The sequence below is a fragment of the Labeo rohita genome, chromosome 11, assembly GCF_022985175.1.
Source record: "Labeo rohita strain BAU-BD-2019 chromosome 11, IGBB_LRoh.1.0, whole genome shotgun sequence".
NCBI classification, from domain to species: domain Eukaryota; kingdom Metazoa; phylum Chordata; class Actinopteri; order Cypriniformes; family Cyprinidae; genus Labeo; species Labeo rohita.
In genome coordinates, this window is record NC_066879.1 from 18,219,524 (window position 1) to 18,363,702 (window position 144,179).

At 34.8% G+C, this 144,179-nt stretch overlaps 6 protein-coding genes across 8 annotated transcripts in view; 4 read left to right on the plus strand and 2 right to left on the minus strand.

Moving 5' to 3' along the window:
* Window positions 1–224: 224 nt before the first annotated feature.
* grm2b (glutamate receptor, metabotropic 2b) lies at window positions 225–34,423 on the minus strand. 2 transcript variants are annotated; one of them, XM_051123012.1, is made up of 7 exons: window positions 33,995–34,423; window positions 33,776–33,930; window positions 21,991–22,563; window positions 6,962–7,799; window positions 5,486–6,549; window positions 1,322–1,502; window positions 225–1,242 (listed from the first exon to the last, which is right to left on the minus strand). In XM_051123012.1, exons 3-7 carry the CDS (start codon window positions 22,456–22,458, stop codon window positions 1,169–1,171), a joined length of 2,625 nt encoding a protein of 874 aa, XP_050978969.1. In that variant the 5' UTR covers window positions 22,459–22,563; window positions 33,776–33,930; window positions 33,995–34,423; the 3' UTR covers window positions 225–1,168. The 2 variants fall into 2 exon arrangements, with proteins under 2 accessions (XP_050978969.1, XP_050978970.1); XM_051123013.1 differs by lacking the exon at window positions 33,776–33,930.
* A 7,194-nt stretch (window positions 34,424–41,617) lies between these two features.
* Window positions 41,618–96,857, minus strand: LOC127172990 (testis-expressed protein 264 homolog). Its single transcript, XM_051122572.1, has 4 exons — window positions 95,826–96,857; window positions 82,432–82,653; window positions 50,219–50,387; window positions 41,618–43,197 (listed from the first exon to the last, which is right to left on the minus strand). Exons 1-4 carry the CDS (start codon window positions 96,081–96,083, stop codon window positions 42,905–42,907), a joined length of 942 nt encoding a protein of 313 aa, XP_050978529.1. The 5' UTR covers window positions 96,084–96,857; the 3' UTR covers window positions 41,618–42,904.
* A 2,146-nt stretch (window positions 96,858–99,003) lies between these two features.
* gpx1a (glutathione peroxidase 1a) lies at window positions 99,004–100,511 on the plus strand. Its single transcript, XM_051122573.1, has 2 exons — window positions 99,004–99,344; window positions 100,133–100,511. Exons 1-2 carry the CDS (start codon window positions 99,120–99,122, stop codon window positions 100,481–100,483), a joined length of 576 nt encoding a protein of 191 aa, XP_050978530.1. The 5' UTR covers window positions 99,004–99,119; the 3' UTR covers window positions 100,484–100,511.
* Window positions 100,512–103,518: 3,007 nt separating this feature from the next.
* Window positions 103,519–105,426, plus strand: brk1 (BRICK1 subunit of SCAR/WAVE actin nucleating complex). Its single transcript, XM_051122575.1, has 3 exons — window positions 103,519–103,666; window positions 104,464–104,546; window positions 104,654–105,426. Exons 1-3 carry the CDS (start codon window positions 103,549–103,551, stop codon window positions 104,678–104,680), a joined length of 228 nt encoding a protein of 75 aa, XP_050978532.1. The 5' UTR covers window positions 103,519–103,548; the 3' UTR covers window positions 104,681–105,426.
* A 3,272-nt stretch (window positions 105,427–108,698) lies between these two features.
* setmar (SET domain and mariner transposase fusion gene) lies at window positions 108,699–119,649 on the plus strand. Of its 2 annotated transcripts, XM_051122042.1 has the most exons (3): window positions 108,699–108,914; window positions 109,126–109,730; window positions 119,408–119,649. In XM_051122042.1, the coding sequence occupies exons 1-3, from the start codon at window positions 108,801–108,803 to the stop codon at window positions 119,499–119,501; spliced, it is 813 nt and encodes a 270-aa protein (XP_050977999.1). In that variant the 5' UTR covers window positions 108,699–108,800; the 3' UTR covers window positions 119,502–119,649. The 2 variants fall into 2 exon arrangements, with proteins under 2 accessions (XP_050977999.1, XP_050977998.1); XM_051122041.1 differs by lacking the exon at window positions 119,408–119,649 and having other exon boundaries at window positions 109,126–112,409.
* Window positions 119,650–123,310: 3,661 nt separating this feature from the next.
* Window positions 123,311–144,179, plus strand: part of itpr1b (inositol 1,4,5-trisphosphate receptor, type 1b) — a 160,630-nt gene continuing 139,761 nt past the window's right edge. The window contains 3 exon segments of the mRNA XM_051122130.1: window positions 123,311–123,497; window positions 126,185–126,298; window positions 133,761–133,831. Coding sequence (XP_050978087.1) covers window positions 126,207–126,298; window positions 133,761–133,831 — 163 coding nt within the window. The 5' untranslated portion in view covers window positions 123,311–123,497; window positions 126,185–126,206.

A 144,179-nucleotide genomic window follows, 5' to 3' on the forward strand; every position in this document is an offset into this window, starting at 1 on the left:
GGCTCCCTGATGTCTGCAATTTGTATGCAGTATAATTACCCAACGATATATTTGCGAGAGAAAGCATTTAAATGTATATTTCCCTTCCATCCCATTTATTCCCTTTTTTAGAATAAAGTAATGGTTATTGGGATTCAGGCACATCCCTAGTCTTATATTTTAAAATCAAATGAAATGCATTTAGTGATTAGTAGTGTAACCTGTGAGTCAAATGAAGACTTAAGTTGTTTTAAAAAATAATTTATTTACATATATTACAAGTATAACACTGTTTCACCAAAGTTCACATTAAAACATCTGTATTGTTACCTACTTTTTTCCAAAACTGACCACTAAGAATTTAATGCAAGTTCAAAAAAGGGAAATACAGAATATAGTTAGTTTTTTTCTCCATCTTGCAATGACACCTAAACTATTCCATGAGGACCAAACGTGAGACTTTTTTACCACAACACTAAAGGACGATAAACTCATCTCCAAACGAAATTGGACTATTTTACCACCAAACTAAAACGAGAAATTGGTTACAGTCTCCCATGTACTGAGAATACAGCATCTAAAATCACATACCCTGGGGTACATAAAAAATTGTAGTATATTTTGTGCAAGTCTCATTGGTGCTTCTGTTTTTGCAGTAATCACGAGACTTAAACATTCGTATATCATGCCTTCCCCAACAACGACTGGTTGAAGTTCAACGAAATACAGTTATAAAGACTGAGAACTCAAAGTCTACGGTTAACATTACTTAAGACTAGTCAATATCTTTTGTAGTGTACATAAATCAGGGGCACACATTGCCAAGTCTAGCATCACGTTCAGTGTCAAAATAGCTTCTGTTCTTGGGTCAAGTGGCTTTAAATCTACTAGACTAGCACATTGGCACATGGATTTATAATCACATTTACAATGGTCCTTGTTCGTTCCAAGCTCTTGATCATAAAGAATAGATTTATTGTGTAACTGAAAGACAAAAACATGCTTGGTCAAGATAGAGGCGTCCACAGGATCATTATTTTTTTTTATATTTTCCAGGATAGTATCAGGAGATGATTTGCGAATACTCGATTAGAGTATCAAATGAAGAGGAAGAGTCTAAGAAATTGCATTCAACTCCTGATTACAATGATGAGATATAAAATTGGCCCCATCTTGATTAAATTCATCTTCACAATGATGATGTTGTAGAGTCCACCACCTCCCGTCCGTTACACACGGTTGGCACTATGGTAGAGGCTGAAGCTGTGGAAATGGTTTGGTTTTAAGTTAAAAGAATTGACTGATAACCATTAGCTCAAGCTTTAGAAGTGAATGTGGCTACCTTGTGAGTAGGTGGAGCTTGGTGCGGTGGCTGCCGTGGAGAATCGGTTGTCTTTGGCCCTCAGAGTGGTCACATTCTTCTGAGGCTGGAAAAGGATGATGTGGATTTTGGGGGCAAAGAGGCAGCCGAGTACCACAGAGCCGCTCAGACTGACAGAGATGCACATGGTAGTGGTCTGCACCTGTATCAGGATGAAGAGGTTTTAACATGTTTAGACAAGTGTGTCTTTTAGTTGTCTCAGAACATAAAAATCACAAGAAAACCAGCCTTCACTCTTAAAAATAAGAGTGCTTTAAAACATTCTTCACAGTGATGCAATAGAAGAACCATCTCTTACTTACCTTTTTAAAATCTGAAGAACCTGAAACAGACAGGTTCTTTGGATGTTCTTTATAGAACCATTTAAACAAAAAAGGTTCTTCTATGGCATCATGAAGCACCTTTATTTTTAAGAGTGTTGGTCAGATTTAACCTCAAAATGAAAAGGTAAATAAATACATTCTGCATAAACCAAATAAAGCCTATTTTAGGATCATAAAGATGATTTGAGGTGAAATATGACCTGTTTTTGATTGAACTGCATTCTGTATTCATTCTTACCACCATTTACTGTGCATTTCCCATATTCCATGGTACCTAGTGGTTACTAAATTAATGTACCATTGTATTTACATTTGAATGTCAAAGAAATACCAAGAGACGTCCAAAATGGATTGTATTGCCATAGTATTATGTCCAAAAAGCATTTGGTAAAACCAAATGTAATACTTTTTGTTGTCTGAGATTTAAAGTCCAATAATGAGATACTGATAAGAAATAGTCACATTTGTGAGACTTAACGACACGCTGTGAGATATTAAGTTACTCTTATAAGAAACAAAGTAGCAGTTATGAGATATAAAGTCACAATTGGGAGATCTAAAGTTGCAGTTATAAGCAGTAAAGTCAGAATATCCTTTTTTAAGGGAAAAAAGGCTTCTGTAAGCTGTCTCGTTTTGAAGGCTGTGCCCTCTGGAGGTCACATTTGTCAGCATACACCATCGAAGATGTCTCATTTCAGAAAAGTAACCGTCATAAAATTGACTATTATTCTTTGTGAAATGTAAATTATTGTAATTTCTTTTTCATTTTGGAATGTAATGGCTACTTGTCAGCCTCAAAGATGTATATGGCCAACAAATGTGACCTTCGGAGGGAGCAGCCTTCGACATGAGACCGCAATTGTTTGTCAGAGATCTTCAGCCCTGCTGTTGGAGACTCACTGTCCTGCAAAGTTTAACAAGAGATTGTCTTACTATTGGGAGATGAGAGGGTCTGTATTACTTACTATTGGAGAAAGCGTAACGGTCAACTTGGGTCACGTGTGCTTTGATAATCAATCACATGACAGCTTTGACGTCACTGAATTTTAGTCAGAGTTGTGCGACACTCACTGCGCCGCAGCGTTAGCTTTAGCCTTTACGCTTTTTTGGCTAAAGGTTGCAGGCTTGCCTTCTTGTGGCTTTGGTTTAACTCTAACCCTAATCAAACACACCTGAACCTGCTAATCGAGGTCTTTAGGATCAGTTGAAAATCAGAGGCAGATGTGTTGAAGCAGGATAGAAATTGATGGGTCCTCGGGAGACTTCTAGTTTATTCAGACATCCCAAGTGAAAAAGTCACCTATTATGTTTCAAAGGTGGTGAAATAAATCTCTTAAATCTCTTTCCTGACACTTAACCTTTAGTTCCCATCTCCTCTCCTTCCAAAGGTTAACTGGCTGATGCTACATAGCACTCCAGCACCACTGATATAGCCAACACCAAACTGACCTGGGTATAATTTTTTGTTGACAGTGTGATTGTGTTGTGAAATTGTTTGAGTGCAGGGATTGCCACTCTCAGCCAGGGGACATTCTTGATGACCGTGTTTACCGTGTCACTAACTGAGCTCTGACATCTCTCACCCCATAGCAATAAGAGTCTCCTGATAACATGCGACAAGCAGCCCTCATCCCTCAGATAGTGTTTCTGTATCGACTAGACATTCACATCACTGTGCTGTGTGTTTGAGCTGGCACACTGAGTTTGTCTGGTTAAAAGAGCCAGAGGCCAGTTCTAAAAGTAATCTCATGTTTGGTGTCATGACTTGCAGAAAACTTCAGAACTGACTCTAGAGTTATATGAGAAGACAGAATCTTAAAAAGTCTGTTTTAGTCGACTGTTTCTGTTCTCTGAATAAGAAAAATCATGAAACCACTTCTGTTTTGCTGCCTTTTGTAATTAGCATCATCGTTATCTCCTTAAACATAATCAAGGGTGTTTTGGGCCTTTGGTAGTACGGTATTCACTGCATAGTCTGATAAACTAATATTTTTTACTAGTTTGTTTGTTACAATTCACAAGAAAACTGTAAATATCATTTGGATGTTTGTAGATTTGTGAAGTATCTCTTTAGCATAAGAGTCACAGTAAAGACAGCCTTGTGTAGCCAGAGATTTGTCTACTGGCATAAAGTCTAGTCCATTTTGCAGTTTGGTCTAGCTAAGAACTGTGCATATAAACAGGTAAAAATATTTGACATTTATTGACCTTTTGGAATGTGCCTATCTGAAGTGTGTCTATATAAAATAGATCTGCTGTTCCCACTCCTTGCCCTGAAATACCCCCAACACTGCACATTGTCTCCAAAGTCCAAATCTTAGCTGTGCCCAAACTGGAGGGCAAATGTCCTGCAGAGTTTAGCTCCAACTTGCCTCAACACACCTGTCGGGAAGTTTCTATTATGCCTACTAAGAGCTTGATAAACTGGTTCAGGTGTGTCTAATTGGGGTTGGAGCTAAACTCTGCAGGACACCGGCCCTCCAGGACTGAGTTTGGGCACCCCTTCCCTAGCTAGTTTAGGTGTTTAATTAGGGTTGTAGCTGAAGTTTGCAAGAGGTGGCCCTCCAGGAGCAGGATTGGACTCCACTGGATTAAGACATTATGGCAGAGTTCTTCAATTCTGCTTATGGAGGTCCACAGTCTTGCAGAATTTAATTCCAACCCTGATCAAATACATCTGTCTGTAACTGTCAAATAATCCTGAAGACTGCTCAGTTCTGCTCTTGGAGGTCCACTATCCTGCAGTTTCAGTCTACCTCTAATTAAACACAATTGAACAAGCTAATTAAGGCCTTTAGGATTATTTGACAACTCTGCCATAATGTCTTCTTAATCCAGTGGTGTCCAATCCTGCTCCTGGAGGGCCACTTCTTGCTAACTTCAGCTCCAACCCTAATTCAACACCTGAACTAACTAATCAAGGTCTTTGGGATTACGAGAAACTCCTAAACAGGTGTTTTGGGGCGGGCACATTAGTGCTGAATTTTGCAAGAGCAGGATTAGACACCCCTACACTAATCAACCATCCACTGGTTTTACTAGGCCAGGGATGCCCAAATTTGGTCCAGGGTTTCCCAAAAGCATTGTAAGCTTAAGTTGATCATAGCGCCATTGGTTTTAATGGGTCTACGATGTACTTAAGCTTACAAAGCTCTTGGGAAACGCAGCCCTGGGCAGCCACTGTCCTGCAGAGTTTAGCTCTGATTACCCTCAAAACATCTGCTAGGAAGTTTCTAGTATGCCTAGTACAGGGGTGCCCAAATTCAGTCCTGAAGAGCTGCTGTCCAGCAGAGTTTAGCTCCAACCCAAATTAGACACACCTGAACCAGCTAATCAAGCTCTTACTAGGAACTAAAAACTTACCGGCAGGTGTGTTGAGTCAAGTTGGAGCTAAACTCTACAGGATAATGGCTCTCCAGGACACTGGCCCTTCAGGACCAAGTTTGGACACCCCTGTACTAGGCATACTAGAAACATCCAGGCAGGTGTGTTGAGTCAAGTTGAAGCTACACTCTACAGGACAGTAGCCCTCCAGGACCAAGTCTGGACACCCCTGCTCTAAAGAACTGGTAAGCTGAATCAGGTATGTTGATTAGTGTAGGTGTGTCCAATCCTGCTCCTGGAAGGCTACCTTCTGCTTTTGGACACCCCTGCTTTAAAGGAAGCTGGAAATATTGGGTCTGTTAGATAACAGAGACATCTTAAAATTGCTCTTTTGAGTGTAAAGAAGCAGAGTTAGGAACCACTGAAATACAATAGACTAGGATTCACCTTCAAACTTGCTTTTATGCCTTCTACTTACTCTGTAGTCACTGGCAGTGACGTAGAAGATGGGCTGAAAGGCCAGCCAGATGATGCAGGTGGTGTACATGGTGAAGCCGATGAACTTGGCCTCGTTAAAATTCTCTGGACACTTTCTGGTCTTGAAGGCATAGAAGGTGCAGAGGATGATGAGGATGCAGTTGTAGGTGAGGGACACCAGCATGCTTGAGTCCAGGCTGTTGCATTTCAGAGTCACCACATCTCTCCGTTCTGGACCCACCTCTTTCCTCACCCCCGGTGCCTCAACCAGCAGCCAGATAAGAGCGACCAACAGCTGAGCGGAGATCAGTGCAGCACAGATTGCTACTTGAGAGGCAGGGCTGATGAAGCGTGGTCGTTGGGCACTGTCCCTTGCCCCACCAAAGATCCGAGCAATCCTGTTGGTCTTCGTCAGCAAAGCTGAGTAGCAAACAGCAAAGGAGGTGCCAAGGCCAAGACGCCGCAGGGCGCACACAAATGCCGAAGGTTTGGCAATGTAAATAAAGGTCATGGCATAGCAAAGGAGCACACCAAATAGCAGGATGTAGGAAAGTTCTCGACCACTAGCTTTTACCACTGGAGTGTCGTTGTTTCGTAAGAAAACCCCAGCCACGGCAAGCGTACACAGCATCCCAAGACAGGCGATGGTGACCGGTCCTACTGCCCATGCATCTGACCAGTGGATATACTCCTCTGGAAGCTCATAGCACCCTGTCAGGTTAGCAAGGGGCCATTCTCCAAATCCACAGTCCATACAGGTAAACTCGTCTAGAAGATATTGGTGGGGTTGGCATGGAATGCAAATCCAACAACACACGTCCCCAGGCTGCATGCTTTTAGCTTCATTGGGTTGGCATGGGTCACTACACTGGGATGTAGGAAGTGCTCCACCAGCCCAAGGCAAAAGACTGGTATTGAGCACCAATCCCTGTGACCAGTAGCCTACCTTCCGATAGACAAATTTGTTTTCCTCTTGGTGGTAGTGAAAGATGTTGTAGCGACCCAAGCTGTCACCTAATGAGGTGAACCGGACCACATTCTCAGTGTCTGCAGGCCTGAAAGGGGCTGAAAAAGGTTAGAAGACATTAGAGTACCATTTGTAGAGGCTTGGAGCTCAATTCAGAAGCTAATATATCACATTCATTACTCAACGGAAAGATTCAATCTGGTAAAACAACATTTAGTAATTTAGTATACTGTCCAAGGTCTGACAAACTGATTATCGTGTTTGAGATTGCATTCTATTAGAGACCAGTTGGAGCTCTGGTAATTTGATAAAGAATGTCTGTATATGTAATAATATCTGATACTTTCAGTGGGAGACAACAACATGATCTGAGTGGCAAAATTAAGTTTCGGTACATTAATACACTATTATTTGTTAGATCTAAGATAATTCAAGAGCTTCTTCATAGGTTGAGAGGAAATGTTCTATTGCAAGCAATAGGACTCTCAATTGGTCGCCAGTTGTACTCACCATCAAACTTAGTCTTGAGGATAAACTCCCGGTAGAACCTTTTCCCATTGCCTGGCTTCATGGCATCGCACACCTTTGTGGTATTGGGGCACACAGCTTGCCGCATGTTGTGTAGGGCATAGGCCATTGCATAGACTGCGTTTACCACAAACATGATCTTTGATTCGGGCTTAAATGACCCATCCCTTAGGCTATTACTGGCGCAGCCGTGTTCATGAAGACGACAGCTGAACCTGTGCTCCCAGAATTCCCTAAACCATGGGTTCCGTGTGTTCAACTCTGGTGTTAGCTTGGTAAAATAGTCCTCAAACTCCCTAATGGAGTACGAGGCAAGCTCAATGGTGAAAGCCCCATTAGCAGCCTTCTCACTGCCATGGACTACGCTCTCCTGTGCTCCCCATCCATCACTGGCCACCCAAATGAAGGTAGCGTTCATCCTGGCTGCGGCAGCGAGCAGTTCCCTTGCATCTTCACTTCTGGTGAATAGGATCACTACTTTGGCATTGGCTTTTTGCTGAAGTGAGCGGATAACGTTTTCGTAGTTTCCTCGGTTTACCGAACGACTGACTTTTACTGAAGTTGCGATGCAGATTTGGCGTACTCTGGCTTCTTGCTGAAATGCATCAATACCTGTCTCACCGTAGTCTCCCTCTGAGGCAACAGTGGAAACGTAGGTCCAGTTGAAGTACCGTAGGATCTCAGCAATGGCTTTTGCTTGATAGAAGTCTGGTGGGACAGTTCGGGCAAAATAATCATAACGGGATTTGTCGCTGAGCTTGGCACTAGTGGAAGCATAGCTTATCTGTGGGATCTGGAAGAGTCTAAGAAGATTTGCCACCTGCAAAGAAAGAAAAATAATTGATCATTAGGCGGTTTATCCAGCTATTTTACCACACTTTGCATGGACTTGAGATTTTAGCAAATGTAGCTCTTGCTGTTGTTTCATTAAAGGAATTATGCACATATCTATTTTAGGCATTTATTAACAATGTACATTGTAGAATTTATTTTAATTATTTCTGCTTATTGCCAGCTGTGTGTGGTAATAGCACAATGCTAATTGCCCCAAAGACAAATAGCACTGGGTTTCATGAATAAGGGTAATCTATAATGAGCCTAATTTATATAGAATGCGTAAAAATAATGAAAATTACTTAATTTAAAACTAATTTAAAAAATGAAATCAATACTAGCACAAGGGATTGCAAACGGTTTTGGAATGAGACAAGAATTTGAACTAAAATACAAGTGTAAAATTTACGCAACAGTTTAATAAATTAGCTCCTTTAAGTCACAAAAATACATAACCACATATGTTTATATCATAAATTAAAACCCCCATTTCCCCAACACCCGAGTGACCTACAGATGCCCTTTGCAAACTTGGTAAGTGCAAGATGTCCAATAACATTCCATTAAATGTGGGAAGGGGGAAAAATGCAGCTTTTTACCTCTGTCCTGTTTTCCTATCTCCCTCATCTCAGCCTATCGTTTCAGGCCATAGTTTCATGGGACTCAGACAGACCTAATTCTGATCATGCGAGATAACTCTGCTAGCGGACAAAATGATAATGTTAGCTATGGTGCAAGTGTTCCCCAGGCCATGACACGCCTTCAAATTCTGAAATGGGTGCTATTTATCATTTTCACTGAAAATGTTGACAGGGGAGAGAGAAAATGGTCTGTTTTTACTTGAGAATGCAAGAAAATCTTGTTCGAAGCAGTTGTAGACTGTATTGTATTGTTAATAAACAAGGCATTATCACAAGAGGAAGACAGGACATATTTTCCAATTTGCATTTTCTTCTGTTTTCTTGCAGTCAATGGCGTTCTAATGATTAGTCTGAAAAGCTTCTCACACTTCAAATTATGATGATAGCACAGACTCCAGGGACTTATGGGTAATGACTGAAATTTGTGTCTGAATTCACACATGTAGGTGTTTTAGACATTTAAAGAGCTTTCAGCATACTTATTATCAGCTATTTACATTTCACTCACATTCATTCAACAATTTACATTCAAGTTTTTAAATGTCAGCTCCTTAGATGTATCTAGTCAAGGTATTTGTAGCTGTCTTTAAGAACAGAAAGATTCATGCTACTATTTTTTCATTATTTTCCAGAGGAACATTTTTATTGCTCATAGGTTGATCTTTAATAGCTCATGAGAGTTGTGCTTAATGTTTTAAGTAACTGAGATGCTTCCTCTAAAATCCCTAAGGAGAAATAAACATAGACCCAAATGAGACAATTATTGACCTACAGCAATTATAGAGCTATAAAATCGTTCTCTTGTTCTCAGGACAAAATTCTAGGAAGCAAGAGTTGACTGACTTGACTGTTTTGTGCCTATAAGGTGGAAAGCATGATTAAAAGGATTGTTAACCCAAAAATTTAAATTTGGTCATTAATTATGTTCCAAACCTGTAAGTCCTTCATTCATCTTCGGAACACAATTAGTCGTTATTTTTGTTTTCTTTGCACACAAAAAATTAAGGGTGAACCACTGCTGTCACATGAACTATTTTCTCGATGTCCTTACTACCTTTCTGGGCCTTGAATGTGTCAGTTGCATTGCTGTCTATGCAGGGTCAGAAAGCTCTTGGATTTTATCAAAAATATCGTAATTTGTGTTCTGAACGGGTCTTACGGGTTCAGAACGACGTGAGGGTGAGTAATTAATGACAGAATTTAAATTTCTGGGTGAACTATGCCTTTAAATATCAGTCAACAAAATGATTGGGTTGTAGTTGTTTGGTTTCGCTCTCAACTGACAGACATTAGAGCTGATGGGTGGTGAACTCACATGTCAGTTTCTGACAAGCACACTTAAAGCACTCGGTTCATTCAAGCCTGAGGGAGAGAAGACAGTCTGCTAAGAGGTGGAATTTAGAAAATCTGATTCATTTAGACAAGTGCAATTCTCCACAGAGGAAGACCGCTAGTTTGGCATCTCACCTCTGCTAAATCTGACATTGTTTGGACTAAATCGTAAACAAAAGTGAGAAAATCAGTGAAAAGTGGAACTAAAGTAATCACTCATTGTTACTTAAACTACATGGCCCCTGAATTGCTCTGCTTTTCCCTTGGCATTTAAATTGATAATTTAAATGAGCAGTTTTGTTAATATGTGTGAGCTATCTGGGAAATCTAATGCTGTCATCAACACCTCTTAGACGTAACTGGCCACTGCTTCTCAGCTTCAGAAGCTCGAGCAGATGTTGATATTCCAGTTGCTTATCAACACATTCATTTTTTTCAGGAAGCAGAAACTGCCAGAACACCGCTGAAGCATTTGACAGGGACCACCTGAGCTGACTCTAGTGCGAATACTGCTGCCCTACCCAGACAGTGGAACATAGAGATACAGACCTTGCTGCATTTCCCATTCTAAGAGGAAAACCGCTGGGTAGGTTTTACTGCAAATCATAATCTCCAGCGAGACTCCAAAAAGCAGCAATACGTGACATTGCCATTGCTACTGAAAATGCATTCACTTGCAGTGTGAAAGTTCGATTTCAGTCAGACTAGTGCAAAAAGAAGGGATCCCAAATCATATCTAGAGACCAGAATATCATATAGATGTTTTTTTTAACTTGATCCAGTAAGAACATCCCACACTCTTAAAAATTTGATGCCATAGAACCTTTTTTTGTTTAAATAATTCCATAAAGAACATTAAACTTCTGAAGAACCTTTCTGTTTCACAAAAGGTTCTTTGTGGCGAAAGAAGGTTTTTCAGATTGTAAAAAGGTAAGAAAGAGAAGGTTTTTTAAAGAAACTTTGACTGAATGGTTCTATGTGCAACCAAAAATGGTTCCTCTATGGCATCACCTTTATTTTTAAGAGTGCATCATGACCCAGAACACCCTAGTAACTATTTAAAATGCCTTAGCAACCAGAACACCCTGGCAACAATCTAGTAATAAAACAATAGTAATAACTGCATAGCAACCCTCCGGTAAAAAAAGAACACAGCATTGTGGTTGCAAGTTTTCCAGAAGGAAATAATGGTACATACACACCAAAAGCAAATGTAATTATTTGCGCAAGTAGATTACATACAAAGTCATGACGCGAATAGATGCAAATTCGCACCGGTATCTTTTGTGCAAGTTGACACTTTTCTTGACACGTCCGGTTATAACAGAAAATGGGAAAAAAAAACATTACACAATGATTTTTTTTCCCACGAGTAATCTAGAGTGATAACACAATGAGAATAGGCTATTCACACCAAATTCGAATTTAATTGTTCGCGCTAGTAGATTACATACAAAGTCAAAACGCGAATAGACACAAATTTGCACCAGCAATGCGAATTTGCCACCGCGATTGACGAAAACATACAGTATGCTGTCTTTAGCAAAAGTTGAAAAATTTCTCGACACGTCCGGTCGTATCAGAAAATGGGAGAAAGCATTACACAATGATTTTATTCCCACAAGTGACACAAAAAACATCCCACTAGTAATCTAGAGTGATAACGTGATGAGAATAGGTTATTCGCTTCACACCAAATTGGATTTAATAGATTTAATTACGCGAGTAGATTACATACAAAGACAAGACAATTTACACTGGCAACACGAATTGGGGACCGCGAACACGCGATGTTGTGTCTTTCGCGCATGTTGAAACATTTCTTGACATGTCTGGTTATATCAGAAAATGGGAGAAAGCATTACACAATGATTTTATTTGTGCCAGTAAGACAAAAAACATCCTGCGAGCAATCTAGAGTGATAACGCAATGAGAATAGGCTATTCACTTCACACCAAATGCAAATTTAATTATTTGCGTGAGTAGACTAATACAAAGTCAGGACGTCAATTTGCACCGGTGACACGAATTGGGTGCCGCGATTGCTGCGAACACGCGATATGGTGCCTTTTGCGCAAGTTAAAAAATTTCTTGACGCATCCGGTTAGTTTAGAAAATGGGAGAAAGCATTACACAATGATTTTAATCCCATGAGTAATCTAGAGCGATAAGGCGATGAGAATAAGATAGTCGCTTCACACCAAATGCGAATTTAATTATTCGTGCTAGTAGATTACATACAAAGTCAAAACGTGAATTCGCACCAGTGATGCGAATTTCCAGAAGGAAATAATAGTGTGTACACAACAAAAGTGAATTTAATTATTTGCGAGTAGATTACATACAAAATCATGATGCGAATAGATTCGCACCGGCAATGCGAATTGGGCGCAGTGATTGGCGTGAACGTGCGACTATGGTGTTTTTTGTGCGAGATGAAGAATTTCTTGACGCTTCCGGTTATATCAGAAAATGGGAGAAAGCATTACGCAATGATTTTCTGCCGTGAGTGACACGAAAAACATTCTGCGAGTAATCTAGAGAGATAATGAGATGAGAATAGGCTATTTGCTTCACGCCAAACACAAATTTAATTATTCGCACAAGCAGATTACACCACGATATGGTGTCATTTGCGCAAGTTAAAAAAATTCTTGACATATCTTAAAATATTACATGCTTATTTTATTCTGCAAGTGAAGTGAAAAACATTCCGCGAGTAATCTAGTGCAATAACGCAATGAGAATAGGCTATTCGCTTCACACCAAATGTGAATTTAATTATTTGTGTGAGTAGATTAATACAAAGTCAATGCAAAGACAAGAATAGAGGTCCTCTGTGCAAGTTAAACAAATTTCAACTTCATCAGAAAATATACAAATAACAGTGCATAATGTAGTTGTTCCTGATATGTAATTCTAAGTTTTAACATATTAAACTGAACACAACACAAGATGTTTAAAATGGGCCTAGAAAATTCTGACAGATGCACCAACTGCAGTTTAAATACACAAGACACCTATCTTCATGCAGTTTGGTTATGCCCACCAGTTAATCAATTCTGGACAGATGTCACAAATAAATTAACAGAAATCTTCAAAACTATTATCCCAATGCTCCCAGTACTATGCCTTATCGGTGACACATCTCAAATTAACCCAGCTTTTAAACACCCAGTTCCTTTACTCATGTCTCTAGCTATCGCCAAGAAAACTATATTACTTAACTGGAAAAATAAATGCCAAATTTCAGTTACACAATGGATACATTTGTTAAGGGAACATATCATTCAAGAACAACATACAACAAAAACACAAAACCAGCTACTCAGATTTAATACAACTTTCAGCCCTCTGTTTTCACCATTAAATATTGAATAAAACTAGCTGATGAGCTGATGCCCCAATTAAGCCTCAAGATTTATAATTGATGCCTCAAACTAATTTCATGATATACAAATACAAACAATGATATTATATTTATATGATAGCTGTATGATAACTGACTTTGATGAAAATGAAATTTGTTTGTTTTTGATATTTTTAAATCCGGCATATTACTACTAATATTAATACTACTTCTGTTGTTACTATTGTTATTGCTATTATTATTATTATTATTATTATAGTCAACAGGGTTGGAGGCAGTGGTTGTATATGTGTTATGTATTAATTTAGATAGCACATAAGCTTTCAGGGTGTTGCAGCTGCTTTGTCCCTGTCGGTGGGTCTGACGGGCACATCTGGGCGGCACGGGCTCTATCGGTATCTTGGTTAAGGTAACCTGACCCCTCCATTTGCTGCTCCTGCCAGCATTGCCCCATCTTACTGAGTTTGACGAAATCAAAATTGAAACTATGCTGGATGTGGTGTCTTTGGTTGGGGAGCTGACTGATGAACACCAGGACTACGGCCAGTTTGCAACATAAAAAGGGTTCAGTGGATAAAAACAGTACTAATAATGAGCGGTCACCCATCAGATCACGCACAGACTGGGGGGGCCCTGTTCTGGAGGTGCATGGTGTGGTGGACCATTATATAAAATGGCATTCACTGGCATAGGAGTGGGGTCTAGTCACTGGCAGGGTGATAAACAAGGTGGAGGGACAGGATGGAGTGGGGACATTGTTGGGGTCTGTGCCGATGGGCGTGTTGGATGTGCTCGCTGGCGGGGATGGGGAGGCTGCTGGACCTTAGGGGATGGGAGACATCATTTGCAATAATTAGCAATAACTCTACCAATTAGTCTATTTTATACTAGTGTGCTATTACTATTACAATCATCGATGCTCCCACTGCTTCCACCTCTGTGTCCATTACTGGTTTCATTATATTATTATATTTCTACTAGGGCTCCTCTTAATTATCTGCTCAGTCATGTAAAAAGTAGGATATCATCTGTCATTGATGTTACTGCATCCTGGATCTGTGTCATTATACTGAGGTTAACATCTACTGCTCCGATTGCTGTTTAACATTGTATTATAATATCACTACTATTGTATATTGAATTGCTTCCCGTTCAATATTTAGTACAGTTATGTCTATAGTTAAATCTTTTTACTAAACAACACAGAAATCGAATTATTTGACTTATTTCTGTACCCATGTAAACTACCACATCCATACATTTACAGCTTGTTTTTTTGTCTTTTCCTCATCTTTGTTCCCATCTTCTTGTAATTTTCTTTTTTTTTTTTGCTTTGTTTTGCCTTGTTTTATTTAGTTTTCTCCCCCTCTGTGTCTCATTTGCGTATATATGTGTATATATCTGTGACTGGTCTCAGTCTGTGTCATCATGTTGCTGTCTATCTATGTTTTATTGTGCTTAATAAAAAAAAAAAAAAAAAAATAAAAAAAAAACATATTAAACTGAGGATAATCTCATCTAAACAATTCTCAGCTTATTCAAAGTGGTTGTGAAAAGCTGGTCAAAAACAAAGCTTTGTCTGTTCTAGCGGTTAGATGAGGCTGTAAAACAATGAATAAGCATCTGACCCTGTCCTGAATGTGAGCCGCACACCCAAATGAAAGGCTAAACAGGGTCAAGTGATGCTCTGCGACTGCAAAACCCCTTTTCAAGCTTTCCCAGCCTCCTGCTAACATAACAACACCATCTGCTTTTTCCCAGGACACTTCTTCACTGAGTGCTACACAGTCAAGCGGCGTCTTCACTCTACAGTAAGAGCTGGAGAATTGCAAATGACTAAACATGACAAATAAATAAACACGATATGCATGGTGGTCTGAGATTGGTTTGTTTCGGTAAGTGATAATTATAATTATAATTCTCTAATTATGTGGGAATGCAAATGATTTGGCATTTATCTGGCATTAATTATAAGCGTTATTTGTCTGTTGTTTTGGCATCCCAAGAACACCACATGCAGTTACAACCTATTAACATTTTCAGTGTCTCAGACCACAGCGGAGATCTCCATATGAGTGACCTTGAGACACGAACGCACACACCTACTCTGAAGACAGCACAGTGTGTTATTAATACAGAAACACTAACAAACAGACTCTTGGCAAACAGCTTCACCTTAAAACACTTGCAAGCATGAAATCATCTAACAATACTTGCTCCACACAGCTAATTCCACAAAGGATAGCATTTTGTCACATATTTTTTATGTGTGTCTTTATTATTTATAATTCTGCACTCACACACCCATTTTGTGCTGGAGAAATATGATAATGTATTCTGTCACCTTGTGGGGGAGAGAAAATGTGCTGGAGATGAAAGGAGCATGGTGGCTATTGATTGGTTGGCATTATCAAATGCATAACTCAATATGTGCCAAACTCTCCAAATGTCTCACATACACAAAAATCTCAACAAACTGTTTTCTGCCTTTTTAATTAGTGCGATCTGACATGAAAACATTCAGATCGGATCGTAAGTTCACTAATGAAAAGTCATTTATTTACCTTCATGTCTTCTAAACCTGTCTTTTTAACTATCTCGTATTAACAAAAATGGCCACTGGATCATTCAATACCACTAATGTGGTATTTAAAGGGATAGTTCACCCAAAAAGTCATCCTATTTGTACATGACTGTATATCTACTTTCATATGAATACAATTGAAGTTAAGTTAAAAAATGTCCTGGCTCTTCCCATCTTTATAATGGCAGTGAATAGGTGCTGAGATTTTGAAGCCCAAAAAAGTGCATCCATCCGTCATAAAAAAGTGCTCCACACGGCTCAGGGAGTCATACTTTAATTGACTTCAAAATCTCAACACCCATTCACTGCCATTATAAATCTTGGAAGAGTCAGGTGATTTTTTAACATAACTCCGATTGTATTCATCTGAAAAAATAAAGTCATATACAACTAAGATGGCTTGAGGGTGACTAAATCGTGGGGTAAATTTAATTTTTTGGGTAAACTATTCCTTGAAGTCATTCCTCAAGTTTGAAATTTGGATATTTTTCTGACACAAATGCATCGATTCACTTCAGAAGGCATTTATTAACACCCCAGAGTCATGTGGGATACTTTTTATGATGGATAGATGTACTTTATTGAACTTCATAATCTCAACACCCATTCACTGCCATTATAAATCTTTGAAGAGCCAGGACATTTTTTAATATAACTCCTATAAATACTTGAGGGTGAGTAAATCATGAGTTAATTTTAATTTTTGGGTGACCAATGCCTTTAAGTCATTCCTAAAGTCATATGATAGCTTTGTGTGACTGAATTTTATGTCATTATTCCCTGATGATCTGCCAATCCATTCAGCTGTTCATTACTGAGTCAGCGATTTTTAACGTGAGAACCTGATCAGTTTCCTGCACTATATATTTTGAAGGAGCTGTTTGGGCTACTTTTATGACTCTTTTATAATGCTTTTTGTCATTCTAGAGCTTGACATCTGAGATATCCTTTAAAAATGTTGCTTTTTTGGTCCATCAAAAAAGTTCAAATTGGTTTGGAATAACATGAAAGTGATTAATGACAAAAATGTCATTTTGGATGAGCTATTTGTTTAATATCTAAAAAGTAAAACAAAACACAGGACACATTTTCCGAGATAATAATGTGCATGATGAATACGAATTTAACGGTGAGATAATTAAACTATCGCGAATGACGAGCATTGTCAGTTGCGAAGCCATGACGATTTTGTTTATTCCCTCTCTAGGGACCTGTCACTCACAAAATAAGCAGGATAGTCTGCCAATCTCATCACCACCGCCCACTCCAGCACTCGATATAGCTCTGCCTCCTTACACCATTACCCACACACACATTAAGCTTTGTACCATCAACCGATGAATGGTAATATGTAAGCCCTGATTTCGTCGCACAATCCAGATGGCAATGGGTGAAAAGCAGGTGTGAGAAAACCAGCGAGGACATGTGCTACCGCGTGTGTTATCTCTTTTATATTCATGTTCTGTCGTGTCATGCTTGTGTATGGGATGCCTGCCAAGAGCGTCTCTCATTTACCACTGGGCTGAATGAGCTCCAGGCTGCCTGAAGACCCCTCGAAGCTCTTTCACCCCAGCGCTGGACAGGTGGCATGGGCTTTGGCAGGCCTTGTCAAGGCCCTGTTGGCTAGCGTTATTGGAAGGGCTGCTCTGAGACCTTCAATTGCTGTCGCTGGCTGTGACATCCTTCCCACAAGAGTGAAAAACTCAAATGTGTATTCCTCTGCACAATATTGTGTGCATAAATAATTTGTTGCAGTATTTGTAATATGTACTTGTGTTGCCATGACAAAAGGTTATTTTGTCTTAGGATTAACATTTTTTCTTTCTAGTTTTTCTATGACAATGATTTGTCAAAACTGCCATGTGATTAACTACTTTGGGGTCACAGGAACTGGCTGTCCTAAAAGTGCATGTTCTGTAACTTCAGAGGCACCAGACTTAAATATCATAATTGAATGGCTTTTTCAAAAAAACGGGGGTAAAATGTATATAGTTTAAAAAATTTCTACACAGAAAAAACTATGGAAAACTATGGAAAAACACGATTGGGCTAGTTTTGGGCTTAAAAAGTGTGAAAAAATGAAAAAGAAAAAAAATAGTATTGTTTATGCAATTTCTACTCAGAGAAAATGTTTTTTGACCCCATATCAGTGTAGTTTAGGGTTGCCAGGTCCACTGTTTTACCACAGAATTGGCCGACTATTTCGATGGAGGAAAAAGCTGTGGAAAAACATGACTGGGCTAGTTTTGATTAGCAATTGGCTTAAGAAACTGCAAAAAAAAAAAAAAAAAACAATTATGTGTTTTCAGAATTTCTACAAAGACAAAAATATTTTGTATATTTTGACCCCATACACTATAGTTCAGGGTTGCCAAGTCTTTGGTTTTACCCCGGAATTGGGCTACTTTTACACTGTTGCAATGGGCTGTTTTTGAAGTCCACGGGTTAAAAAAATCTCCCCGGAAAGATGTTTTGACAGAGGGGATGCCTGATGGAGGGGAAAACACGTTTGGGCTAGTTTTGATTAGCAATTGGGGTAACAAATTGCAAAAAAAAAAAAAAAAAAAGGGTTGCCAAGTCCACGGTTTTACCGCAGAATTAGGCTATTTTTACACCATTGCAGTGGGTTGTTTTTAAATCCACGGTTAAATGAATCTCCCTGGAAAACTATTGCGACGGAACTGTGGAAAAACCTGATTGGGCTAGTTTTGATTAGCAGTTAGGTTAGGAAACTGCAAAAATGGGGAAATATATATATTATATATATATATATATATATGAAAAGTTCAGATGCAAAAGCCTCTAAATCCATCGTACGTATTTCTTTAAAATTCGCATTTCTTTCTGGCTACTTTGTATAGGTTTCTATGTACATACTGGTACTTCTGATTGGACCAAGGCTGGAATTTAGCGAGTTTAAAGTAAAAGTATTTGATGGCTTTTAGCTGGTTTTGCATCTGAACTCTTCATATACACACACACACACACACACACACACACACACACACACATATATATATATATATAGTTTTCATAATTTCTACTCAGAAAAAAATGCTTTTAAAGACTGCAGGTTAAAGGAATCTCCCTGGAAAACTAATTTAGATGGAAGGGAACTGTGGAAAACACAACTGGCCTAGTTTTGGGCTAGTTTTAATTAGCAATTGCTTGTTTTGTCGCAGACCTGGCAACCCTGGTGTATTTGCAGCATCAGGGTTAACTGGACTGACATTAAAATATGCAAATTTTTGCAGCTTATTGTTTCAATAAATGCTGTTTTTGGACTGGAAATAGTGCTATTCTACTATTATTTTTATACTGCTATAGTATTTATTCATATTTTTAATTAGCTTTTGATACTTTAAGTTTTCATTTATATTTTTTTGGTTTAAGTATTAGTACTTTTACATGCTTTTGTTATTTTATTAGTTTTTTTTTTTTTTCATTTTTGGTTTTAATAATTGTAATTAAACTTAATAATTTTTTGAATTTTTATAAGAATTTTAATGAAACTTATTTCAATTAGTTGCCAAGGCAATATTTCTTCAATATTTTTGTTTGTTTTTAAAGTTGAGGTTTTCATGTAATATTTATATTTTTTTTCAACATTTTTTTCAGATTTTTTTTTATTTTTATTTTTATTTTTATTTTATTTTTATTTTTTTTGTTAATAATCTTAGTTTTAGTGCAAGGGATAAGTTCAACTAAAAATGAAAATTCTGTCATCAGTTACTTTCAAGCCTGTATGAGTTTCTTACTTACTTTCTTACTTACCAAACAGTTGATAGTAGCTACTGACTTCCATAGTATTTTTCCATACTATGGAATTCAAAGGCTACCATCAACTTTTTGGTTTCCAACATTTTTCTGAATATTTTTTTTGTGTGTGTTCAACAGCTGAAAGAAGTTCATACATTTTTTGGAACAACTTGAGAGTGGGTAAATGATGACCAAATTTTAACTTCTGGGTGAACTCTGACTGGGAATGTTATTTTAAGTTCTAAACATTCAGTATGTTCTCATAATACTGAACAATTTTATTGAAAACACTTTTATCAAAGAAAATGTAATTTCATATTATATAACCCCCAATATTTTGCATCCCTCTTAGTAGTACTAAAGTTGGGTTTAGACCACAGTTAGCAATGTAAATTCCAGCACAACTAATGTAACAATTAAGCTACGATTCCTCCCGTATCAAGCTTGAGCATAGGGCAATTAGCACTCAGTCATCTCATGCTAATCACTGCCTAAAGGCAGAGAACTGTAATTAACAAGCTGTAGATTCACAGTCTCTGGGCGCTTCACTCAGGAGGAGGTCAGTCTGTACGGAAGAAGCTATTGTGCTCACAGAGCTTTGGGCGGATATATATGTTGCTTTCTTTTGATAGGGAGGAGCTGAGTGTAATGTCACTAAAAGAGCTTGCTTGCTGTTATGATAACACATTCTGGTCGTATTTCATATCCATGTCTGTGTGTGAGAATGCAAATAAACATTTGAGAAGTTGAGAAACTGTATTAATGATAGTCTGAGCAGACTATAAATTAAACAAAATGTTTTGCAGGGGCGTAGCAACTACTTTTCAAAGTTCAGTGCCTCAAATTATATTGTAAGAGTCGTGCCACTTTGCAAAAACAAAAATGCAGCCGGTTGCATATTTTAAGACCAATCAGAAGTCTTTGTTTGCTTTGGTAGTGGACTGAACATATGCAGAAGCAGTAAACTACCATTGCTTGTGCCCACTCACCTGCCTTTTAACTACTGAGGGATTGTTGCATCACCCAATTAATATACATAAACCTATTTATATTCATGAACCAAGAACCACTTTACAATTAAAAAAAAAAAAGTAGTAGTTGTTTTTGCATGTGCTTAAATTTATGAAAGATGAATGTGCTTAACTTTCATGATAATATAATATAAAAACACTTCAGTGGTTATAAAACAAGCTTCATTGTCTTAATCTGATATAATTCATTTTCTAAAATACAATTTCGTTTTTGTTTTTTTTTTTGGAGTGAAATATGACTAGTCGTTCTTCACAGGTCTATGGAATTTAAGTAGTTCCTAAAAGGTAAACTAAATCATTAACTAAACCAAACCCAAATAAAATAAAATAAAATAAAATAAAATAATTTTAGCTATTCACCAAGATATTACCTATTTTTTTGCTTGAAAAAAAGACTATGCACACAGCAAAATCACTAAAACTTTAACCTAAACTAAACTGAAATGAGAAAATATAAAAATAAAATCTAACTAAAAATATTAACAAAAACTACAGTAGTATTTAATGGCAAATTAAAACTGTAGCCCTCATAATGCATTAAAAATCATGCATTAATTATATTTTTTGTATCTCTTCCAGGTCAAAATGGACCTGAATGCATTATGAAGGTGGTCGATATTTATTGCTGGTCTAAGGTTTATTAAAAAAGAGCGAAAAAACCTACTGAATAACCATCTAGAATTATTTTTAGAAAGATATTTCAATATGATTGGCTTTGCATAGTGCAGTATTGTTTTAATACTGTGGATATAATATTACAGTTTTTGTTAATATTAGATTTAGACATTAGAATTAGATTTAAAGCACTTTTTTTATTTTTGTACTTTGTTTTTATTTTAATTTAAGTAATTAAGTTTTAGTAATGTTAATGTGTTGTAATGTTTTTTTTCCTTTTTTCAAAATATGTATATGTATTTTTGAAATAAAGTTTTAGTAGTTATTTTACTACTTAAAGGGATAGCGCACCCAAAAAAATGGCAGATGACGGTGACTTGGAGGAGAAAAATGTTGATTAAAGTAGTTGTTTTTGTTTTCTTTGCGCACAAAAATTATTCTCATAGCTTCGTAAAATTACAGTTGAACCCCTGATGTCACATTGACTGTTTTACCGATGTCCTTACTACGTTTCTGGGTCTGGGAACATTTAGTTGCTGTCTAAGGAGGGCAAGAAAGCTCTCAGATTTCATCAAAAATATCTTAATTTGTGTTCTGAAGATAAACTAAGGCCTTATGGGTTTGGAACGACTGACTAAGGGTGAGTAATTAATGACAGAATTTTCATTTTTGGGCGCACTATTCCTTTAAAGTTAAACTAAGCAAAAATGAGAAATATTGACTTGGTACCTAGAAGTATATTTTACTTTATTTCATTTAATGTTTATTTTATTTCAAGTAATGAACATGTCTTTTATGTTTTTTTGTTTTAGGCACAGTGTTTATAGACTGCTGTCCACCTTACCTGTATAGAAACATCACTATATGATCCTCCAATCACTCCAGAGATGGCCAGAGGCAATTCGTCCGGCACAGGATTCGACCCATCTGGACAGATGAAGCCCGGCTGATGCACTTTAGTGAGAGACGCCCTCACGAACTCCAGCGACTGCTCTAGTGCGTACGTGTCTTTAGAGCAGGTGTCCAGTATGTGGGCTCCCAGCTTCAAGCCGGGCAGGATACGGTTGTCCTGATTAATTTCGTCCAGCGCCAACAACATGGCCTCCAGCCTCTGAATCCCACGCTCTTCATTGATCTTACCGCAGTCCTCCGTCCCTTCGCCCTTCTCGTGGACGGGGAACAGCCCTCCGATCACCAGGTCGCCATCCATGATGATCTCCCGCTTGGATCCGGCCAGGGGTGGGGTGTACCTGGGGCTCGTCTGGGCCAGAGGAATTAACAGGAACAGGAATATGGGCGTAACCCCAGCCATGTCGAAGGTGAAGAGATCTTATATCTACCCTGCGTGGTTTAGTCGGTTGAGATATTTACAAAGCTTGCCGTCGATCGTGGATGCATCTTGGTGTCTTCTTTGCACCTGGAAAATAGATATGAATATCATTGACTTGTTGACTTCACAGCTCATAATGCAAACTAAACAAGACTGAAAATGCAAAACGTTATTTATGTATGATGAATACATCTGGTAACAGAGGCATACAATGCACAGAGATGCATATTACATAAGAAATTGAATTTGCATAAGGTTTTGTGGTGGCAATGAGGAGGCGGGCACGTCTAGATAGTAATTCATCCTGATTGAACTCAACATTTTAGAGGTGAGGCTCTGTTTTCTAGCTTCATTAATTCAGATACATCAATAACTCCCAGTGACTACGTAATTTTCTCGTGGTGTCAAAGGTGATGGATATCATCTTTTAGGTTACGAAAAATTACAACCTGAGGGAAGAGGATGAAAAGATGAAACGATAAATAATTTCAGCTGATAGGAAAGTCTTTCGCAACTATGTTTCACACAGACTGATAGAGCTTTCATCTCTATTTAGAGATCTCCTTTACTAGTCTGCAAAAATTATGTTTTACTTACATTATACATTTTCAAATGGTATTTTTTTAAAAGAGCATTTTCTGCACTGGTTTGAAGTAGTTCTCTTTTTGTTTGGTATATACAGTTGAAGTCAAAAGTTTACATACACCTTGCAGAATTGGCAAAATGTTAATTATTTTACCAAAATAAGAGGGATCATACAAAATGTATGTTATTTTTTTAGTACTGACGTGAATAAGATATTTCACATAAAAGACATTTACATATACGTAGTCCACAAGAAAAAATAATAGAATTTATAAAAATCATCCTGTTTAAAAGTTCACATACACTTGATTCTTAATACTGTGTTGTTACCTGAATGATCCACAGCTGTTTTTTTGGTTTAGTGATAGTTGTTCATGAGTCCCTTGTTTGTCCTGAACAGTTAATTTCTGCCATTCTTCAGAAAAATCCTTTAGTTCCCACAATTCTGTTTTTTCAGGATTTTGTGTATTTAAACCCTTTTCAACAATGACTGTATGATTTCGAGATTCATCTTTTCACACTGAGGACAACTGAGGGACTCATATGCAACTATTACAGAAGGTTCAAACGCTCACTGATGCTCAGTGAGGAAACACAATGTGTTAAAAGCTGGGGGTGAAAACTTTTGAACAGAATGAAGATGTGTACATTTTTCTTATTTTGCCTAAATTTAATTTTTTTTTCATTTAGTACTGTCCTTCAGAAGCTACAGAAGATACTTACATGTTTCCCAGAAGACAAAATAAGTTAAATTTACCCTGATCTTCAAATTCCAGAAGTTTTCACCCCCCGGCTCTTAATGCATTGTGTTTTGTTCTGGAGCATCAGTGAGCATTTGAACCTTCTGTAATATTTGCATATGAGTCCCTCAGTTGTCCTCAGTGTGAAAACAAGGGACTCATGAACAACTATCACTGCACAATAATAATAATAATAAAATAAAACAAACGACAAAAAGAATAAAGCACATGTACTTTTGAACAGGATCATTTTTTTTAAAATTCACATATTAATATTACTAGTTATTATTAACTATTATTTTCTCTTGTGGACTATATGTAAATATCTTTTATGTGAAATATCTTATTCAGGTCAGTACTAATTAAAAAATAACATGCATTTTGTATGATCCCTCTAATTTTGGTAAAATAATTAACATTTTGCAGATTCTGCAAGGTGTATGTAAAGTTTTGACTTCAACTTTTAACGACTTTTTGACTTTTGGCAGTTTAAGCGCAATAAGACATGAAAAAAACTTAGTTGTGACAGCCACTTTCTGTGCACGTCTTTCAGATGTGTGCTCAGAAAAAAATAATATCAGAAGTTTAAACTGGCATTAAAACGCATGATTTCAGTGCGACAGACATGATAATCAAAACCAAACAGATGTTTTTTTGTCAGAGTATCTGATGTACGAGCTGTAAACGCACAGCCCTATTCTGGAAAAGGGGGCGGGGAGCAGCAGCTCATTTGCATTTAAAGAGACATGCACAAAAACAGCTTGTTTCTGCTTCCACTTAAAATAGGCATTTTTAAAATGATATAATAAACAATCTGTGGGGTATTTTGTGGTTTATCACAGTCCAGTTCTGACTGGTTGCTTACTAGTCTATAGATATGACTAATTCACCATTCAACCAAGTCTTTGGTTTTTATGTTACATTTCATCATTCATTAAATAAAAAAAATGAATTAGATTGCTTTGAAGATCTCTCTTCAGCAAACAACAAAATTTGAGATATCATTTATGTCTGTAGCACATATGGTGCAGGATGAGTTACATGCCAAATGTTAGTTAGGGTTAAGGGTTATGAGCAATACTGATGCTTGTTTTAGCCAGCACCTAATTATAAAATCTAACATATGTTCTTTTCCATTTTTTTGCCATTTGACTGTGAATCATTTTTGAGTCACTTAGTAAGTTTGCCCTCTTCTCACCACAAGTATAAATTGCATTGCAAAGCAGTTATAAATAATACAGGCCATACATATAAACTGAACACTGACTGTTTTATTGCTTCAGATACGATGATGAATTTGATCATTTGAATGTGAGGGAGCCTCTGGACAGCACTAACTTTTCAAAAATGCCTTATGAGATTTAATTTAAGATAAAGCATGTATGTTCCCGGTGTTTCCCCTCTTGTACCCTTCCTGCTGGCGTAATGAGGCAACATCTTGTTTATTAGGTTTCTCTTACTTAAGTTCTGTTACCATGGAAACAAGAAAAAAGTGGGTGGGTTGGGGTGGTGGATGCAGTGTGATCAAGATGTATACATGTATTCTAATTAATACAAGATCTGTTATCATAGGTAGATTAAATCGAGGGATTATAACAAGTCAATTAAGGTAATTCATTTTAAAATTGATCTCAATTCTCCTAAGTGTGTCAAAAAAATAAAAAATAAATAAAAATATAGCTGCAAGCAGCAATTGCGGGGCCAAGCACAAAAGAGGCAGAATGAGGAGTTAAGCACGGCAAGGAGCAGCAGACCGACTACAACAGTGAGTAACTTAAGCCATTTTAGGATAATATCAGTTGAAATGGCTGAAAAATCATAAATACAACCAATCGTAATAAAATTTAATGGCTTATCACTTTTGACCAACAGGTGGTGCTGTTTTCAAATTGATGTGACGTGTTCTGTGTGAAATGACAATGACACACACAAAGTTTGCCGTCATTATGTCAAAGCTTTGCAGAGATACAGCCTCAGATGTAGTTTGGCATCTTTCCAGCAAATTTGTTGATGCGCTAAACGAGAACGGTTTCGTATATCGACACGAAATTCATAACTTTTTGCCAGCATAGTCTGAAGATGATCTGAGTCAAATTTGGTGAAGATCGGACTAACAGTCTGGGAGGAGTTCGAAAAAGTAGGTTTTGTACATTAATCAAAATGGCGGACAGGAAGTTTGGCCAATTTCGGCATAATGGGTATCAATGTTCTCGACTTGGCCCAAGGAATCTATTGGCATCAGTTTCATTCCAATAGGCTAATGTAAACAGAAGTTATTAGCATTTTTGTAAATTTCATTATTAATGTTTAGTGAAGGGCATATTACTTCTGACCCATAGGTGGCACTGTTACCAAATTGATGTGGCTTGGTCAGAGTGTGGTGACAATAGCACATATAAAATTTGGTGTCAATATGTCAAAGCTTTGCAGAGATACAGACTCGGATGCAATTTGGCATCTTTCCAGTAAATTCGTTGATGCGCTAAATGAAAACGGTTTCGTGTATCGACACGAAATCCATAACTTTTGGTCAGCATGGTCTGAAGATGATCTGAGTCAAATTTGGTGAAAATTGGACTAACGGTCTAGGAGGAGTTCGAAAAAGTAGGTTTTCAACATGAATCAAAATGGCGGACAGGAAGTTCAGCCAAAATTGGCAAAATTGGTATCGGTGTTCTCAGCATGACCGAAGGAATCTATCAAAATCAGTTTCATTTCAATAGGCTAATGTACGCAAAAGTTATTAGCATTTTTTGAAATTTCGTTATAACTTTTGACCACAAGGTGGCGCTGGCCCCAAAATTTTTATGTACATTCCGGGCATGGTGCCGAACATTTTTGTAATTAATGTCGAAACGATACGCTAATCCGTTCTCAAGATACAGCATTTTAAAGCTAAATTAAAAATGGCCGACACCCAAAATGGCTGACATGGGAAAATTGGATATGGTTCGACTCGGCATGATTCACCGAATCTAAAGAGACTGGTTTCATGATTTTTGGCCCAACTATTCAGAAGTTATAAGCAAAAAGACCCATTTTTCATATCTCCTGACCACTAGGTGGCACTGTGCTGAAACACTGCAGGTAATCTCAGGTCATGCTTGTTATAAAACACACCAAGTTTGGCCTCAATATGACAAACCGTTGCGGAGATATAGCCTTACAACCATTTTTGCGTGCTTTTCGTAGAATTTATTCGCGCGTCATTCGAAAACGTTTTGACTAATCAACTTGAATTCCATAACTTTTTGCCAGCATGGTCTGAAGATGATCTGAGCCAATTTTGGTGAAAATCAGACAAACCGTCTAGGACGAGTTCGAAAAAGTAGGTTTTACAAATAAAAATTTATAGAAAAAAAACTAAACCTTACAATTTTTGAATTTTGGACTTCATTCGACTCGGCATGAGCCAAGGATTCAGAGGAAAAAAGAATTTTGATTCTGTGCCTTACGGTTCAAAAGTTATTAGCATGAAATTATTGAAAGTTTGGACAGGTGGTGGCGCTAGAGAGTTTGAGTTAGAGACTCCAAACTTGCTATGGTTAATGTTGGGACTGTCCTCTATCAGTGTGCAAAATTATACAACTTTCCCGCAAGCGGTTCTATGGGCTGCCATAGACTTGCGGCGGAAGAAGAAGAAGAAGAAGAAGAAGAAGAAGAAGAAGCGGAATAATAATAACGCCAACGGATACAATAGGTGCCACCGCACCTCTGGTGCTTGGCCCCTAATAAAATTGGCAAAAATTGTTTATACAAGAAAATATGAGACTGGATCAAAATAATTATTACTTTTTTAAATTTTATTTTAATTTATTTTTATTGAAAGATTCTTAATCTTCAGAAGTTTTACATTTTTGATTGTCAATCTCAGGATGTCAAGCTGATTAAAAAATGATTTATTTATTATTACTATTATTTATTTATTTATTTTTTTAACATTTTAAACAAAAGGTAAATTAAAATATTCTTAACCTTCAGAAGTTTTGCATTTTTGACTGTCAATCTACGGATGTCAAGCTGCTTTTTTTTTGTAATGTTTGCATTTTATTTATATATTTTATTATTATTATTATTATTATTATTATTGCAAATATATTTTAAACAAAATGTAAATTAAAAGATTCTTAACCTTCAGAAGTTTGATTGTCAATCTCAGGATATCAAGCTGATTTTATATATATATATATATTTTTTTTTTTTTTTTAAATAAATTTTAAACAAGGTAAATTAAAAGATTCTTAACCTTCAGAAGTGTTGCATTTTTGATTGTCAATCTAAGGATGTCAAGCTAAATTTAAAAAAAAATATATTCTTATTTATTTATTTTATTTTATTATTATTGTTTTTTTTTTTTTGCATATACATTTTAAACAAAAGGTAAATTAAAAGATTCGTAACCTTCAGAAGTTTTATCCAATCCCAGGATGTCAAGCTAAATATTATGTTTTTGTTTTTAAAATGTAATTTAATTTCCTATTCTATATTTTTAGTGATGTTTCCAATCTTTGCACAAGACTTATTTGGAGTGTACCTAAGTAGTTTACCCTGATTTGTGTGATTTTGTTATTTTCTACGAAGACAAAAATATTAAGTAAACTCCAAATTTAGCCTACATTATGCTTTGACTTAGGTTTGGGACAAAATGTTGGTTTGTAGTTATTATTGACATTTTTTTTCGAAATGAAAGAGAAATCATGCTTTTTTCATACAATAAATTTTGGGACAAGGTACACAATTCTGGGTTAAAAGGAACCCAGCGCTGGGTAAACTATAAACAAACCTTCAGGGTATTTTTATTATATATATATATATATCTTGCTTAAAATTAACCCAAAATAGGTTGGAAATGAACATTATTAATATGTTCAATAAATTAACATTTATTACTAAGTTGAATAAATAAAAATGAAATAATAAACATTTCTTTAAATGGCTTATAAATGTTCACTTTCTGATTATTGCTAATGCCTCTAGTAATTATATGTCTGACTTTTAATTTACAGCCTATTTGGGGTTCATTTTAAGCCAGACTAAACATTTGACCCATTCCCTGGGTTTGTCACATTTTTTAAAGTGTAAATAATGGTTGCGTCGCAAAGTTGTTTTATGAAAAGTCAAGGGGTATCAATCTGATATTTCAATTTTACACTTTCAGGTACAAAAGGTACAAAACATTTAATGTACTAGTATAAACCATTTAGGGCTTTGTACTTTTTTCCTAAAAGTGTAGGTGTGCTCTTTAGCTATTAAATAGGTGCTGGTGTCTCTCAGTCCCCAAACAAAACATTACGGCTTATAATTATAGTTCGCAGGTTTCTAAATTTCACCAACAGCAGTTGACCAAAAGCGCAAAAAGCATTTAAATGACATTAAAAACTAATCATGGCTTTTCCCTCTTCTCTGGAACAGATGGAAACAACGGGCACCCTCTGTTCGCTGGACAAGAGAAGAGTGTCAAGGTAATGAAGCGGTCCATGGTAATGAACTGAGGTCTGGACATCAGTACATTAGCAAAACAATAGCGGTCTCACTTGAATAATAAACATTAACACAAGTTTAAGGCCACACAGTGTCCCCAGACGCGAAATGTCAAAGCATTTTCTAGGTTTTAATGTCAACATTTCGGGTTTGACACTTAGGGGAAAACTGTTAACTGAAGAGATACTGAGAGGAGCCATCATTACTCTGCTTTTGAATAAGGCACTTCAACCAAGGTTGCTCCAGGGGCACAGCGCTGCAATCAGTGCACCATAAATCGCAAAGGAAGGAAAGCATGAGCAAAATGACAAGTGATCAAAATGATTTGTTTTAACTCTTATGCTGTGTTGAAAATCCTTTACCTGTTTTGTTGTTCCTAAAATGACCCGCCTGTTAAAAATTGCTCGTAAAGCTCACATTATCACCAAATATTGGATTCAATCTTTTTACACTAAAAAACGCTGGGTTTAATCCAGCCTTCTGGGTAGGTTTGTTTAACTCAGCTATTGCTTAAAAAATATATAATATTTCTTGCTTTAAATGAACCCAAATAGGTTGGAAATTAACATTTATTAATATGTTCAATAAACAAACATTTGTTAATAAATTTAATAAATAGTAAATAAATAATAAACATTTTTAAATTAATAAATGTTTACATTTTTGATACCTCAAAAATTCCATGTCTCCAAGAATCATGTGTCTGATTTTTAATTTTCAACCTATTTTGGGTTCATTTTAAACCAGCCATATAGTAATATTTGTATTTATTTTATAGCTGATTTAAATAAAACTAACCAGAAGGTTGGGTTAAACATTTAACCCAACTGCTGAGTCAAAACAACCCAGTTGATGGTTTTGTCCTTAATTTACCCTGTTTTTAACCCAGCATTTTTTCATGCTTTTATGCAGTTAGCACAGTTTTGTATTTCTTTTTGGAACTGATACGTCATTGATCTACATTTACGCACCTCAGTTTTTAAGTTTTTAACTAAAAAATGTATGTGCATAAGCTCAGATCAATAAATCAGTTCCATAAAGAAATACATAACCTCTAATAATTGAAAGAAAATAAGTTCATGAAAAGACTATAAAGACTATGAATCCAGTATTCGGTAATAATATAGCATAACAAGAAATTTATGTCAAAAGAAAAAAGACGGAATCCAATATTCTGTAATAATAAAGCATAGCAAGTTTATAAGTCAAATCCCCAAAAAGTAGAAAAATTATATTTTTTGGCAAGTTGTTACCCTTTGTGATATTTGCCAGTGTATTTTATTGAACATTATTTGCTTGACATAAATGCATTTCATTGCAGAAATCTAACATATAAGCATCTTAATAAAATGCATCAACAAGTCTGAAAAGCCTGAAAATGTTTATGGTTTATGGTGTCAACTTCCACATTTGTCAGAAAATTAGACAGATTGAAATAAACCATTATTTCGGTACTAAATATGCAATATTACAGCCCAAATATGTCAAAAGAAGAAAGACTGAAGAATAAGAGGCTGGTCAATTTTGACAAGGAGGATTGAGAAAAAAAAAAGACATATTTTGGGAAGTTGTTACCCTGTGTGAGCAAAGCCAGTAAGTCTTAATCTCAGGATGTCAAGCTGATTTTTTTTTATATATCAGTTTTCTATTCTATATTTTTAGTGATGTTTCCAACCTTGGCACCCCTCTTATTTGGAGTGTATCTGAATAGTTTACCCTGATTTGTGTGATTTTGTCATTTTTTAGAAAGACAACAAATATAAAATTAAACAACAAGCACAGATGCTATGCCAGAATGGTAACAGGGCTCTAAATTTAGCCTACATTAAGCTGTGATTCAGGCTGTTTTGGGATCTAATAATATCTAATAATAATAATTTATTTGTAACATTTTATATATTTTAAAAATACAGTATTGTTTTACAAATATTTTCTATATTTTATTTTAAATATTTTCTAATAATAATAATAATACTTTATTTATTACTTTTTCATTTATTGTATGAAAAATTTAAAGATTTGGGTATACTCTAAAAAAATGGAACCCAGTACTGGGTACAATATGGATAAACTCAGTGACTGGATTGTTTTGACCCAGCGGTTTACTTAAATGTTTTATTTACCTCAACTATTACCTAATAATCACTACATTTCTTGCTTAAAATGAACCCAAAATAGGTTGAAAATAAACATTTATTAATATGTTCAATAAATGAATGTTTATTAATAAGCTGAATAGATAAAAATTAAATAATAAACATTTTTTAAAATTTCTTATTAATAAATGTTCACCTTTTGATTATTGCTGATGCCGCTAGTAATTATATGCTTGATTTTTAATTTACAGCCTATTTTTAAGATTTTAAGCCAGCCATATAGTTATTTTTTAAGAATAGTTGAGTTAAATAAAACTACCCAGAAGGTAGGGATAAACATTTAACCCAGCTGCTGAGTTTGTCCATATTTTACCCAGTGCTGGGTTGTATTTAATCATTTTTTAGATTGTAAATAATGGTTGCATTGCAGAGTTGTTTTATGAAAATGTATGGGGTATCAATATGATATCTATATCAATTTTACACTCTCGGTTACAAAAGGTACAAAACTGGCACTGGAGCGGTACACTTTTTTACTTTTAAAGCACTAATAAGTAAAATTATAAATAAAATATGTAAATTACAAACAACAACTAGCATTTTTATACATTTTTATACAAAAAAAGGAAATCGTTTCCAGGTCAAAATGACCGGAAAACAAATAATGCTAACTTTGATTAAATTTAAATAGTTAAATTAAGCAGCTTATGGATATACCAAAGGTTTCAAAAAGCCATGTTCCAACAAATTTGATTCACAGCTCAAATCTTATGATGATATCAACTTAGTTTAACATAATAAAACTAATGATCACATCAGCGTATAAATCCTCTCAAGAACATACATTTTTCTTAATGACACGTAATAAAATTAATTAAATTAATGTTCACATCTGATGGTAGAATAAACCTTTTCTGTCAGGTTGTGGTGTGATAATTATGATTAATGGGCTTAATTTCATTGTGTTTTTTCGGTGTAATCTGATTGAGAAGTGCACCACATGAATCCAGTCTCTAACCCCAGGTTATTTTGGCCATTAAAATCCATAGATAAATGCCCAAGTAACCAAGGGAGACACATAATAATGCTGTAATTTAGAGCTTTTGAGAATTAGTTCCCTTGATTCTGTAGTCTTGGCAGCATTTATGTGTATACTGAGAGACCAGATGGGATTTTACCAGTCTGGGCTCACCATCAGCTTTACTGCTGATAAGTTTCAAATACTGGTAACACATATCAATATAAAAATATTACATTCTATAATGTTATATAATCATATACACCTATAATGTTTTTCCCACACACACTCACATACAATTAAATTCTTGTTTTCTTTTTATAGAACCCACTTTGGTTTCATTGATAACTTCTGGAGCTCAGCCAAACTAGTTGAATGGCTCGGTTAGGCTGCCAAAGCGTTCACAGACACGGAGCAAATTAACTATGAGATGTTTATCACAGCACGTCCAATCAGCTTTGCTCTACGGGTTGCTATGGAGGCTTTACACTATTCAGATTTCAAAGTGTCAGCGGATGCACAGAACAAGGGTGTTAAGTTTGCAAGAAGTTTCTTCCTCTTCAGCAGTAAATACCATTTCACAGACTAAAAAAAGTGTTAAAAGGCAAGGGTTGTGCTATTGATGAAGTCTCAGTGTTATTTATCTCTATCTCTGGCTTGATCTGGTGTCAACAGAACCTAAATTGGGTTGAGGAATTTATAAAACTGCAATTGCGTCATTGCAATTGATTTTGCTGTTGTTATTAAGTTGGTTTTTATAAACAGTTTAAATATTTGCTTGACATTAATGCGTTTCATTGCAGAAATCAAACACGTTTGAAACACATGAAAATGTTTCTAGTGGATGGTTTCAACTTTCACATGTCCACATCTGTCAGAAATTTCGACAGATAGAAATAAACGATTATTTTAGTAGTAAATATGCGATATTACAGCCAAAATATGTCAAAGAGAAGAAAAAAAATCAGTTGCAAACCTAAAATATGATGTTTGCATAATGCATACCGACAACGTAAGTTGATCAGAGAGTTGAGCGTGTCAGATTGTGCTCTAATATCAAATGCATTTATAGTCAACAAAGGAGCAACATCTCATTGACATTCAAACGCAAGCCTGTCCTGTTTGTATTCTATCGCACGACAGGTTAGCGCTCAAGAAATGCCAAAGCATCCGTGCAGACGCGCGATAAGGCAATTCTCCGGCACTTTGACTTGCGCTGATTATTGTTGCATGTAATAAATCGTTCCCTAATATAATAAGTACTTCCCCCGTGGTGGTAAACACAACCAGTCTGACATGCAAATGATTTTAAAATTAACCAAAGTGTGCGCAAATGCATGCATACCGTGGAGCGTAAATAAAAATGCATGCCTGCTTACCTGTGAAGAATTGATTTGGCAGGAATTCAACACCTCGTGCAACTTGTTTCAGGGATGCAAAGTTGATTTCGCTTTGGGGTTGGTGAGAAATCAGTTCCCATTCATGATGTCCCCACAGGTGCAGGTGTTTGATGTGCTTGGATCTGTCCTTGGTGCTGAAACAAAGATCTGATGAAGCGCGGGAGGTGACGAAGAGGAGGAGGAGGAGGAAGATCTTACCTGTGCACAGTGGAATTCACTCGAAATGATGAATGCGTTCTCATTAGAGCCACAAACACCTTCTTCAGCCCACCTAAGTCCACTTAATGGCCAGTTCGGTGCTTTCTCAGTCTCGGGGTTTTGTGAGAGCGCAAGAATTCAGTCCACACACCTGCCATCGTGAGAGGTTTAATAAACTCAAACTAAATCTCCACGGATCCACGGTTCGGTTCTCCCAGTCACGACTTTCCAGTGTTTCTTACTGAAACTTGAGAGCTTGTTATTAAGCAATATTGCCTGGGTATATTAAATAGCGCCTCAGTAACAAATGCTGGGTCCCTCTGTTACGATTTGATCTTTTAATTTCAAATAATGGTTGTTGGTGTTCAAGGTTCGAGCTTCATGCATTCGTGAGGTTCGGGTGGAACAGCTACCCCTGCGCCCCCTTCGTGTACCTCTCTCTCTCTCTCTCTCTCTCTCTCTCTCTCTCTCTCTCTCTCTCTCTCTCTCATATCTGGCTGCTATCTGCTAAGATAGGTGGAGTCACAAACGGTTTTCACGCTTGAAATTGTTTATCCATGAACAGTTTTAGTAATGGGAAAACATTATCTTGCTATGTCTTGTACATTGTTCATACTTTACCTTAAGTAGCCTAGTTTCTAGAGTTTTCGGATGTTTTCTACATTTGCAAATCCTGACTGAATTAATGGTCAGATATTCCGTCCTTTTCAGTCTGTCACGTAACTTACAGACAAAATATATTAGGTATATTAACGTCGTCGCGTAAATCCACTCTGTTTTAAGTTTTCTGTAGTTTTCTGTCAAAAATTAAATGCATAAATATTATTAAAATAGCTGTTTACTGACATTTCATCTTTTCCCCTCATAAACAGGCGGTTAGGGTTTCTGCGACATAGCTCATGAATATTTAATGAGGTAAGCACTGAGGCAGATTGTGATTGGTATTCTGCTTGCCCTCTAGATGTACCGCACGCTGTGAGCACGCAGCATGTTTTAATATTTAGAAATGTCGCTACGTAACTCTACGTAACTCTATTCGTCTGAAACATACTAAAAAGATTACAAATATAAGGAAAAAAACCGCACAAAGTGCGTTTATCACCGCGTCGTGGCCGTTGGTAACAAGTTTGGCCCCACCCCTAAAAGTTTCCCTGTCGTGCTTCAGAGAAAGAAATTGACAGCTTCATCAGAGCTTCCCGAAAAAGACACAGGTAACTTCACACTTTAATTTCAGTCATGTTTATTATTCAAATGTCCAATGTTGGTGTGGTAAACTTAGCGGTTTTACTTCATCTGAAGCGATTATGACTATACGCGTCATCAGTCGGCCATATTGGCGTCGCTGAACGTAAACAATACAACTGAACCGAGCTAAGCTCGCACATTTAGCTAATTATTGCTGCTGAAAATGGTCAGTTATTGTCATGTGTTGGGCTGTACTAATTGGTCGGACTGGGAATAACATTTGGAGTACTATAGACTGCTAAAAGTTATAACAAATCAAGGAGAAGAGTAACGTTGTCTGAGGAACAAACGACGTTTGTTTGGCCAGACTGAAGCAGGATTTCCAGGGCAAGAATCTTGACAACATTCATGTTTGTTCTTATAATTTCCAGTCAGGTAGGTGAAATATTAGACTAATATCTTAATTAATACTGCTCGCACGTATCTTTACCACCTATTAAGTTCGTCAAAAAATGGCGCCCTTTACTGCTTACCAAGTTCTTCTCTATATGATTTTGCAGCTTCCACACGTTTTTTTCCGTGGTTTAGACAGCATAATTAGAATAACAATGTATTAAATAGTACATTAACCATGTTTTTTTATTCTGTTGTTTACATCCGAGTTTCGCCAATATGGCTGTGCATCCGGGTAACATGATGAAAGTGCAAACCCTCTGTTATGACTATGCAAACTTTGCTACAAGAGAACAGATGTGACAGGTTAAAAAATAATTTGAAGTCAGTCTTAATTGTCATTTTTTTAAATAACAAAGCATGTCAGTTAATTGACAGATGAGATGTTAAAAGTCTATCACTCAATTCACAAAAAAGACAATTCACTCGTTATTTTTTAACTCTTTAACTGTCACCCCCCATTTTTTAAAATAGGCTTGAAAGTGCACTATCCGAACTTAATTTGTTGTAATTCATGAACACTTTGGAATACATTTCTAAGGTTGGTCTCTCTTAAAGAAGACAGTCAGCAGATTATGCCAGATTTTATTTTTTCAAAAAAATAAAATATTAATAAGTTATAGAAGTTTAAATTTACTAAAATGAAAATGCACTGTACCATTTTTATTATATTTTATATAAAATACATATTTTACATAACAGGTTTTACTCTAAATTTGATATCAAATTGAAGCCTTATGTCTAAATAAGTTATGATCCAAATTTGAAGTGGATATGAAAAAAATCGAGGTTCCTGTAAAAGTTTGTTTAGGGCGTTATACCACAAACAGCCACCGGGTGCCATACAAACTCTATAGAATTTTTTAAAATGCATTTTTCTGTCACAAACGTCTAAATTTCTCAGTCAATTTTACTTCTATCTCAAAATAACCACCGAATATGAAATCCTGAGACTTTCCAATGACATGTTTTTTGTCAAGATCATAAAAAGTTTGGATTCTAAAAGACCATAATGCATTTTGTAATTTGACACTTGACACCGCTGCTAAGGGGGAGGAGACGGCCAAAAGATTTTACAGTATCATTTCCATGATAAAACAATGTCCGATTTCAAAATGGTTTTCATAGGATGATTCTTGGGCTTCTAAGCTTTCAAATGATATATAATTTGTGATTACTAAAAAATATTATAGAGAAAAAGGACAGCCAGGAAAAAGAGCGCCAAGCGTCCCACAGGTGGGACGGTGACAGTTAAAGGGTTAAACTCTCAATGTCTTGTCAGCTTAAAACTGATTTTCTGTCTTTTGTGGTCTGTGTTAGTTAAAACAGCACAAAATATAAAATCACAGAAAAAGTGCTGTGAAAAGTACTGTGGTCTAGAACTGCTACTGAACTTTTTTTTTTTTTTTTTAAACAGCATGATATGTGGAGAATTATAGCCTTGTATTACCAACCTCTACAATCCGGCAGTATATCAAACACAGAAGCCTAATTACACATTTACATTTAAGCCAAAGCGAAGGAAATGCTGCCCACTTGCAGGATTTGATTCGCTGGGTTGATTCTAACCCAAACTCTTATGAAAGGCCTTTTAATGATGAGCAAGACAGCATAAAAGAAGGTATAATTACAGAACGAAACTTAATGTGCCGATGCCTCTGGGAGAAATGTAAGTTCATACTGTAAGTATGCATCAGTAGAAGACAGTGCTTAAGATTCCAGTTCCAGAACAGCGTGTTAAGACCCTCCAAGCGCTGTCCAAGTTCTGTTCTCAACCAATTAAAGGGGAATCAGGAGGGGGTTGGTCACTGATGGAGAGACACACACCGACGGGAGCACAAAGCTTGCTTTGTCTTCCGTACACACAAGTAATTTGGATATTTTCAGAGGACGGTTCAGAGAAATGCACATGCACCACAGTCGTGATTAGAGCAGCAAACACTCGCGATAGATTATATAATAACCACCTCTAACACAAAGGGACCAATTTTGCCTTGAAAAAGAGGTCTGTTCAACATCATAATGGCAGGGAGATCCAGAGGAACAAGACAAATAGAATGAAGTTTTGGGGAGCGCGAGGACACGTAGATATGATTGTCAGAAATTGCTCCAAACTTTTCCACCCAAATGGAAGTACAGTAGTATAATTTGTCAAATTCTCAAGATCAATCTGAAAGCTGTGGTCAGCCTTCTGGAAAAATTGTTTAGAGGTTTGCATGATGCAACAGCATGTAAAACTGTCTATTGCTATGCTAAATAACAACAAGCTTGTGAATCATTCATGCAAAAATAACATCTATTTGTTATATTCAGAGGTAAAGTAACCGTGAAAGTGAGGTTTATAAATAGGTCAGCCGTAATAATTGAACGTCCAGGCTGTGTTCTAAAATGCTGCAGAAACAACTTGTTGATTCTGTGCAGGTTGAAGTCAGTTTAACTTAACAGGGTCAAAAGTTTTCAATCAGTCCAAGTCAAAGGCAAGAGGATCAGGGTGCATTAACTAGTCTAGATTTGACAAAATGTCATGGTTTCAAATCTTTGAAGGATATATATATCCTATATATATACAAATTATTTATTTATTTAGGAAAAAAACCAGTAATATCATGAAGTATTATTGCAATTTAAAATAAGGGTTTTTTATTTGAATATACCTTAAATACTTTAAAATATATTTTTTTCCTGTGATGCAAAGCTGAATTTTCAGCATCATTACTACTTCAGTGTCACATGATCCTTCAGAAATCATTCAAATGTGCTGATTTATTATCAGTGTTGAATACAGTTGTGCTGCTTAATTTTTTATTTATTTTTTTGGAATCTGTGATACTTTTTTCAGGATTCTCTGATGAATAAGATGTTAAAAAAACAGCACTTATTTAAAATGGAAATCCTTTGTAACAATATACACTACTGTTCATAATTTGGGAAAAGTACATTTTTTGTCTGTCTTTGAAAGAAATTAATACTTTTATTAAGCAAGAATGTGTTCAATTAATAAAAAGTAATAGCAAAAACTTATATTAGAAATGATTTCTATTGTGAATAAATCCTATTCTTTTAAACTTTTTTTTTTTTTCAAATAATTCTGAAAAAACATTAATAATAAGTCAGCATATTAAAATAATTTGCATTTTATTTCCCCCCCAAATTCTGTTTTCAAAGTTCTGTTTTTTCAGTTTTCATTTTTCTGGATTCCATTTTTTCAGTTTATATTTTTTATAGTTTTAATTGTTAAATTAGATTTTATTATTCAGAAAGCATGTCTAATTAATTTAAATCATGAAACTTACACAATTTAACAGCAATTTATTACAAGTTTAACAAAAATTACATTCTTAAGGCCCTATGAAATTGTTTTTGCTTCAAATGTAGTTTTATTTCCATTTTTCATTAATTTTCTGAATTCTGTTTTAATGGTTTCATTAATTTTGAATAATCAAGTGTTGTGTATTTACATTTTTCTGGTAAATAAATTCAGGTAGATAATTTTTCTGGGAAATATTCCTTAAAAATAACGTTTTATTAATTTTTTAATAAAATTTTATTATTACTTGTAGTACTATCGTTACATTCCACAATATATTTCTGTCACACTTTCGTCAAGTTAAACCAAACTTTTATTTTGACGGGTTGCTGTAAAGACCATTTCAGTTTGTAAATGATATGACAATATCATCATATTTCTCAATATTCACATTTTTTTCACAAGAAACGGTAAAATGCTCTTGAAATGACTCTTAGAGCACCTCTAGAGATGTGTTTATGTACTCATAAATTGAAGTGGCAGTTGCTAAAAACACCACAAGCATCACAAGTGTGTAGTAAACGAAATTGCGTGTCTGCGCCATTCATTCACACAAAGACACACAGGATGCAGGATTCACATTTAATTAGAATTTGTGGCTTAATATTCACAGACACTAGTCCATATTGTGTACTGACCTACTTTTGATTTCTTCATCCAAAATTTGGCAAATTTCGTGACATTCCGCGTCATACAGTAAATTCCATTTTTATGACTGGATCGTGGAAATCGTAGAGCCCTACATCATCTAATGGGTCAGAATAAGCTGCAATGTGGACTGGACTTGATGCTGAAATTCAAACACTATCATCAAGACTGTTTGAAAGAAGTGGGAGTATTTGATACTCTTGACCGTGTCTGTGTGCTTTTGAAACTTCTTTAGATGTCTTAAGAGGCAGTGTTGTGATGTATTATTTTCAATTAGTGCCTATAGTATCTACAACAGTGTGGATTATAATGACACTTTGAAGCTGACTGCGTACATGAACCCTCTGAAAACTTCAATGTGCAGACACATCATAAATCCATCTCTTGGGAGACCAGGCAATTGTTTTGGTTTTACAGAAAACAAAAAAAGCAGTGCCAGAGATAACACAGAGAGGGATTTACAGTAGTGTGTGTCTGTCTGGAGGGCAATAAAATAGACATTAAAGTTTTGAAGTTTATTGCACTTGGTTGATTTTTAGTGATCAGTCACTGAGACCCACAACTAAGGCTGATGGTCAAATGTGTGGTTGTTGTTGAAACTCTAGACATAGAAGACAGGTTAAGCTTATTAAATCACACAAATATGGCAACACTGTTGTAAATACTAACATGGGCCTACAGGCAACAATCAATAAAATGATTAAAAAAAAACATTTTTATTAACTAATATTAAATAAAATATAAATGTTTATAATATTATAACTATTGTCTAATAAAACTTTAAAAAAAAAAGTTTAAACTGAAATAAAATAATTTTAAAATTACTAAAAAAATATGATCTAAGGCTAAATAGAAAAAATAGAAGCACATAAAATTACTAAAAGTAAAATGACTAAAAATGAGTATTAAAATCAAAATAATTAAGCTAATTAATAATATTAATAAATACTATAATAGTATAACAATAACATTAAAATAACACTGAATATGAGAAATAACATTGATAGCAACAAATGTATAGATTTATGAAGAAAGACAAACCAGTCCTTTCTGTTAAAACTCTTTATTAAGTTGCTCAACAACTATCAGAACAATTAATTATAAATTTAAATCAGAAATATTATGAACTTTATCTAAACTAACAATATATCAAGTATGTCTTTAAGTGTGAACTTGTACAACCTGGAACAAAATGGAAAATTTTCAAGGAAAACCTTCAAGAAATTTAAAAAAAGTCTATAGTGAGTAACACCTCAACATTCAATGCATAAAAATACCACTGTATTATATAAAAAAGTAAACTACACTGATTAAGTGTAAGTTGTATCATCAGAGGGAAATCAAGTATATGCAATACCATTTATATGATAAAATATGATCAGATAATTATATGCTCCAAACACTTTTAATTGCAAACAACAAATAAATAAGTGTCAGAAATGTGCTGCAATCATCTCCCTCCCGAGGAAGTGTTATCTGTCAGTTTCTGGTGCAAATAAAGATTTGGTTTTGTCTATGAACATATGGCTTTGATGAATGAATATTCAAGTCGCATAACTCTAGTTTTGGGAGTTTCTTTGGGTGCGAATTAGCAATTACTGAAGGATGAAGACAGAATGTGTGGATAGAGAATAACAAATTAGACTCAAATAATTGAAAGCTGAACATTACATAGACTCACATGAATAATCACTAACATCAATGCCAGTTTAACTTCAGTCATTAGGAACTTACGATCAATAACAAACAACAGATTTGCTAATGAAATACTAATGAGGGCGCACTAAATCAAATTATGAAGATGTTTTCAAGATATTCAGGTTACCTGGCTCAATTTTATTTTCAATCCTGTACCTGCTGATCCCTTCAAGATAGAAAACAATCCTTACTAAACAGCTTTCTTTTCTATTTATTTTACAGAAATCCACCATAACACTTGGGACAGTGCACCCAAAAAGTTTAATTCTGTCATTGTTTCTTCACCCTCATAATTTCTGACCACTGTTCATACTTGTCAAGACTTAAATAAGAAAAAAAAAAACACAGTAAAAGTGGTTCATACGACATGTGCACTATATTCCAAGTCTTTCGGGGCCACAACATTGTTTTATGTTAATAACAGATCAAAATAAAGTGGTTATTCATTGATAATATGAATAATTGACATAACATAATTAACATAATTGTTTTTTTTTCATATTTACTCAAATCTGAAACTGCATGGCTTTTATCAAAACAACATTTATTGTTGTGTATGTAGTAGTTGAACATTTGTGGATTTTGGTAGAACGTAACATGAATTTTTGAAGTGTGAAAGATGTGAGATTGAAGTGTGAGATATTTTCCTCACACAAATATATCAAATGGTTTTAGAACACTTGGAATCTGGTTGTTATTATTAACTAAAACTGTTACAAATTGATTGAAATAAAGCTGAAATAAAATGCAACAAAAGCTAAGTGGGGAAAAAAAGCCAAGTAGAAACAAAAAAAATAAAATAAAATACCCTGACAAAATCACATCACAAAATTAAATAAAATAACACAATAAAATAAAATTTAATTAATTCAAATTATTTAATTGATTGTTAATTGAAATAAAACAAAAATGCTAGACGGAAACAAAAACAAAAGCTAAAACAAATTAAATAAATTTAATACAAAATAAATAGAAAAAAAAATTGTCAATCACATCACAAAATTGCTGGGAAAAAAAATTTAAAGTCATTTAAAAAATCATTAATTGATTGTTAATTGGAATAAAGCTGAAATAAAACAAAAATGCTACATGGAAAAAAGCTAAATAAAAATAGGCGGGATCACATCACAAAATGACTACAAATTAAATAAAATTAATTAAAGAAATGTTAATTGAAATAAAGCTGAAATAAAACATTACAAATGCTAGATGAAAAACAAAAAAAAAGCCAAATAAAAATAAAAACCTAAAAATAAAATAAAAAAGTCACATCACAAAATTTACAAATTACATAAAATTAATTTAAAAAAATTAATTGGAAAAAAAAATAAAAAAACTGTCAAAATTACAATCACAAAATGACTACAAATTAAAATGAAAATTAAAACAAAAAAAATATAAAGGCTAAAATAAAATATTAATTAATGCTATAATAGCATGTAAATAATACCAAAAAACTAAGACTGCTTGGAATAAAGCAAACAAGTCATAGAGACTTGTATGGTGCTTGTAGGAGTTTGAGAATTGGCAGAGGATACAAAAAGTCAAAGTTGCAATGACAGAATTTCTATTTTTTGGTGAACTATCCCTTTAAAACAAAAACAAAAACTTCCATTCTCTCACTCTTCCTCAACCATGATCTCTCTGTCTTGGTCCTGCAGGTTGTTTTTGCCACTTCCTATGACTGGTGGAGGGGTGTGGTCACACCTGTCCGCCCTGTCCGAGTCGAGATCCAGCTCCTCGAAGGAAGAAACGCTGGAGGCGTCGCTTCTCTCCACATGGTCAAAGTCCCAATGTCGATCTCTGTCTTCGTGCGAGTGCGCCCGCGTGGTGGACGGAGCAGGTGAAGTGTCCCGGCTCTCCGAAGGGGGCAGGCGGCTCATGGAGCTGCGCTCGCTGTGGGAGTCAGCACCTGTATGTCACACGCCCACACAAACATAAGAGGTGATTCATTTCGCCACAGTGTCACAGCGAGCAAGCAAGCAGCACCTCTGCTAATGAAAGTGTCTCCTGTGTGGCTAGCATACAAAAGCTAAAATATTTCTAGAATTCCTGCCCTCCTCGTCTCTTAACATCTCAGTACAAAAAGAGACACTCGTTCCCTTCTGTTTAATCAGCTATTCCAGGGTGTTTCTGCTGCGGTGCTACTTGCTAATTAGCAGTTGTGTGTGTGTGTTTGTTGAAGGGAGATGATGAGTGTTTGGAGAAGCGCATGTGTTGGTATTGGAGTGCATGAACACAAATCTAGATAACTAAAAACACAATGCCATCATGCTGAAATACTGGTGTACAGTTGCTGTGGGTCGTCTTAGTAGTTTTTAGCACACATTATTGATGGTTTAAAAGATGTCAGCATGCATCCCTCCTTCATTGCACATCTATGCAATTCTTCCACCAGTTTCATCATCTACCAGGAGAAAAATGTATGTCTGATTGCTAAAAAAGTAATCGTACATATACTTCTCAATAAGTCTGTGGTATCACTTATGTGGTAAATCTTTTGAATTCTTTAATTTGATTTTTTTTAATATTCAGACCAATACTGATAATAATTATTAGGATCATAACAAATAAATGGCTAAAATTAAATTTACAATTTTGTCTAAATATATAGGTCATTTTCTTTATATTAATATGAAATTAAAAATTAATTTTTCCCCCTCCGTTTATAAAAAATTATTTGAAACAGAGATGCATTCAGGCCAATACTGATAATTCAATAATTATAATGATCATAACCAATAAATGTCTGATGTTAAAAATCAATACTATTTTGTCTAAATATATAAATATTTTTTTTAAATAATATGAAATCAAATTTTCATTTTTTCATGCATAAAAAGTACTTTGAAACAGAGGTGCACCTCTATTTAATATTCAGGCCAATACTGATAATTCAGTAATTATTAGGATCATAACCAATAAATGTCTGATATTAAAATTCTATGCAATTTTGTCTAAATAAATAAAAAATGTAAAATCATTCATTTTTAAATGCTACACCAGTATTTTTATTCGTAACTAAACATATTTTTTGTTAATTAAAACAAAGCTAAAATAAAATATAAATATTACTTAAAAACTGAAAATTAAAAATTATGATTAAATATCTTACCTTGGCAACCAACTGAAATAAATCTAAACAGAAATATAGAAACTAATAAAAATGAGTAAATAATTTTAAAAATTAATACATAAATTGAGCAAATAAAATTACTAAAACCTTAATTATTAACTTAAAATATAAAAATAAAGGCAAATTCGGGAATAGTAATAAATATTATTAAAATAATGAAATAATACTAAAATAACACTAGGTCTCAGTGAAGAGTTTCTTCAGAAATGTAAAATATAGTTTTTCATATTTATTCTTGGATAAAAAAATGCTTTGGAATGCACAAATATTAAAATTTAGTCCAATACGATAACCTTAAAATTATTATTTCATTGTGGCTGATAACCAAATAATATTAACCTGTAACCAAATCATATACTATTTAGTCTAAACAAGAAGAAAAATGTTCATTCTGAGATTTGCTAAATATTATATTTTTAACAGTGCCATTAAATTATTTTTGTGTTTGTTTTTTTTTTTTTTTTGATTAAGTGAGGGTTTGATGGCAAAGGCAATCTAAATGTAAAAATGGAAATTATCCAATATCAACCAACATAGATTTTAATTTTTTATTTTTTTGGAAATATCAACCAATTAATTGATATAGTACCAATATTGGTAACTATGAAAACAAACTCCCTATTAAAACGATCTTTTGTGTCACTGCAGGATACACAGGAGTTTTGTACATAAACACACACATTGGTTTTTACGGTTTATGGAGACTCTCCATAGGCGTAATGGTTTGCATACTGTACAAACTATATTTTCTATCGTCCTACACCTTATCCTATCCCTCACAGAAAACTCACAAAAAAACAAAAACACAAAAAACACAATTTAGTATGTTTTTTAAACCATTTGAATTACGAGAAAACGGTCATACCCAATGTCATTATACAAATTTGTGTCCTCATAAACCACATAAACATGCACACACACACACACCACACGCAGAGTAAGTGACCGTATGAGAGAGGACAGACAGACTAACAGATTGAGCAAGGTGCCACACAGCCTGAGTTTTACTAAGAAGTGTGTGTTTGTGTGTGCGCTCGTGCTGCTTGTGAAGGAGACCCCGCACGCTCACACTCAGCGTGTCAGAGTGACAAACGTGTCAGGACCGCCTGCGTCTCAGCTTTTTTTTTCTGCTTATGTCAGTGCTTCTAAGATGAAGGGATGTTTTGTGTGTCTATTAGATGACCGTTCACTTAGTGTTTATCTGCCGCCTGCTCTTGCTGTCAACGTGGCATTTTTCTAAGTAGAAACGGACAGACTAGATGAAGGGAGGATAGCTAGGGATGACAGGGACGTGTGTGAAAATGAGAGAGGAATAAAGATGAAGAGACTGATAGTGTCGGAGAGAGAGAACAAAGTGTCCTTCATATGCCATCAGCATGCGTGGAGGCGGCCGCGGGAAACCGTAACATTTGATGTATATAGTGCTTCAACTCGCACACTGCTACAAATGCGTGTCAGTAGTAATCGTAACACATTTAGAAAGACTCGATCACAGTATAGAATATAACAACAAATCAGAAGAGAGAAAAGAGCTCATCTCTTTTTAATTGTTTACCACCCGCTTTCTGCAGGAAATGGCATATTTGCAGCATGCAAATAGTGCTGAGTTGTGAATATACACTCTGTAATGAGCCTAATTTACATAGAAAAGAGGATGTTTGCACTAAAATTATGTTGCACAATTTCTATGTATTTAATGCCTAGTTAAACTGAACTGCAGTGTTCAGATGAAAAAAAAAAAAAAACACATGAATGTGCTGTTTTAAACAAGGGTGTCAGAATATTATAAATTATTAATTGTTTATATTTAAATTATACTAATAATATTAAATTATAAAGTAATACAATTATATTTAATATTAAAGTAATAGAAATGTGTTAATATTATTTAATTTTTTCCACATTTTCAATTTTTAATGGAGAGAATATGCATTTAAATCATTATGTCACATGAAAAAAAGCATGCATACATACAATATACATCAGTATATTTTAATAAAAAGTATCTAAGATGCTTCAAAATTCATCATCAAATCAGTCAAATTATTTATATATGTTTTATTCTTTTTATTTAAGTATACTAATTAGGTTAGAAGTCAACAATTTTCAGTTATTTTATTTTATTTTAATGGAGCAATGCTGATTACTTCATTAAAGCACATGTTAATTTACCCATATAATTTTCATTTTACAAGTAGTGATACAATTGCCTTAACCTCACAAAATCTGCTTCTAGAGAGTTGAAACTGTCAATAACACAGAATTTGTTTTTCCCAAATTTATTTGTTTTATTTTTTTCCAAATTCCGTTTTTTCCATTTGAATTTTAATAGACTCTGTTTTAATGGTTATATTAAAAAAATATTAATCAAAATCATGTTTAATGAATCGAAATCGTGAAATTTAACAATTTAAAGCAATTTATTAAAAGTTTAACAAAAATTACATTTATAAGGCCCTATGAAATACTCTCTGAAATATTTTTTTAAATCCAGTTTTATTTTGACCAAAATAAATTCCGTTTTCTATTAATTTTCTGGATTCTGTTTTAATGGTTTCATTAAATTGTAATCATCAAAAGCATCTATAATTAATTGATTTTATTAAAAAAAAATTCCATAAAAAAAGTTTTTTTTTTTTTTTGCTTTTTGTAAATCAGAACTTTATTATTATTATTAGTAGTAGTAGTACTATCATTTCAGTACATTAAATAATATATTTCTGTCACTGTTTCTTCAAGTTAAACTGAACTTTCAATTTGACGGGTTGCTGTGAAGACCTGCAAGTTTCGGTTCGTATATGTGACCCTGTCAATTTTTGCAGTTTAATATTCACAGACAGTAGTCTATTTCGCTTTTTGATTTAAATCTACTGACCTACTTTTAATTTATTAATCCAAAATTTGGCAAATTCTGTGACATTCCATGTTATACAGTAAATTCCATTTTAATGTTCAGATTCTGCGATTCCTTCTGCTTTTTGGCAAGGGCCCTATAAAATAAAAACTATATTATATATCTCAAAATTGTCTTTGTTGTTAATTTCTCACAAAGAAACGCAATCACATGTGTTTCAAGCAGAGATAACCTTAGTGAGTGTATGCTTAAGTGCAATCACTATTTTGTGATTTATTTGGGGGATGTGAAATTTAAGGTTATGATTACCCTTGGGTTTTCATATGTGACGACCTGCCGCACACAACACACACCCACACACACAGAGACAGGCCTGGCCATTTAAAGCACATTTTAGTGCAATATGCCACTTTGACAAAACTCATTTTGAAGCTGTTTCGTGAACAGCATCTTTCACCAGGGAACAGATGTTGAATGCTTAAATCTGAGCGGCGAGGTCAGCTTCGCACCACTTCAGCAAAACACAGCGATTCCTTCGGCATGACAACTAAAACATCACTTGACAACATCACTTGCGCTATCTGCTTAAAACTACGTAGCTGACACATTGCTGAAACATCACAACATCAAGTTTTTTTTTTTTTTTTTTTTTTTTATTATTGCAATTTACTCAATCTTAAAAAGAGATGATAGTGCATATTAATAATTAAACGGTCAGTCATTTCTGCTTTTACAGCTGCAGTGAAACATCGCTGGCAATTTCAAAACACAGACATCTGCTCCGAGACAATCAGAAGTACTTCACAATCAAGGACTAGAAAATCTGTTTTCTTCCTTTCACATCTGTTCTCTGCACTTTGTGCCACTACAGGCACACTGCTAGCAGACTTCTGCTCATTAAAACTTGTGTAAATAATTTCACAAAAACAGTGACATTTTTCGGTATACTGTATAATGTACACTGATAAATCATACCCACATGTTTATTTTTGGTACTAGGAAGACAGCTAGACCCAAAAAAACTGACAGAAATAAAAGTGTAAAAGTATAAAGTGCAGAAAAAATAATCAGTGATAGTTATTGGTAATAATAATGGGTTTGATCCCTCGGAAACGCATTATTTAAAAAAAAATGTGTACTGAGAAAAAAAAAATTGGATGAACTATTCCTTTAACTTACAAAATACTACAGAAACAGATGATAATAGGGTGGGCGATATGGCCAAAAATATAATATATTTCTTTTTTTCATATCAGTCGATATCGATAATTATCATGATAAATGTCAAATTTTTATTTCTATTTTTATTTTGCTACGAAGTTGTAAAAACTAGACGGTTAAATGTGGCTTTAAAATATTCTTTATGGTCAGAACATGACAAATACTTCATGTTTTTTGAATTCATCATACTTTTTCCTGTCATTTTCCTTAACAAGATAAATATCTTGTTACTTATTTCTTAGTTTTGCATTGTTTTAATGAGTAATATTGTTTCAAATCAAGAAACAGGTTTGTGTTACCTGATAATATTAATAATAAAACTTTTTTTTGTCTCTTAGAAATACACATTTGATAGTAGCTTGAGTTCGGATGCAGATGTAGATTTATGTTAATTATCAAAATCAGTAATCAGTAACCTCATTTTTATATGGTGAAATTTAAGTATTGATTTTTTTTTTTTTAATTAACCATTGCTCTTCCATAGTATCATCCATAGATCATGATAATAACAGTTAAAACCACAAATATAGCACCTCAATACCATGGTTAAAATGTAATACGGTTCCTATGTATTTGTAAAATACTGTCTGAAAAACAGTCTAAATACATTTAGTATAAATGCATACATGCTATAGCTTACTCACAAAAAAAAATAAAAAATACTGTAATTATATTCAATTTCTCCTCCTTAAATACATTTAATACATGTCTACAATAATAATACAATCTGACACAAATATACCTACATTTCTGACACAATACCACTGTGCAGTTAGTGCTACTACAGTAAATCTATGGTAAATTATGGCGATTTGTACATTAAAAAGCGCGATAATTATCGTTATCAATGTATCGCCCAGCGCTAGATAATAAATAGATTTATAATGCATTTTATACATGTTAATGTTAATAATTAAAGTTAAAAAAAAAATTAGCAACTAACTTTGCTTCTTAGCAAGTGCTAATTTCGAGAGTCTGCTTATCCCGCTAGAGGATCAAACATGCGTTTGAACGACAAGAGGACAGTAGAAACAAGACATGCTGGGAAACATATTCAATTTAGCAGCACATTTGGACCCAATAAACCAGCAGGCTTCAAATTTGTCCTTTAATCTTTCATCTTCTCTGCTTTAATCTTCACCTCTATCATATATTATAGTTATTACTATGTGTTTGTTTCAGGGTAACAGGTGGAACTGGCATCACTAGGACTCTCACACACACACTGTCCAGGACAGCTGGTGTGGACAACACACCCCTCAGGTCACAAACAGCTCACCCGTGTTTCATATTTGCTCGGCGGTACCTCTGGGCTTTGGTCTGATGAGGGCAATACGCCATACACACACACAGATTGTGTCTCATTATCACTAGAGCAGGTGTAGGTGATCGCACAAATCCGCCAATATGACACATCCACGTCAAAACTCCATAAGGTGATGGCTAATGCCTATTAAAACACTTTGCTGCTAAATGTGAACCACTGAAATACACTCGTCGCATTAAATGTGAACTTGAAATGTCTAGGAATCAAAATGTCATGGAAAAACCAAACAAACTATGTTTAGTAGTTCACATACATAATCTATTTTTGTCAAAATGGTTGGTTCTTAGCCAAAATGAGGCTTGAAGTGTGCAGATAATCAAAAGAAAGCCTATGTTTAAGTTTTATTCCTTTAGTAAAAGATAAGAAAGCATCTGTGAATTGAATAATTAGATTACCTGTGATGTCCGTCCTCCCGTCCTCTTCAGACTCTTTTCCTAATAACCATCGTTGGGCCTCTCTAACTTCGGGAACATAAAAATCACCCTGCCGAGCCAGCGGGCCCATATAGTGGATCATTCCTCCTTTGTAGATCTCTAGAAATGGATGTGCGCACAACTTCCTTTCCTAAGAGACCGATAAAGAGAAAGTGAAAAAGGAAATTATAATTTAAACTTCTTTCAGTTCAAACCCTTCATATAACAAAAGCTCAAAAAGAAAATGATCTAAGCACTTTTCCAAGCTGAAATACACAGTAAAAAGTTTTTTTTTTTTGCAAGAAATTAATAGTTTTTGTCAGCAAGGGTGGATCAAATTGCTCAAAAGACATTTATGAAGTTATTAAATCATTTCTGTTTTAAATAAATGCTGTTCTGAAGTTTCTATTGAAGCAAAGAATCCTGAATAATATTTCAGCAAAAATGTTTTCAACATTGATAATAAATGTGTTGAGCAGCAAATCAGCATATTAGAATGATTTCTGAAAGATCACGTGACACTAAAGACTGGAGTATGATGCTGAAAATTCAGCTTTGCATCACAGGAATAATTTTAAAATATATTCAAATAGTAAACATTTATTCTAAATTGTAATAATATTTCACCATACTACTATATTTATGATCAAATAATAGTATCTAATAATCTAAATATATATTAATAATTAAATAAAACAAGTTAGGTCTCTTATTTTATGCCAGTAGCCTTTTTCATTTCACATAATAAAATAATTTAAACTCTAATTGATATTTCATGTGCATTTATTTATTTATTTCAGTTCATGCTGGGATTTATTCTGTGATAATTGCTGGCATATTTTTACTGAACATTATCTCTTAAATAAGGACATTTTGCTCTTATTGTCATGTTAAATCTATAAAAATTGTCTTTCCTAAAAATCATAAACTTCCCTAAAGGATAAACATTTGGAAATTAGTTCACTATTACAATAAAAATATCCTGATAATTTACTCACACCATGTCATGAAAGATGTTCATATATTTCTTTCTTCAGTTGAAAAGAAATTAAGTTTTTTGAAAAAAAAAAAAAAAAAAAAAACATATTAGGATTTTTCTCCATATATATAGTGGATTTCAATGGTGGCCAATGTGTTGAAGGTCCAAACTGCAGTTTCAATGCAGCTTCAAAAGGCTCTACAGGGCTCTTTTTATATTTATATACTTTTTAACCACAAATGCTCATCTTGCACTAGCTCTATGATGCTTACGCGCATCTTCTTGCATTAAATAAACACATTGGAAAGGTCACGCATGACACTTGACCTTTCCTATGTAATGCATGAAGTCAAGCTAATGCAAGTTTTTTTTTTTATAAAATTTTCGCTAGATAAGACACTTATTCCTCTGCTGGGATTGTGTAGAGCCCTTTGAAGCTGCATTGAAAGTGCAACTTGAACCTTCAACTCGTTGGCTCCAATTGAAGTCCATTATATTGAGAAAAATCCTGGAACATTTTCTTCGAAAACCTTAATTTCTTTTCGACCAAAGAAAGAAAGACATGAATATCTTGGATGACATGGGGGTGAGTAAAGAGTGAATCATCAGGAAATTTTAATTCTGAAAGTGAACTAAACCTTTAAAGCTGATTTAGGAGAAATCCGTGGCACTCAAGGCGATGGGTTAACGGAACATTTTCCTTGTTAGCAATGCTACATTTCCTCTATAAGGTCTGACTTCAAGACCGAGAAAGATAGATGAGAAGAGAGGGAGAGCAAATAAAAGGAAAAGTTGAAAAGCTAAGAACAGGTTTTCCAGAGACACTAAGATTAGAGAGCTGTGTCCACCCACTGACACTTCCTCTTCCTCCTTCCTCCTTCCTCTCCTCGGTTTTCTCCCTTATTACTCACTGATTTCAACCCTGATGAAGCCTGGACTGTTGAAATGCCCTCTCTATCTCTTACACATTATTCTGAACACACACACACTTCTTATCAAAGCCTGCAAAGCTTCCTTAATTTCAACCCATTTTAAAGAGCCCCCAACAGTGTTGTTAAACCTCCTATTGAGACAAATCATGTCTTGTGATCTTTTCATTAAAATCTTATGAGCGCTAAATCACATTAATTGAAACGGGCGTTTTTAAACAAGGAGTATACAAAAAAATAAAAAGAGGCTCTGTTTGCGATGCTCTGGATGTTTCCTGTTTTCTGTGTAATAAATGAGAATTTGTTAAAGACATCCAAAATGCATAATTAAGATAATTATATTCTTTTCAAACCCCTAAAAGGCCCATCGCTGCATCTAGACTACAGACTATGTGCCGCTTTCACTTCAGGCAGGGTGTAGTTAACAGTAGTCAAATGTTACATCAATATTCATTAAGCTGATGAATATTTTAAAGTGAAGTGTTGAATATGCAAATCAGAAACTGTCTTATGTAAGCGACTGAAGTGCAAGAAAACATGGCTGGACAGAAATTATATTTAGATAAATTAGTTTGTTGAAATCGCATTGGTACAAACCACACAACTGCTCCCCACTAAAAAGAGACCCCCCAGTGTTCAGTTGTCTACGTGTACTCAAACAGTCTGGGACATCAGGGACATCTCTGTTCTTCAGCTTTTACTGAATATCTCTCCCACCATCTGTTCCTCACAGACAAAGTCTTTCAACACCTGTATGACTCAGTCAGGTTGTTAAGTCGAATCTAATTCTGACAGATTTTGGTCTATATTATGATCAGAATCCAACTCTTATAATCATAGATATATATATACTTATTCATCCTTACCCAATTGACTCTTTATCGCCTTGCCTTTAGCATTAGCATAAATTCTGTTCCTACACTATAAAAAAAAATAAACACTGATGGTTCCATTAAAAACTTTTAGCATTCATGGAACATTTTCACTGCATTAAAGGTTTTTTTTTTTATAGTGGAACAAGGTTCTTTATACAAATAAAACATTTTGCACACTAAAGGGAACCCCAAGTATTAAAGGAGAAGTTCACTTCCAAATCAAAAATTTAGAGATAATTTACTCATCCCGTTGTCATCCAAGATGTTCATGTCTTTCTTTCTTTACTCGTAAAGAAATAGTTTTTTTTTTAAGGAAAACATTTCAGGATTTCTGATATAATGGACTTTTATGGTGCCCCTGAGTTTGAACTTCCAAAATGCAGTTTAAATGCAGTTTCAAAGGGCTCTAAATGATTCCAGCCGAGAAATAAGTGTTTTATCTAGTAAAACGATTGGTCATTTTCTAACCTCTCTTTTTAACCTCAAATGCTCGTCTAGTTTAGCTCTACATGAACTCTGTGTATTCCGGTTCGAAAAACTCCCATCTCATTTTCTTCTCCAACTTCAAAATCAACCTAGATCGCTGTTCTACCTTTTTTTGTAAAGGGCATGTATTTGATCTTCTTTGCATGTTCACTTTGTAAACACTGGGTCTGTGCTTCTGCTGATATGTAGGATGATTTTAAAGTTGAAGGAAAAAACGAGATGGGAGTTTTTCGACATACTCTAACTGTCTTGAACTGGAATACACAGAGTTCACACAGAGCAAGATAAGATGAGCATTTGAGGTTAAAGAGTATATAAATTGTAAATTTTTCAGAAAATAACTTTGTTTCTAGATAAGACCCTTCTTCCTTGGCTGGGATTGTTTAGAGCCCTTTGAAGCTGCATTTAAACTGCATTTTGGAAGTTAAAACTTGCGGGCACCACAGAAGTCCACTATATGGAAAGAAATCTTGAAATGTTTTCCTCAAAAAACACATTACGACTGAAGAAAGAAAGAAACGAACATTTTGGATGACAAGAGGGTGAGTAAGTTATCTGTACATTTTTGTTCTGGAAGTAAACTTCTTCTAAACTTCTCCTACTTCCCCTCCTAAGACTTGTATGGCTTAATATAACATAAATTATGTCTCTTACTGGAATATGTAGTAGAAAACCCATGAAAGACTTACATTATTTAAAAAATCCACATCGTTTTATGCATGTTTCGTACTATGGGGGGTGCCATTATTTGGATGACATGAAATAGTTTGCATGTCAAGTGAAATCTGTGCTGAGAAACACTTTCAGTGGCTGCGGCGTCATGACAAGCGTCGCATGTTTACGTCCTGCCAGGATGGCATCTAGCGTTTCTTGTCTCTGCCATTTATAAGCTCTTTCAGTAGCTGTGCTCTACTTAAATCCTTAAAGGCATCAAGGCTAAAGTAGAGAGAACAAAGATGCAGGTCTTTAGGAAGTTTTATTTGTCTTTCTGCTCTTTTCTCCTCTTCTTATCGCTAGTAAAGCAGAGAAGACGTACATTGTTTCTCTTGTTGCCCTTCGGCTAAAAATTACAACCATAAGTTGCACAATGTGGCATTGTATCAGTATTGTATTTTTTGAGTTATTGAGTTATAGCAACAGGTAGCGGCAGTAGCTCATTGAGTGCAACCATTTCACGTCATTGTGAAATAAATGTGTATAAAACAATGTGAATCATGGGTATCATGTAGTAGAAAACCCATGTTTCAGTATAAGACATCATCTATGCTATATTAAGCCATAAAAGTCTTAATACCTGGAGTTACCTTTAAGAACTGTTCACTGAAAGGTGAACAAAAATAGTTCTGTGGCATCACTGCAAAACCCTTTCTGGAATCTTTAAACCATTGAACTCACAAACAGATTCAAAGAATGAAAAAGGAAAAGGCCTGATCTGAAACCTTGATTTCCCCACCACGGCCCTATTCTACTTCTGACAGATGATTGACGTGCACTGCCACGAACAAAGCTAGATTACTGGGGCCGTGAACAGGGATAGGAGACAGAAGGGACTGGAATCTGGGGAATTACGTAACGCTATTAATATTCCAATATCATAAACAATGTATCTGTGCCATACTGTTTGAGATTTGCTCCCTCAAGGCCTGAAAAAGAAAAATGCACAGATGAGCAAATTTAAACAATGTCTGTTGGTTCATTGATTCTGACTCTAAGGTCACAAAATTGGGCTGATTGTTTGTGCAAGGATCTATGTTAAAAATAAGCTCAGCTAATTTATCATTATTAGAAGTTTTGGCTTTTTTCGTCTACTACAACTTAAAATGCTGATGCATAATCCATAAGGGTATTGTCCTGTTCTCTCTCGTGGGATTTTGTAATTGCTTTATGGGTGAACTATTGATTCTAGATAATTAACCAGCTCACAGTCCCATGTGGCACTTTGCAATCAAAACAAAGCTGAAAGGCATGAAGATTCATATCCACCATCATCATCAGGTCAATAGTCTCTTGTGTCATTTCTTTGCCTCAAAGAATCAGCCATTGTTCATATATTTTACCATACGTATGCTGCGCTATAAAATTACATTTTTGTAGAAGCCTAGGTTTGCATTTATATCCAAAGGCATTTACAAAACTCCTCAATAAGGCGTTTAAACAAAGCAATCAACCTTAATAAATGCCAAAAACTTTACTTTCAGAAACTTACTGTAATGCTCTAGTGTCGACAGCTGTTCGTTGTAGAACAAAGCAAATGTCATTTAAAGGAATAGTTCACTGCAAAAATGAAAATTCAGTCATTATTTTAATCACCTCATTCCAAACTTACTTTCTTCTGTGGAACACAAAAGGTGTGTTTTTGAAGAATATCAATATTTGAATAAGTCACTCTTTTCAGTGTAGTTAAAATGAATGAGGACCGAGTCTGCCAAGTTCCAAAATGACAGAAAATGTCATTAAATATTCATAAAAGTAGTCCATATTAACTATCAAGTCATTTAAACGAATTTCCAGTTGATTCCCGTTATTGGCTGGTGATAAATCTGTGCATGGCTTAAATACAACTGTGCTGAATGGCATTTCAAGGTGAGACATTGAATATTTGTTTATAAAATCAATGTAGAAAACCAAATTAATGACGCTGGGGAAAGTAGAAAAAAATACAGAAGCAAAAAAGGCTCCATTGCAAACTCCAAGAAGAAAAGAAAACAGATGGAGAGGAAAAGAAAAGGGATGGCTGGGGTAAGCCAGAGACGAAGATGAAAAGCTGTCAAAGTTTCTCATCCAAATTCAAAAGGAAAGGTTCTATCTCACATTGCTGTTCTTCTCCGTATATCCTTTTAATTAATGTTCCCTCATATAGATTCAGTCTCGCTAGACTCACGGAGATAGAGAGAGAGAGGAAAAACAGGGCATGGAAATGCCTTCCACTTTTCTTCTTCTCAACAATAGAGGAGGGTATGATAAGCATGGATTGCCTTTCTACTCTATGAAAAGAATGTTGAACTCGGTGATGCTCCAAGATCAGATTCAATGCTTTTATTCATTCAAAGAATCACAGAAATAACGATCCGGATGGAGTGAGGGACCATAGTCCAATAGAAAATGTGTCAAGCGTGATATTACTTCAGTACACGTCTAATAAGACATTTAACATTTATGAGTCTGATGGCAGTTTCAGAATACAACCTTTAAGAAATAAAAATATCAAGTAAGATTTTGTTCATTGCTTCTCATAGAAAGCAAAGAGATTCATTAGACTGATTCAATCCTGTTGTGATTTTTTTTTTTTTTTTTGAGAAACAGAACCCAGTATTCAAGAGTTTTAGAAGATCAACACAATGTCTCAATTTTTGCTCTGATTTGCCAGGTTACCAACATCTCCAATCCAAATTCAAAGATCTCAATATAACCCAAACATTTCTCAACAGACACTTATATCTCACTAATCTTTTTCTAGAATTGTGTAATACAAACTCGCAATTCTGACGTTTTTTCTTGCAAATTTGAGTTTGTATCTTGCTATTCTGACTTTTTTTTTCTCAGAATTGTGAGATATAAACTTGCAATTGTGAGTTAAGTCCAGAGACTGATATGTTTTCAGAATTGCGAGTTTATGTCTCACAATTCTGACTTAACTCGCAAGTGCATGTTATAAAGTCAGAATTGTGTCATGCAAACTCTCAATTCTGAAAAACTTGCAATTCTGAGATTTTTTTCTCAGAATTATGAGTCTGTATATCGCAATTATGAATTTTTTCACAGAACTGTGAGTTTATATCTCATTATTCTGACTTTTTCTCAGAACTGTGAGTTTGTATCTCACAATTCTGACTTTTTTCTCAGAACTGTGAGATAAAAATTCACAATTATGACGTTTTTCCCCCACAAATACGAGTTTGTATCTCGCAATTCTGACTTTTTTCGCAATTGCAAGTTTATATCTTGCTATTCTGACTTTTTTCGTAGAATTGTGAGATATAAATTCAAAATTGCGAGTTAGAAAATCAATTTTGAGGGGGAAAAAAGACTGTTTTTTATTATTTTTTATTATTTTTTTTTTTTTTTAGAATTATGAGTTTGTATCTTACAATTCTGACTTAATAACTCACAATTGCATGTTTTTAAAGTCAGAATTGTGAGATATAAAATCTCAATTCTGGAAAACTGCAATTCTGACTTTTTTTCTCAGAATTATGAATTTGTGTCTCACAATTATGACTGTTTCTCAGAATTGAAAAATATAAAATCCAATTTTGAGGAGAAAAAAAGACTGAATGTTTTCAGAATTGCGAGTTTATATAACAATTCTGACTTTATAACAGACAATTGCAAGCTTATATCTCACAATTCTGAGAAAAAAGTCATAATTGCGAGATACACTCACAATTCTGAGAAAAAAAGTCAGAATAGCAAGATATAAACTCACAATTCTGGAAAAAAGTCATAATTGCGAGTAACAATCTCATAATTCTGAGAAAAAAAATCTCAGAATTGCAAGTTTTTCAGAATTGAGAGTTTGTATTTTGCAATTCTGACTTTATAACATTTACTTGTGAGTTAAGTCAGAATTGCAAAATACAAACTCTCAATTCTGAAAACATGTCAGTCTTTTTCCCCCTCAAAATTGGACTTAATAACTCACAACTGCAAGTGTATATCTCACAATTCTGAGAAAAAGTCAGAATAGCAATATACAAACAATTACCTTTATTTTTCATTCAGTGGTGGAAATGGGCTTCCTAATGTAAACAATTCCTGTGATGCAAGGCTAATTATTCAGCATTATTAATTCAGACTTCAGTGTCAAATGATCCTTCAGAAATCATTCACAGATGCTGATTTGTTGAATACAAAATTTAACTGTTTTCAATATTGAAAACAGGTTGTGCTGGTTAATATTTTTGTGGAAACCATGATAAATTTTCTGTTCAAAATAACAGTATTTATTTAAAATAGAAATCTTACGTAGCATTATAAATATCTTAACTGCCAATTTTGATCAACTGAATGCATCCTTGCTTAATAAAAATAATAATTTCTTAAGAACAAAAAAATACTGACCCCATACTTTTGAACGGTAGTGTAAACCAGTCTCGTAAGCTATAAAAGAGAAACCTCTGACAAGTATTTTTTTTTTCTCTCTTGTAAAACTTAATGGTGCAACCAGATAACACTTGACCCTGCGGCAACAAAAATGACTATTAACTAAATAACAAAATGCCATATTGCTCCTGCAAGGTGAAGGGATCTTTCATAGTGACAGACCACTACCATAAAATATCTCCAATATCCTAAGTGTCTCTAGGGATGGCACATCTCATGAGAGAAAGATATGTCGCAGAGAGAGACTCTACGCTATTTACGAAAAAGACGTGAGTGACAAGGAGAACAGACCCCTGCGGTGACTGCTGGAGAAGCCCATCAAATATTTGGCTTGGTGATTGAGTAGCTTTAAGATTGTCTGGGACGTCCCTCCATTGCAATTCAAACTGGCTCTGCATTTAGAAACGTGTTGTTTTTCTACTGCAAAAGAAACGGTGAGCGTATCTACAGGGTGTTACAACTATTTCTCAAAATTGCTGTGATGTAATATTATTTATATTTTTTATTATTATAATAACAAAATAATAGTATATTTTTTACTTTTTCTATAAAGCATTGATACCAGACACATACCAAAATCTCTCTCACACAAACAGAAAGTAAAAAGGAAAGAGAAGGTCAATCTGGCCACTTCCAACAGAGATTGCCTGTGAGAAATAAAACATTATTGATGTATTTGTATAACTTTATTCCTCTCACACGCCACAGGTTTTCATGTGAGAACGGATGAGTGTTTTCTTTTCTTTCGTAAGTTCTTAGCCTGGGGATAAACATCTAATGGAACGTCAGAGGAAAACCCTTTCCAAATATACCCTGCATGTTTTAAGAAAAATAAACACAAGTACTTTGGATAAATTTGGGACTAAACAAGACCTTATGGCCCAACGTACAAATGTACTGTTTCTAAACACAGCATATCCTGTCACTAGCATCTCACACACACACACACACACACACACACACACACACACACACCACCACCACCACCATATGCTTTGTCTTGGGCAACCACAGTGGGCTGAAAGTGTTTTGAAGAGATAAAAGGGCCAAGAACAGCACCAAACCATGCATGTATGAACTAGGTCAGCACTTTTCTGAAGTGCTGATTCTGAAACAGTTTATGTCTTTGTTATTAAAATCAATTAGGCCGATAGGTGAAGCCTGGATCTTGCATATTTCATGGATTTGTTGCTGGTTGGAGATTAATAACCTAATCATGTCTAAACCTTTTTGCAGAACTAATGTCTTCTCCTGTGTAGGAAATTCCCAGCTGTGATATTATCTCAATAGAAAATGTCAAGATCAGTCAGAAAGAAATCTATCAGGTCTGAGATAATAAAGTGTTAATAGGGGCAATGTCTAAGGCTTAAACTCAAGGTAGATTTGAATAACACACCCTAGTAACCTCCTTTAGCAACTGGTCAGAAGACTCCAGTAACCTCCTGGCAAAACACACTGTACCAATTGTAATGATCGTCTAAAAACCTAGCAAGTTTCCCAGAACACCCTAGTATACTCCTAGTAATGGTTCAAAACACTAGTAACCTCCTAGCAACAACCCAAAACCCTAGTAACTTTCTAGAAATCACTAAAAACATAGTAGTAACCTACTAGCAACCACCCAGTATGTACTAGTAACCACCTAAAACCCAAGTAATGTCCCAGCAATTACTAAAAACATACTAGTAACAACCTAAAACCCTAGTAATTTCCTAGCAATTACTAAAAATACACTAGTAACCTCCTAGCAACTGCCCAGAACAACCTAGTAACCTCCAAGCATCCACCCAAACTACCAATAACTTAGTACTTAGCACCAAAACACACTAGTATTTTACCTTCCTAGCAACCGCCTGGTGCAAATGCACAAAACACTAGTAACTTCCTTGTACCATCCAGAACACCCTGGTAACCTCCCAGCAACTGGCCAAAACACACTATTGATCTAAAACACTAGTAACCTCCTAGTAACTACTTAGAACACACTAGTACCCTCCTAACAACTGCCCAGAACACCCTAATAACCTCTAAGCATCCATCCAAACTACCAATAACTTCTTAGCAAACACCAAAACACACTAGTACTCTTCCTTTCTAGCAACTGCCTAGAAAACCCCAGAAAACTAGCAAATGCTCAAAACACTAATAACTTCCTAGTACCACTCAGAACACCCTAGTAACCTCCTAGCAATTCGGCCAAAACACACTATTAACCTGAAACACACTAGTAACCTCCTAGTAACTACAGTACTCAGAACACACTAGTAACCTCCTAGCAACCGCCGATCACTAAAAACACACTAGCAACCACATAAAACCCAAGTCACTTCCTAACAGCACTAAAAATACATTAGTAACCTCCTAGCTACCACTAGTAACACTAGTAACCACCCTAGTAACCTCTTAGCAATCATCTAAAACGCACTATTAATCTAAAACACACAAGTAACCTTCTAGCAATTGCCCAAAATTCCAAGTAACTAACTAGCAACTGCTATCTAGAAATGGCCCAAAACACATTAGTAACCTAAACCATACTAGTAACCTCCAAGCAAGTTTCCCAGAACACCCTAGTATAGCAACAACCCAAAACATAGTAATTTTCTAGCAATTGTCCCAAAAGACTAGTAACCTCCCAGAACACACCAGTAACCACCTAAAACCCTAGTAACGTCCTAGCAATCACTAAAAATACACTAGTAACCTCCTAGCAACCACCCGAACTACTTCTTAGCAAACACCAAAACAAAATAGTACTGTACTCTCCTAGCAACTGTCTAGAACACCACATTAAACTTCAAACAAATGCCCAAGACACTAGTAACTTCCTAGCAACCACCCAGAACACCCTAGTAAACTCCTAGCAACCGACCAAAACACACTAGTAACCTTGTAGTAACTACTTAGAACATACTATTAACCTTCTAGCAACCGGTTGAAAAAAACATCTAAACCAGCCTAAGCTGGCTAGCAGGTCGTAGCTGGTTTAAGCCCCTCTAAAACCAGCCTGCTGACCAGCTGAGACCAGGCTAGATGACCAACTAAAACCAGTCAACCAGCCTAAGATGGTTTAGCTGGGGGGGTTTTCAGCAGGGTATAAACCTAAAACACACTAGTAACCTCCGAATAACTACCAAGAACACACTAGTAACCTCCTAGCAACTTGCCAAAACACTAGTAGCTTCCTAGTGACTGCCCAGAACACCATAGTAACTTCCTAGCAATGGCCCAAAACACACTAGTCACCTAAAACTTTCTGGTAACCTCCAAGTAAGTTTCCCAGAACACTTTAAACCCATCCAGAATATTAGTAATTTTCTAGCAACTGCCCAAAAACACTAGTAACCCACTAACAACCACCACCCAGAAAAACACTAGTAGCCACCCAAAACTCTAGTAACTTCCTTGAAATTGCTAAAACACACTAGTAACCTCCTGGCAGCCACCAAGTTTGCACTAGTAACAACCTTAAATCAAGCAATCACTAAAAATACACTAGTAATCTCATAGCAACTGCCCATAACACCATAGTAAGCTCCCAAGCATCTGCCAAAACTACCAGTAACTTTTTAGCAAACACCAAAACACACTAGTACTGTACCTTCCGAGCAAGTGCCTAGAACACACCAGTAAACTTCTAGCAAGTGCTAGTACCTTCTTAATGACTGCCCAAAACCACTTGTATCAGCCACTTAGAACACCCTAGCAACTGCTCAGAACACCCTAGTGACCTCCTAGCAGCCATCCAAAACAAAACTTCGTAAAGCCCAAAAACCTTGAAACCATCCTAACAGCCACCAAGAGCACCCTAGTACTCTCCTAGCGACAACCCAGAATATATTGGGAATACATAGCAACACATTGAAACCCAGGTGAAAAGCCATGGTCAATTTCAGGAAAAGGTTTTAAAAGTTGTACCATCTCAAAGGTTTCACACATTCTGTGCTCACAAACCTCAGACAATCTAAAACAGTCCTCAGCTTCAACAGACACATCATATCCCAATATTCCACAATAGACTGCCGCTGTCCACTGGAATTCTTCTCTTCCGACACCTGCTCTTGTCCTCCTCCTCTAATGACAGTAATCTATAGGATTACGGGGTGGACAACTGTCAGACGTCACTGAAAAATACAGGGGATGGACAACAAGTGTGTCTTTACCAGCAGTAGACAACCATCACCATTATCTGCCACTTAATCTCTAAAAATACGTTTAGACTTTAGTACCATTATTTTGACAAAAAAAATAGGTATTTTAAAGATTTCTTGTAAAGAAAAACAACAGACTACATGCTACAGTTTAATAAATTAACTATATTTTACATTAAAAAAAAAAATACTAGGAAGTTAGTGGCTACCGTCAGCTGTTTAGACACTAACATTCTCCAAAACATCTTTTTTGTGTTCAGCAGAAAAAGAAAGTAATTCAGGTTTGAATAACATACAGTAGATTAAACCAGATTTGATGTAGATCACACATGGTATGAATTTCTCCCAGTCCTTTCTGTACCAAAAGTCAATGCCACACCATCTCAAAGACCCCATTATGAAATTTCGCGCGCAAAGCACTGACTTCATCCTCTTTCACAAACAACTTTGTTCGAAGAAACTTGCTTTCTCAGATTAGTGTGGCCTATTTGCGCCAACTAAATACATTCAATTGGTCTTCCCTTGTAAATCACTGACCCGAGAAAGACGTCCCAGTGTTCGTCTTTTGTCAAAGCCATTTCCTTAAGCTAAATGGTTCTGGTCCTCCTCTAAGCTCCCCTGAGCTCCTGAGACTCCAAACTCACAGTCGACTGCTCCTAAATTTCATTACAGGTCTGGGCGAAAATCCCCTGGCAGGAAGCGAAAAGGAAAGCTGAAATTTGCATGCGTTATCTTGAAGGAGAGGTCCACCGGTTTGGCAGGGTCCCCTTTGTCAGTTCTTTAAACAAGTAGGACTTGCAACTACTCTAGTAGTGAAAAATGGGCGGTATTACCAAAAAACGATTAAGAAAAGTCTTTCAGACCATCTATAAAGTTCAAAAGAGACTATTTCTTATTTGCTGGGAAATGGGTACAGTCTGTCACAATGGTGGTAGAATCACTCTCTATGATGAATGAAACATCCCAGGAGCTCTAGGGAACAACAGAAAGAATCCAAGAAAAAAAACCCCCACAGGTGTTCATATTTCACACAGGACAAGATAAAAGCACATTTTAGGTATCAGACTGAAAGAAGAGATTGCTTCGCCTATCCTAAATCATACCTTATCATTATGTGGTCCACAATCTTGCCAAAGTGCGCATCAAACTTGTGGCATTTTTCTGTAAGAGGCTTTAGCATTTTTATCCTTTCCAAGAGAGGCTTGACCAAATACTGTCTGTAGACAGCCAATGATACTGACATTTTTTTTGTTCATTTTCATGACGGCTACTTCATGAACTGTACCACTTTCACAACCTCCAAGATAAAAGTTATAAATTAAAAAACGAGACAAGAAAATCTGAGCCATGTGAAACTCAGCCCGGTTACCAAGGAAACGTTCGGAAAGATTTCCATGGAGATTAGATCCTTTGATATTCCAAAGAGAAGAAAGATGGGAGAGAGGGAACCATCCGAAGACACAGATCTGATGAGAAAATCCATCATTAGAGAGTTTTTTTTTTTTTTTTTTTTATCTGAGAGAGAGAAAGACAAGGAATCCCAATCAGTGAATATCATTACCGGACAAATCCAGACTTCAACATGGGCTACTCTAACTCACAATAGCCTACTTTGTTAATGGGGAAGCCCTGCAATTAACCCCCCGGCAAATAAATTTCTCTTAACCGTAGATGAAAGACAGCTACCTCAAAGTTGCTTTGATTTGATCTAAAACTAGTTTTGTTATTTTTCGTGCAATAGAAAAGGTCAGATTTTGAGTAAAGGAACCTAGGCGTGAAAGATCACGATGACCTTACTGAGGCAAAACAAAGCTGAGAATCTTAGATTCAACTTACCCAAACGCAAATGTTTTTTTTAAACATTAGAGATGCAAGAAACAACTAGTAGGCTTTGAAGTAAAAGACATCAAAGGCATTAAAAGAAAAAGAAAAAAAAGAAGTGACATATTGTAATTGTGGAAGTTAATCGGGGATGTCTGGAAAATGCCTTTGTTGAAAATAAATAAATATCTATCTCTTCATCTATTCATCCTTTAAAGGGGACTGTTGCAGTGCCTAAATGATTTGTTTACTACCTGAAAACAATTATGGTTTCTCTCCTCATTATCTCTATGGCTAGGAAACACAATCTGGATCTTATTATCTACTCTACCATTCAAAAGTTTGGGCTCTGTAAGATATTTTAATGTTCTTGTGCTAACTAAGGCTACATTTATTCATTTAAAAATGTTGCAAAATATAATGAAAACTTAAAATGATTGTATTCTATTTTAATATATATTATTTTAACATATATATTCTATTCTATTACTATAGTCTCAGTGTCACGTATGCTGATTTTAAAGAGAAACTATTTGTAACATTATAAATGTCTTTACAGTAACATTTGATCAATTAAATGAATCCTCGTTCATCCAAAAATGTAAATTCTGTCATTAATTACTCACCCTCACGTCGTTCTAAATCCGTAAGACCTCTGTTGATCACAATTACAGTATTTTTTATGAAATACGAGAGCTTTCTATCCATGCATAGACGACAACGCAACTGACACGATCCACATCCAGAAATGTCGTGGTACATTCTTAGACTATAAAGAATAAATAGGGAATACTTAATCTTTCAAAATGAAGCAGCAGTATCTTCTCAGGTAAAAGTTATTAGAACTGCGTCCATCACACTGCTCTGACTTTATCAGCCCGTTTATATCCTATTATTTGATTCGCTCTTGTCGCTTATGACAGAACAGCTAATCATGATGATCTTGTCTTCGGAAAAGATTATTTTATTCACTTGCGTCAGAAACAGTGAATCTCTTTAAAAACTGGCTGTTGTTTTCACTACATTGCATTGTTATATTTGGTGAAAGTTTTACCCCCAACTGACACTGTTACGTTTAATACTCACCATATACTCACGTTTGGCACTTGGTGAGTGTTAGTTTTAGGCCCTGTAGATAACCATAAAAATGCTTAATACTGGCACCGATAATCGGCCAGGCACATAGTCGGTCAACCCCAAATCTGTATGGACCAATATAACAAAAAATATTTTTTTTTATATATTTTAATTAATTTTTATTTATATTAAGGGTCAACCAATATGTGTTTTTCAGGGCTGATGCCGTTACCGATTATTACAGATTAGAGTAGACCGATAACCGATATTTTGAACCAATATGTTTGGTGCAAAAGTGAAAATTATGTCAAAATTAAGAATAATAAGTGATCTTACAAAATGCTTTTAAAATTTCTTGTCAGCAAATCAGTTTTGAAAATGACTGATACCGATAACCATAAAAATGCTTAAAATTGGCACCAATAATTGGCCAGTCCCACAATCGGTCAACCGCAAATCTATATGCACCAATATAACAAATTATTATTATTATTATTTTTTTATGTATACATTAATTTTGATCTATATTAGGGGTCAACCGATGTTTTTTCAGGGCCAATGACGATACCGATAACAATTATTACACATCGAGTAGACATAACCGATATATATGTCTGATATAAAAATACAAATTTGTCAAAATTAAGAATAACAAGTGCTCTGACAAAAACTTTCTTTAAATGCTTTTAAATATTTTTTCTGCAAATCGGTTTTGAAAATGACCAATATGGATAACCATAGAAATGCTTAATATATGCACCAATATAACAAAAAAAATAGAGAGAGATTTTTAATATAAATTAATTTTTTTTTTTTATCTATATTAGGGGTCAACAAATACGTGTTTTTCAGGGCTGACGCCGTTACCGATTATTACAGATTGAATAGACCAATAACTGATATTTTGAACCAATTATTTATGTTCTTACTACTTCTGAGCCTTGAATGTGGTAGCTGCGTTGCAGTCTACGCAAGGTCAGAAAGCTCTCGGATTTCATCAAAAATATCTTGTATTTGTATTTCGGAGATGAACAAAGGTTGCTGGTTTGGAAACAACATGAGAATGAATAATTAATGTGAGAATTTTCATTTTTGGATGACCTCTCCCTTTAAAAGGTTATGCTAACTATAACAATTCAACAGTAGCTGTAAAAGTTGCTATGATTGCAACATTTTTTTTTTAAATGCTGTCTGAAACAGTATAGGATGCAGTAATGTGTGAAACAGTATTTTTTTAGGCCTGAAAGAGGACTTTTATTATTAATAGTATGTTGGATGGTTGTTGGGAACACCGGGAGAATCCCAAAATCCTCTCAGCTCTTCCAAATGGATGTACAGGAATCCAGTCGCCGCTCTAGAGGTGCGATTGATCCCACTGGGATTTGGCTAAAGGAAACCAGTTGGGGAAAGTGCAAGAATGATCAACACAGAGGGGGGGAAAAAACGCAACCAGACTATACGACAAGCCGAGAACCGCTAGTTCATTTTCACCTCATAGGTCAGAGTGCTGTTTCATTTACACCTCGATGACCACACACACACACAATCCCACCTACACACACTCCTCCTGCCACAGCTTGACCGCCTCCAGCACGCCGCCTCGACACGTATCGGCCAGCTCGCTTCATCTTTTCTCACCTCACACACACAGATACCCAAAAACACACTCTTGTCTAGCATTAAATAATTCAGCTAATCAAAAGCTTCGACTCTCTTTACGGTTTGTGCTTCATTAGCATCTACTTCCACAGTCACTGCAGATGTTACAAACACAAATCCTCTTTAATTCAGGGTTGATCATGTGTCCTGCAAAAAGCTGATGGGAGATTACTACTTTTACGCCTCGAGTCGCTTTGGTTTTGAATTATAACACTTCTTTCAGCTTGACTGACATGCACACTCAACCCTCGAGGGCAGTGGGACAGGAAATTAGCCCTTGAGTTTAGAAAGATTATTCATCCACCTTGTAATTTAATGCATGACGATAACACCATCAAGCAGCAACTTGAATCTTCAAAAACAAAAAATAATCAATTTCCAGCACCACAACCATGCAAATATCATCTTGTCCCCCCCTTCCTATACTAATTTTGGATTCATCTTATCTTAATTCTCAGCCACTTTCGCACAGAGGGCTGATCAATCATATTCAAATGTGACATTTACCTCTCGCAAATGTTTCTGGACTCCCTCAGGCTCTGGGACAAAAGTCATGTTTGAACTGCTGGAACGGAACAGGCCGGGCAGAGGGACGTGTTGCCGTCCCTCTTGTGGCCTGACCAGACATCCACCGCTCACCAATGTCTCATATCGCACAGTCCCGGCGGGCACGTGCACGCACGCACACACACACACACGCCGCAGCTCTCTTCCGAACTGTGCCAGGAACACTTTTATATAAGCTTTCTCAACTTTTCCTAGTTTTTAATTACATTGACATATGTGAATGTCACAGATTTGGAAAGAAAGATCTTATTACCTGTGCTGGACACTTCCACTTTAGAGCCAGGGAGTATATTATTAAAATGTCACATAATATATATGCTATTTTATTTTATTTAAACCAATTATTATTGCCCCATTGCTATTGCATATGTATTTTAAGTTATTTTAAAGTCTATTATTTTCTTAGGTCTCTTTATTACCACAAAAAAAGATCTGATTACTCAATTAATCATCAGAATAATCAACCAATTACTGGATTGCAAAAATAATTAGGTCTATTTTTATTAAAACAAAAAAGGTTACGATTACTCGATTAATCGTCAAATGATTAACCTATTACTCGATTTAAAAAATAATTAGGTCTATTTTTAATCACCACAAAACAGATTCAGATTACTCGATTAATTATCAGAATAATCAACCGATTACTTGATTGCAAAAATAATTAGGTTTATTTTTATTACCACAAAAAAACCCCGGTCCAAGTACTCGAATAATCGTCTGAATAATCGACCCGATTAATCTATTGCAAGAATAATTAGGTCTGTTTCACCCAATTACTCAATTGCAAAAAAAATAAGGTCTATTTTTATTATAAAAAAGACTATCAGATTACTTCATTAATCGTCAGAATAATCAACCGATTACTCGACCACAAAAATAATTAGATCTTTTTTTGTCACCACAAAAAGAGTTCAGATTACTCGATTAATGGTCAGAATAATCGTCCCAATAACTTGATTGCAAAAATAATTAGGTCTATTTTCATTACCACAAAAAGGGCTCCAATTACTCAATTAATCATCAGAATAATTGACTCAAACTTGCAAAAATAATTAGGTGTAATTTTTAATTTTATTAGGTCTCCGATTACTCGATTAATTGTCAGAATAATTGATTACTATTTTATTCAGCAAGGATGCATTAAATTGATCAAAAGTGACAGTAAAAAAAAATTTGTTACAAAAGATTTCAGTTTAGAATGAAAAATATTAAGCAGCACAACTATTTTCAACATTGAAAGTAATGTTTTTTGAGCAACAAATATTTCTAAAGGATCATGTGACACTGACTGGAGTAATGAGTTCTAAAAATTTTCTCCTGCTGCATCTGTGTTTCTCCTGAATAAAAAAGGGTTTTGATAAAGATCACCAATTAAAATCCAGAGATTTAAATATGAAATCAAACATCTGTCCACCACTGTCTAATCTGTGTCCATTTTAATTCAGGAGAAACATCTGAGACAAAACTTAAATGAGACATATCTGAGAACTCACTATGTCTCATGTGAATGAAATACCATCAATATGGTAATGAATGAGTGTCATGGTACAACCACAGTACTTTTCTGGGTGAGAAGCCCACCTGTCTGATTTAAATATTCAATGCTCTGGAGTAATGAGTGTTAATGATTTAGCAAGGAATATAAGGTGACAGAGGAAACAAACTAATGAATATTTCATGACACAAGGGAAACAGCTGAGCCACGGGTGGCGACAGCTGGAAAAAAGAATAGATAACAAACAAACGATTCAAAGCACAAATTAGGAATAAGTGTCACTGTCTGCACCTGGAAGCAAACTATAAAAATACTCTACTCTCATAACGTGTGTGTGTGTATGTTTGTGTGTGCTACATCTTCTCAGCCACATCAGACAGTCTAGTCATAGGTCACAAACAGCTTTGGCTTGCGGTCAGGAAGGCCATATGGTTGAGTGGGCAGTAGACCGTCTAGAGAGAGACACACAAACACTGGCAGCGTTAAAGGCCAGCAATGTCAATACACACAGAACACATACACACCTACTATCCAGTCAACCTTTCAGGTTTTCCATGTATCCGTCTGTGCCCTTTACCAGCAATGATCTTGGCTCAGGCCTGCAGGGTGCCTAAAAATGCCCTCAAGTCTAACAGATGTGCAGTGGCCTCTGCGGATGATGAGGGCACCTCTAACAATCATGTTAACAGCTTTCGTACAATGCAACTCAACAGACACTATTCAGTCAGAATAAATAGGAATATTGCAGGAAATTCTGATTAACTATTTATTAATCTTAAAGTCCTTCTGTAATTATACAGTGGAGATCAAAATTCCTAATTTTCAAGGTCACTGCTTAGTCGTATTTGAAGTTATGCTAAGAGGAGTAAAAGGGTAGTATTTTGAAGCACAGTATAAAAACTTAGCTATTTGAAACAGAACTCAAAATTATGGAATACTTACGGATACCTCCGAGTTATTGGTGTTAATCTGGCATTGCAACATAATTAGGTCTATTTTTACATTGCAAGATGGCGGGCCGCTCTATGGTGACTGAAACCCAATGATGGTGGGTGCAGGCCAAAGGGATGACTCTTAATTTGGAATCGGTTCAGCACTGCAGCTGGAATTGCTTGCCAGTTCATTGCTAAACAGGGTAAGGATCTGTCTCAGCAAGTTTAAGAGAAATCGGACTGAAAGCACACTCTGTTACCAAACATCTCATCGGCAGAAAGAATCAAAAGGCTAGACCAACATTTGCTGAGGAGCATGTTGTGTGGAGAGAAGAGAACTGGTGTAAAGTTCACTTTAGTAATGAGAGCAAGTTTAATTTATTTGGGTCTAAAGGGAAACATTTTGTTTGGCGTCAAACTGAGGAAAGACTGAAGCCCAAGTGCGTAAAAAGAGTCAGTGAAAGGTGGAGGAGGAAGTTTCATGGTTATAAGATACATGGCAGGGTGAATACAAATGTTTATCAGAACCTCCCTCAGCATCATGCAGTTCCTTCCCTGCAAACATCTCCCAATCAGCCTGTAATTTTCATCCAAGTTAATGCCCCTGTCACACTGCAAAACCAATAAAGCAGTTCCTTGAAGCTAGGAACATTGAAATAATGAAACAGCCAGGTCAGCGTCCTTATCTAAACCCAATTAAAAATCTCTGGAAAATCCTTGGTGGCAAAAGTTATGGCTAAGAAACCCACTACAGTTACTAAGCTATGGAAGAGAGTGGAAGAACAGTGGATCAAGATCACACCAGCGCAATGTGAGAAACTAGCGAAGTCCATGCGGCCACAGATGTGATGAATTCATTCAAAACAAGAGCCTCTACACTTCCTACTAATTTCTGACCGCTGTAACCCTCCAAAATTTTAGTTGTAATCTTCTTCCGTGCTACAGTGGTTACTGTTCTCAAAGTATTTATAGACTCTCTACTTTGAATCTGCACTGTATATTCGTACGATGCTAAAATCCAGTTAATCTCGTTTAGGGAAATTGGGAGGGAAGATTGTTGTTGTAATTGTTCAAACATTAAAAATGTTGTGTACACATAAATTCATATTCAAATATGAATTAAGTGGTTTTAGTGGTTTTTCATCTTGATGGATTAGCCATAGCCTTAAAAAAATGTCATGTGGTGTGACCATGATTTATATTAAAATTAATTTATTTCCTTAACATGCTTAACATTTTTTTTAGATGTTTTCACTAATTAAATTGTTTAGAAACAAAGTATTTGCTTTTATTTTGAGTTTTTGTAAATGATGATCTCATATTTTTGTTTTAGAATTTCAGAGGTGCCTTCTTAAATGTAGTTAGCAGACTTATTTCTTCTCTAAATTGCATAAAACTGATACCATTCTGACACCACATGGTATTTCAAATTTAGTCAGAATTTACAAGCACAGAATTGGCCACCTAAACAAAACAAGGTCACTATGAAATTTATAATAAAAATAAATACTTAATAACTTAATATTCATTGTTTTTCTGAGGTCATACCACATGATATCCAACTGTGGTAACTACATAGCAGTCGTTAAAAAGGTTATTTTTTTCCAAATTTAAAAGAGTTGCAAACCTGCTTGATGCTTCCATGGGTCATTGAAAAAATTGCTATTGAAAGACCTATCTTTGAGTGGATTTCAACATAAAAGTCCCAAAATGGTAGTTTCTTGATGATCGCACCACATGATATTTCATAAAATGGAAATCATCGGACAAAGTTTGTATGTTATGATGGAAATATAAATAGAAATGCTTTGCATTTTTGTACAGGATTACAAAACAGCTTGGAAATCATGCCAAATGATTTTATTAATCAGAAAATTAATCAGAATATATTTAGGGTCATTTCAAAGATGTTTCCAAAACAAGAGTTATGTCCAAACGGTCGCACCACATGATATTTTGTCTCTTTGAATAACAGAAAAATTACAAATAACTAATCCTTTTTGAAAAGTCCATACATAGAAGAGGTACTTCATATATATGGCATCTTTTTATTGCATTTAAACCAATTTTCAACTGAAAAAAATGCTATTGGACAGAAAATTTAGGTGTATATATGTATGTGTGTGTAAATAAAAAATAAATAACTTATTTAAAATAATTTCTTAAAGGCCTTTCCATTTATTGACTGATTTGGTTAATGGCTTTTCAAATCGATATACTGTAAAATTAACTTACAGATTGTGGCAATTCTAATATAGCAGCAGACTTCAATTTCGATTAAGTACAATGGCTTTAAGGCTTTCAATTATGCTGCTGACCAGTTGTGTTCAGGTTTATTATTAGAAACACATTAAGCGCATATCCTTCAATAAGACGATCAAACGGCACTTAAAGTGGTAATTTACTGCTGGCAAAATGGGCTTTTAATATAACTTGGCTGCCTATTAAGTAGAAAGTCTACATCTTTTTAAAATTGGTGCTACATGAGTAGAAATCTGGATGCAGGTAACATGAAGAAAGAGTACACATTGTTCAGTAGCATAACGAAACAAAAATAGTTGAAAATCAGCAAACTTTAATGGTTCTCTTTTTTGCCTAAAGCATTATAAAAAAAAAAAAATACATTTACGTCACTTATTAAGGGAGAAATTCAGAAAGCAGGCTAGACAAGTAGCTCGTGTAAAATTCATCACGCGTTCTGTTAATATGACACCCTTTCACCTGAAATACCAAACAGCTAATTAAGAAACCAGGCAACTGAGACTGTGAAAACACGCAGCGTGACACCCGGTTGTCGATTCTATCTAAACGAGCTGCCAATAAAATACCCTGAATGGGAATTTAATCTTAATTAAACACTTCCTTGTAGATGTTCACATTTTGCGCATCATTGTGAGGATTCAGGACAGGCTGCACAAAATACGCTCCATCTCTCCTGCAGCGTGACAATAGGAGATTATCAAACATGGAGCTTTTTCACGAGCAAACAGCAGGAAGGTTTGGTTCATGTTGTCATCCTTCTCCAATAATCTTTAGAGGGAGCTTTTGAGCTAAAATGTCACTGTGGCATTTGGAAGAGCATTTCTCCTGGTCCAAGAAGTTCATGGCCACTTTGGTTGTTTGATTGTGGACTTTCAGCTTAATGCTATGGGATTGAAAGCAGAGATATAGAAAGACCAAGAGAGGCGGACACGGCTAGATAAGACATAAATTTGTGGTACAATGTGACAAAAATCAAAATTCTGATCAGAGCAAAAGTATTTGACATTCCAAGTGCTGATGTACTGACTGTCAGATACTGCAATACATATTCCAAATGACAAGGCTGACAGTTGCCCACACGATCAGGAATTTTGAGTAGTTTGAGGTCTGAGTTCATGACAGCCTACCAATCAAGCAGGAAACCATGAACGACATTATATGCAGCACCCTGTATATTGTGGTTTTCAATTTAGTCTTTTCCCATAGCTGTCTTTAATTTAATTCTGTCATCATTTACTCACCTCGCATAAGTAAACCTAAAGTACAGAAAAATATACTTTAGAAGAATGTAAGTGCGTAATGAATGTAATGTTTTAAGACACTTAATTGCATGTCAATTGCCATGCAATTAGCTTCACTTTAGAGTGCTTTTTTCGCCCACTTTAGTAAGACAGCATACAGCTGAATGTACTCAAAGCACGTTTGATTAACTACCTTAATGTCATTTCTATTTAAATATTGCTGTGTGTGTAATTTGTAATGATGGAGTTGCTATTTCAAATATTCATTTTAAATGTAATAACAAATAGCACACTACAGTTACTTTAGTATGGTTTAGTGTGTAAGCCAACACAAAGTAAAACTTGATATTACAAAATGCACTTTTAAAGGATTGGTTCAGTCCAGAATTAAAATTTCCTGATAATTTACTCAACCAGTGTCATCCAAGATGTTCAAGTCTTTCTTTCTTCAGTTGAAAATAAAGTTTTTTTGAGGAAAACATTTCAGGATTTTTCTCCATATAGTGGACTTCAATGGGAGACAATGGGTTGAAGGTCCAAATTGCAGTTTTAGCGCAGCTCCAAAGGGTTCTACATGATCCTAGCCGAGGAATAAGTGTCTTGTCTAGCGAAACAATTGTCCATTTAAAAAAAAATATATATATATATATATATATATATATATATATATACATACTCTTTAATCACAAATGCTTGTAAGGTCACGTTGAGGGTAATTTACATAGAAATACAAAATTTTTGCACCTTTTTAACAGTTATAGCCGCAGCTATGGGCCGATCTCCATAAAAGTTTGCATGCTTGTTTAGAATCATGTGCCCCAAGTCAATCAGTTTTGTGAAGTTTTGAGTTTTCATTTAGGGTTTACAGGCTTAGGGGTATATTTGACCACGCCCATTTTCATTTCATGCTTTGGGGTGGTTTTTCATTATCCAGGACTGGGTTTCTTGTTAAAACAGAAGGAAAAACAAATGGTGAAATATCCAGGAAAATTTCGCAAGAGAACCTAGAAAACCTGCCGCTTGGGGGGGAAAGTTCATTATTTACAGTGGATGAATGGTAACTGACAGCAGTGGTCCTGGAGGCAAAGTTGTTCAGAATCAGGAGATCGATCGTACAATGGGAAGATCTAGTGCATGCATGTATGTATGAACGTTTTCTGCAATTTGAGGTCCTTCTTTTTAACTGTTATAGCACCAACTATGGTTTGATCTCCTTAAAACTTTGCATGCTTGTTTAGAATCACCTGTCGCATGTGCTCAGCAGGTTTTGTGAAGTTTTGCGATTTCCTTTAGGCTTTATAGGATTTGGGGTAAATTTGGACAGGCCCCTTTTCTAAAAGACCCCATTATAACTTCCCAAAGGGTACATTTTAACATTTCTTTTGATAATTATTGACCTAGAGAATTGCACTGCCGTGTTTTTTTCCAGATTAAGCAAAAACCTAGGACTACTTTGCAAAAGTAGGTTTTTTACATCTTCTCAATCATGTAAAAAACGATTTGATTGACAGCAGTGGTTCTAGAGGCAGAGTTGTCTGGAATGAGGAGTTCATCATATGGTACAAATCCCGCGTGCATGTGCAAAAAAACATGCAACGTACCAATGTTACAATGTTAAAAATGCATTATCACTGCCCCAGTGGCTGATTTCTTTCAAGTTTCTTTCAACCCCAAAGAGCTGTGAGTCAAACAGACCCACCGAGTTTCCAATCAGCCTCCTTTAACCTTGTCTAATAGGTGCTCAAACTTCATCGCCAATGGCAGCCATGTTTTTTTGAGATACACAAATGTCCTTATAGACACTTGTGGCACTTTGGACCACAACAATGCACTGCGATTTTCATGTTGATAAGACAAATAGTTGCGTAGGTATAGCCATTTTTACTTTTTTTCCTCTCTCATAGCACCACCAAGTGGCCAACCTCCATGATTTTTGTCCTGTGACCTCAGATTGAGCTTTTACATAAGCGTTCTGAATTTGGCGAAGATATCTCATTCCGTTCAGGAGTTACAGGCATTTTACTAAAAGTGACCCCGCCCTTTTCAAACATGTTGGCGTCCCCGTGGTTTTTGCTAGATAAGACCCTTATTCATTGGCTGGGATTGTGTAGAGCCCTTTGATGCTGTGTTGAAACTGCAATTTTGGATCTTCAACCTGTTTATCCCCACTGAAGTCCACTATATGAAGAAAAATCCTGGAATGTTTTTCTCAAAAAACCTTAATTTCTTTTTGACACTGATTTGGAAGAATTTGAAGTTGGGTAAATGATTACAGAGTTTTCATTTTTTGGGGGTGAACGATCTCTTTAAATCGTTTGAGGCAAGTATAATTTTGGCTCATGTTGCAACAGTTGTTCTAGTTAGCCGGATGTCACCTGTGCACTGGATTTCTAAAACAGTGCCACAGATTCTGGAACCAGATTGGGAGCACGGCTCTGACTGACAGTCACAATTCATCCAGTGTAAATAATGAACTTTCCGCCCCAAGCGGCAGTTTTTCTAGGTTCTCTTGCGAAATTTTCCTGGATATTTCACCATTTGTTTTTTCCTTCTGTTTTAACAAGAAACCCAGTCCTGGATAATGAAAAACCACCCCACAGCATGATGCTAACTCCACCATATTTCACAGTAAGAAGAGTGTTTTCTGGGGTGTTAGATTTACACCACACATTTGTTTTGGCTAGGAGATTCTGGCTGGTCTGGCAAACAAAGTCTGAGTCACTATTATTTGTCATTTCTTGATCATTTAAAACAGCATCATTTATGCACTGGTTTTCTTTTATTTTATTGTTTTAATCCTTTCACAGTTTGTAACTTGAATAATGACATCCTAATTAGAAAAGTTAAATCTAGAATATGTCACTGTTACTTTAAACATTCCCATTATAGTAGGGAGTGTAACTGGAACGAGCCAATTTAACGGCAACCGTGTCCTCATTATGGCTCCTGCAACACTGGGTCAAAACAAAACAACATAGTTCAGCAACTTAGAAGAACATTTTGAATGTCTAATAATTAATTATGAATTTTAGTGCTTATGACTAAAACTACCCCAGAAAACAAAACATCAACATGGAATTGTAAATTAAACATAATGAGCAAATTTAAACTTTTTTTTAGGAAGCACTGCAGTGCTTTCATAACTGGTCTTAACACCAAAGATTTTAAATTTGATCTTGGTCGATGAACTACCGTTGTGTCTCGAGAAGAAATCAAACCTGCAGGACTGAGGTTAGGAACCGCCAGGACGTAATGAGCATGTAGTGTTATCCTAGCACAGCTAACCTGAACCTGTGGATCAATACAGACCAAGAGGAGAACAGGGAAGTAACCGGGGGTCTAAAAAAGATGCTGTTCCTCCTGTGTACTCACGTAAGAGAAAATGGAGGGCTAAGACTGACCAAATATTGATCCCATTCATTCAATCATGATCTCCAGACACTTTGTGCCGTCTCTTGCCCTTCCTGTCTTTGATGAGGGCCGCTGAGGTTCTGCGTGACATGTGTGAGTTATAAGGGGCCGTCGCTGATGTGAAGGCTCGTTCTCAACGCTGTCAGGATGTCTGACGGGTTGCTAAACTCAGGTTAGCGTATCAGAAACAGTTGGTAATGGCTTGTCTGAGTTCAAATGACAATATGAGCTTGAATTGACATGGAACAAATCACAATCATCTGTGCTGAGTTTCATTATAAACTAGTTTGTTTTAACTTCTCTGAAGAAAAGTATACTTGGGTGCCTCCTTCAAAGCAATTGTCCTGTTTAAAGGAATACTTCATCCAAAAATTAAAGTTATAATATCTACTCACCCTCAGGCTTTCCAAGATGCAGATGAGTTTTGCTTTTTTTGCAACAGATTTGGAGAAATTTAGCATTACATCACTTGCTCACCAATGGATCCTCTGTAGTGAATGGGTACCGTCAGAATGAGAGTCCAAACATCGGATAAAAACATCATAAGTAATCCACACAACTCAAGTTCATCAATTAATGTCTTGTGCTACGTGTTTGTAATATACAATTCAATCATTTCTGGAAAAAATATGAGTATTCCATTTATAATATTGCTTTCTCCAGTTTTTTAAATCAAGAGAAATATGCACAGATCAAGCACAGTGGAAAAAGTCAAAGTGATGTTTTATCTGCTGCTTGGACTCTGACGGCACCCATTCACTGCAGGTGAGCAAGTGATGTAATGCTTAATTTCTCCAAATCTGCAAGAAGAAACGAACTCAACTACATTTTAAATGGCCTGAGGGTGAGTAAATTATCATTTTTGGCTACACTTTTCCCTTTATTGCCCAAACTGACAAAACAATATTTATAAAAAACGCATTAAAAAATTATAATAATTTTTGCTTCTTGTCTAAATCAATATACAGTACATTGGAACTAAATGAATAATTTAAACTGGCCTTAAATTAATAGAAATCCAGATCCTGCCTCATGAAAACACTAAAATTCATTTGAGAATTAATTTTAAAATCCAACATGTAGTTTATTTAACCCAATATAGTAGTCTGCTCAATTAAAATATGGTAATGTGTTTTATTTTTCCTACACTGCCATTCAAAAGTTTGGGATTAGTAAGACTTTTAATGTTTTTTAAAGACGTCTTTTCTGCTCATAAAGGCTGTGTTTACTTGATTAAAAATACAGAAAAAAAAGTAATATTGTGAAATATTATTGCACTTTAAAATAGTGGTTTTCTAGTTTAATATACTTTGAAATGTAATTTATTCCTGTGATGCAAAGCTGAATTTTCAGCATAATTACTTCAGTCTTCAGTGTCACATGATACTTCAGAAATCAATCTAATATGCAGATTTATTATCTATCAGTGTTTCAGCAGTTGGGCTGCTCAATATATATTTGACTCTGGACCACAAAACCAGTCTTAAGTCGCTGGGGCATATTTGTAGCAATAGCCAAAAATACATTGTATTGGTCAAAATTATTGATTTTTCTTTTATGGCAAAAATCATTGGGAAATTAAGTAAAGAACATGTTCCATGAAGATATTTTGTAAAATTCCTACTGTAAATATATGAAAACTTAATTTTTAATTAGTAATATACATTGTTAAGTACTTTATTTGGACAATTTTACTCTCATTTGGAAACTGTGATATTTATTTCAGGATTCTTTGATGAATAAAAATGAAAAAGAACAGCATTTATTTAAAATAGAAATCTTTTGTAAAAAAAAAAAAAGTTTGGGGTCAACACATTTTTTCTTTTTTTTTCTGTAAAATAAATTAATACTTTTATTCAGCAAGGATGTGTTAAATTAATAAAAAGTGATAGTAAAGACTTATATTGTTAAAAATATTTATATTTTGAATAAATGAATTTTTATTCAAAGAATACTGAAAAAAGTATCATAGGTTCCAAAAAAATATTAAGCAGCACGTTTCCAACATTGATAATAAATCAGCATATTAGAATGATTTCTGAAGGATCATGTGACACTAAAGACTGGAGTAATGGCTGGCTATTTTGAAGTATAATAAAATAGAAAACTTTATCAAAAAAATGGAACTTTAATGAGCATGAGAAAAATTATAAATTTTTCTGATCACCAACATTTGATCGATAGTGAGGGCAAAATTAACTTTTTTTTTTTTTTTTTTGACAACCACAGGTATAGCCACATGCAAACATACAACACAGCAACAAATCCCAAATTTTATTTTGTTAGAAATGGTTAAATTTAATTGCATTAAACAGTTTGTTTAAACCCATACACCCTAAGCTCGAGAACAGTAATAGTGATGCTTGCCTTAGCAAGTAACTGTGACCAAAAAGCATGCACAATTCTGTTAAATCGAGGTTGAAGAATTATACTTTGCAGTCACGCATGCATGGGTAAGCGATGCCATAATGTCACTTTACTGCACGTTATAAACACAAAGAAAGCAGAACAAGGTTTCCACTTGAACGACCTCCACCAGGAATGGGTCTGGTTGCCATAGGGATTCCCTTCTACTGTCCTAGTCAGAATTAGAAGCGTCTCTGTGCAATCTGCCCACGAACAAGAGAGGACCATCCTTCCGTCTCACATCACCAACTGCCTTCAAATTACTCATTCTGACTACGCAAAGTTCAATCATCCGCAGCCCACGCGAGCTACGGACAGACGGCCTTTGCTATGGATTATTCATGACCAGAAATATTTGCCTTTTGTTGGTGATGTAAAAAGAGAGGGCTGTTTAAAATGGAAATTCGCTTCTAAAAGATATATTTAAGAGTGACTTTGAAAAAACGCCGCCTGTGAGGCATCAAGAGAGCAGAACGAATGTAGGCGCTAGAAAAAAAACGCTCTGTTTGGCAGGCTCCTAGGTGTTGATTAAGGGCGGGTATCTGCAGGTCTCTCGTGAGGCCATGCATATGCGATGTATGTTGATAGACCGTAGGAATTGTGTTATGTAATGTAAACAAAGCCATGCTGGATCTGAATCTCAGGTTTGATGTGAAGGATTTGCGCAGTCGGAGATGTTTGATATCATCAAAAACATTTTTTTTTTATATAGTCGCTGTAGCTGTTCGAACAAAACTGAACATGCCACATGGTATCATAAGACTTTCAAAGAGAAACAAACCATGCAACAACCAGCTTGTGCATTAGTTTGATCGACTAGTTTATCTAAACTTTGTTTTTATTTCACATTTTTTAGCTGATAGCTTGCTGCCAGAGTGCTATGCTTTAGATGTGGACTTTAAACAGGGTAGACATGATTTGTTTTTCGGAAGTGAAATAAGCCTGGTTTTCATTGCTGAATTTTTTTAAAATAATCTGAAGCAGTGTTTTTACTGAAACACTGCCATCCATGTCCAAACAGATGGAATAATCCAATATAATGACATATTGGTTGTCAACATTTACCACCAATTGGTCTACACAGATGTTTTTCAGACTTTCTTAAGCTTAGAACTGCAAGTTGATGATATCAAGATTTCTATAAGGGACAGAAAGTAAACTGAAGCACTAAGAAAAAATACATTATTTAGCAAGCCTGTAACCACCAAGTCAATGGTTTAAAAAGCATTTTTGGCAAATCCAGGTAATTTGCCATAGAAATATTATGTTTTTTAACATTTCTGATTGTTATAGCACCAGCTGTGGTCTGATCTCCTTAAATCTTTGCATGCTTGTTTAGAATCACCTGTTGCATGTGCTCAGCAGGGTTTGTGAAGTTTTGAGTTTTCCTTTAGGCTTTATAGGATTTGGGGTAAATTTGGACAGACCCCTTATCTAAACGACCCCATTATAGCTTCGCAAAGGCTAAATTTCAACATTTTTTGATAGTTATTGACCTAGAGAGTTTTTCCCATATTGAAGGAAAAACCTAGGACTAGTTCGCAAAAGTAGTTGGCAAAGTTATCCATAATGAGGAGTTCTACACTATATGAATATCATGCATATGTGTTACAAACCGTGCAATGTATAATCATTTACGCCATTGAAAAATGTGATATCACCCCCCAGTGGCTGACTTCAAATTTCTTGGTTTTGGTAATTATTGATATTCATTCTCCGGAGAATCTTCCTGCACTGGTTTGGTTCCAAACAGGCAAAAATCTAGGACTAGTTTGCAAAAGTAGGTTTTTCTAAAAATCCAAAATACCCGAAATTTCGCCATGCTCACGATTTAATCTGAGGCATGAGTTTAGTCTGGCGTGAGCCAAGGGTTCTGATTTTGTACATTTGTCCGCTGTAGCACCCCCATCAGGCCGACTTGGTGACGTTGTTGGCGGTGTGAGTACTACCATCCCTCCAAGTTTCAAGTCTCTACGACTTATGGTTAACCCCTAATGACTTTATTCAGAAATTATTTCTTTACCATGTCAGTACAAGAGTACTACGATATATGCGTGTAGAGCTGCTAATGCAGGAGCTGGCGTTTTAACGTAGAGCCCAGCTTCATTACATGTAGCTTCATAAAATTACAACTGAACCACTGAGGTCACATGGACTATTTTAATGATATCCTTACTACCTTTCTGGGCCTTAAAAGTGTCAGCAAGGTCAGAAAGCTCTTGGATTTCATCAAAAATATCTTAATTTGTGTTACAAAGATAAACGAAGGTCTTACAGGTTTGGAATGACATGAGGCTGAGTAATTAATGACAGAATTTTCATTTTTGGCTGAACTATCCCTTTAAGCCACAGCTTCAAAATCTCTTAACCATGCATCTGTACTCTAAGCTGCTTCCCTTCCATACAAATCTCTGCACTTTACTCCACTCACCTCTTCCTAATTCACAATCCTGCAACTCTCATTTGTTGCTTTCTTTGCCCTCATCCCCAGCTTTTTTCTTCTCTCTTTGTCCTTAATTGCTATGATTAAGTCTACTGCTTAATAATTACTGTCTCCATCCCTCCAGATAGAGGCCAGTAACACTGACAGACTAGGCGTTCATTCCCTCACAACCTCTACACGCCAGTACACCAATCATGTTGAAGGAAACAGAAGCAAGCTGTCGGAATCAATCACACTATGGGGGCGACTTGAATTAAACGCACCTGAATTAGGCTACTGCACCAACTTGGCCTTCAAGTTTAGTTGAAAAGCTAAAGAACAGGGATTTGGTAAATGTTGATGATGACGATGTTACCTTGATGTAGCAGTTCAGCTGTGGATAGACCCGCTGCACCCCCAGGAAAATAGAAAGAGGGGTTCGGTAAGGGAAGGAGGCTGTGACGACATGTGTGACCTCTGGGAAAGAGAAAACCCGGAAGCCGTGCTTCTCATACAGCTGCTGCTGTTCCTCATTGGGTCCGTCCTCGCCTTCACTTAAAATACTCCCCACTGCATAGCGACACTTCTGTGCTGGAACCTACAACACACATAAACACAAGTTTTGTAATGGAGAACCAGTGTATATACTGAAATTACTGTCAAAAATGATTGCTAAGAAAGCAATCTCATTTCATCACTTACAGGGATAGTTCACCCAAAAATGAAAATTACCCCATGTTTTACTCACCCTTAAGCCATCCTAGGTGTATATGACTGACTTCTTTCAAATAAATACAGTCGGAGTTATCAGGGGTTCAAGCGCATAGCGCTGAAACCCTGTTGTAAATGTTAGAAAGGCCAAGGATCAGCAATCTCCACATAAAACTGATCGTGCAGACCAAACTGTAAGTCGTAGAGACTTGAAACTTGGAGGAATGGTAATACTCATACCACCTACAACGTGACCAAGGCTCGCTCCAATTGGCCCAATGGGGCACTACAGCAATCAAGAGTACAATATTGCTTGTAACTTCTAAACCATCAGTTGCAGGCTCAAGTGTGTTATGTAGTTGGAATCCTTGGTTATCTTTGGTCAAAATGCATGCCTGAGATTCGATTGTGAGCCTGGCAAAATTTTCATGTATTTTGGATTTTTTGAAAATCTACTCTATGCGAACTAGTCCTAGGTTTCTCACCCGATCGAAAACAAACCAGTGCAGGAAGATCCTCTGGAGGGTGAATATCAGTAATTATCAATAAAGTTGAACTTTCGACTCCCAGTCGAAAAGGTTCAAAATGTACTAAAATGCCTATAACTCCTGAACGGAATGAGAAATATTTGCCAAACTCAGAACATTTATGTAAAAGCTCAATCTGAGGTCACAGGACGAAAATCAAGGAGCTTGGCTACTTGGTGGCACTATAAGAAGGGGATAAACATCAAAATGGCTGTATCTGCAGTACCATTTGTCCTATCAACATGAAAATTGCTGAGCACGGTCTTGGTGTCACAAGTGTCTATCAAGTGCCACAAGGCATTTGCGTATCTCAAAGAAAAACACGTCCATCTTTGACCGATGAATTTTGAGCACCTATTAGACAAGGTTAACAGAGGCCGATCAGAAAGTTTTAAGGACATCGGCCCACAGCTGTCGCTAATACAGTTATAAATTTAAAAAAAAAAGTTGCAATTTACCCTTTGGGAAGCTATAACGTGGTCGTTTTGACAAGGGGCCTGTCCAAATTTACCCAAAATCCTATATCTGAGCACATGCGACAGGTGGTTCTAAAGAAGTATGCAAAGTTTTAAGGAGATCAGACAACAGCTGTCGCTACAACAATCATAACCATTAAAAAACATAATATTTCAGTGGTAAATTACCTGGACATGCCATCGATCATAAAAATTGCTCCTGAAGCAAATTGATTTGTTTGTGTAAGAAAAATATCCATATTTAAAACTTTATAAACCATAATCTCTAGCATCCGCTAACTGTCATTTATGTGTTCACGGGAGAGTGGCCTTGACATAGCAAATGACATAGGACGTAGGCATTATAAAGTTTTAAACATACATATTTTTTTCTTACACAAATGCATTGGTTCACTTCAGAAAGCCTTCGAAGCCATTTGGAGCACTTTTCATGATGGATGGGTGTATTTTATTGGACGTCAACATCTCAACACCCATTCACTCCCATTATAAAGCTTGGAAGAGTCAGGACATTTTTTAATATAACTCCGATTGTATTCGTCTGAAAGAAGAAAGTCATATACACCCAGGATGGCTTGACAGTGAGTAACCATGGGGTAATTTTCATTTTTGGGTAAATTATCCCTTTAAGACAATCATAAAAAGATTATGACAGTAATTCAAGGATTTAAACTAAAACATACTGCTGAAGAAAACGTAAAAGCACATAAATAAAAACAAACTGAAACAAATGGCATACAAAATGCAATATGTCTCCAAAACATGGACATTTTAGTCAAAAGATAAAAGAAACACTATGTCGAACATACATGTAATACACAAAATAAAAAGTGGATAATGAATGCAGCCCTTTCTACCTCTCTTTAATTAGTTTGGCCCTGCTAGCTTTCACCGTTATCAACTTTCTCAGTAAGGCAGGATTATATCAAAGACAAGCACTTCTCAAGCCAACAAACACTGATCTTCCCAAACTGATCCCCAAACAGCATACCCACAACGAAAACTTTTCCAGCCCCATTAAAACCCATCAGCTGCCTGCAGTAATCACCAAAAGGAGCCGTACGCATCTCACAACACTTATCTTATGCAACAAATAAGCAGGAAGAACTCCCTCACTCTCGCGAGCGCAGTTGTGTTCAAAGACAACAGGGAGCGTCCACGATTCGGTGAGTCACAGAGGAAAAGCTAGCTTAATGAGAACAAACAAAGCCACGGCTGAAAAAAGCATATAAATACAGGATTAGATGGAGTTGCATGAGCAGGTGGCACTGTGTGGTGAAAAAAACAACAACAATGAAGCAGTAGTTCGATAAGACTGTGCCTAGTTGCCACACGTCGTCTGGCAGCTTCGAGACTGGGGTGGACGGATGCCCAACTGTCACTTTTCATGCACGCCTCTTGCTTTTACCAACCGAAGGCATACATGCTTGCAAATGAGGGCACCGGGGAAATTTGAGATGGATTGTACGACCCAGTCTCGGCTCGGGGTTCAGGTCTCTCGAGGATTTGGAGGGAAAAAGGGTAGGTCGCTGAAGCTAGACTGTGACAGATGAAGGTCTGTTTAGAAAAGAGGCTGCAACAGTTCCCAGAACATCCATCCTTTAAATTAGAGGAAAGTGTTCATTCATCTCGCAGCCTTCTGGGTCATTTTCGGCCTCCTGCCGAGCCCTCTAGGAATAGATTGCGCCGCCAGTCAGAAAAGCAGATAAACAGATGAGTTAAAATGGTTTTGGTTTTCTCTCAAGATCGTTTGGTGTTTATATTATAAGTCCTAATCAATTCCGATCCTTCAACAGCGTCAGGTAATTCTTCAAGTAGTCTACTCACAGCTGGATCGTTCTGAGGCCCTGGTCTGCGGGAGGTCTGGCTTCCCGATGCGCTCCCAGCAGGTGTTGTTCATGGGGAGTGTGTTTAACAGACTGGCCTGTCACTAAGCCTCCATTTGCTCAGAGCCTTTGACAGAAATTGTGACTAAATCTCTTCCAACATGGCATTAGATTTATAAATAAATGAGATCAACGACAACGAAAGTTTAGGGATTGCCAGAGATCATGATTTGTCAACAGTTTAGTCAACAGTGCATCTTTTGGATTTCAGCAGATTTTTTTCCCCACATGATGGCAAATTTTATAGGCAAATTATCATTAGTGTATATAAAATAATTTAAATATATATGGGTCATTCTATAATTAGGGGTACATTTCCCAAAAACCCAAACATGACCTTGCGTAGCTCATTTGAAACAATCTATATTGTATCAAGTGCTATATAAACAAAGGTGATGTGTAGGAATATGTGCACAAAAAACCATCTATGTTTGCTACTGTCCACCATGTTACCTTTACTGGGTAACACAGTTGACAGGTAACTTAGTTGACATTTGTGTTTTGGGCCTAAACTCAACATGGAAGCCTAGAACTACTGAGCATATGGTATGTTTAGAAATATATTTTCATAAACAAAACATAAGATTTAGTTAAACTGTCTTGTTAAAATGTGCAGCAATAATACTTGCGTAACACTGTTGACAGTCAATTAATTCACTCTTGCCAGAGGTTTGCTAGTTTAACCAATATTAGGGGAAAGAGAGAGAACATAACTTCTAGTGTTTCATACATGTGCTTCGAGAGGAAATATCATCATACTGTGCAAATTATGTGAGAATGGGCGAAAAAACCATTCCTTTTTGAGGAGGTTTAAGTAGGTAACTTAGTTGACAAAGGTTTTTCAGACACAAATAAAACAAGTTATATCACAATAAACACTTATTATTTTTGAAGCACACAATGTTTTGATAACCTAATCTAACTGACAGCAAACCTGTCAAATTAATTTAATTTGAGGTCATTTTCATGCTTAATTGCAGAGTAGAATGAGGAACTTTACAAAATCAGACAGTTGAATACCAGACTTGTATGTGATATAAACATCATTTTTGATCAAAAGACATGGCTTTTTCAACATATAGTAGTGTGATTGGGAAAAAAATATAATTGTGTACTAGAAAATTAAGCATCGGGGCTTTATATAGATGAAAATATATAAAAAATATATACTTCACGGACACGAGATGTACCCACAATTACAGAATGACCCATATACATTTAGATATTTAGACATTTTAGTGCCACATTAAAAAATAAAAAATTCTAAAATTACGAGATTGAAATAAAATAAATAAGAAATGCTACATGCATTGCATAATCAAATGTTGTTACGTTTTGTTGTTTGATTAACATGAATGACAGACTGCAGGAATATTAGACTGCTATCACTTTAAGAGCTGCCCGGATCCAATATACTGTTACACGTGTTTTTTTTCCTCAGCTGTTTGCTTTCAAGACAATTAAGACAAATTACTGTGTTTATAATTATATTTGCAAAGAAAGGCATTTTGACACATACAAGCATGTGTATTTAACTATTTAAGGCTAATAAAGCAGCAAAAACAACTTAAATAGTTCAATATTCCCGCGCTCTATGATCGCCGTCTTCACGTGCATGTGGCTCACTGATAGCCCTCGTAAAAAGTCTTTCAGACAGCATGCGCATATAGTAAAATTAGTTCTCTTTCACCGTCTCAACGACTTAAAATCACTTGTTTTAAAACCGCAATGCTTAAAAACGCATGCAAACGATATGTTTTCGTGACCACGTAGCACAGCAACGTCACATGAGCCCATAACCATGATAGAGACCAAGTTGAAAATCTCCACCGGCTGACAAATTTCTACATCACAATTATCAGGTAGGCTGATTTAATAAAGATCAAGAAGTAAACTGAAATTCTAAAACCAGTTTAGATTAAAAAGATATATTTTACAATCCAACGAACGCTCGATGGCCCTACGTTGTTTTTCGGTGAGTATCCTGTTTTGCTCTGAAACACATTACAGAAGTGTAATGGATTACCACGTTTCATGTTGACTTTACGTGTCAGTTTAAAGCCAAAATGGTGATGGTTTATGGAGTCAAACCAGCAACGTTATGACTTTCAGTCTTCACTAAGCTTTAACCACTACATCACACCACGCCTTACAATAAACTACCTATCAAAATACCAGTAAGTCATACCACAATAATCACATCCTCCTGCTGACAACTGGAAAAGCTCATACAGACTCTGAAAATTGAGTTTAAAGGAGATGCAGTGTGGGTACATGAAGGAGGGTTAACTCTGAGGTGGCATGTTTAGTCACGACTGAGGTAAACGTCTGAAAAGGAAAGCGTGTAGACATTGAAATATGGCGAGAAAAGATAATTCAAGACAGTGAACTGACAGACAGACAGAAGTACTGATGAGCATATGTAACTGTCAGCGTAGCGCTTCTGTTTTACTTTTGTCGTTTTACTTGTCAAGTAGCAGTCAAATCCATTTCAGGCAAATTTGCGAAATGTCACTGAGGTTACGGTGTTGCGGCAGTCCTCTGGGAAATCGACTCCAAAATACCTTGGAAGGCAGACTCATTTATTCATCACTTCAGACGCGCTTTAAAAAGCTCTTGCATCTTCCCTCCCCTCCTCGCTGTCACCGCCGCTATCCGCATCTTCACAGTGGACTGCCTTTTCATGTTTCTGCCACCCTCAGACAGCCAGGACGCTGTGAAAATACTAATAGTTTTGATGGCGAGAGCCAGTTGGAATTCTGTTCCGAGATGTTTGTTGACAATATGATGCTTAAGTTCCTTCCTGAAAATGGCAGTTTGTTGACGTTATCTTTTCTGGCACTCGTCAGTTTGCATCAGGATTGATGGATCAGGAAGATGATCAGGCTTTCAAACTCATCAAATTATTCTCAGTTCTTCAGAACAGAGAACACTTAATTAGGGCCTGTTTTTGACATTAGCTGAAGGCATCCCAGGAGCTTTCTGCTAAAAGCCAGAATAAAAAATTCTGTAAACTTTGTGGTGTTGCAAAACTGATATTAAATCTGCAAATTTCTAAGTTTGAAAAGTATACCTCATTTGTGATGGTAAAATACAATCTTTTAATCTTTTAAACTTTTAACAGTGCACCACATTGTCAGAAAAACCTGTGAAAATGTTTACCTTTGAGGAAGTAGCCTCAAAGATTTACATTTGTAACTTATTTACACCTAAAGGGTGGTACCCTTGAAGAAGTAGTTTCCCCCAAAAACTGTGTTGTCATTTACTCAGTCATTACTATTTTTTCGTCCATACAATGAAAATCAACAGTCCAGTGCTGTTTTGGACACCAAAAACTTGAAATATCTTCTTTTGTTTTTGTGTTTGGAACCAGTATTATTTATACAGGGTTCCTACTGGTTTTGGAAAAGTATGGAATTTGATTTAAGTAATTTCCAGGTCTAGAGAAGTATGGAAAAAAGAGAACAGAGTATGAAAAAATATGTGAATTTCCATATAAATTTTCATTGTGTCTCCACTGCCACAGAGGATGTGTTAAATTGGACATTAGGCCTTGATATTATATGTACTAACATAAGGAAAGCCAAATTTTGGGAGAGTAGATTTCTATTAATTTATAGTAAGATGGCAGCGATGCACATAGGAAATAAGTTATATAAAACTAAAAATTTTAAGAAATAAGCATGCAAAATATTTTCTCAAGGGCACAAAAAAGTTTCTTGTGTGCATGCAAAAGTACGAAAATCAATGAAAAAATTCTGAGAAAATAAAAATATTTATGGATGACTGTTATATAGCAAATACAAGGCTGAATATAATGCTGTGTGAACCATTTGTTAAATATGGAAAATGTGCAGGAACCCTGTTTCTGTATTTTTATTTTGCTTTTATTTATACATTTTGAGTTTCCAGCAACTTGGTTTTAGTAACTTCTGTATGTGCTCTTGTCATTTTGATTCCTTTTTTCTTTTTTTAGTTTAATATATACAGTTCTTCTCAAAAGTTTACACACACCTTGCAGAATCTGCAAAAAAAGTTAATCATTTTAACTAAATAAGAAGCATCATAAACATTGCATATTATGTTCTATTTAGTACTGTTGTCATACATAACAGATGTTTACATATAGTCTACAAGACGAAATAACAATAGCTGATTTTTTTTTAAATGATCCCGTTCAAAAGTTAACATATTTGGTTTTTAATACTCTGTGTACCTAAATGATCCATTACTGTTTTTATGTTTTATTTTATCTTTTGTAGTTGTTTATGAGACCCTTGTTTGTCCCAAGCAATTCAACTGCATGTGCAGTTGAGCTTGCATCTGAAGATGCAACTTTCTAGCATCTTTTGCATATTTGAACCCTTTCCAGCTGTGACTATATGATTTTGAGATACATCTTTTCACACTGAGGACATTTGAGAGACTCATACACAACTATTACAAAAGACTAAAACATTCAGTGATTCTCTAGATGGAAACACAATGCATTAAGAGGGGAGGGGTTGAAAACTTTTGAACAGGATTATGATGTGTACATTTTTCTTATTTTGTTTAAAGATCGTATTTGGCACTGCCAAAAAATCTTCAAAAGTTAAAGTTTAGTTCACAATATCGGCAATGTTTGGAATGACATAAAGTTGAGTAAATGATGACACAATTTTCATTTCAACCATTCTAAGTGGTTGATCAGGTAAAAAATACTCCAAAATGTAAAATTTTGGACATTTTCTCTGACAGTGCAGTACAAGGACACAACGTCTTGACATTACAAACCCCCTTGTTGAATAGTTACTACATTCACATCAAAGAACTAGTCAATACTGCTGCCAAAAAGCATGCACACACTTCAAAAATCTGAAATACTACTAAAAGTGCAATTGTGCCAACAGTCAGCATCACCTATTCTAATATCAGCCTTCGCCACAAGTGTCTACTGCGCCTATTTTTTCTTTTCATCTTTTTGACTGACTTGCAAAAGGCCGATGTGGAGAACAGAGAAAGAGCAAACCCTAAAACTCTCCGTCACTTAGGGACTGGAATGCCTTTCATGGCCCTTCACAGAATCCGGCATGTGAAGAAGTCTCCCCGGCTCTTCTTATCCATGGCAACCATCTTCAGACCCATGGGCTTTCACTTCCACCGCATTGTTTGGCCTGATGAGAGGAAGTTCCCAAAAGCTTGCGGGCTCGCAGACTACAGTAGCAGTCAGTGAATCAGAAATAGAGGGACCACGATGGTTACGCCAATCCTTGTGGTAAAATCCTTCATCCCAGAGGAGCCCATTGTTTTCCAATCCTGTTCCTGCCTCTTTCTACTTTTCTATCGGCAGCCTTTGGGAGCTTCTGACCCCCGGGTTTAGCACCCCAGGCTCTTCTCTTAACGAGCTGAGATCATTATGCCAATTAGTTGAACTGGATCAGGACTTGGCCATGGCTGTATGCGTGGAGCTTTGGACAGTTGATAATTGGGGACTTGGGGAAAGAAAAAACAGTCTGTCATTGACAATGAGCCTTTGAAAGTAGGACCGAGCTGTCAATCAAGAGTCAGACTCCTTTCCAGTAGGGCTTTCTGGTGGGAGGTTGAGTACACATTAATGCTATGAAACGGTTTTGACTGGTCAAGAAAGGAGGTGGGCAGGAAGTGTGAGAAATGTGATGATGCAAGGAGGTCTTGTGCACAAACAGGAAAACTTACTTTCTTTGCCAAAACGAGTCGAGAAATAATTCCAGCAACACCGTCAGCCTACACAAACTGATTACGAGCACAGTCTTTGCTGCAGAAACCATGGTTATTTTTTGACTGCCCCATTAGCTCATGTTGATTTTTATTTGCCAGATAAATACATAAATAGACAAATATAAATATAAATACACACCTGAATCCCTCTGTCACACACTTTGTGAGAACTAAACAACTTGAAAAGTGATTCAACCCAGAGGGCAACTGGAGTCGCTGAAGGTCAGACGAACAGTCACAGAAGTTGTGGTATGAGCTCATTTATATTCCCTAAAAGTGTAAGGGCACTAAGGGCAAGCAGGGTACGTATAGGCCACCAACTCTGTCACATTTTACCTTTTCTGCTTTCCTCTTTATGACATTCTGAGATCAAGTTCAACCCAGGCTCAGGTTCATGCAATAATAACCTTGGTGCTTTTCTCTAAATTCAAACCATACACCCTAGATCGCTTCGACTGCCTACTTATGCTTGCCCTCGTACACATTCTGTACTGTTTGTACTGAACTGCATCCAAACAACATCAGAATTTAGCTAGACCTAGAACTTAAATATACATAAAGTTATATATATATACTTTTATGATCTGTTTTGACTTGTATACAGCTGATCATTTCCTGGAACAACAAAGATTTTTTTTTTAAAACTCTTTTTTCAATACAATTACAAAGAATACAGTCTAGAAACAGTTTACCCCCAAAAATTGTGTGGGACTCATATGCAACTATTACAGAAGGTTCAAACGCTCACTGATGCTCCAGAAGGAAAAAAACGATGCACTAAGAGCCGGGGGGGTGAAAACTTTTGAACAGATGAACAAATCATATTTTTTTAATTTAGTACTGCCCTTCAGAGGCTACAGAAGATACTTACATGTTTCCCAAAAGACAAAATAAATTTACCCTGATCTTCAAATTCAAAAAGTTTTCACCCCCTGGCTCTTAATGCATGGTTTTTCCTTTTGGAGCATCAGTGAATGTTTCAACTTTCTGTAATTGTTGCATAAGTCCCTCAGTTGCCCTCAGTGTGAAAAGATGGATCTCAAAATCATACAGTCATTGATGGAAAGGGTTCGAATACACAAAAATGCTGTCAGATCTTGACAATGAATCGATTTGATTGACAGAACTGGTTTGAAATATTTGTTCACAAGGGTCAGTTTATCATAAAACAATTTCTTGTACTTGCACTGAAAAGAGAATTATTCAAAATATATTTTTGTGGAAGAAGGTCATACAGGTTTGCAACTACATGAAGGTGAAAATTTAATGGAAGAATTTCTTTCAATTCCTTTAATGTTTCCACCTTTTTACTCTGGTAAAAACACAGTTTTTATAGATAAATGTATTCAGTCAAAACTTGGTTTTATAATGTAATAGCCATAACTAATTTTCTAGCTTTAGTAATAATGCATTGAGTGAGGAATATGGAAAATGTGCACAGCAGGCAAATTAGAAAATTTAACACCATTTATCATGATTACATATGATAAAATGAGATTATATGCAATAAGAGCCACACAATTGCAGGCAATCCAATTATATCAAAATAGCAGAACATACAAACATATTCCACCCCCACATGGTCAACTGCATAATAAACATTAGTGCACAAAATCACTATATCAACACCTCCATCTAGTGGTGTATGAGGATTAACAACTGCTAATAGAAATAATGCATTTAAATCACCAACACACATTAAAATGAATAAAGAATATAAAGAATATCACAGACTTAGTTTGCATAACATCTCTAATGTAAAGCCCTCTTGTAAGACCTTTGTGTAAGATTAGCCTACTTGCAGGAAAATGTAATGAATTGTGCCGCCAAAACAAACAACTGAAAAGCAAATTTAAATTAAATGAATGCACTAAAGTAATTGAAGCAATTTACTTTCATGAGGGATTTAAAGTGTAATGCATGTGTAATGTGTTGGATGTGCTGAGTGCTGCATACTGAGTGCTCAGTAAACAGGAAACAGCACATGTAGATCTAAAGCCACACATCTTGAAGCTACTAATATAATTGTGTTGTTCACACATGATGTATATATTAGTTTAATATAATGAGAGTGATGATGGCTGGGGGAATTAGAAATTTAAGTACATTTTAAATGCAATTGCTGGTGCAGGTGGTGCAGATTTCTGCAGGTGTTGTATTGCCTGTGTAATATACAGTACAAATAACATTATGCCATTAATGAGCAGGATATATATATATATATATAGGATTTCTAATGGAAAATTAAGAGTAAAAAACAGAACAAATCACATTATTACTTTAATTCGCAGTATTTTCTCCTAAATGTAAAGTGCCAGGTGGGACATCAGGTAAAGTGGACCATTTACGCTTAATATATTTGTGCTCAGTGGGGTTATAATTTCAGAAAATCACAATGGGCTTTAATTAAAGAGACATGATTTCTTTAAAAGATAAAATAATTTGGACTTATGCAATATGATCCTCAAAGTATTGTGATTGACAGTACTTCTAATATTTGTTACTGCCGTTAACATGGATTATAAAATGCATTTTTTGGCTGAATGTGCTGGATAAAGTGAGCCAGCTTGAACTTTCACCAATTCAACTCATTAAATAAACTGACTTTCACATATTCAAGTCAGATATGGATGAAAGGAAAAAGAGCAGAAAGGAAGGGAAGGCAAGGCATGACGGTGAGTCTCTAGTGGGAAAAAGGATGAGAGGAGCAAAAAAGATGCAGAGTATAAAGCTTTAAAATACAGAAAGCAGACAGAGAAAAGGTTTTATAGCTACATTTTAAATGCTACTCTTATTTTTTTTTGCCTATTAATTATTTGATGTTTTATAGTGACATTTTTATATGTTGTAAAGTTAATTTTCATTATAATTCTGTTAAATTTAATCAAATTTAATGAATGAAATGAGTGAACTTATGAATTTTACTTATATTATAGGCTGAAGATGTTTGATGTTAAATACGTGTTGATATTGTGTCAACAAACATTTAAAAACGAAAATAAATAATTATAAGTAAGTAAGTTTTTATAATTTCTAATTAGGATAACAGATTTTTTTTTTTTTAATCTAAACTGACCCACTATACCTGAAAAAATATTAATTAATGCATAATCTTAAAATGTTTACTGGCATATACCTTTCAAATAACATGTCATGTACTGAATTTAAATGAAAATATTACAACTGGACTTTAAAGTTAACAAATGTAATAAAGAAATGAAATTACAAATTACTTTACCTGAATATATATATACAGATAAATACAGATACACACATACAGTGGGGCTCAAAAGTTTGGAATATTTAGATCATTTTGAATAATAATTACATAATAAAATAAATAATTAAAACAGTTGGATTTTAAATTTATATTTTAATATATAATTTATTTCTGTGATGGTAAACCAATTGGAGCCATTATTCCAGTCCTCAGTGTCACATGATCCTTCACAAAACTCTAATATGCAGATTTGCTGCTCAAGAAACTAATTTGCCCTAATTTGCCATAATAATAATTTAAAAACAGCTTTGCCATCTCATCAAAGTTTAAAAATGTAATACATAAATGAATAAATAAATCAGATTTTTCTGTTTTTTCAGAAGTTTCTTCTGCTCACCAATCCTGCCTTTATTTGATCCAAAATACAGCAGTTATATTTTGAAATATTTTTACTATTTAAAATAACAGTTTTCTATTTGAATATATTTTAAAATATAATTTATTCCTGTGATTAAATCTAAATTTTTCAGCCTCGTTACTCCAGTCTTAAGTGTTACATGACCCTTCAGAAATCATTCTAATATCCAGATTTTCTGTTTAAAAAAACATTTTTTTTTTTTTTTATCAATTTTTAAAACAATTGAATACATTTTTTTCTGGATAATTTGATGAATAGAAAGATCCAAAAATCAGCATTTATCTAAAATAAAAACTTTTGTAACATTATATGCTATAACATTAAAAAGCCTGGAGTGAGTATATTTTTTTGGGATATTAATGCACACTTTTATTTAGCAAGCATGCTTTAAATTGATCAAAAGTGATGATAAAGACATCTATAATAATAATAAATGTTTTTTGAGCACCAAATCAGAATATTAGAATGATTTCTGAAGAATCATGTGACTGAAGTAATGATGCTAAAATTCTACATTAAAATCAAAGGAATAAATTACACTTTAAAATATATTCAAATAGAAAACAGCTATTTTAAATAGTAAAAATATTTTTAAAAATTCTACTGATTTTGCTATATTTTGGATCAAATAAATGCAGGCTTGGTGAGCAGAAGAGACTTATTTAAAAAACATTACAAATGAAAAACTTTTTACTGGTAGTGTTTTTTTTATATACATCTTAAATAAAAAATAAAAAAAAATCAGTTACAGCTGCAAATCATTCACCTGTCACATGGTCAAATGTCTACTCACCTTCCTGGGATCATCATAAAAGATCCCAATGCATGACAGCTTGGGTCCAATGCTGCAGCTCTCTCTGAACAGTGACCCACAGTCTTTATAAGGTCCCACTTTGTATTTATAGGCTATAGTGATGCTCCTGACCGGGGGTAAACCAGTCCTGATGTTGATTTCAGTCATGAGTCCAGAGTACAAAATATAACATACCGCTATGAGAAACAGAACTAGAGAGGTGAAGCCTATGAGGCTCAAAATCTGCCATTCCCACATGTCAGCTGAATGCTGTATAGTGAGGTTAAAGTGCAAACGAATAACCAAGAGCTGTTTTTATAGAGAATAACAGCCTCACTTGCTCATTCATTCAAAAAACAGCCAGGCTATATGGGTTTTACTGAGCGACTGCATTAGTTAATTGCTCTCAGATTAGAGGTTTTCTGAAGAGAAATCAGAACTTAGCTGAAGATGATGAGCAGACACTCAGAAGCGCGGATTCACTTCCCTAAACAGAACAGGTCGCGCTTGAGCTTCCTGGACGGAACCATTCGCTTGTTGTAGGGGTGGGAGCTATTTACTGCTTAAAAGTGAATGACTGTTATGTTTCTTTTCTAAACACTTACAGTTTACTGTCACTTATACCTCAGATTAATAGTTTAACATGGAAGGTTTTTCGAAACACGAAAGTGTTTTACATATGTATGCCGAGGGGTTGATTGCATTTGGTTCGGACTGACTTTATGCAACGTAATTTAAAAATCTAAAACTTCACACAGAACACACACATAGTAGACAGATGTGAAATCTGCGATTTTTATAAAGATTTTATCATTTAATGAACCTTCAGACAATCCTTTGTTTATATTGCGCGTTTGTAACCTGTGTTTTACTTTTATAATGCACAGAGACTAAATCTAGTGACGCTCGATTCGAAATCAAAAATTCACGTTGAAATCTCATTGAACCAACCATACATACATGCATTTCTATGGAAATGACAACCTTCTCAGTAGTTCTTAAAGGAGAAATTCACTTTCAGAATAAATATTTACTGATAATTTACTCACCTCAAATGTCATCCAAGATGTTCATGTCTTTCTTTCTTCAGTCACAAAGAAATTAAGGTTTTTGAGGAAAACATTCCAGGATTTCTCCATATTATGGACTTCAATAGTGGCCGACTGTCTGAAGTTCCAAATTGCAGTTTCAGTGCAGCTTCAAAGGGCTCTGCACAATCCCAGCCAAGGAATAATGGTTTTATCTAGCAAAACGAACAGTCATTTTCTTTAAAACAAATAAAATTTATATACTTTTTAACCACAAATGCTCGTCTTGCACTACGTAATCACATTTGAAAGGTCACCCGTGGTTAGTTCTTAATCTGTGTAGGCCTACTTCAGCTCAAAAAGGCAGGGAAGGGCGAAAAAATCCATCTCAATTTCTGGTCCAACTTCAAAATTGTCCGACATCATTTTGTAAAGAGCATTTGAGACCCTGGACCACAAAACCAGTTATAAGGGTCTGTTTTTTGAAATTGATATTTATACATCATCTGAAAACTGAATAAATAAGCTTTTTTTAATTTATGTATGGTTTGCTATGATAGAACAATATTTGGCCGAGATACAACTATTTAAAATCTGGAATCTGAGGGTGCAAAAAAATCAAAATGTTGAGAAAATCGGCTTTGAAATTGTCCAAATGAAGTTCTTCACTATGCACATTACTAATCAAAAAATACGTTTTGATATATTTACAATAGGAATTTTACAAAATATCTTGATGGAACATGATCTTTACTTAATTTCCTAATGATTTTTGGCATAAAAGAAAAATCAATAATTTTGACTCATACAATGTATTTTTAGCTATTGCTACAAATATACCACAGCGACTTAAGGTTTTGTGGTCCAGGGTCACATTTGACTTTCTTTGCACATTCGCTTTGTAAACACTGGGTCGGTACTTCAGCCTACGTCACCCGTGACCTTTCCAACATCATTACGAAATGCACAAGGTCAGGCTGGTGCAAGACAAGCATCAGTGGTTAAAAGTATATACATTTTTATTGTTTTAAGAAAATAACAAATCATTTCGCTAGACAAGACCATTGTTTCTCAGATGGGATTATAGATGTAGAGATGCAGAGCTGCATTGAAACTGCAGTTTGGACCTTCACACTGCTGGCCACTATTGAAGTTCCATATGGAGAAAAATCCTGAAATGTTTTCCTCAAAAACCTTAATTTCTTTTTGACTGAAGAAAGAAAGACATAAACATCTTGGTTGACATGGAGTTAAGAAAATTATCAAGAATTTTTTTGTTGTCGAAGTGAACTTCTCCTTCAGGAACCGAGAACTGATGAGTCGTTGGATTGTTTGTACCGATTGTTTGACTGATGAATATAGAGTTACCTTAATAGCCTATACTTGATGTGATAGCCTATACTTATCTTATAGACATGTGATTTTGGATTATTTTATTAAAGATCCTTCTTTAAAGGATGTTTGTTTTATTATAAATTTCATTTTATTTTTATGTAAATTTCACATTCATAAATGCAAGTTTACAAAGTGCAAACCTCTTTTTTTTAGTCCTTGAAAAAGAGATTAAAATGTATATAGATGTGATGTCAAAATCTAAAAATAGTAAAGCGGTTAAAACGATTAATATATGCTCATCCCTTAACATTTTCACATAAAATAAGGTTATTTAATGGTGCTAATCAGCAAAGTATATTTCTGTATTAACATTTCATTGTAATATCATATGGAATGTAAATATTTGTGTAAGATATATTTGTTGGTAAACTGCTTATGTACCCTCTCTTGTTTTTTTTTCCTCCTTTTCTTGTTCCTTGTTCCTTTATTCTGAGGCATGTGAAATGTGTTTTGCTATACAGTGAGTTATGACATTGTACGTGCTATTTGTTGTTAATAAAGCATTGAGAAAAAAAAATAGTTTTACCATGGTATTTGTAGTAAAACTGTGGTTATACAAATGGTAATCAATACGCCGAAAAAACATGGTTACTATAATTTTTTACTTTTACTATAATGAAACCATGGTTCATTTTCAATAAGGGCTTACTAACTAGGATATGCAGGGCTTGGAATACTATTCCCCAGAAGATGGCAGTGTTTGCTAGTATTTACCTCTTGCAGCCCTCCGACGATACAACATGCACTTCCTTGAATTGTATTTATGCGCCTCCTCTCTGTGATTCAAGGTTCAACTCAAGGTTTAAAACAAGGTCTGTTAGTAAACCATCATTTCGCGCTTCGGAGTGCGTAGTAAACGACGTGTTCGAGCATGGCAGGGGCCGTGAAGAAGTTTTACGATCTGTCCGCTAAACTTTTGACAGGGGACCTCCTGAATTTCTCCTCTCTCAAAGGCAAAGTGGTGCTTATTGAAAATGTGGCGTCGCTTTGAGGCACAACTGTCAGGGATTACACCCAGATGAACGAGCTCCACAGCCGGTACGCTGATCAGGGCCTTGTGATTCTGGGCGCTCCCTGCAACCAGTTCGGGCATCAGGTGAGACTTACGGCAGTTATGGCTCATTTTTTCACTTACTCCTTTTTAAAAATGTTTGAGGCTGAATTGTCTCTCTCTCTCTCTCTATATATATGTATTTCTTTTTTATGCATTTAAAATAATGTTGTATTTTGAAGATAAATTATAGATTATTAAAGTACTGTGTACTTTTGTTTATAATTCAAAATTATTATATTACATAATATTTTAATTTCTAACATATACAACTACAATATACAAAACTATGAGTCAAATGTTTTGAACAGTACAATTTTGAATGTTTTTTGAAATAAGTCTCTTCTGCTCACCAAGCCTGCATTTATTTGATTCGAAGCACAGCAAAAACAGTACAATTTTGAAATATTTTTACTATTTAAAATAACTGTTTTCTATTTAAATGTATTTTAAAATGTAATTTATTCTTGTGATCAAAGCTAAATTTTCAACATCATTACTCCAGGGATTTGCATTGTAGAAGTGATTTAATTTTCAGTGGTTTGCTTTGTAGGCGTGATCGAAGTGTTTCACAATCTGGTATCGCTATCAGCAAAGCTTTGTTCATTTTTCTAGCAATGAAAATGGACAGTACATGCATCATTAAAATTTTTAGTGGTTTGCTTTGTAGACGTGATCAACCTGTTTCATAATCTGGTATCGCTATCAGCAAAGCTTTGTTCATTTCGCTAGCGATGACAATGGACAGTACGTGCATTATTAACAGGCACATGAGGTTATGCCTTTATCTGATTTATTACATAACACATTGTGCAATTTGGGTTACTTAACAGGAGAACAGCAAGAATGAAGAAATTCTTCTGTGTCTGAAGTACGTCCGTCCTGGAAATGGCTTCGAGCCCAAATTCCAACTTCTGGAGAAGCTGGAAGTGAATGGTGAGAAAACCCACCCTCTGTTTGTGTACCTTAAAGAGAAGCTGCCTCAGCCCAGCGACGATGCCACGTCCTTGATGGGTGACCCCAAATGCATCATCTGGAGCCCGGTGAACAGAAACGACGTCTCGTGGAACTTTGAGAAGTTCCTCATTGGCCCAGACGGGGAGCCGTTCAAGAGATACAGCAGAAGGTTCCTCACCATCGACATTGAAGCTGATATCAAAGAGCTTCTGAAGAGGGTGAAATAAGCTTGGCGACCTCCTCGTGTTGTGGCCATGCAAGATATACCGTCCGTTTCATATCACTTGTAGATTGTTGGTTGATACAGGCTGACTGTGCAGGCATGATTAAAGTGCGACTGTTTTTTAGACTGTTTACTTAATGAAGATGCTTTCTAAAACCTTTCCGTGGGAAGCTTCTGATGTAACTGTAAATGTTTATTATAATAGTTGTAATTTATACATGAACTGCACAGTTCAGGTTTTGTCTTTCAACTTTTAACTGAAAAATAAACATTTAAAAAAAAACTTTCAGTTCCTTATTTTAGTTTACAACACTGAAAAAACAGAAGCAGTGCAAATGACAACCTCAAACTTACATTTTCACTTCCACTTTTTATTTTTCATCTTAATCACATACAAAATAATATTTCCCTTTGGCATGATTTTAAGCGGTTTAGTACGCTGGCTTTTATAATGCACGGTAAGATTAAAATTAGTTTTAATGAACAGCACAATACTGAGTCCAGTTTAGATTATGCTTTGTCATGCTGACACTGCGCACACATTGAAAATGACTCTGCACACAGTGCAAGTGAAGTATTGTGATGTCGTGCTTATGTAGAATCTTGTCGTTTACCTAAACAGAATAATATAGAATTTTCGCTTTCTATTATTTTGAATTTTTATATTAAAATTATGCAGCATTTTTGTAGATATAACAAAAATGACAATTAAAACTTACAGATCAACAGTAATATTTCATTTTTAAACAAAAATCATACATTTACTAATTCATATATATATATATATAGACACATATAAATTTAAATAAGGAGTAATTGAGAATTTTTGAAAATGACCCAATTTCCTCTGAACTGAAAAGAAGTACAGTATGAGGCATCCAAACTATGGTGATAAATGTAAGTCCAGCTCCAAAGAACTGACATCGCAGTCAGCAGTGAAGTCATTGTCCCGCTCAATCTCAAGAACTATGTCTAGCAAGAAGGAATATTCCTCCTTACTATCAAGAACCCAGTGGCCTGTACTTCCCTCATCCATATCACTATTTGCACTCTCTGTGTTTTCTCCTTGGTCTGGGTTTTTGCTCAGCGAGGATCTGCTGTAGACGCGGTTCAGCTCGTTTTCAAACTCCAGCTTTGCCACAAGATCATCTAAGCTCTGTGTATCTGAAAATACAGAAGGAAATACTTCAAAATTATCAAGTATCACACCCATCATGATTATGATGATGATAAAACTGAGGAACCCACATAGATCTTGCAGTTTTGCAGGACACGTGCAGCACTGAAAATCTTCATTCCTATTTATAGAAAACGACCTCATTATTAGTGACAGGCATGGATAATCAGAGCAACCGCAGTGCATTTATCACTGATAAAGCTGTATATGCAATCTGGGTTCTCTGTGCAGTGGTCAAATACATACGTGTCATCCTGTGATGTTCTAATCAGACTGCAGTTATGAAAAGAAGAGACACTGTTTGGAGACGATGATGAAAAACTAGGAACCTCTTCTGCTGCCTGATCCAAAGCTGCAGCCAGGTTTCGTCTACAGTTTCTAAACTTGGTTTCCATCACTCTACTGATATGTTAGACAATAAAAATATACAGTTCACAGAAATGCACCTTGTTTAATGAAAACTACCATTTTGAGAGGCTATTAATAGTGCCAATTAGTGACCTCTGTGGAGTACAAATCAAAAGGCCAAAATCCTAGTACTATAATAGTACCACAATAGTAATGTTTTTGGACATGGTACTATGGTATGCTATCCACCTTATTTTGCAACGTTTAAGTAACCTATTTTCTGTGAATGTGTGAGACTTCCAATTGAGTGTTTGCACGACGCATCATCAGTCGGCCATATTGGCAGCACTGAATGTAAACAACGCCACTGAACCGAAGGTAACTTGCAAATTTTGCTGATTATTGCTGCTGAAAATGGTCAGTTATTGTCATGTTTTGGGCTGTACTAATTGGTCAGACCAGGAAAAACATTTGGAGTACTATAGACTGCCAAAAGTTATAACAAATCAAGGAGAAGAATGCAGAAAACTGTCGTTTGTGATTGGCCAGACTGAACCAGGATTTCCAGGGCAAGAATCTTGACAACATTCATGTTTGTTCTTATCATATTTTGTCATGTAGGTGATAAATTAGGTTAATATCTTAATTAATACTGCTCATACGCATCTTTACCACCTATTAACTAAAGTTAGTCAAAATATTGCGCCCTTTCCTGTATACTAAGTCCTACTCTGTATGATTTAGCAGCTTCCACATGTATTTTCCATGGTTTAGACAGCATAAATAAGCATAACAATGCATTCAGTAGTATGTTAACCATGCGATCCATGTTTTTGTTTACATCCCAGTATCTCCAATATGGCCGCACATCCGGGTAACTGACCAAACCTGTTATAATTGACTAGATGAAAGTGCAGTAGACAGTCAAACTATTTGCACTACAAACCAATGTGTTTTTAACTACGACAATACATGATAATATGATATGAAATAGCAGTTTACTCTGTGAAGCCACACAACTGCTGTTTTGTACCGCTAAAAATAATTGGAATCAGACGACACCGGAAGTCTGGCACATTCAAGTTACAAATGACCGTTCTTATGTTAAAAAAAACGCTGTTATGAAAATAATTTAGTGGCTAATAATAATTTAAGTGCTATAAAAACAGTCACACATCAGTACAAACTGAACATTAGTAGATAAAAAGCATAAATCATACCTTATGAATCTCCAGATATGTGATTATCGACCGCAGGGAAGTTTAATGTCTGTTAATAACGTGCGAATGTTATTATTTTTCTGTTTGTTTATTTTTAAGTTTCTAAGTTTTTATAATGTATTTACTTTTTTTTTCCAATTTTTGAAGCAATTATTATATAGCAAAATTCAAGTGAAACAAATCGCATATTTGTTTAATTTCAGTTCGTCCTTCCGTTGTTTCACCAGCAGAATGAGGATCCAGAATGAACTGTGTGTGTTTGTCCATCAGAGGGCGCTGCTCCTTCCTCTCACACAGTCAGCGGCTAATGCTAACTAGCTCACGATGGCCGGACAGGAGGATCCAGTGCAAAGGGAAATTCACCAAGACTGGGCGAACCGTGAATATATCGAGGTGATCACCAGCAGCATTAAGAAGATAGCTGACTTCCTCAATTCCTTCGGTAAGACGGGGAAACTGCGACTTGTCGTTTATTTTTACATAATTTATTACGCCATTTCTTCACGCTAGCATGCTAATCGAGAGCAGTGGGTCATTCGACTGCATAATTCGCGGAAAATATGTGGTTTCCTTTAGTTGTTTTTGTTTTTAATGTCGTGTAGAACCAAATAATATAATAATAAATAAGTATATTTGTTAAGGACGTAGTTTATTAGATATGTTAGCAGTGTAATGACCAGGAAAAACATGCAGGGCGTTGGGTTGGTCTCATGTCGGTCTTGTCGTTCATGTTTCAGATTTGCACTTTTTTTGATAATATAGTATTTACATAGCTGTTTAATTTGATGGTATACTAAAATATATAATTCAATAGCTATATACATAAAATATTTGCTTATGGTCAAAGGACCAAACACGGTAAACTAATGTAAAGACCAACAAATGCAGTTTGTTTTGATCAACCAGCCCCAATTTCAGTGCTTGTACACTCCAGTCTATCTGTAATATAATTAATTTAACAAAAAGGTCACTTGTAACAATTACTGCTTATATCTTATAATTAATTATTTATAATTTATATATAATTATTAACATGCATAATTATAATAATAATTTATTATTATTTTATTGTTAATATTATAATACTACTATTTATTTTATTTATTTATTTTTACTTATTATTGGCTATTTTGAGATTTTTTTTTTTTTTAAATAATATTGTAAGATATTTTTATATTATGTCTTCTTGTATGTGTCGTAATACAGAAATGTTTATTTATTTATTTATTTTTTGTCCAGATATGTCCTGCAGGTCCCGTTTAGCCACTTTGAATGAGAAGCTTACCGCTTTGGAGAGGAGGATTGAGTACATTGAAGCCAGAGTATGTTTTTATGATTTTTAGAAAGTCAAAACAAGAGTTTGCGTGACTTTCTTGTTTCAAGTTGTTTGAAATAAACCCTTGATTTGTTTTCTGTTTTGTCTCTTTAGGTCACAAAAGGGGAAACCTTGACTTAGACGTCGTCCCGGGTCGACGTCAAAGTCAAGATGACGGCTCCGAACACTCACCTCCTGTCTTTTTTTTTTATCTTAATTATTCAAAAATTTCTATCGGTTGGCTGTTGTAGATCAGTTCATTTCTGTATGGGACCATTGTGATGATGTCTATGCTATAAACAGATACTGTAAGTGTTTTCCTCATTCCATGCCTGATTATGGCTGAGGTTATACTGTATCTGGTCCTTTATTTTTTATTTTTTTGATCCGTCAGGCATCCTGTTACTGTCTCTGTGGTGCTCGCTCATGCAAACAGCCCAATGTCGTATATAGTTTGGTTGTGACCTGCTATTAATCAGCTGTTGGTCTTTGATACTCCATGCAATATATTAACAGTCATGCAAATATAGACTGAAATTACCGTGGGTAAAGAGACATTACGCCTTGTTTTTTATTATTATTAATAACTAATATTTTTTTGAGTTTTGATTTGCCCTCCTCTGTTTTACCAGTCTACTCTCTTGTTAAATTACAGAAGTTTGTGTTTGAAATACATTGCTGCCTGCTGTACATTTATCATGCAACAAACACCTGCATAGAGAAATGCCAGTTAGAGGTAGGAGTGAATGGAAAGCACTAAAGTGCCAATCAGACTGTTTTTAAAGTATTTAGTGCTTTTTCTCCAGATACACAATTTTATGTCATAGTGTCTGTTATTAAGATGTTTTGTGGTTAAACATTAAATAAAAAACTCTGTTAAACGGTCATGCTTGTCATTACATTAATTAGTTTCTTTGCTATCAATATTTTTACAAAATATGCTGATATTTGATAAAGGTTAAATTGAGAATTGAGACACTTTTTGCTACTGAGATGATATACATTAGGAAATGTAATAGGTTACATGTATTATGTAGTGCAACTATTTCAATTACTTTATTAAAGAAATGTAACTGATTACAGCTGTTTGATTACTTTTCAAAAATTGATCAGTTAAAATTTCTATTTTTTTCTAAATTGATAATCATTTTCAATCATTTATACTTTACGGTAGTACTCAACACTGATTACTGTCAGCCTACTGCCAAGATACTTTATCACTTGAATTTGGATTACAAAAATTTAATTTTAAAGCACAGTCACCATAAAACACAGGCATCCAACAATGCCTTGAAAAAAATGTTAATTTATAAAATAAAGTATATACACAAACCCAAATAGGAAATAAAATAATTATCAAACAAACGTCCTATTCTGTGTCCTGAACTCCTGAAACATTGGTATCTCATGTTTTAGAGCAGTCAATCCTATTTTGGGAAACATTTTCATAAGTAACTGTAATTGAACTACTCATGTTTTTTTTTCTCAGATTACAGTTATGTTCATTTTGCAATTAAATTACGTAATTCCGTTATATGTAACTAGTTCAGAAGAAGTTCAGTCATGAAATGGCACAATGGTCCAATTTTAGGCTACTTGTAGTTATGTTATTTTGCATTGACTGAAAAACTAAAACTTTTCGTAGATTAAAAATTCATGTAATCACAATTTTGTTACGAGAAGTCTGTAATTTTAGCAGTAAATCTTTTATTGGCAAATTCTTTGACACTTTTTATAAGGTTTCATTTGCTTATATTAGTTCAAATTAAAAAAAATTGTAATTAGTATTTATAGATTAATTATATATTTTAACATTTCAAGTTATATGAGCTAAAAAAGAAAAAATATATATTTGTACAGCATTTATTTATCTAGGTTTATGTTAAATATCTATTTTAACATTTCAAGTTGTATAAATTAACATTTATTTTAGTTAATGTGTTATGAAGAAATATAGTATATTTATGAACAATAACCTAGATTTATAGATGCTGTAAAAATTTTTTGTTTTCGGAAATTGAAATAAAACTAAAATGAAAAAACAACAACAACAAATTGTAGAAAAAAAAAAAAACATTTTAAATAAAAAAAGTAAACTAACCACAATTCGTAAGTTTAAATTCTAAAATTCTTTTTTTTTTTTTTTTTTTTTTTACATTTTTGGTGTAAAGTAATCTATAACAAATAGGAAATATGTCCTACATATACCAACAGCTGCTAAAAGCATTATAAAACAGCAATAAAACGCTAAGTAGCATCTCATTCTCTGAAATGTAGAAATGTATCGTAACATAACATAATTATGTCATACTCAGCATTTTAGCTTGTGTTTGTGCTTGTACATAAACTTTGTTATACATATACATTCTGATTTTATAAATGATTTATATAAATAATATCATCCTGGCAATATTTTTGAAAGGGTGGTACAGTAAATCTGCCATTAAAAAAAAAAAAAAAAATTAACTTTTTATTTGAATATATTTTAAAATGTGTTCTCTTCTCATGCTAAGCTACAGTATATTACTACAGCTTTCAGTGTCACATGATCTTTCAGAAATTATACTGACTGTTGCTTAAGAAACATTTCTTATTATTATTATAACTGGCACAACACACTGACAAAAAAGCAAGATTTGAACTTTAATTGACTATAACAAATCCAATGTTTTCACTGGCCAACTTAATTTTATTTTGTTAATATAAACAAATTTTGAGCCATGATCCAGCTTTGCTTGCTAAGACTGAGAAGCTCCATTTATAGCCAAACATGATTCCTTCACCTATTACCAATTTACCTGCTTGCTGTGTTTCAAAGCAGTTTATTTGGTTATTCTATAACCTTTTCACTTTTATTTTGCCTCTGTCCCAACTTTTTTTGGAGTGGGATGCATACTTCAAATAAATAAATAAATAAATAAATAAACATTTTATAAATAAATATGTTTATATTTACAAAACACATTTAAGTTGGTCAGTGAAAACTTTGGAAATCTTTTCTTTGTACTCTTGTCAATTAAATAAAAGTTAAATAGAATGAACAAATTACAGATTTTATCATTTTACAAAATGTCCCAACTTTTCTAGAATTAGGGTTGTACTTCATTTTTTTAAAGTAAACTTTGAAATATTCTCACAAAATCTATGAAATATAGTAAAGTAGTAAATATAAAGTAAAGTAAAGTAAAGCTTGAGTAAATGTGGTATTTACTTACCAAAATAACAATGTCCACTGTGTCATTTTTATTTAGTCTTTTTAAATTTGGGGCAACAAGATATATCCACATCTCAACAACACTGAAGCTGTAGCAATGAAAACCACCAACATGCTCAAAAACTCTGTAAATTAATGTTATTACACTTATTTTAAAATAATTTACTGTAAAAAAGTACTTCACTGTCTTTTTTGATCAATTCAATGCATTCTTTTTTTTTTTTTGTTATCAAATTTTTATTGAGGTTTTGAATTTGTAACAAACAATACAACCTAGACAATCAATCAGCATATAACAATGAGTATGAAAACAAAACAAACAAACAAACAAAAAATAAATAAATAAAATAAAATAAAATAAGACATAAGAAAATAAACTGCAATAATTCTTAAAGCAAATGACAGAAATATGTTAAAAAAAGGGAGAGATAAATAAATCCACAAAATAAACCGTACAGAAGTACATATATAAATGAACAGATAATAAGAAACATAAATAATAATAATAAAAACTTAACATTCGTAAGAGTGCTGAAAGAGGTCTATAACTGTCAAAGAACTGACCATAACAGCCTAAACAAGGAACATTAAACAGCTTAAAAAAAAAAATAAAAATAAAATAATGGTGCTCTCTTGCACCATGAATGCGAATTCAATGCATTCTTGAAATAAAGTAATTTCCTAAAAATCATAATGACCCCATACATTTGAATTACTGTAAATATAATATCAGTCCTCATTATAAACACAAAATAATAATAATCAACTTTAATATTCAGTGAGGACAGTTAGACTACGATTTATTTGATGGGGGGCGGTGAGGGGCCTGGATAATGGGTAGGGGGCGCTGGCCCCAAAAAGGTTGAGAACCACTGCTCTAAAAGGTGAACTGAACGCAAAACGGGACTTTTATTTTGCTTCAACGTCGAGTGTTTATGCCTGTCATATAGCATTTCCGCTTCCGTTTTCGTTTATTTCATGATGCGTCGATATTCTAAACAAGTCTGAAGTTAATAATGTTCTCTTTCAAATCTAAATCAGAAAGAAATGTACAAAGAAGACGTTTTACGATCATACAGTCGGGATTTGAGTGGCGGGCTCGAAAATGTTCCTGTTTTGATTGAGAACGCTATTCCCAAAGAGGCTTTTTCCAGTTTTCAGGTAAATACGTAACACTTTACTCGCCTTGCAGTAAAATCCTTATAGATATATTGCCATTTTTGATCATTTTCCTATTTAATAGTGTTTTTAAGTTTATTTTAATGGGTATAAAGATATTTACATGGCATTAACACTCTCACCACCACTAGATGGCAGCACTATCATATACTTTCCCACTAATTTCCCGCCTTAATGTGACTCAATCCTTTAGTATGCGCCAGAAAATGTACAAGGACCAGGCTGTGACATTGATCCTAGTGCGGTGACCCTCCCTGGCTGCTCATGTCGTGCCCAATCCTGCCTGCCCGACAGCTGCCCCTGCCTGCGGTTCGGCCAGATGTATGACAGCAAGGGATGTCTGAACCAACAGCAAGAGGACGGCGTCTACAGCAGGCCTGTATTCGAGTGCAATGCCTTATGCGCCTGCAGCGAGTCCTGCCAGAACCGTGTCGTTCAAAAGGGGGTCGAGGTTCGTCTGGGTGTTTTCAGCACCAAGGACAGGGGCCTGGGGGTGGAGGCTCTCGAGCACCTCCCTTGTGGCCGATTCGTATGCGAATACGCCGGGGAAGTAATCGGGTCTCATGAGGCCCGTCGCCACCAGCTCTCTCAGACTCCCCTAGATATGAACTACATCATTGCTGTGCAGGAGCACAGCGGAGGGGACAGGGTCACCCAGACGTTCGTGGACCCCGTGACCGTAGGCAATGTGGGAAGGTTTATCAACCACTCTTGCCAGCCTAACCTGGTCATGGTGCCCGTCCGAGCGCATTCACTGCTGCCTAGACTCGCTCTGTTCGCAAATCGTGATATAGAAAGGTACGAAGAACTGACTTTTGACTATGCAGGTGGACAAAATAAAACATTAAGCGGGACACACACAGGGCCCAATATTGGTGAAACACCACTGAGAAAAGTCTGTCACTGTGGGGCTTCAAACTGCACAGGATTTTTACCCTTAGATATGTCAGTTCTTCATTAAATAAAGTGTTTAATGTGTCCTAATGAGTTTATTATTAATGTTTTGTTTTAAAGTTAATTTAATATTTAAAACTTGAATTTATATTTATATATCATGACCGATTTAACATTTAAAGTCTGAAACTCCAGCAGAAATGCTTATTTATTATTATTATTATTATTTTTTTTTTTTAAATTAGGGGCAAATGTTTTCTGTGCTGATTAAAACATGCACAAGAAAAATGCAAGATATAAATATATTTTATGTTTTTTTAAAACATATGCGTGTACATTTAGCAATAAATCTTTTATGGCAAATTCTTTGACACTTTTTTATAAGGTTTAATTTGTTTACATTAGTTCGAAGTAAATAAAAAAGAAAAATATTTGTAATTAATATTCCTATATTAATTATATATTTTAACATTACAAGTTGTATGAACTAAAAAAGAACAAATATATATTTGTACAGCATTTATTTATCTATTTTAACCTTTCAAGTTGTATAAATTAACATTTATTTTAGTTAATGTATTATGAAGAAATATGAGTATATTTATGAACAATAACCTAGATTTATAGATGCTGTAAAAATTCTGTTTCTGTTTTCGGAAATTGAAATAAAGCTGAAATGAAAAAACAACAACAACAAATTTTAGAAAAAAAAACAAAAAAAAAAAAAAAAAAAAACGTACATTTTTAAATTAAAAAAAGTCAACTAACCACAGTTCATAAGTTTAAATTCTAAAATTACCAAAACTAAAACTTAAATAAAAAATAAATTAAAGGTAGATAGAAATATAAAAGCAATTAAAAACATATACAAACCTAATAAAAACAAAACAAAAATACTAACGTGACAAAACAATTTAAAATGAAACCTAAAAAAATGTAATAACATCTAATTCAAAATATTAATAAATAAGTATAATACTGTAGTATAATACTAAAATAACACTGTTCATGATAGCTTATGCATTGACTATACATACTTTTTCCATTATGTGAAGATATTTTTCATGATTTCCCAGATTTATCTGACCATAAGCTTGTATTTAGATTTTTTTTATGATGAAAGAAATTGAAACCATAAATAGTCATATGTACATTGTTTATTGTTATCTATTGCAAATTGTTAGATATTGTAAATTATTATGTTTAAAAATATAATACATTTTTGTAACATGTCTATGATGTCATAGACTGAAACATAGAGCTAAATATAAAAAAAATTAATTATAAATGACAAAAAATATTATTAAATAATAATTAGCAAAAATATTATACATTATATGTTAAATGTAATAAATTAACCTATTTTAAAAATATGTAATAGTTTCTAAAAATTTATTATAGCACATGTTTAAGACGTTATACACTGAGACAGGGGGCTAAATATTTGAATTAACAAAAATAATAAAATATGGCGTTATTAAAAAATAATAATTAGGATAATTAGAAAAAGAAAAAAATAGAAAATATTGTTAGCATATTTTGAGTTATTAAAATAATTAGAAATATATATATATATATATATATATATATATTACAATAAGACAATGAATCTTATTTATTAGCAGACTGAATCCAAACAAATTGATCATTACTGTAACGTGTTACCACAAACTTTATCAGTTTCCCCAAAATGCACACCAGCAGCAGCATCTTGTGTGTCTCACCATAAGTGTCTCCTTTAAGAGAAGTCTGATTTTCTCACCATATCCTGGTGGGTAATGAGCAATTAAAAAGGGCCCATGGGTGTTTTAATATAGTAACTGTCACACAAGGGTGGGAGTGACCCATTTCACTCTGACGCCACCCTGAAATCTGCCCCCTACCCTCCTCTCCATCTGCCCCATTTCCACTCCAGCCTGCTTTCATCTCCACCGCAATATTAATATCCACATCTGGGTTAATTAGCACCGAGACCAGAAACCAGAGCAAACCACAAGGCATGCTGGGTAGAAACGATTCCATCTTTATCAGTGACATTTTACACATCAAGTTTGGTTACGTCGTCTTTGGAATTATGGACTGAACTTCCTGTTTCTTGTTGAAATCTCTGTGCTGTTTAATTATTATTGTTATTTTTTTTTTTTGCATGAATATATTATTATTTATTACACTGAATAATTCTGTTATTATTATTATTATTATTATTATAAATAAATATTAATTTATTCTGACATGTTTAGGATATCATACCCTGACATAGGGACAGAAATATTCATATTAATAACACAAATATTATATTAGATTTAATAATTAATATAAATTAGTACATGTCTGGGATGTCAGACTGAGACAGAGAGCTGAATATAAAAAATTAATTTTAAATTATACAAATATTATTAATAAATAATAATAATTTATATATAATAAATTAACATTTAAATTTTGTGTGTGTGTGTGTGCAGTTTATTTTTTCATGAATATGTTATTTTTTATAATACTAAATAATTATGTTATTATAAATTAATGTTATTTTAAATATATAATAATTTATTATGACATTTAGAATATCATACACTGACACAGAGATGGAAATTTTCATATTAATAAATAAACATATTAGTATTGATAAATAATAATTTAAATAATAATTTAAATAAATATTCAAATATAAAATATAAATTATATATATATTTAATATAATTAAATTAACCTATTACAAAAAAAGTATAAAAATAAAATTATATAAAATTATCATTTATTATAGTACACGTTTAATATGTCATATGCTGAGACAGGGGTGTAAATATTTTTATTAATAAAAATAATAAAATATGGTATTATTAATAAATAATAATTACCAAAAATAATTATTACAACAATTAGCAAAAACTTTAAATGTATTATGACATTTAGGATATCATACACGGACAGAAATATTCATATGAATAGCACATAAATATAATATTAGTATTGATAAAATAAGTATTGATAAATAATAATTTGCTAAAGTATTGTAAGATGTCTATGATGTCATAGACTGAGACAGAGCTAAATATTAAAAAAAATATTAAATTATAAAATACATATTTATAAATAAGCATTTGTATTATAATGTCATAAATGTTGTAAATTAATATAAATTATAATTAATATTATAATTAAAATTATATTGTAAAATATTTATATTTTTAATTTAACATATAATAAATTCTATAATAATAATTAATACTAATTTATTATAGCACGTTTAAGATGTCATACGCTGAAACAGGGTCCTAAATATTTGTATTAATTAAAAATTAATAAAATATGGAATTATTACAAATTAAAAATGTCCAAATTATTACATTATTAAGATAATTGTGTTATGAAAATATTATATTATATTTATTATATAATATTAAATAATGTCTTATAATAATGTAAATCTGATGTATGATGACCTAAATGTGCAAAATATTTTCCCAAGGATGTAAGCCAATGTTCAAGATTGTAGGGACCCAAATATTAAACCCGTATTGCTCACCTACTTTTCTGAAAATCACATATTGAAGCGGACACACTCTCTTCAGTGTGTCTGGTGGTTCGGGTCATTGTGTAGTGATTGTTTTTCCTTGCACTTGGATGGGCTGATAATGTGAGGATTGTGGCGAACTCTCCGAATCCTGTTTTTGTCTCATGACTCATTGGGTTTGGTGAGTGAGCACATTCCCGGGTCTCTATGGTAACGGGATGTGTGATATCGACTGGACGGCGCGTGTAGGCTGGAGTGTTTAGCAACGATTGTTGAAGAGTGAAATCAGTAATTCTCTGCTCAGTTAGCAAGTGTCAGCTGTGCCTCTTGAGGTGTATACTTAAGGTTTGACTAACAAAGGAGGGCACGTCAGGGTCTCATTGTGTCTTTCCATGGTAAGGTCAGTTTCTCCTCAGATAGAGAGAAACTGAGCGGCATTGATGGCAACCTCTGCACCGTTGAGAGGGACACTACCCGAAACCTCTGACTTTGTGTCCTGTGATTTTTTTTTTTATTATTATTTTTGGCATTGTTTATATTTTTATTATTTTCGTTTATTATTATTACTATTGTTATTACGTAACATTTTAACATTCATACATTCAACATTTATAATTTGTAAGTAATGATTCAGATTTTAAACAATTAAATAATATTGATAATCATGGTTATTTGTTATTTGATCAATATTTATTAATTAATTAACATAAAGCAATACTCCATATATATATATATATATATATATATTTTTTTATACAACATTTTTCATCAGTATTAAAGTTCAGATATTATTATAAATAAACAATATTTGGGTAAATGACAGAAAAATTAATTATATCAATATTATTATTATTTGCTTAATGTTTTGTATTATTATATATTTGTTTTTATTATTTTTCATTTCAATTATTTAATTATTATTATTATTATTATTATGTAACATTTTAACATATTCATATGAGTAATTTATAGGTAAAGATTCAGATCATTATTATTTGTCATTTGATTATTAATCAATTAACAAAGCAATACTCATAAAGATAAAAAAATGTTCTTGATAAAAATATATATCAGTATTAAAGTTCAGATATTAATATAATTAAATAAAGAATATTTGAGAAAATTACAGAAAAATCAAATAACTACTGAATTATTTATTAATTATTGTTATTTGCTTAATATTTTGTATTATTATACAATTTTAAACTATTTTTTTCATTTCAATTATTACTCATAAAAACAAACAAATATATATATATATATATATATATATATATATATCAATATTAAAGTTAAGATATTAAAATAAATAAATAAAGAATATTTGAGAAAATTACAGAAAAATCAATGAATTATTTTTTATTAATTATATATATTTAATTATTTTTCCTTTCATGTATTTCATTTAAATTCTGAATTATGTCATTTTTATTATTATTATTGATTAGATTTGAAAAGCAATACTCCTGTTTAAAAATACAATTATTTTTATACAAATATGTATAGTAAAGTTCAGATATTAATTTAATTAAATAAAAAATATTTCAGAAAATGACAGAAAAATAAAATAGCCAAAGTTTTTTATTAGTATCATTAGTATTTGGTTAATATTATTTTGTATTAGATACATTGTTATTATTATTATATTCATGTATTACATTTCAGTTATTTCATTATTATTATTATTATTATTATTATTATTGATAAGATTTGAAACATTTTAACAATTTTATATAAATTAATAACATTAACAACAGTTATTATTTGTCATTTGATTCATATTAATCAATAAGCAATAAAATAAAATTTAATTATTTTTGTAATTAATGTAAATAATATATTTAATAATAATATATAAAATGTACATCAAATAATACAATTTTAAATAAAAATAATTTCATAAATAATAAAAAATATTAGAAGTAATAATAATATTAATTACTGATTGATTAACATTAATATTTTAAGTTTTGATAATGCTTACGTATACACGTACACATATTATAATGTGGTATGGAATAAGTAACAAAAAAAAAAGATAATAAACTTGTGATCCCAAAAAAGATGTATTTCCATTTGTTTCTCTGGCTTGAGATCCTCAGGAGAAAGTAGGGCAGTGTTTTATTAAACATGTGTGTCCCTTAAGACTCGGTTAATGTCCACACTGCTGGTGTTCAGTGCAGCCGAGTTTAAAACGGTGTTGCCTTTTATTTTTATATAGAACATTGTCAGGGGACTTTCACTGCAACACGAGAAAAAAAACAGAAAAATATTCCAGTGGCCCAAAATGGTGTGACTTTTAGGCCGTTATAGTAACATCCACTACTGTGATGTATGAGTAAATACACTGTATACACAGGATGGACACCATAGAGAAATTCCATAGTATATAAAATGTAAAATATAACTATGTGTGGAAAAAATCAATAAAATGGTCAGTTTGAAAAATATATTTCCAGGGTAATAAAAAAATAATCAAAATTGTGCATCCTCCACAAGGTGAACCATAAAAAAGTTTTAAAACGATTGCCTAAGAGTGACTTTAAGCTCCTTATAGTTTCATTATAAGTCATCCCTTCATTATTAACCATTTATTCCCATCTTACATATATCATATAGGGCCCTATGAAATCCGTTTTATTTTTTTCCAAATTCTGTTTTTTCTGTTTTAATTTTTCTGGATTCTGTTTTAATGGTAAAATTAAATAAAAACTTTAGAGCATGTCTAAATAATTAAAATCATGAAACTTACACAATTTCACATTAATTTAATGAAGGTTTAACAAAAATAACATGTTTAGGGCCCTATAAATTTTTTTATTTTTTCCTCACCATGTTTTATTGTTATCAAATTCTGTTTTTTTTAACATGTCTAATTAGTTGAATGCATAATTATTTATTCAAATAGCCTTATGAAAGGTTTTTTTACCCTCAGAAATTCTGTGTTGTGTATTTAAAATGTTCTGGTTATGAAATGAAGGCATAAAACATAATTTTATTTATTTTTTAATTATTGAAAATATTATTTTTTTTGGCAAACAAAGGGGGGAATTTACTATTAAAATTAAAACATGGAAGAAATGTTGTGTGATTATAACCTAAAAAATAATGTTTGTTTCATTTTAGTAGTAGAAGTAATAGTAGTAATATAGATAAGACCCTTCTTCCCCGACTAGGATTGTTTACAACCGCATTTGGGATTGTTTAAAGCCGCATTTAAACTGCATTTTGGAAGTTCAAAATCGGGGCAGCACATCAGTCCATTATATGGAGAAAAATGCTGAAATGTTTTCCTCAAAAGACATAATTTCTTTATGACTGAAGAAAAAAATACATGAACATCTTGGATGACAAGGGGGTGAGTACATTATCTGTAAACTGTACTGGAAGTGGACTTCTCCTTTAAAACCAAACCAATCTCTGCTTCTTTGCTTTTCCTCGGCTGTTTAACATTCTCTAATTCTTCGTTTGCAGAAACACGCTGAGTTTTCTTTCATCCGTCACGCCTGTCCTCCACGCTGCCATTAGTGACAGTCAAATTGCACAGTGCTTAATAGTGACTTAATGAAGCTGCTCGGCTTTCAAAGCTCAAACCCGCTAATCGGCCCTTATTACTCAACGCAGACCACCGGAGGTCCTGTCATATGGAATGGAGAAAGAAAGTGACGTTAAACTCAGCTGTTTGCATTGTGTAAGAGCTCCCAGCACAAGATCACAGGCCTGTTTCGATGAGGGGAAATTGAGCGAATACATTAATAGCAATGAGACCTCTCTTTCTCTCTGTCTGAAGAGTCTGTCTGTGATGCATCCTCAGATATCATATCTCAGATGAGTACAAATGATTCATTTCCATAGTTACCACATTTAGATTATGATATGGCGATGAGTATTCTCTCTTGGACTGTATTGTTCGTCAAGCATGTGTTTATTCTGTTTTTGGCATGTTAAATGCTAAACTGTGGTATTTGTTGCAAGTGAATGTGCGTGTGTAATTTGGATAATTCTCCACAAAATAATAGCTTATCAATGACAATACAGGCTTACGACCCAGTTTGAGTATTGCTGTAGCTCGTTTAATAAGACCATTTCCTCTGGGAAAACCAGAGCCATTATCACGGTATAATTGTCTTTTATTTTTAGTGAGGAAGAACTTTGTCCTGTAGGGTGGAACAGGACACATAACTCTGGTTCATTTGCATCTGTCATCTGTGTGGTCATGTCACGTCATTATATGCGGAAATATGTTGTGATACGTTGTGGGCGCAACATCTCTGGCTAAAATTATAATCAGCTTTGAGGTGGTTCATATCACAGCAGAGATATTTTTCAGTGGTTTCAGTCTGATGTGAGGCGTGACGTTGCCTTAGACAGGCTGTTTTATACCTACACTACTGTTTAACAGTATGAGGTTAAGTAAGATTTTTGAATTGCTCACCCAGGATGCAATTATTTTATCAAAAATGTAGTAAAAATACAGAAATATTGTGAAATATTATTACAATTTAAAATAACTGTTTTCTGTTTAAATATATTTTAGAATGTAATTTATTCCTGTGATGCAAAGCTGAATTTTCAGCATCATTACTCCAGTTCAGAAATCAATATGCATTTATTATTATTATTAATTGTGAAAACAATTGTACTGCTTAATATTTCTGTAATTTGTTTTCTTTATATTCTGAGATGTAGGGGTGTTTGGCATGACCAAAATGTTGTATCACGATGTGAGTAATTTTATTTCACGATAATGATATTTTTTATGTTGTAGTTATTTTTGCTTTAAATAAGGTCTTTATATCAAAATTTAGTTTCTTATTGGCATAGAAATGTCATAATTTTTGTCAAAAAACTCAAGCTCAACGACTGAAAAATGAAAAAACAGTCAGTGGTTAATAAGAATAAGAAACTAATTACAGTAGGACAAAAAACTACAATTGAACAAATAAATAAGAAATGCTACAGACATTGTATAGACCAATTTGGACCAATTTCAACTGCAGCTGTCTTAAAATTTTAAGTTAGATGAACTTAAAAGTTCAAGTCATTTCAACTACATAAGTTAAATCAAATTAACAAGTTATTTTAACTCATTTTATTGTAATGAGTTCAAATGACTTGTAGTTTTAAGTTGATTTAATTTAAAAGTTTAAGGCAGCTGCTGAACTTAAGTTTTTAAGTTGAACTGGTGAAAACTTTTTACAGTGTAGAGTGGCAGAAAAACACAAGTAACAAGTGGAGTGAAACTGGTAAAATCCGTGGAATAAGAGAGAATTTTTTTTTGTGCCTTTTGATGCCAGAATTGGAATGCAAATCATTTTTAGAGAATACTGTCGTCAAAACGCCATTTGAAGTTGAATGCAGACATTTAAACAGACAGACTAGGGATGAAAACTAGCAATAATTTAAATCATAAATATTATTTAAACAGTACGTCTACATAATATTCACATATGCTGTTTGTAGGGGACACATTGTATTAGCCCTACAGTTACAGCACGACATAATATTTAAACCTATTACTATTAATAGTTTTGTGAGAGTGATAGATTTTCTCTTTTATTGTTTGATTAACATGGATGACAGACAGCAGGAATATTAGATGCTGTCACTTTAAGACCTGCCCAAATCCAATTACTGTCACATATGTGTTTTCTTTCTGTTTTCTGTTTGCTTTCTCTTCATACCTGAATTTAGTTTTTACAAGGATATTTGCAAAGATGGGCATTCTGACACATACAAATGTGCGTATTTAACCATTCAAGGCCTATAAAGCCGCAAAAATAACTTAAAAAAATTTTGTGACAATGTAGCACAGTAACGTCATGTGAGCTTGTTACCGTAATAGACAACAGTCCAAAATCTATAGAAGGTAACAAATTTCTACTGGTTAATTATGTAACTTTTTTGTTTTGTAACATTATAAAGGTATTTACTGACACTTATGATAAATTTAATGCATCCTTGTTGAATAAAATGATTAGTTTCTTTTAAAAAATCTTACTGACCCCAAAAACAGCAGTGATTTTCTGATTCATTCACTCTTATACTCTTTCTCTCTATGTTGTAGATACTTCGAGAACCAGACGAGACCCTCAGGGCCTAAATGCAGACCAAGCTGTCCATTTAAATCAACTGGAATTTGGATTCAGTTCAAACACTAAGCAACAGTGGCTATTCAGAGGAATAGAATTCTCTTGGTAATGGTAACTAAACTGTGTTGACTGCTAGTTGAAGTAAATATCAAGCTTTAGTATGATAAAAAAAATATATATATGGTCTTAACTGAAACCATAAGCAATTCAGATCAAGACTGAATCAAAATCAGAATCAAAACTGACCCTTGATTCTTCTTTTTGTGAATGATTCATCCATCCAGACATTTTCCCAATGGAAAATAATCACACCTTAATTTTTCCTCATTGAACGTCCTGTCTTTTAGGAAGTGAATTGGCTTGTGAATGCCATTTCATGTTGATCCAGACCAAGAAACCTTACAATGAGATCTAGGGCCATATTTACATTGTTTCAAGAGGACTCTAGGCTTTGTTTGCAAAATCATGTTTAAATTGTATACCAATCTGATTTTCTTATAATTCATATAGTATATGAGAGGGCCAGAGTATCAGCAGGATCAGTTTAAAATGTAGCCTCAATGTCTGTCATCTTCTAATGTGCGGCTCATTATAAGCCTTAATCGCATCAACCATGACAATCAATGGCCGTTTCCTCCTCAATGGTTAGTTAATTTTTGTTTTGCCTTGCAGCCAGCACTCAATTTACAGACCCCAATAGGTCCCAGGCTGTTCTTCTGTGCTTTATATCACTCTTTACAGACGTTTTTGTTGACATATAACAAAATAGACCCTTTGCAGTGAATGGGTGCCGTCAGAATGACAGTCCAAACATCTGATTAAAAACTTCACAATAGTCCACAAGTCATCCACGCAACTCCAGTCCGTCATTTAACATAGTGTAAATTGAAAAGTTGTGTGTTTGTAAGATTAAATTCGGTTAGCTTTAAACCATTACGTTCTGAATCAGGAGAGAAATATGCACAATCAAGCGTTGTAAACATTTATAATTTCTCCAATTTAATTTGTGATCCCAAACACTAACAACTGTTCTAGAATGACATTTGTTCCATCTTATAGTGGTCTACAATGTTTCTCCACAGATAATAGTTGTTTTCCGTGGGTTAACCGTTGCATCCATCAGCAGATCAAAGGCCTGGCCGTATGGCCACTTTGGGTTTGAGCAGCTGTAGCTGCAGATATTTCCATCTCAAAGGCTCACTCGATGCTCTCTTCCACTCCACACAAACGCACACAGGTGGAGAATAAGGTGAGTGCCCAATGCAAGACGCACAACTTTGTATGATAATAGTGACCTGAGCCCACCCACACTTGTGGCCCCTCTTACTCATCCTGCTGTTCAGAATACAGCATCATGAATGACAGGCACAAAGAGCCTCTATTGTGTCTGTCTGTGTGTTGTCAGGCATAAACATCACTCTCAGGGTGTGAGCGCACACTAGGTTGCTAGATGATTTACCTTTTTGTGAGTGATAGCTGTGTTTGGGAAGCAGAAAGGCAGTTTTTGGGATGCTGGCTTGGTATAGAGTGCATTGCTTTTAAATATCAAATGTTCAAATGTAAAAGCAGCATTTTTCAGGTATCCGATACAGCATTGTGGTCCACTGCGGCTGTGCACTAACCAGTATTGATAACTCTAACAACTCAACCTCTATAATAGACACTTGACCCATCAAATTAATATGACCCAATAAAAAAAAAAAATCAATACAATTAAAACCAGCTGCAGTGATCATCTCACTTGGCAACCTGTTGTAAAGTGCATTCACATGTGAGTTTGATGTATTTCATAAACAACCCAGGGCATTTTTAAAATAGTGCTGTCTGTCAGGGGAACACTGTTAAAAGCCAGTGCCAAAGCACATCAAAAATGTGTTCCAGTTCGACTGATGAACATGAGGAATGTTTTTAGTAGGCCAAATGCAAAAAAAGAAAAAAAGTAGATCACTAACTTGATTTGTGGGTCAGACTTTTAAAAAGTGCATGTGAAAACCAGAATTGAAGGACAGAACGTGGAATAAGTCCATCACGCCACCAGTTTTAACCTGCTGCAAACCTGTTTTGCTGGATTTCTGAGAGTAAGTATGCATTTGATGCTATTTGCCATGACTTGAGTATCATGTTTCTGAAAAATGGCGTGCGTTTTCTAAACTCAGATTTCAATGAGGTTACAGCATGCTGTAGTTACATAAAATGCAATGCAGAAAGTCAATGCAAAGGCAATAATTAAGAATTATACACTTCAATTAATATTGTTAAATAAAATACACTCTTCACCGGACCCCAAGAAACAGCTCCTTCTGTTTTTGACAAGCAGTGACCTCATGACCCCATAAGCTCCTCCCCCATTCCTTTTAAGGACCGCTGTGGACCTATAGTAAAAGACAGAGCATATGCCTGTTGTTGACAGACAGTAGACTGAACTTGTCAAGCAGGATTTTCACCAAATCATCTAGACGTTTAGGTTCAGACTACAAATATTTTCAAGGAACACTCATTATATATGTACTTCTTTAGTAAAAGATATTAATTTTTATAATAAAATATCTATCTGTGCATCTATCTATCTATCAGTCCGTCCATCTCTGTCTATGTCTTTCTGTCCATCCGTCCGTCCATCTAAGTATCTATTTATCTGTCCGTCCATCATCCATGTCTGCTCACCCATCTCTCTCTGTCTTTCTGTCCATCTGTCCGTCCATCCTTCCATTCGTTCACCCATCTCTCTCTATGTCCGTCCATTTGTCTGTTCGTCCACCTGTCTCTCTCTGTCTTTCTGTCCATCTGTCCATCTATCTATCCATCCTTCCATCCATCTGTCTGTTCACCCATCTCTATGTCCGTCCATCCATCTGTCCGTTCACCCACCTCTCTCTATGTCCATCCGTCTGTCCATCTATCTATCTATCTATCCGTCCATCTCTCTCTATGTCTTTCTGTCCATCCATCCGTCCATCTACAGTATCTATCTGTCCGTCCATCATCCATCTGTCTGCTCGCCCATCTCTCTCTGTCTTTCTGTCCATCCATCTCTCTCTATGTCCGTCCGTCCATTTGTCTGTTCGTCCACCTGTCTCTCTCTGTCTTTCTGTCCATCTGTCTGTCTGTCCATCTATCTATCCATCCTTCCATCCATCTGTCTGTTCACCCATCTCTATGTCCGTCCATCCATCTGTCCATCCGTCCGTCCGTCCATCCATCTGTCTGTTCACCCACCTCTCTCTATGTCCATCCGTCTGTCCATCTATCTATCTATCTGTCTGTCCATCTATCTATCTGTCCGTTCATCTCTCTCTGTCTTTCTGTCCATCCGTCCGTCCATCTACAGTATCTATCTATCTGTCCGTCCATCATCCATCTGTCTGCTCGCCCATCTCTCTCTGTCTTTCTGTCCATCTGTCCATCCATCCTTCCAGCTGTTCATCCATCTCTCTCTATGTCTGTCTGTCCGTTTGTCTGTTCGTCCACCTGTCTCTCTCTGTGTTTCTGTCCATCTGTCTGTCTGTCCATCTATCTATCCATCCTTCCATCCATCTGTCTGTTCACCCATCTCTATGTCCATCCATCCATCTGTCCATCCGTCTGTCTGTCCATCTATCTGTCCGTCCGTCCATCTATCTATCCGTCTGTCTGTCCATCTATCTATCTGTCCATCTGTCTGTCCATCCATTCATCCATCCATCCATCCATGTAGCTGTCAGTCCGTCTATCCGTCCATCTGCCCATCTCTCTCTATGTCTGTCTGTACATTTGTCCATACTTCTATCTATCTATCTATCTATCTATCTATCTATCGGATGTGTAGAGGAGGTTCAGAACTCCATTACCCATCATCTCTCACTCCTGATGCGCGTTCTGTTAGTGGGCGGAGCTTTAAGGCTCATGTGGAGGTGGTGAGAAAGCGGACAAGTGCGGACAAAATCCAACTGGCAACTAGACGCCGCGATTTTCAATTGGGGGACTTTCGCATATCATGGAATTATACGAGGAATCCCGGCCGGAGCAGTTCTGCCGCTGACTACATCGCCAGTGCTTTATTCCCGACACGGTCTCCTTCTGAAGAAGGTAAAGTTCGGCTGAACTCTTGCTGTTACTGTACTGCGAAAAGAGACATCAGCGTCAGGCAGTGGATGTATGACTGATGCATCCATCAGTGAGAGCAGAACGGAAGTTTGACAGCGTGCTCCAGTGTATCAATGAAGGCGTTCGATGCGGTGATTGATGTTGTCGCAGTAACAATGTAACAATTTTAGAATGTTTCCATGTAACAGTGTCAAGTGCTGCTGGAGGAGGCAGGTGGACAGCAGACATCCTCGAGATAGTGGATACAGTCGTTTAAAAGATAGGTTTACAGTATTAGTGTTTCACAGCGTCTTTCTGGATTGGAGTTTATGCAATGAAGCGGTTCGTTCAGTAAAAATGCACTGCTCAGTTCGAGGCTGCTGAATTGTGATTGGCTGTTTATTATCACCTGTCGAATTAAGCTTTTGTTTTTGATCTCAGGGTCAAGGTTGATGTCTCAGCTGTAAAACTATTTTTGCACACATAAAAACTGTAGTTTAACTCGTCAGATAAGTTCGGCCTCCACATTTAAATCCCCACACAGTAAAATTAAGCGATTGGAGTCAGTGTTTCAGGGTCAGCCCACATACATCTGTTATTCCAGCTACACGTTCACCGTTCGCTTTAACAGGCCACATACTGCTTAACTTTTTAGTTTTAAAAGAATTTCAAATTCCCAAATACCATGCTTTACAGCTGCCATGGAACTTATGGCAGAAGCAGCTGGAACAAATCAATTTGGCCAGTGCACTGGGTTCCGTCTGCCTTGTTTTTAAAACAAACATTCTTGTATAATCTTGAGAATAGGTTAGTTCTGATGAGCTGTCCATCATACAGTTATTCAAAATGTGCAAATATGTGAGATTTGAAAATATAAACTAGACTTGTAGTGAAAATGTGGTTGATATATTTGTTCGTTTAAAGAATATGGAGAATTGTTTCAGGCTTTCCTGTGGTTTGCAGTTCATTTAGGCAATTATGGTTATTGTAGGCCTGTGATGCGTTATTATGTCATGGCAGACTCAGAGTACCTATCAACTTTATTTCAGTCACTAAGTAAGGGGTAATGTACAGTCAGGCAGTCATTATCACAAAATACACTCCAACAGTCTTTTATGGCTTATTTTATCTTATCAAGTAAATAAATAAATGGATGTGAAATACTGATCTTAGTATTAGCTTATTCCTTGTGGAAAAAGGTTTCCAGTGTTGCTTTGGGCTGCAGTAATTCTTCAGAAAAACTTGTCCGCTATCATGACTGACCAATCAGAATTCCAAAAAGCTGTGTAATAAAATAAAGTACACATCTGTATCATTCCCCGGGTAATATTTGAATTGCAAACAGACCGTGAGCGCATGGTGTGGTTTATCAATGGAGATTTCACAGGTAGAGCATGTGTACTGTTCAAATAATAATTAGTCTTTAGTTAATATAAGCAGACTAAGAAAACAAAGTTCCATTTGTTTCCAATAGTGCATAAAGTGTCAGTTAAGATAAAGGCAGATATTATTACAACACTGTCAACACTGTATTTGTTTGTATTACTCTGATATATACATATATACTGAGCATCTGTGCAGCCTGCTTCTTATTGATGTCCTCTCTGGTCTTGTCTGTCATTGATTGAACTGTAGGCTTCATCTCCAGCTGATTCTAGCATTGACTCAATGTATGATCACAGAGGAGACGTTTACAGTGGATTAGCTGCAGATTAATACATATGAAAGGATATGAGTGCACATTGCTCATTATTTGTTCTGCTAAATGCTAAATTACCTATTAGCCTTAACATAGTGACGCATATTGATGCATAACCGCAACGTAAGTGATGCATATTGCATATATTTATATATAGTTTTATAATTTAATTGTACATTTAATAACTGTATTTCTGTTATTTAGAATTTATATTCTAATTTTATTATATCTAATTTTATAATTACTTTTTATGTAAAAATTATATAAAAATATTACAATTAAAATATTTCTAAGATATTTAATATTTAAAAAAATATATTAAATATTTGATGTTTTTTTTTTTCCATAATTTTTAAATGTAACAGATGCTGTTATATTTGATGCTTTATTTCTTATAGCATATTTCAGTTCATCATTATAATGATTAATATTTAATTTAGCAACACTGTTGTTATACAGTGAATGCAACAATAACAATACATAGAAAACCAAAGCTTTAAGTTTGCATTGCATAAAATATTATGCTCAACAATCATGAGAGGTTTCTGTCATTTGACCCGAAATCTCATGCTGGCCCTGACCGGGTCAGGTCAGATGTCACATCTACTCGTCCTTGCCATAAAGCCATTTTAGTTGGCTGCATTAAGTTGCTGCATTACATTTCAGCCCTTTAGAAAGCTACAGACAATACACGGCACAAAATGTGTAGATAATTAAGTGTCTTTTCAGCATGTAGCACAGCTGTATTTTCTAGAGCGTTTCTCATTATCCGTCCATACAGCAGAAGGACCTTGAATTCCTGTCAAAAACTAGGCCATCTCAAAATGGCAAATTCTCATTTTCTCAAATGCATCCCCATGGCCCTCACACTATTATAGTCTCGCTATCTCCATGCTAACCTACATATAATGTCTAAATAAGATGAATAAAGGACATATAGGTATTATTCTGATATTATTGCACCTTAATCTGTTTGTTATCTCATCTACAGGCACACCGCAAAGTGGAGCAAAATGTCTGACAAAATGTCCAGTTTCCTCCACATCGGGGACATCTGCTCCCTGTATGCGGAGGGATCCACCAATGGATTTATCAGCACTTTAGGGTAAGACAACCATCCTCATGTCGTCACCCTGTCTGTGGACATCAGCATTTTAAATAAGAGGAACTTGAAAATGCAGGAGCACAAGAGGAAGAAGAAAGTGAATGTACAACACTCAAAAATGAGAAGTAGTGAAAAATGTTTTGTTTGTTCTTGTGCATTTTGTTTTGCAGTGTGCATTTCTGATGCGTTTTAGTAGGATATGATGAATGGCAGTTGCTAGTGTATTGATAGATGGTTGCTGGGGTTCTGGATGGTTACTGTCAATTGCTAGTCAAAAGTCTATTCTAGTTCGCTTACATTTTGTCTCAGAATTAAGTAATTGGTCTCAGTCAAAAAATAGTACGAGAAGTGTTTTCTCCTTCCTTTAAGGGGTAGTTCACCCAAAAATGAAAATTCTCTCATTAATTACTCATCCTCACGTCATTCCAAAAGTTTAAGACCTTCGTCCATTTTCGGGACACAGATATTTTTGATGAAATCTGAGAGCTTTCCTACCCTGCATAGACAGAAATGCAGCTTGTAAGAACATCGTTAAACTACAGTTTTATGAAGCTACACACTAAAAAATGCTGGATTAAAAACAACCCAATTTGGGTTATTTGGCAACCCAGCACTGGATAAATATTGGACCGAACACATACTGGGTTATTTTGACTCGGCTGGATGGTTTAAATGTTTTTACCCAACATACTGCGTTGTTTTTAGTCAACTGTTGTTTAAAAATTATTACATTGCTGGCTTAAAATGGCTGGAAGAGGCAATAGCAGTAATCAAAATATGAACATTTATTATTAAGAAAGAACGCCCATCAACAAAAATATAAGATAAATTGAATTTATCGGGGTACAGCATAGTTTACAATATTACATACATTTAAACTAATTTAACAAGCGTTTTAGTAAAACAAAATGGAACATTTAAAAGTAGCATTTTAATTTAAGTGTATTCAGTCGTTCTCCCTAATCACTTTTCACCGAAATAGTGTTAATTCTGCCTCGCGTTTCACTCGTAGCTGAAAGATGCTGTTACTGACTCCATAACCTGCCTAGAAACAAACAGTACTGAGATTAGAGAACATATTTTAACATTGAATTAAATTAAATTCAGTATTATAATGTATAAAATCAATTTATGTTATGCAAGGGAAAGGCGTTTCCATCGTGCAAAACGACCGCTGCTGATGCAGCTAACTGACATCTCGTCCTTATATGTTGTGTTGCATAAAATAATATAATTTACAGCTCAGTAAAGACTTTATAAATTAAATAAAATGTTTACAAACCTATATTTCGCTCAAGAAGTGCACCAAAACAGCAGTGCTGACAACTGCAACACTCTTTTCTGTAGAGGACGAAAAGCCTGACTGTAACTCAGCAGAACTCAGCTGGGTAGAAAAAAAAATGAGTTACCCATTAAAAATGACCCAGCAGCTTAGTTACAGAAAAACTACCCAGCAAATGTGTACAAAATATTACAAATGAGCCAATAAAATGACCCAGCAGGCTGAACCCAGCATTTGGGTTAAAAAAAATAACCCAGCATTTTTTAGAGTGTAGAAAATCTGCCCAGCACCTGGGTAAAAATATTAAAAACAACCCATGGGACGGACCCAGCAGGCTGAACGCAGTATTTTGGTTAAAAAAAACAAAAAAACACAGCATTTTTTTAGAGTGTACGAGAATACTTTTTGTGTGCGAAGAAAACAAAAATAACTTTATTCAACAATTTCTTCTCTTCCATGTCAGTCTTCGACGCACGTTCATAAAAAGCACCATGACACATGTATTTTTGTAGCTTTGTAACATTATTAACCACATAAGGGTGAGTAATTAATGACTGAATTTTCATTTTTGGATGAACTGTCCCTTTAAGTATTTTCTTAGCTCATATTAACTATTGCAGTTAATGACTAAAAACTAATGTTAACAAATGAAAACTTATAGTAAAATGTTACCAATTGTACATATGCACAAATAATTTATTCACAATAAGATCAATAACATGCACTTGCAAAATAGATTATACGAATATAGTGAAATCTGTATGGGGGACTTTTTTGACCTTACACGAAACTCCCAATCACACAGGTCTTAATGAAATGACTGTTTTGCCGCTGAAATTTTGGTAAATGTGACCACACGTTTACGTGGTTGAATTTTATGTCAACTTAAGTTAAATCTAACCTATTTTGCTGTGCTAATTCCAATTTAGGAGCAGTCAGTTTACTGAAATGTCTGCAAAAATGTGCACTTTACAAATTTGTATTTTAGCAAAGTATAAAGCTCAGCTCACAAAGAAATCACGACATGAGCGAAATCTGCAGGGGGGGACTTTTTCGCTCTTACACGCAACCCCTGATTGCACAGATTCGTCTTGAAATGACTGGATTTTGCCAGCAAAATTTTGATTTTAATATTTCCCCACTGCTAACAACATGCAACTCATTTTTGTTTGCAGCCCACCAGTTACATAAATGTGACCCTGGTCCACAAAACCAGTCATAAGGGTCAATTTATTTAAAATTGAGATTTATACATCATCTGAAAGCTGAATAAATAAGCTTTCCATTGATGAATGGTTTGGTAAAATAGGGCAATATTTGAACTATTTGAAAATCTGAAATCTGAGGGTGCTAAAAAATCTAAATAATGAGAAAATCACCTTTAAAGTTGTCCAAATGAAGTTCTTAGCAATGCATAATACTAATCAAAAATGAATTTTGATATTTACGGTAGTAAATTTACAAATCTTCATGGAACATGATCTGTACTTAATATCCTAATGATTTGTTGCATAAAAGAAAAATCAATAATTTTGACCCATACAGTGTATTTTTGACTATTGCTACAAATATACCCATGCTACTTACGACTGGTTTTATGGTCCAGGGTCACAACTTAGAGATGCATTAATACAAAAGACAGACAGTTGACGGTAGTTGCGATCTCCTTCGTTCACATTTCTGTATTCTGCTCTTGCACTTCACTTAAATGAAGCCAAGTCTCAACGCTGCCCTCCTCACGTCCTTCCCCTGGAAATGAGATTGTGCCATCTTCACTTAATCACACCCTGCCACCTCCTGGCAATCAGCCCCCTTTGCCAGCCTGCGTGATGTGGCCACACACACACACAAACACATATGCGGCTACCCCACATCACCCATCCATGGCAACAAAAGCAAGCGTGTAGCTTTGAAGAACAGAACATTGACAGATCTCATTTGTCAAGACGCTGCTGTGCAGTTGTTGTGCATTGTAATCACTTTCTCTGCCCTGCTACCGTGCGCACATCCTCATGATCCACAGCTATATTTAGCCGTACTGGCGTACGTAGTGTGTAGTGTTTGTCTCGGTGCCACCGAGCGACCTTAGTGCAGATGGGATAATGAGCCACCTGGCCTACAGCTGGGCACAGGGAACCAGAAAGGACACAGCGGTGGTGTGATAGGAACTGGCAGTCCTGCACATGTGCACGCGTCAGTCAGGTGCAAATGGACTAAAAGACCAAAGCCACCTGTACGTTAGTCACTGGAGAGTGTGAAATTCATATGCCAGGGAATGGGTGAAAACAGGATGCACCTTATATATACGGACTTGTTGCTGGTTCATTTGAATACGTTTGACAATATTAAGTGTTTTGAAGCCTCTGAAATACTTTTAGACTGCTTGTATTTAAATTATGGACTGTCATACAATACGTTTGTGCTTTAAAACTTTGTTGCCTACCTAGACAACATTTTTGTTTTCATAAGCCTAAGATAGACCAAAAATTCTGTGTAAGTTCAATTTAGATGTTCGATTCCACCTGTGATAATCAACAACACCGTGTAGCTTCTATTCATTACTATTTTATTTGATTAAAAACATAGTAAAAGTAGTAATATTGTGAGATACTATTAAAATGACCATTTTCTGTTTAAAAATATTTTAAAATGAATTTTATTCCTGTGACGCAAAGCAATTTTCAGCATCATTACTCCAGTTTTCAGTGTCACATGTTCCTTCAGAAATCATAATATGCTAAATTGCCGCTCAAAAAACATTTCTTATTATTATCAGTGTTGAAAACAGTTGTCCAGCTTAATATTTTATGAAAACTGTGATAATAATGTATACTTTTTTTTTGTTATTATTTGATTAAAAGAAAGTTTAAAGGAACAATATTTATTTAAAACAGAAATATTTATTAAAAATGTCTTTACTGTCACTTACTGTCAATTTAAGGCATCCTTGCTGAATAGTATTAAGTTATGGTATTATACACAACAAAAAAAAAAAAAAAATAGCTGCAAGCAGTGATTACCGGGGTTCAAGCGCTTTAGGTATTTAAGCACATAAGAAAAATATATTACATATTATTTAGCAAGCCTGTAACCACCTAAATCAATTATTAAATATGATGTTGTTATAACATTTATGACTATTGTAGCGCCAGCTGTGGTTTGATCTTTTTAAAACGTTGCATGCTTGTATAGAATCACCTGTTGCATGTGCTCAGTGGGTTTTGTGAAGTTTTGAGTTTTAGTTTATGCTTTATAGGTTTTTGGGTATATTTGGTCAGGCCCCTGTTCTAAAGGACCCCGTTATAACTTCCCAAAGGGTAAACTTCAACATGTTTTTGATAATTATTGACCTAGAGAGTCCAGAGAATTGCACTGCTGTGTTTTTTTTTCCAGACTGAGCAAAAAACCTAGGACTAGTTCGCAAAAGTAAACTTTTCACATCTTCAATCATTTAAAAAGCAATTTGATTGACAGCAGTGGTTCTAGAGGCAAAGTTGTTCAGAACGAGGAGGTCTATCATACGATATGAATATCATTTGTATGTGCAGAAAACCGTGCATAAAAAATATGATAGTGCCCCCAGTGGCCAATTTCTTTCAAATTTCTCACAGACCTTTGGGGCCGTGAGTCAACCTTGCCTAATAGGTGCTCAAACTTCATCGGGCAATGGCGGACATGTTTTATTGAGATACACAAATGTCCTTATAGACACTTGTGGTGCTTTAGACCAAAACCGTGCACATCAGTTTTCATGTTGATAGAACAAATGGTTCCCTAGTTATAGCCATTTTTGTTTTTTCCCTCTTATAGTGCCACCAAGTGACCAATCTCCGTCCACACTGTAGGTGGTGTGAGAACTTCCATCCCTCTAAGATTCAAGTCTCTACGACTTGCGGTTTGGTTTGCACGATCAGTTTTACTTGTAAATCACTCCGTGACCATTCTAACAATTACAATAGGGTTTCAGCTCTACGCGCTTGAACCCCTAATAAATACATTTTACTCACCGCAAATGGTAATGCATGTGACTGTGATGACCAGAAAAGCAGTACAGCAGTATACAAACATGTAAAAATTTAGTTTTATATATTTTTAAATATATTTTAAATGTATGCGAAAAATGTAGTGCCGTTTTGATTTGTACTTTCAGCCACTCTTATGATGCCCTGAAAACCTTTGCAGTTTTAATTAGTAAGTTTGGATATGCATGTTATGCATAAAAATGCTGTTCAAGTTCAATTTGTACATTAAAATGCACTTCTGTGCAAGTTTATTTTGTACACTCTGATGCATGTATAATGCAGTTCAGGCTTGCAGCTTAGTAGGTTTTGAATTGCAGCCAACAATGTACAGTATAAGGGTATGACCAGGACTCTTGCTTAGAGTTGCTGTCAGAATTTTTTTCTTGGATTTTAGCTTTAAAATATTGAGACTGATGGAACAAAGACTACTCCTATTACTCCAGATGACTACTGATAATTTAAGGACAGTCTTGTTTGGCATATTAGGATTTTCCTAGTCTCTCACTCTCTCACACATGTGGCCCAAAAATCTCTGGTCCCTATTTTTATGTTCCCTCCTCTGCTCAAACCCAAATAAGAATTGTGTGTTGCTTTCTGACAACACCATATTTTCTGTTATTTTTTACAGCTTCAGAGAAGTTGACAGTCAAAATGACTAGCAAGAAAATAACGTGGACTGACATGTCAGCTGCGGCTCTGTTCATACAGTCACAACTGACTTGCTTTGCATTTATCACTATTTTTCATAACCAAACACTGAAATAAGAGTTAGACTGCCAGTGAACCGTTCTGGCTGTTAGAGATATAGTGAAAGCATAACGAGAGGCAAATTTTGGTGTCATTACATTATCACCAAATGATTGGATCAGTATAAATTGACATTAGCTCATAATGAGCATACAAGATAATGCCGTCGCTCATACATTTAAGCAGATAAACCTTTAAGGAAACAAAAAGTCCTCTTGATTTGCTAATCGTTTTTCTTTTTGTATGCTAACACTATAATACTATAATACTCCACATGTAAGAGAAAAAAAAAATTCGAACACAATATTCCTTTCTGATTTATGCTGAGCTGACTAACTAAAAAACAAAAAGCTATACACGAAAGTTTTTTTTTTTTTTTTTTTTTTTTTGCAATTATTCAGAATTTTTGGAGTTGGTCTAGAATTAATTCTAGAGTGTGATTAAATAGTGTGAAATTTGCTGAGTAATTCTTTACTTAATATTATAGTAAGTATCCTTGCTTACCATTACATAGTATTCATAATTTTTGAATTTTCAAAAGTTTTCACCCCCGGTTTTAAATGCATCGTTTTTCCTTCTGGAACATTGAGCATTTAAATCTTCTGTAATAGTTGCATATGGGTCTCTCATTTGTCCTCCGTGAGAAAAGATGGATCTCAAAATCATACAGTCATTGTTGGAAAGGGTTCAAATACACAAACATGCTGAAAAACCAAATAATTTGTGGGACCTGAAGGATTTTTTTTAAGAACAGCAGGCAGTTTAACTGTTCAGGACAAACAAGGGACTCATGAACAATTATTACTTAAAAAAAACAAAACAAAAAAAAAAAAAAAAGCTGTGGAACATTCAGGTAACAACACAGTATTAAGGATTAAGCATATGTAAACTTTTAAACGGGGTCATTTTTATAAGCTAAACTATTATTTTCTCTTGTGGACTATATGTAAATGTCTTTTATGTGAAATATGTTATTCAGGTCAGTAATACTCAAAAAATTACCATGCATTTTGAATGATAATTTTTATATATTATTATTTATTTATTTATTTTTACTTGCATTTATTATATTGTATTTATGTAAATATTTAATTGACATTTAACATTTTAGGTTATTAATATTTTGTCCATTTTCCAAATAAAAAGACTGTAAATGTTTTTTTTGGTAATGCTAGCCTATTGATGACCTCCGTGCTAATAAAAGTCCACTTTCGATTGCATGTTTCTTTAAATATACTGTCTTATTTTATCATGCTGACAGATACGAATAGCACTGTAGTGCTCTGAACTCTGTTGAAGTTTTTCCCCCACAATCAGTTCAGAAAATGTGAAAAATAGCTGTATAAAAATAGAGATACTCAGTATGCTGCCTCCAGAGAAGTTCTCTGACTCATGTCTTTCATCTCTACAGTCTGGTGGACGACCGCTGTGTGGTGCAACCAGAATCCGGGGACCTAAACAACCCTCCTAAGAAATTTCGAGGTAAGGCCACATTTATGTCTCCGTAACTACAGACTCTGAGGTGTTATACGTGAATGTTTTAGAGAAGTTTGTGGAGGATGTGTTAGACCTTTTTGGTTTCTTTTTTGAAGCATTTTTGTGCGATATCTGCTTGTTCAGTTTTGTTATGGTATTTTCCTGTCATGTTGGTGACCGTTGGGTCCAATGCTGTCTCACGACTAATTTGTACATATTTTACGAGGTGACTAATTTGTACAAATTCGTACAACCTCACTCATACGATTTGTCTAGACCCCAGATATGGGTAGGTTTAGGGGCGGAGTTAGAGGTAGGTCATTCGTACAAATTCATACAAAATTGGGAAATCAGCTGCTTCATATTAGCGGCATGAAAAGATCAGGATGAACAAGCGACAAATAGCAAGATTTCATGTGCTGCCTCCTGTGGCAGCACATTATTTATAGCAATGCTTGCATATAGGTGCAGTAAGGTCAGTTTGGGAAGCACTGCCACCTACAGGTGCACTTCGCTACAGCAGCATATGAAATACCGAATTGAGCAAAATTATATCATCATACCATTTGAAATATAATAAATAACGGTATTTTTCCAGTACCGTAATACCGTGCACCCCTACTCCAGATATGGCTTTTCTGTTGTGGTAAACTTGCTCGGTAGCTCACCTAGTAAATTTGCGATTAATGTGTTTCATTAATCCTGTGAAGCACAGGGTCATGATAAAGGAGTTCAAAGATATTAGAAGGAAGCTAAAATGGCATGGTTGTTTTTGTCCCATCTTTGCTTTTCCTCAAGGGATAGTTCACCCAGTTACCCCTTGCAAAGACCCGTCCCCTTTGTTACTATTGCTATGTTCGACAAGCCATGGCGAATGTTCTCACGCAGTGAAAAATACATTGCGGAGCAAAAAGAAAACTGACAATATGCCGACAGACAAGGCAGAGCAGGTTACTTTTGTTAGAAAACAAAGTCTCAGCTTTCAAATTTTGTCATTTTGTTAAGAAATTCAAACATTAAAAAACATTTTGTGGCACCAGTTCAAGCCGCACATGTACGCAAAATAAACATGAATGAACATCAGAAGGTATCGTTTCAGCCACGGATGACGTCAATACACCATTTTTAAAGTTCACTTCACCTGTCTGGTTTGTTTGTTGGACAAAATGCCAGATTCTGTGTTGTGATTGGTCAGTTCTCCTGTCAGTCAAACTCCCGGCAAAGTTCTGTCAATTAGTCAACCTCAAGTTGTTCCAAATCTGTATGAGTTTCTTTTTTCGATTGAGCACAGAAGATGATATTATTTTGGTAACCAAACAGTTTGTGGTAGCCATAGACTTCTGTAATATATATTTTTTTTCATGCTATGTCAGTCAATGGCTACTTTCAACTGTTTGGTTACCAACATTCTTTAAAATATCTAAGAAAGAATCTCATACTCATTAGGTATGGAACATAAAAGTGAGTAAATAATGACAGAATTTTCATTTTTGGGTCAACTATCCCTTTAACACTATTGTTTATGGTAAGGTTTAGTGTAGTTCATACGTTAATTACAAACATGATAGAGCGTTAACCTTAGTGTCAATCACCAGACATTTTATTTCCAAACTACCGTAATATGTGCAATAACAAACATAAAACTAAAAACGCTTGGACAATTCACTTTGAAAGTATTGTGAAACGTGCAAAAAGCAACCTATTATCATTTTGCAGAAATGCTGCAGGCACTTATTCCCAAAAAGCCTGGGTTGTGTTTTCCTTTGAACCTAAGCAAGGTAGTTGTTAAATAGGATAAAGGATGGGAATCCCAGGTGCTATAAAAATACATTGCCACTGTAACACTTTTAAAATGTGCTATATATAAAAATGCTTTCACTTGGATGAAAGAGGTCTCACCCAATTTTGGAAAAATAGTACTGAAAATGATGCAACGAAATGTATTGCTTTCGTGTGTTGAGAAAGCTCATGAAGTTTATTTCCAGCAGTAACACACCTGTCTGTCATTTATCTGTGAACTGGAAGACCTTGATTAGCTGGTTCAGGTGTGGTTGATGGAGCTGAAAAAAAAACTTGATAGTATTGAAGATCTCCAGGAGCAAGACTGAGCTGTGACTTTACCCTTTGCGTGGTGGAAAGAGACTGATTCTGTCCTCACCTGTCAGATGTTAAGTAACCTAGTCCTCTGGGCTGCTGTGTGGAAACCGAGCCTTAGGCATGCTGGGAGAAACCTCTGAGCCCCTTCTGCTCATATATTGTTCTTATGACAGCCTGTCACATTGCAGCATAATGTGTCATCTCATTCTTTTACCAGTTGGTGTGTTTATTTAGTGCATTATCTTCCCACCTGTGTCCGAGGTCTCAGTCAGCCTTAAACCAAGAGGCAAAAGCTAGGGATGCTCAGATCAGAGTTTTACAGCTGATATTGATTTCTTAAAGGAGCTTGCATCTTTGCGTCATTACGATGTTATTGTTTATGTTGCAGTGTTGGGGAAAGTTACTTTTAACTTTTTTAATGCATTGCAATATTGCGTTACTTCATAAAAAAAGTAACTGCGTTACTTAGTTACTTTTTATGGGGAAAAAAGCAATCTAAGCTTGAAAAAAGTAATCTGATTACGTAACTTGTGTTACTTGTAATGCATTACCCTTTATGAGAGAAACTGAGAGATCATGTCATTTTATGTGTTTTTTTTTTTTTAAATAGGGGTTGACAGATAAGTGTTTTTCAGGGCAGATGCTGATAACGGTTATTGCAGATAAAGTAGACTGATAACCAATATTTTGAGCAGATATGTCTGGTGTAAAAATGAAAATTAATGTAAAAATTAAGAAAAACAATAGCTGTGACAAAAACTTCCTTAAAATACTTTTAAGGTGCTTTATCGGCAAATCAGTTTTGAAAATGACCAATGCCGATAACCATAAAAATGCTTAATATCGGCGCCAATAATTGGTCAGGCCAATAATCGGTCGACCCCTAATTTTCTTTCATAAGGGGTACTTGGGTATGTTTTTCAGGGCTGATGCCGATACTGATTATTGCAAATCAAGTAGACCGATAACCGATATTTTGAACCGTTATATATGTTTGGTGTAAAAATTTAAATTAATGCCGTAATAAAGAATAACAAGGGCTCTGAAATGGATGTTCTTAAAATACTTTTTAAATGACAGTATTTTATCAGCAAATCAGTTTTGAAATTGACCAATAACCATAAGTATGTGGAGTTATATGTTATATGGTGGTGTGATATATAATGCATTGCACTACTTTTTATCAGTATATTTGTTTTTTTTTTTAATAATAATAATTTTTTAACAAAAAACCCAAAAGTTATATTTTTGGCAACTGTAAACACCAAACGTGAAACATGGGAACAGGAGAGGTGTCAGTCAATAAATGCGAAAACAAAGTAGTTTAGGTATTTTGTTGTAAATTTAAAATGTAATGTTAGTTTACTAGTTACTTAAAAAAAAAAAAAAAAAAAAAAAAAAGTAATCTGATTATGTAACTTGTGTTACTTGTCAAGTAGACTGACAACTTGTAAATGCAGATAACTTGATAAACATATATAACAGTTTCTCTCATAAATGCTTTTAAATTATTTTATCTGCAAATCGGTTTTGAAAAAAATGATACCGATTATTACAGATCAAGTAGACCGATAATCGATATTTTGAACCCATATCTGGTGTAAAAATTCAAATTAATGTCAAAATTAAGAATAAAAGTACTGACAAAAACTTTCTTTAAACACTTTTGAATTATTTTATCAGCAAATTGTTTTGAAAATGACCGATACCGATTATTACAGATGAAGTAGACCACCGATATTTTAAACTGATATATATATCTCATGTGAAAAATACAATTAATTTAAAAATTAAGAATAACAAGGGCTCTGATTAAAAACTTTTTTTTAAGTACTTTTAAATTGGGCTATTTCATTGGCAAATCGTGTTTTGGAAAATGATTGGTACCGATAACCATAAAAAATGCTTAATGTCGGTGCCGATAATTGGTCGACCCCTAATTTTTGCTTTAAATATAACGTTTATAGCAATTATAACATTAGCCTAGTTAATTCCAAATAATCATCCCAAATGTCTCATATTATTTGTTTTTGGTTAATTCTCCAATTTCTACTGTATTTGTGCAAAAGACAGCAAGTGATTGTCACTGAAATGGCACTGGCTAAAACAAGCATGCAAATAGGACTTGAATGCTTGTCAACTGGTAAAGTTAACTGTCATTGCCAGCTGTTTGAGGCTGTCAGATGTTTTTGCATGTGAAGTGTTCAAGCCTTTGCTTGTAGCACTGCTGCTCAATTTTGGCTGTTTAATATCCGAGTCTTTGCCCAGTCTTAGGGGTTTCTTTCTATGACGTTGATGTTTTAATATGCTTCACACTGTCGCGTTACCTTTTACGGTGCTTGAACGCACATACCGTATCTAGAATCTTTTTTGTTTTCCTTACAATCCTTACATTTTTGAGGGGCATTTATATCCCTCATAATTGCAATAAAACTGGCATTTGGCTTCAAGTCAATGATTCTTTTTGTCCAAGTCTGTGTTGCTACAGCATGAGGCTGCTGAGGCCGTGGCATCCTCCTCCTCAGAGAACCGAGGCTTTCTGCATATTTGGCTTGAGGAATTGGAGAGAGCGATAAAATATTCTGCACTTCTGTATCATTTTTTTCCCCTGAAGTGCATTAGTCAAGGCTTCTTGTATCGAAAACAGTCGTAATTTAGTTTGACGTTTTTCATCTTTTCTCTGACCTCTAAAATTAAACCGTCTGTTTTTGCTACTATGCCTTTAAAGAACACTAGTTCATCCAAGAATAGAAATTCTCTCATTTACTCACCCTCGTCTTGTATAATTTCCTTTTTCTGTAGAACGTAAAATGTCCCTTTTGTGATGTTGACATTATGTTTTAGCTGTTTATTCTCTAAAATGAAAGTGAATGGTGTATTAAGCTTGCAGAATGAAAAAGGCAACATAACAGTTTATCAGTGTTGTCCATATGATAATGAAAATCATCTGCTGCTGTAGCTCCAATATCTCATTTGCATATACATGCAGCACAGTACTGTTTAAAATTATGGGACTGGTAACACTTAAAGTGTCTTATACTTACAGAGGCTGCATTTTTCATCCAAAATATGTTAAAAATGCTGAAATATTATTACAATTTAAAATAACATTTTAAAATGTATTAAAATATAAAACAGTTATTTATTCCTTTTATGAAATGTTGAATTTACAGCATCATTACTCCAGTCTTTAGTGTCACATAATCCTTCAAATATCATTCTAATATGCTGATTTGCTGATTTACTGATTTCTTATTATTATCATCAATGTTGAAAACAGATGTGCTGCTTAAAAATTTTGTGGAAGCTGATTTATTTATTTTTTTTACAATGCAAAAGTGTTACTTTTGATCATTTTAGTCCTTGCTCAATAGTATTAAAGTATTTCTTAAAAAAAAAAAAAAAAATACAATTTTAAATGGTGCATCCTTTAAAACGCACTGTAGCTGGCCTGGTCGTATCTCTGTCTTAATAAAACAGGGGGTCCAGACCTCCAGAATAAATCTTTTATGAATTAATTAAAGTTTTTGAAATGATCTGATCACCTGGGATATATTTATTTACCTAATTGAAGGTCACTGGATAGAAAATCAAGCATCTTCTCTTTTTACCCTTCAGAGGTGGAAGCACCTGTGTCAGCATATGATACTGAGTGTGTCAGTCATCCAGGGGTTATTTTTGTAGTTTGTAGTTGGTTGTAGTTTTGGCATTTGTTTTTGGCTTGTCATCTGTTATCTGTGTTTTTGTTTAGCGTTTGCTGAAGTCTTTTATTTTAGCAGCTATGCGATACTTTAAACATCAGATCAGTCGCTCCGACACAGATGTCTATGGCTGTTCATGAGGATGAGTGAATGTGGCAGATGGATGTGTCTTTGTCAGCTTATTTTGTGTGGCTGTGTGTTGGCGTTTTCTGGAGTTCGTTGTGTGTATCATCTTATATCCATGTGACCGTATGTACGTTTTGTTTGCGTCAGCTTCATTAAACCCAGATGGATCCATTATTTTGGCTCAGTGTGACAGACTTTGATGGACGGGTGTTGTATTTTTATAGGGACTGATGGACGAAGCTGAGAGTCAGACAGCTCTAGTTAGATGGATGGATGGCAGATTCTCTGTGTCCAGTGTAAATATATTCTCAAAAGCCTTTTAGTGTTGGTTGAAGCTAAAAGATGAAGCGTGAACTATTTTATTTTATTATTTTATGTTATTTATAGAGATTTTATTCATTTAAAACTGTTTTTGTAACATGTTTTTGTAACATTTTATTCCCATATATTGACCAGGAAAATTTATTTTTTTGTGTTGGTTGAAGCTAACAAATGAAGCGCAAACAAGTCTCATTTTATTTTATTTTATTTTTTATTTATTTATTTTTTTTTACATGTTTATTCAACATTAGCAGTATAAATGTACAATATTTAATTTAATTTAATTTAATTTTGTTTTATTTTTTGTTTTGTTTTATTTTATTTTATTTTTTTATTTAATTTTATTTAAAATTGTAGATAAACTACATTTTATTTAATCAGCAACTATTATTTTAGCAGGATTATTGACTACAACATATGACCTGGGAAATGGATTTTATTTACCTGAACAATTTGAAACGGACAAGAAAAATCATTGACCAGAATTAAACTAGATATATCTGTGAATCTGTTTAATAAGCATCTGTGGCATGTAAACAACACATTGCTTTGGTGCCTATTTTAACAGCTTACAACATTCATACATTGCAAGTTAGTACAGATCATTACATATATGTGTTTCTATTTAGTAAGTCTGAAAATTTTGGTAGTTCATGGCTTGAATTTTATGTACATTTAGATGCCATTTGGCTATAAATAGGATCGCTTTTCTATATGCTAAATTTTATGATGATCAAGTTGGTAATAGTTTACAGTCCTTTACTTCTCATATTTTTATAATGTGCGGATGTTATCAGGAAATACTCAATGTGGCAACCTAGAAGTCACTCTTGAATGATTTCTGGGTTACCACATTTCAGAGTATTTCCTTACCCAGTTTCACATGGTTCTTCACTGTTAACCAGTCATGTTACTTCATATACTCAAACAAAAAGATGGCCTTCTCCTTCAACTGTACTCCACCCAGCTACTGTTTCAGGCTTTTGCCATCTATCAGCTAGACATCTCTTGTCTGCCCTCTTCTGCCACTTGACACCCTTAGCTTATTCGAAATGTCTTGCTGAAATAAAGTCCCAAAATCCTCACATATGCTTATGTATTTATGAAGATCATTTCATAAGCTGCCATAAGTAAGATCGAAGATTTATGGCCTAGAGTTCATCAAATGACTGGCTCAAGTAGAGCAGAATTTATTAAAGGGAAATAAAATAAAATAAAATAAAATAAAAAATAAATTATAAAATAAATTATAAAAAATAAAATAAAATAAAATAAAATACTAAAAGCCACCAACACATTAATGCTGAACCTTTCAGGCCTTGAGCCAGGCAGGTTTAGGGTTGCAGAGGCAAAACATTCGGCAGTGCCATTGATGGAAATTAGCCTTAATTGGATGTATCTAAGCAAATACAAAGTTGATGAGCTCGTGATATAGCAAGGTCATGTTTGCTCTGCTCATGACTCGTGTTCTTCTGTGCTGTCAACTGTGGCTGCAGCAGATGGCTGTCACATTATTACTGATACCATATGCAAATGGTAGGGAAATTTCATTACTGGCTGTGAATAACACTTGCTGCACCGAACGCAGTCAGATATGCACATAAAGTCTTAACCATCTGTGGGTGTTACAGTTATAAGCCTTTTTGGTTGAACTAAAGTGAACTGAAAGTGTAACTGGTAGCTGAGGGTTCACAAATGCTGTTCACAGGGAAGCACTGACTGTTTCCCACTAACTGTATTTTTTCAGTAGTGTGACAGAATGTTTTCATAGTGTAGCGTATGGGGTGGTGTAGTGTTACCAAATGATGCATCATGTGAAAAACTGATTAAATTTATTAGCAGGATGATTTTTAAATAAAATGTAAACTTCAAACATATTTACTTTTTAAAAAACAAAGGCTCAGAAGGCTTTTCTGTAAATTTATATGCCAAGCTGGATCTTTTTTTTGTTATTCAATGTCTAAATTTCAGGATTTTAGGCCTGTCTTGAAATAGATACAGAGGCTGGAACAATGACTGTCTTGTGTTGTGATAATAGAGATGAAGTCGTGGTCAGTGAAAAGCTCACCTGCTCCTCGCTCCAAAAACTCTAGTCAAAGGTGGACAATGTGTAAATGTACTTGAGGTAAATGCCCTTTTAGGTTTAAAGGGATAGTTTACCCCAAAATGAAAATTTTGTCATTAAGTACTCACCCTCATGTCATTCCAAACCTGTAAGGCCTTCATTCCTCTTTTGTTTTCTTTGTACACAAGACGTATTCTTGTAGCTTCATAACATTACGGTTGAACCACTGATGTCACATGGATTATTTTAACTATGTCCTTACTACCTTTCTGAGCCTTGAACATGTCAGTTGCATTGCTGTCTATGCACAGTCAGAAAACTTGTGTACTGAAGGTCTTACAGGTTTGGAACGAAATGAGGGTGAATAATTGATGACAGAATTTTCATTTTTGGGCAAACTATTTCTTTAAATATTTAAATAATAGTGTCATTTTTTTTTTTAAAGGGCCACTGACTCAACACTGCTGCAACACAGCACTGAACAGGCATACGCTGATGCACTTCCTGTTTGATTGAGGCACAGCTGTGTAGGTGGACAGATACATCAGGGGTCTGTCAGGGGCCTGGGGTCTACCACAGGTTTCTCATACAGGATGAGCTGTGCTTACCAAACAAACAAAGTTAAGACTATAGACCGTGTCCTCAACCTAGATGTGAAAAACAATGTTTACATTTACAGTTATTATTATGCATTATTACAGTTTCAGGTTTACATACACCTTGCAGAATCTGCAGAATGTTACTTTTTTTACCAAAATAAGAGGGGTCATACAAAATTCATGTTATTTTTTATTTAGTACTGACCTGAATAAGATATTTCTCATAAAAGATGTTTACTTATAGTCCACAAGAGAAAATAATAGTTGAATTTATAAAAATGATCCCGTTCAAAAGTTTACATACACTTGATTCTTAATACTGTGTTGTTACCTGAATGATCCACAGCTGTGTTTTTTGATTTAGTGATAGTTGTTCATGAGTCCCTTGTTTGTCCTGAACAGTTAAACTGCCTGCTGTTTTTCAGAAAAATCCTTTAGGTCCCACTAATTCCTTGAGTTTTCAACATTTTTGTATATTTGAACCCTTTCCAACAATGACTTTATGATTTTGAGATCATCTTTTTACACTGAGGACAACTGAGGGACTCATACGCAACTATTACAGAAGATTCAAACACTTACTGATGATTCAGAAGGAAAAACGATGCCTTAAGAGCCAGGGGTGTAAACTTTTGAACTGAATGAAGATGTGCACATTTTGCCTAAATATTATGTTTGTTTTTTTTTAATTTAGAAGCTACAGATACTTACATGTTTCCAAGAAGACAAAAAAAGTAAAATTTCCCCTGATAAGCAAATTTCAAAAGTTTTCACCCCCCGGCTTTTAATGCATTGTGTTTTCTTCTGAATCATCAGTGAGCGTTTGAACTTTCTGTAATAGTTGCGTATGAATCCCTCAGTTGTCCTCAGTGTGAAAAGATGGATCTCAAAATCGTACAGTCATTGTTGGAAAAGGTTCAAATACACAAAAATGCTGAAAAACCAATGAATTTGTTTGACCTGAAGGATTTCAACTATTATTTTCTCTTGAGGACTAGATGTAAACGTCTTTTATGTGAAATATCTTATTCAGGTCAGTACTAAATAAAAATAACATGCATTTTGTATGATCCCTCTTATTTTGGTAAAATAATTAACATTTTGCAGATTCTGCAATGTGTATGTAAACTTTTGACATTAACTGTATGTAATTTAATATCTAGTTTAATTATATACATTATGTTTAAATTAGTATGTAAATTAGTAGTATTACATGTAAATGTATTACATTTAATATTATATTATATTATATTATATTATATTATATTATATTTACTGTACAGAATATTTGCATAATAATAATAATTGTACATTTATACTGTTTACATTTTTTTAAAAGTTTCTATATTACTTTTCTAATGATAAAATTATTGTGGTATTACAAGCACATCATCATCACTGTATTTCTTTACATTAAAATACTGCTATTATGAGCAAGGCTGTAA

Bases quoted from the DNA above. Each gene is read 5' to 3' on its own strand.
- grm2b (XM_051123013.1), bottom strand. From the start codon at position 22,458: ATGGCTGGGGTTACGCCCATATTCCTGTTCCTGTTAATTCCTCTGGCC. The intron at 6,550-6,961 runs GTGAGTACAACT...AACCTTTTTCAG, and splicing joins CCTCAAGACTAAGTTTGATG to CCCCTTTCAGGCCTGCAGAC. The intron at 1,503-5,485 runs GTAAGTAGAAGG...ATCCTGATACAG, and splicing joins TCACTGCCAGTGACTACAGA to GTGCAGACCACTACCATGTG.
- LOC127172990 (XM_051122572.1), bottom strand. From the start codon at position 96,083: ATGTGGGAATGGCAGATTTTGAGCCTCATAGGCTTCACCTCTCTAGTT. The intron at 82,654-95,825 runs GTGAGTAGACAT...TGTGTGTTGTAG, and splicing joins TTTATGATGATCCCAGGAAG to GTTCCAGCACAGAAGTGTCG. The intron at 43,198-50,218 runs GTAATCTAATTA...TGTGACATACAG, and splicing joins CGGGAGGACGGACATCACAG to GTGCTGACTCCCACAGCGAG.
- brk1 (XM_051122575.1), top strand. From the start codon at position 103,549: ATGGCCGGACAGGAGGATCCAGTGCAAAGGGAAATTCACCAAGACTGG. The intron at 103,667-104,463 runs GTAAGACGGGGA...TTTTTTGTCCAG, and splicing joins TGACTTCCTCAATTCCTTCG to ATATGTCCTGCAGGTCCCGT. The intron at 104,547-104,653 runs GTATGTTTTTAT...TTGTCTCTTTAG, and splicing joins TTGAGTACATTGAAGCCAGA to GTCACAAAAGGGGAAACCTT.
- setmar (XM_051122041.1), top strand. From the start codon at position 108,801: ATGTACAAAGAAGACGTTTTACGATCATACAGTCGGGATTTGAGTGGC. The intron at 108,915-109,125 runs GTAAATACGTAA...TCAATCCTTTAG, and splicing joins AGGCTTTTTCCAGTTTTCAG to TATGCGCCAGAAAATGTACA.